This window comes from Petromyzon marinus, chromosome 8 (assembly GCF_048934315.1).
Source record: "Petromyzon marinus isolate PM22_M1 ecotype Great Lakes invasive population chromosome 8, UKy_Petmar_22M1.pri1.0, whole genome shotgun sequence".
Taxonomy (NCBI): domain Eukaryota; kingdom Metazoa; phylum Chordata; class Hyperoartia; order Petromyzontiformes; family Petromyzontidae; genus Petromyzon; species Petromyzon marinus.
In genome coordinates this window covers 14,314,910-14,459,088 of record NC_133674.1, presented here as the reverse complement: position 1 = coordinate 14,459,088, position 144,179 = coordinate 14,314,910, and the positions used below count along the sequence as shown (strand labels likewise).

The 144,179-nt window shown below is 40.8% G+C and overlaps 4 protein-coding genes across 8 annotated transcripts; 2 read left to right on the top strand and 2 right to left on the bottom strand.

Annotated features, from left to right (window-relative positions):
- The first annotated feature begins 3,876 nt into the window (after positions 1-3,876).
- On the top strand, positions 3,877-30,424 carry LOC116940260 (annexin A4-like). 2 transcript variants are annotated; one of them, XM_032949781.2, is made up of 14 exons: positions 3,877-4,054; positions 6,292-6,355; positions 9,687-10,065; positions 18,623-18,646; positions 20,114-20,200; positions 21,662-21,780; positions 22,208-22,316; positions 23,025-23,119; positions 23,412-23,525; positions 24,015-24,185; positions 26,004-26,174; positions 26,648-26,723; positions 26,847-26,959; positions 27,480-30,424. In XM_032949781.2, exons 2-14 carry the CDS (start codon positions 6,293-6,295, stop codon positions 27,603-27,605), a joined length of 1,647 nt encoding a protein of 548 aa, XP_032805672.1. In that variant the 5' UTR covers positions 3,877-4,054; position 6,292; the 3' UTR covers positions 27,606-30,424. The 2 variants fall into 2 exon arrangements, with proteins under 2 accessions (XP_032805672.1, XP_032805674.1); XM_032949783.2 differs by lacking the exon at positions 18,623-18,646 and having other exon boundaries at positions 3,878-4,054.
- Positions 30,425-33,147: 2,723 nt separating this feature from the next.
- On the bottom strand, positions 33,148-44,682 carry TMEM72 (transmembrane protein 72). Of its 2 annotated transcripts, XM_032949779.2 has the most exons (5): positions 43,871-44,674; positions 39,990-40,056; positions 37,636-37,707; positions 36,584-36,717; positions 33,148-35,559 (listed from the first exon to the last, which is right to left on the bottom strand). In XM_032949779.2, the coding sequence occupies exons 1-5, from the start codon at positions 43,935-43,937 to the stop codon at positions 35,126-35,128; spliced, it is 774 nt and encodes a 257-aa protein (XP_032805670.2). In that variant the 5' UTR covers positions 43,938-44,674; the 3' UTR covers positions 33,148-35,125. The 2 variants fall into 2 exon arrangements, with proteins under 2 accessions (XP_032805670.2, XP_032805671.2); XM_032949780.2 differs by lacking the exon at positions 39,990-40,056 and having other exon boundaries at positions 43,871-44,682.
- A 32,033-nt stretch (positions 44,683-76,715) lies between these two features.
- ANKRD39 (ankyrin repeat domain 39) lies at positions 76,716-84,934 on the top strand. 3 transcript variants are annotated; one of them, XM_076065676.1, is made up of 6 exons: positions 78,193-78,624; positions 78,785-79,087; positions 80,284-80,409; positions 82,306-82,409; positions 83,267-83,470; positions 83,927-84,934. In XM_076065676.1, the coding sequence occupies exons 3-6, from the start codon at positions 80,313-80,315 to the stop codon at positions 84,071-84,073; spliced, it is 552 nt and encodes a 183-aa protein (XP_075921791.1). In that variant the 5' UTR covers positions 78,193-78,624; positions 78,785-79,087; positions 80,284-80,312; the 3' UTR covers positions 84,074-84,934. The 3 variants fall into 3 exon arrangements, 2 of the variants coding, with proteins under 2 accessions (XP_075921791.1, XP_075921790.1); XM_076065675.1 differs by having other exon boundaries at positions 78,195-78,640; positions 78,683-79,087; XR_012941273.1 differs by lacking the exons at positions 80,284-80,409; positions 83,267-83,470; positions 83,927-84,934 and having other exon boundaries at positions 76,716-79,087.
- On the bottom strand, positions 84,756-134,781 carry HELZ2 (helicase with zinc finger 2). Its single transcript, XM_032949776.2, has 33 exons — positions 134,679-134,781; positions 127,010-127,774; positions 125,040-125,366; positions 124,102-124,285; positions 123,361-123,465; positions 122,280-122,610; positions 120,185-120,428; positions 118,926-119,072; positions 117,517-117,830; positions 116,919-117,102; positions 115,871-116,277; positions 115,011-115,293; positions 114,136-114,259; positions 113,188-113,263; positions 111,363-111,698; positions 108,614-110,010; positions 107,418-107,706; positions 105,042-105,907; positions 103,631-103,855; positions 102,511-102,780; positions 99,016-99,257; positions 98,289-98,371; positions 97,897-98,022; positions 96,305-96,451; positions 95,037-95,178; positions 93,917-94,072; positions 92,421-92,540; positions 91,970-92,165; positions 91,259-91,393; positions 90,797-91,027; positions 90,136-90,292; positions 88,677-88,844; positions 84,756-87,321 (listed from the first exon to the last, which is right to left on the bottom strand). Exons 2-33 carry the CDS (start codon positions 127,747-127,749, stop codon positions 87,209-87,211), a joined length of 8,865 nt encoding a protein of 2,954 aa, XP_032805667.2. The 5' UTR covers positions 127,750-127,774; positions 134,679-134,781; the 3' UTR covers positions 84,756-87,208.
- Between the last annotated feature and the right edge of the window lie 9,398 nt (positions 134,782-144,179).

Here is a 144,179-nt window from a genome sequence, read left to right as displayed (position 1 = left end):
GTGTCGAAACGCCCGCTGGCAGGAGGTCACGGGGCAGACCCAGCAGGCGCCATGGGTCGACCGACCGAGATGACTACTGCCCGACGCGCCACCAATAACCGATAACCCCGCCATTCGCCACGAAGTTACGGCGACGCCCGTGCCAGGCTAGGTGCACTTCGAGGCCAAATGACGTGTCGAAGGCTTGCTGCTGACGGGGGGGTGGGGGGGGGTCTCGTGAAGGACCCAGCAGGTGCCATGAGTCTACCGACAGAGATGACCCCTGCCGTGCCAACTTGCTGCGGTTTAGCCGCCCGGCGCTCCGCTCGTTGTTGTGAGCGACTGGCGTCACCGCGCGCACACACACACGCAACACAACGCAACACCGGTTGTGTTTTTTTTCCCCCATGAATAAAAATTAACATTAAAAACCACGAGGGCGTTCCACGAATGAACGCGAGCGAGGGAGAACGCGCGCTGGTCCCACGTTGTCCCCCACCCCACACAACCCACCCTTGTGACGTCACGGCGTTGCGCAACCGACTTTGTTGTTTTAAGAAGAAAAAAAATCTCTTTCCACAATAAGAGGAGGTATATTCTTGGTTCTTTCGGTGACTTTACCGAAAGAACCAAGAATATGAATCCCTGCAGTCACGAAAGCTTTAAATCAAAATAAATAAGAGGAGGGTTTAGATCGCGTAAATAACGACGCGTTGTATCTTTACGGATAATTGTATGACTAATATCGATCGCGAAAGAAAGCCTTATCGCGTGTTTAAATCTAAAGTTTTTGTCGACGTAATTTCCCATGACGCGTACCCCCCCCCCCCTCTCTACCCCTCCTCCTCCTGCTGCTCCCCCAACGGGGCAATATTTAAATCCATTAACTTTAACCACCGGGTTAAAGTAAAAAACCTCACACACAAATGTCGAAACACTGTCGCAACACTCCGCCGTTGTAATAATTACACTCTCGTGAGGGTTCGAAATGCGCGAGAATGACTCGACACGAATTTGGGGCCGTCCATAAATGACGTCACGCACCTAGGGGTGGTCAGACATTTGTGACGATGTGTGACGAGAGGGGGAGGGGGGTTGAGAAATGTGACGTCACATCAAAATGCGCATCTTTAAATAAAAACACTAATTGTTATAACAACACTCCTACAACATCAGAGTGCAGCGCCACATTAAATACGCACTACAATGACAATAGTTTAAAGTGATTTGAAGGATGTTTTATTTTCAAAATGGAAATATGGTTGGAGGGGGGGGCAGAGCTTTGTGACGTCATATTTGAGGGGGTCTGACTTTTTGTGACACCGTGTGACGAGGGGGGGGGGGTAAAAAAATCGTCCAAAATCGCGTGACGTCATTTATGGATGGCCCATTTTGAACGAGACAATACACGGTTATTACATTAGAGGGGGGTAACCTACTAAATGTTTATGTTTTAAATCCGAGCCAGAGGAGGCCGTGTAAAATTTCGAGCGGGCATGTTGGTAAGGGATCTTCTTCCTCTCGTGGGGCTGATGGAGATGCTGAGCTTTGACACGACTACAATTTCTCACGGTCGAGCCAGATAACCGCGTCCAGGAGGAGCAAGCGATGCGTCGCTGCGATTGTCACCTCCCTATTTGCGGATCGGGAATGATGATGCATATCCGACCAGGAACACATAGGCAGTGAACTCAAGCACGTACACCAAGGTCTTAAGGCTAATGTTTACTCCGACTATACAATCCGCAAAGCTATCACTCAAACCATGAAGAAGGACCCTCTTGAGGAGCCTTTCAAAACCATCACTTTACCATACATTGCGGGGATCACAAAAAAGATCTCCAAAATCTTGAATAAACACAAGATCCAGGTCCGTTTCAACACATTACATAACATCCGTGATCTGGTTCCGTCTGTAAAAGATGTGATTCCGGACATACAGTACCCTGGTGTCTACAAACTAATTTGCCTCTGTGGTAGTAGTTACATTGGAGAAACCAAACGCCATGTCTCGGACCGCATTCGTGAACACAAAGCAGACCTTAAACACGGTAGGACCAACACTTCGGCCGTGGCAGACCATTGTTATAATTCAGTAGGCTCACATGACATTGACTTTTCCAAGACAGAGGTTCTTTGTAAGCCATCTGGCTACCATGAGAGATTCGTTCATGAGGCTATCCACATATACAAGCACAGAGACAATTTCAACCGAGAAGATGGATTCTGGCTTAGCAATCATTGGAAAGATTTGATAAACCATTTTAGGTCTTAATTGATTGTTCACGCTTACAGTGGCTTTCAGACAGCATACATTCATTTTTCGTCTCCCCTCTCCTCTTTTCAGAACATAGATGGACTCGTCCTTCTAAATAAACTGCCAAATCGCTGCCCGTGGTGCTGACGTTTTTATAAATAAATACACCGTTTAAAAATAAATACATTTATGCAAACCGACACACCTGATGACGACCGTTTGTGTTATGGTCGAAACGTCGTGAGAATTTTTATTGTTTTATATATATTTTATTACTTTATTGTTTCCCTTCAACGTGACTAAGAAGATGGCAACGCTGTTTCAATTTTATTTTTTCAATCTGTGCATCAGGTATCCCGCAATCTCTACTGCCATGGTTTGTGCATTGGATTCGGTTTAGGGGTGGCACCATGAGCTTCGTGGAATATCAAACCCACGGATTTTCTGCGTTGGGTTTTTCACGTGGTGTTTTTTTCACAATAAAGGGTTTTGGGTTAGATCTCGTTATTATAAATGTGTTACAACCCTCCACCACCGGACACGGCCAATCAGTAAAAAAATGTGTCACGTTAACAAAACGCCAATTAGTTACTTATTCAGCCCACCGGTGTGTTTGAAGAGTGAATCCACAACATTTAGAATTTGAGTCCGACGTTTCGCTGGTAATTACATCCAGCATCTTCGGGCGATTTGCCAGAATAGTGAAGACATCCACCTGGGTACGGTCTTAAATAGTGCAGCAGGACGACGTCATTGTTGTTGAACCCCATCACGTTTCGAGATTAGAGGCGAGGGGGGGTATTGCAATTATGTAAGAGATCAGTCATCAGCCACTTTGCATGTGACTCCTGTATAAGGAATTGCAATGTGTATTTTGTCTTACTTAATAATCCGCTTACTATTTTAAAACAAGAATATGAATACGCTTACTGGCTGATGACTGATCTGTTACATAATTGCAATACCCACACCCTCCGCCTCTGATCTCGACCGGAAGCAGGTGGATGTCTTCACTATTCTGGCAAATCGCCCGAAGATGCTGGATGTAATTACCAGCGAAACGTCGGACTCAAATTCTAAATGTTGTGGATTCACTCTTCAAACACACCGGTGGGCTGAAGAAGTAACCAATTGGCGTTTTGTTTAACGTGACACATTTTTTGACTGATTGGCCGTGTCCGGTGGTGGAGGGTTGCAACGCATTTATAATAAACCTTTATTATGAATACTACTGGTCGCGAAAGCCTAACACCACGTGTTAAATGGTGGTGTTTGTTTGCGAGTCTCTTTTGAACTCAAATTCAGCTCTCTAAGCTTCTTCGGAGGCGGGGGTGGCTGTTGAACTCACATCGTTGAAAGTTAATAAACGCATTGGGGTCCAAAAAGGGCTTTGAGCCTCCACCCACAGTAAACAACGGGTGCCGTGTGACGTCACGGACCGGAAGCTGTCATCCCCCCCTCCCGCTTTCCTTGACAAAGATGGCCGCTCCCCCCTACGCTCACCGCTTGACCCACCTCCCCCTCCTCGCTGTTCCTTGACAACAATGGCCGCTTCCCCGACCCCCACCGCTTGCCCGCGCGCGCCCCTCCCACCACTGTGGTAACGTGCCGCGCCGTCACGTGGGGCCCGCTGGACCAATCGCGCGCACGGGATTCGCTCGCGCGCGCTTCCGCGAGCTCCCTTTAAAAGAGTCCATCTTGACGACGTCGTCGTCATCGTCGTTGTGAGCTCCCTCCTCATCATCGTCGTCGTCCTCCTCGCTCGTTCGTTCGTCTTCCTCCTCCTCCTCTTCGCCGTTTCACGTCGTCAAAAAGCAGGTGAGCGAAGGCGCACTTCTCCGACGCGACATCGTTGCGTCCCACCGCCCCTCAAGCCCCGCGGCGTGCGCGCGGTCTCTGCTCGGCTCGGCTTTGGTTTTTGTTGGCGATGTTTGTCGTCTGTGTTGGTTGTAAGTCGGCGGTGGTGGTGAGGGGGGTGGTGGTGGTTGTTCGCGCTGTCTGTCTCTCAACCATCGTCGCTGTGTGTCTCTCAACCATCGTCGCTGGGTTTTCCCGCGTCCGTTGTTTGTGGCCGAGGTGGTTGGGTTAGGGTCGCCTCACTCGCTACGGGCTACCCGTGGTTCGATTCCAAAGCCTCGGCCAAGATGTTATTTATTTGACTTTAATCGTCTTGTTATTCGTCCTTGTGTGTGTGTTTGTGTGTGTGTGCGCTCTGCGTAGCGGACGTTAATGCCAAAGGGGGGGGGGGGGCTGCAAGGTTTGCTTGGTTTGGGCGTTACCGGGGGTGCTTGTGTGACGACGCCGTGCCCGAGATGGCTGCGGTCGGAATTCGCAATTCGCCAAATTGAACGTTGCAATATCTTGTTACTGGCAAAGGAGGTCTCATAATGTTGCATTGCTTTGTTGTAATAATTACACGAAGTTTTTATTTATTTTTAGAAATGTATTTGGCTTTTTTTTTAAAAAAGACTTTCGTAACTGCTGGAATTCAGAATCTTGGGTCTTTCGGTAAAGTCACGTAGGTGGTTCAAAGAAAAATATGGTTTAAAGAAAATAACCATCTACGTGACTTTGTTGAAAGACCCAAGGAATATAAGATATCGTCTTTTAATTTACAGTTTTAATTTGGCTTGCCCCTTACCGTACATATTCCTTTATATTTGTACGTTATTTGCACAGTCACTGGCTTCATTATGTTTACTATTGCATGTCACTGCGGTATTGTGTGTATTAAGTACGTAGTGCACAGACTTGGTACACCCTGTACTCTACTGTATTATGTACTGTATGTATACACACGCCATACGGTTTTGACTGCCTCCTAGTGTTTATGCAATTTGCTTACACCTGGACTCATTTGTAACAGACACCATGACACCTCCTACAAGTTAAATAATTCGCTGATTTCTGGCCCGCATTTGCGGGTAATGTAGTGCTCGAATAATACGCCGAGTGTGGCGGTGCTTAAATAATCCACCATGGAGAAAGCTACAATGTTAAGCAAGGGGGGTGGCTATGGATAATTCATGGTGTCTTGTCATTTCTGGATTCTGAAATGCACCAAAACAAAGACGCTTTACTTTGTGAAGGAAGTGGTAATTTCCTATTTGGTTAAGTGTTTCTGCTCTGGCTATTCACGCCATCCCGTTGCCAATGGAAGACCATTCAGCGCCACTCGTTCAATATGTTAATTACCCACAGAAAGGTACAATTGAATAACATACACCTATAGTGGTTCAACCCTTTATTTAGGTTGGCCATTGTAAATGCCCTTCCACCTGCGTATTAATTGCGTGCTTGTGAATTTGCCTGTTGGGTTCAGGATTTAATGTGTCTGGCTCGGTTCAGTTATGTATTAAAAATCATGGATATCCCCAAATAAGTGTTTTCTTTTAATGTATTTGACACAGCATTTTCAATATTATGACCAAGGCCAGCGAGCCCTTTGGGCTAGAGAGAGTGGGGCAAGCATTTTGTTTCACAAATTTAATGCATGTGTAGTTATAGCAAAATATTTGAATCGCGTATAAATTGCAAGATGAGACTGAATAGCTTTTAATAAAAAAAACATTGCATGTGTTCTTTCTACTCTTTCACCACGGAATTAAATGCATTTACTGTCTTGGGGCCCTGTTCGTGTTTAAGAATGTAGCATTTCCTGAATGGCTTTAGTCTGTACAGTATTAGCCTTTTCCTCATTATAGCTGTGTTGTATAAAGTAATATTTACCGACCAAAACATGTTCTACCTTGGCTCAAAATGTCAGCAGAAAAATCATTGGCATACAGAATGAAAATGCTAATCTTCATAGTTTTTTTTGCAAGACGTTGAGGGTCATTTTAGATTAATGCAAGTATGGTATGGCCGATATAAAGTGTTTTTAGATATACCCTTGTTGGCATAAGAGGATGACTTAATTGCCAATTTTAATATTAATGTTAGCTATGATATATAATAGACATTTGGATTTAAATGTTGGTAATGTACTGTTTTTTTCAAATGCTTCACATGAAAGCACACAATCATTTTTGTGAGGTTTTTTTTATGTTTTACAGGATGTCTTATCCCGGTTACCCTGGTGGAAACCCCAGCCCTTACCAACCAGCTCCAGGATATCCAGTAAGCTTTACCACACCACCACTCGCTTTAACATACATGGCTGCATATGGTGTGGTGAAGGGAGTTGTGGGCATTGGTATATTATTAGCCTTGTATTTAAATTTGGTTGTAACGCACATCCGAACCAATGGCACTCAAGCAGTACAACCCTCCCTTAAATTCCAGCACTGTACTGGTGAGCTCTACTCCATCCCACAGACCCTTACTATTATCGCCGCACCCATACTGTACCTACATTTTGAGAGTTGGGAGTTTGACAAACGTGGGACACGGCACTGTAAAGTAAACCCAGGTGCATTATCAATCTGCTTCGTCATGCAGCACTAATCTGTTTCGGACAGCCTTACCATGTTGTATGTGGAAACGTTCCATATAACTCAAGTGATCTAGAAATACATTTATGTGCTCAACCATAAATGTTGCTAACATTAAGTAATTTAAAATAGGCTGCTTTTTGAAGTCAATCGGATGCAAAGATTGGTTGCGATGAGCGTCCCACAGAATGTCTAGACCTCGTAAACTGGAACGATGGCAACATACTTGGGGATTTGCCCGAACTGAGGGTGTTGGTGGAAAATGTGACTCAAGTTTGCCATGTCATTCGCTGCCCTCTGTGTGTGTGTGTCAAGAGAACGTGCCGTGCCTCTCGCACTCTGTCATCGGACACTAGAGATCGTATTGTTTTGTGTCATTTTATGTTCAGTTAATAAATACAAATCGATTTTACACTGAGATTTTAGAAATATCTCGGGACATACAAGCAATGTGTTTTCAACTAGCTTGATGGAGCATGATGTATCTGACCGCAAGGGCCCCTCGGTCTGAGTCGAGCAAATTATTCGCATAGCATTCAGCCTCAAAAGTTCAACTCTCCACACTACTCTGGCTCTGATTATGTAATAAAAAAACACTTGCCTGGAACCAGTTAAAGCCTAAGCTGACAGTTTTTCAACGAAAAAGTATTTAGGGGGTGGGAATAGTCGCGGCAAAATGGTCCAATCGGTGAAGCTCGCTTACGAAACGGAAAGATTGTCGGGGTGTGCCTATGTGGTTTCCAGTTCTATTTGAGTTGTACACATTACTGGAGCCTACTTGTGCTCCATTACTGTACACTGTACTCGGAGATAAACATGCTCTGAAGTAAAAACACATTTCTCCTCTTCAAGAAACATCTCTTTCGATAAGCATTATTGCAAGCCGTTTTGTATACGTGTTTGGTGCGTGTGAAAAAAATCACCAGGAATGTGCTCGATCCCCTCGGACCTCGAAAGCTTAACAGAGTTGAGCCTAGGCAGTACTTGCATGGTCAACTATCAAGCACAAAAAAACAAGTGCGCTTGACATTGGGCAATATGTCGAGGTCAGTGCAGCAAAATCCATTGCCATTCTGTACTCTCCCGGCCTCCCATAAACCCACAGTGACCAGTATGGTGAAGTATGCTCAACCCTGGAGTGGGGAGGCACTCATCCCGCAGTGAACTGACAAATGTGTTCTACATGTAATTGTTTGGTACATTGTTTTACAATTGTACTAAGATACTCTTCGCCCATCGCGGGTTTTACTATTCGTGCCAAATCTCCTTGAGGTAGAGCTCGCTGATCGTGTCCCTGTGGCTAGGCCATTTGTGGTTGACCACTAAATGGTTGTATAGTGCATTCTAAAGTACCGTACTCCTAACTGCACTACTCGCAGTGATGCTGTCGCATAAGAATACACACGCCATATTCATTAATATAAGTAACTTTTTTTTAACTGCATAATATTTAGTGTATGTATGTCATTCACCTTATCTTTATTTTGCTGTGCAACTTATATTTAATACTGCAGAAATGATTAATAATTTACATAAATACATCCCGTTTCATTTTTCAGTTAATGTAGGGTAACAAAAGGAAGGGTTGTCGTCTTACGAACTGCGAACCAAACCCTACTTTTCACAATGCCTTTGAGTTTGCGGTTTGTGAATTTGCCGATTTTTGATGCTAGTTTCAAGAACATAATCCCTGCAATGGACTAGATTTTTGGTGTACTTGAAAATGTATGGGTCGCCCAACTACAATAATTGATAAGGAAGCTAAATGCAGTTTTAAGTGCAATGTCATATGTTGAATTTATCCATTAACAGGCAAAAGCCATTGGTTATCTCTTTTGGTCAGAATGTAATGAGGGAAAGGATAAGTTTAAATTTGTAAACATTGCAATTGTCAGATGGTGGAACCTTTTGCTTAAAAACTACCACGTGGCTTAACCCCAAAATAAATATGGTTCGATCAATAAGGAGTTTACAGCATGAAGCAGGAAACACTGACAGTGTATAATATTATAATAGCTTTACTTTTTGGAAGAAAGTAAGTGATTTATTCATAACCACTGAAGTGGCTACATTCAGTGCTGTAGAAATGGATGCATTTGGTACCTTTTTGGCAAACAGGTCCCATTTTGTAGCCGCTCACCCCGAGCTTTAAATGCTTCGATAGTGCATTCTTTTTATACTGTTCACCTTTTGGCGTTCTCTGGTCTGACACTAGGCCCTAAAGAAGGCTTCTGTCTCTGGTGTAGGTTAGTCAGATAATATATGCATCTTCTTTAAAACTATCAGAGCATGGTTGTTTGCATGTTCACCGCAAGTGTGTTTTTTTTAATCCCTGCAAAAGGTTTCTGTGTGGTGTTTTAACATCCTTAACACCTGTTTTTAGTGCCAGAAAGGATAAACATTTTTTTCACATCAATGCATTTATCACTAATAATCTTACAGAAATGAATGACATGATATGGGTGTTTTATAAACTCATATACTGTACAATAATGTATAGATGAATAACAGCTGGTGAAAAAAATAGTTAATTTATTTACTGGAGATAATATGCTTGTAAAAAAATATCCAATTGGTCTGAAGTGGTCAGTTTCAACGTTTTCCAAATTTTAAAGTGACTTAAAATCCCATTATTCCATTACAAGTTATTCTATGTTACATATGCAAATGTATATTTTGGGTACAATGGCTATTCACTTATAACAAATTAACTACATGTTTTATGTACTTTGTTGCTTCCCTGATTATTTTTACATTTGCAGCAAAAAAACAATTCATCAAGCACACTTGTGCTCACATCTGTTTATCTCGCCAAAAGGATTCCTCGAATTAACTCTGCAGTTGTACTGTTACTAGGTGGGGGCACTGGCTGCAGTGCATCAAAAAGTGGCCTGAAATTTCAACTGCTTCCACCAGGAGTGTAATCCTGAATTTTGCAGTTTTCATCCCCAGGGCGCGAGCCACGAAAGGTGCTGCGACAATATAACGGTGCCACGTTTTCTTCTAACCTCCCACAGGGCGCTGCCTACCCCCAAGTAGGGCCAGGCGGATACCCAGGCTCGGCAGCAGCGTACCCTCCGGCCGGGGCCGCATACCCTCCCGGAGCCGGTGGCTACGCACCCGCCGCTGGGGGGTACCCACCCAACGCAGGCGCTTACCAGCCCACGGCAGGGCCGTACGGGCAGCCTCCGGGCTCCTTCCCTCAGTACCCACAGCAGCCTGGAGCTGGATACCCAGCTGCCGGGGGCTACCCAACCGGACCGGCGGGATACAACCCGTCCAACCCAGGCCAATACGCGCCGCAGCCCGGTGCAGGTGGATACCCTGGCGGAGCTCCCTATCCTACGCCCGGAGCTCCCCCCTATGGCGCTGGTCCTCCAGGCCCCCAGTATCCAGGTATGGACAGTTTTGTATCGGCCATGTAGTATGTAGTGTGCTTAAGAATTTCATTTGTCAGTACAGCATCTTGGAAATGTGCAACCTGCTTTGGACTTTGTAGTCAGGTATACAGTAAAACCCCGATTATCAGAAAACTTGGTAATCTTGACTTGTTTGTGTGTCTTGGTTTCATTTGGTTTTGTGTAACTTTTATTTTTGTAAATGTAGAAGATTTTTTTTAAGAACGCTAAGGTCACAGCAACACTGAAATATACAAGTGTGTAGGCATTGTTTGATCAAATTGTATTAGTCACAAGGACTCATCATGTTTTGGGCTGATCCCAAATAAAGACCTCAAGTTTCATGTTTTCCACATGAAAACTCATGATTATGCACGTGTATTGCACTCATGGCAGCAATACCGATTGTAATATATTACTTGATAATTGTTTATAGTGCATTTTTTAATGCTCTTTAGACAATGCTACTTCCACCCTCACTTCTATCTCTACTGGTCTCTTGCTACCACTAGCGAATGTCCTGCCATCCACTGGCAACTTCACACATTGCTGCCTGTCTTCTACCGAGAGATGTAATGCAGCTTTCCTTATTATTTCCATTTCCATGGTCCACCTGTATTGTCCTTCATTCCAGCCGACTGATTAAAATAGAGTATGTACTGTTTAAAAAAAAAAGTACAGTAATGCAATAAACTTTGGACTTAATTCCACTGGTTTATCTCAAGATATTGTTCAAGTATGCACAATAAGATACATTTTAAGAAAAGGGTTATTTTTTAGGGAAAGAAAATGCTAAAAAGCCTGAGAGGGACTTAAGATGTTATAGTTGAAGTGCAAATGTAGCTGCTTTTTGGGAACAGAAGTCATACGTAGCATAGAAGAGAAATGTATTGAGCCTGGACTGCAGATGGCCAGTGGAAGAGAATTCCGGAAAGGGAATTTGACAGTGCCCAATGCTATTTTCAGCTTTTGTAGATATAAATAATTTAGAAAATACGTTTCACATTTGCGTTGTAGTATCTGTACAGTAAGTACTGCATTCCTATTCTGGTTGTTTTCCTGTTAAAACATGTTTTGCTTTGCACGGCTGCATGTGCTGTCAAGCCAAATTACCTGCAAATTTAAGTTAATATATCTGCAACATGGATCAATGCCAGTATTTCATTCTATATAAATTGCCATGGCAGTGCCAGTGTGAAAACAATGTGGGTATAGGAGGCAATACCATTCCTTATTGGAATCCTAGTTCAAGTATTGTGTTTGGAAGAGCAATTGAAGTTATTGATGCGGTATCATTTGCTGATGTTATGGAACCTTTGCCCCCATGTCTACTGGTGAGTTCTGCTGACATGTAGACATGGACATGTTTTAATCTGTAAAAAATCTTGCAGCTGAAAAGTTTAATGGGAATGAAACATGGGTTGGGTTTTATGGATATTGTGCTGCTTGCATATGTGGGGTGCCATGGTGGCGAGATGTGAACTACCTCGCTTGGTATGCAGGAGGTCGTGGGTTCGATCCCAACCCTAACCCCCTGTATATTTTGGAGTTTGCATGTTTTCCCCGTAGTCGCGTGGATTTTTCTTAGAAATGTAATGAGTCACTTAGTTGAGCAGTCATTTGTGGCGAGGTCGCTTCTGCAAAATAGCTAAAAAGCTCTGTGCCTTACATGGTAAAATAAATATAGTAATAGTTTTGTTGCCAGAAAAAAGGGGAAAACTTATTTTGGTACTGGCAAAGGAGGTCCCATGATGTAGATGCTCACCCCGAGCTCTCATTACTCTGATAGTGCATTGCCTTTTGGCGCCCTCTGGTCTGACACCATTTGAGACCAGGCTCAAAAGAAAGCTGTCTCTGGTCTGGACCAATCAGTTTCAAGAACAATGCATATATTATCAGTTTTTTTGTTTTGCATTCTGACCACAAGCATTGTGGTCAATTCAGATGTGATTCCTTGTATAAAAGGTTTCAGTTTGGTGTTTTAACATCTGTTTTGTTGCCAGAAAAAAGGAAACACCTATGATCATATCAGTAATCGTTTAACCCAAGCTATTTTAAGCACACAAACATGTTAATATGCTTTTGTAATGATGTCGAGCTGCTGAAATACCTAAGGAAGTTTATATATTGACTTGTACTGTCTTAAATTTTGATTTAAAGCTTTCGTGACTGCAGGGATTCATATCATTGGTTCTTTCAGTAAAGTCACGTAGAAGGGAAACAATAAAATAATAAAAATATATAACAATAAAATTCTCACGACGTTTCGGCCACAACACAGGTAGCCTTCCTCAGGTGAAGAAACAGAACTGTATTGTCTTGTATATTTCTTTGTCAACATTTCACCATCTGTGATATCTTGTAAAAAAGTTTTTCTATTTTTTTACATGTCCATCACTTTCGCTTTCTTTTTTAATTGGTGCCATGATTGTGCCATTAAAGCAATGACAGAGTTTGAATAAATGTATTAATTAATACATTACTGAATACACTAATGAAGGTTGTTGATAGGCATTAGCAAGCTTAACCCACCCCCATATCACTTCAAATTCTTAGTGGATGAATGTGGCTCTACCTTTTAAATAAGCACCCAGTAAGGTAGATGGAGCAGAAAATATAATACTTTACAGACTTAATTTTCTGTAAATGTTTACTTAGTCATGGCATAATTATTTCATGATAATATATTTATTAGAAATCTTCATACAATGGTAATAAATAATTTCCTATGACGGTGACCGTATACAAACAAGTTATCATCTTGGGCATATGGGGCTATGTTGTGGGCAGCAAAGGGCAGTGCAGAAAGATATGTTGCTCTTATATTCTCCCATGCCTCTGACCCACATTGACCAGCTTGGTTAAGTATGGTCAAAGAATCTCCAAAAGCTGAACTAAATGGGGAGGCCCCTATCCAGCAGTGGATTCCAAAAAGGGATTACTAAATGTCTAGTTTACTAATGAATGGTACCAAATAGCCCTGTCTACAAATGTGGTTTTGTAAGTCTATGCGGACAAGTTGCCTAATGGGAATTAGGTCTCTAAAGAATTAGCACATAATGAAAATGTGCAGATTTAGGAGTTTCTAATATTGCATTATGTATTTTTGTTTTCGGTAAGTCAGCCTTATTGATTACATTGGGAGAAGGAACAAATAGAGGAAAAGACAACATTCTATTACAGCCCGTTTTAAAAAGTCAATTTTACCATCACTGTTGAGCACATTTCTGAATGTAGGTAGCATGGTTTCATCATTACTTCACTGAAATTTTGAATGGTGTGGTCTTGCAAGTGACCAGGATTTACTCCACCTTGGAATGTTCTCTGGTGCTGAAATATGAAGCATTGTGGCATCGAAGTTTGACCAAGCTGGTGAATTCATAATACTCCGGATCTGAAGCAAGAAGGATTTTAAAGCCAGATGACCTGCTTCAGCATGGTTGCAGAAAAAATTGTCAAATCATGCTTCTCAAATATTCCAAGAAAATACAACTTGTGGAATTGTATTCTCAAGATGCCCTGGAGCACGCCTTTTCAGGAAAACCGATTCACGGGATTTTCTGATTATTTCTGCGAGTTGAATTCCATGCTTCAGCCAAAGATTCTCGGCAAACACTTTTTGTTGCACCAATTGCTATAAATGTCATCAGATCTGGATTTATAAAGGAAATTTATTTAGTTTAACTCTCAGGAAATGCCCTCAGCTGGATGTTATAGTTTTTTCCCAACTGTTGCTCAGCCGAGGGCTTATGGACTCAACATTTATACAACAGTTCAATGTCTGCTGTTTTAGTTGAGTGACTATTTTGCGTCACGTGGAATCCTTATGCAACTGCTGTACAAGAGTATAATGAATTTCAAGAATTTCTACCTGGACTGGAGATGACGTTGAGAATAGCCTGATGAAAATTCGAATAGCCTGTTTTTATAAACACATCAGCATCTTTCCCAATGTGCTTTGTAAATCAAACTGCTTTTCAAGTGTTCATGATTTTTCAACTCGGTATATTGTGAAAATGCCTGATGATATGCAAGACACAATGAACCAGTTTCAGATAATTGGGGTTCTACTGTATATGTACGCTGATGAGAATTATTGTACAGGTTGCATATTATTTACATTGAAAATACTTAAACATTGTACATCCTGGGTATGATCATGACCCATGCTTTATGCACAATTACAGTAATAGTGTTTTAATTTATTTATCTTAATCATGCAATTGTTTATAGAAACTTGGCCAAAATATCACATTTGTATGATTGCTAACAAGTTGTGTAAAATTTTACATTGATCTGTAAATAAAACATACATTGTTAATGTCTTTCAAACAGGTGGATACTGAATCCAGTGCCTCCCATGAAGCAGATCCTTTATTAATTGTTAAGCAACCTGAATGCCTTTAACTCTAGTCAGCCGTGAAACTCAAGGACATACTTTGAACAATATTGCCATGATATGAAATGGTGCGTCTTTTTAAGACTATAAATGTTCTTTATTGTGATTACAAATATTTGGAATTTAGTGTACATGATATGTTAGATTCCAATTATAGTTTGTTTAGGCACTTTAAATAACTGTAATTTTCACAATATACACAGGTGTCATATTTTTCCATGCTCATGAAATACCATAATTCTACTCGGCCATACCATTGCTACATGTACTTAAACATGTTTTCCTTATTGTCCAAAAATATTCAAATTAAGCTAAATCACAGTACTATACAGCACACATTACTTTCATTTTAATATTCCCCATATAATGTACAACCTTTGGTCAAGAAGACCTCCCAAAGCTGTCAGTCTTGAGGGTTATTTGACCATACGTCACCATTCTGGTCAGTGCTGGTTTGAATACTCTGTCAGTAGCTAAAGTAATGTGAAATTGATCTTCAAATTTAAAAGGAAACAAGGCTATCGCATTCTAGATTTGAAGCTTTCGTGACTGCAAGGATTCCTACTCTTTGTTTTTTTTCGGTTAAGTCACGTAGGTAAAATAAATTAAAACAATTAAATCACTGTTTCGGAGGCAACACAAGCTTCCGTCTTCAGGTGGAAACCGCAGTAAATTATATGTATCCCAAAGTATGCATGGTATACGAGTAAAGTTATGATATATTTTAAAAACTCAAGGTTAATTTAATTGAACACCCATACATAGCTCATAATGATTGTGTTTTGACAGACATTGATAACTAGTTGGTGAATTTCAAGTACACGTGTGTGTGTAATATATGTGTGTTTCATGTATTCTGTGATATGTCTTTGGCAGTGATGTGAATACAAGGGAGGCACTGTTGCACAATTCTCTTTTTGCATGGATTTTTTAAAGCTGTCTCTTACAATGTTATGCCTGCAGGCAAACATGTCAACACGTGTTTTCCCCAAACAGTGCATCCCCTGACTTTCTCTCTTTATGGGTGTTAAATTTATACTTGCAGAATTACAATGGGACACATATAGCCAAATCAGATGATGATGATGATGACTTGGGAGTAATAAAACGTTTAAGGGGTTTTCATTGTTTAGAGGGATTTTTTTGTAAACATTCAACTGAACCCATTATTGCTTAAGTTCCGAAACCATTTCACCCAATTCTGTTGTTGTCCTGTACAGGAAAGTGTTGCAAATATAGATCATTCTCACATGTACAGACATGTAGCCAGGCACTTGGATGTGAATTATTCTTGGTCCAATTTCTGTCATTTGATTGTCCACTGGCCCATGTATTTTTCAGCAAAAAGGTTCGATTATATTGTTGATAATCCAGTTATACAAACTACTAATTATATAAATATTTAGAGACTTGCTTGCAATCACCTCTGATTAGTGCGGTGGGCTATGTACAATGCGAAAGAAGTTCAACATGCATAGTAAAGTCCATTTAACCTGGGGATAATTATGGAATTTTGATACCAACAAGAAACATACATGATTATCTACTTCATGGATACGGAATTGGCTATAAATATTTTCAACAATCTGATTCAGGTCAGCTTTGAACAAAGTAATTTTGTTCAGTAGAATTTAACTTTGAAAGTTGGCAAATGATTAATAAAAAATACAAATATCCATGTTTATATACTTTGTTTTGCCTGGTGCTCACAATTATTGCCAACTAAAACATGGTTATTGTAGAATTTTATTAATAGTTATGCAAATGTGGAAATTAGGTTGATCTGGCCCTAGATTAATGCAAAAAAATTATTGTTTAATGTTGAACTCTTGCACCAATTAAATTAAATCTACACACCACAAAATATTTTGCCTTGATTTCATTGGGGCCGAATATTGTATATAGCTTTTAGTAAACCTGTTTTTAATTAATGCTGTTATATTTAAATGGCTATTCATACGAACACTCTAAACCAATTACCTTTGCATGTATGCCATTTACAAATATATTGCAAAAAAGCACACGACCACTCTGGCTCACACACCTAGCTCTAGTTCCACTGGTGCCAAAGATCGTATGCCATTTAGAATGCACTAATGTTAATTTTAAATGACCCAAAGCTTGTCTGTGAAGTTGCTTTTTTGTGAAGGCATTTAAATTGAAAAATCACGCTGTTTCTGGCTATATGGTAAAACGTCTCCTCAAAATTAGTGTTCTCGTGGTAGACTTGTGGCATTAATCTTGTAATCATTTTGCTGATTTAATGTATCTTGGTGTATTTCTTTGCAATTCAATACTATGTAATGTTTAGAAATTTAATAAATGAAGTACTATACTGATCTGTTGTGTGTGCTTCCTTTTTCCTTTGTATTTTCAGTAGGGGTTTAATTAATTATTTTACTTAAATTAGACTAATTTGTCACAGCTGGAAGATCTATAACATCATTTAAAGGTCATAATATGAATACAATTTATTTCAACTGACATCGCGTTTGGTAGCACAGACATTCAAATTTTACTTCTGAGGTTTTATCACAAAAGAGTAAGCACAGTGTACCTGAAAAAGCAACATAGCTCTTCATTGGATAACACGTGTGTGCAAAGGGTCATATTTGAATTATTAAAACACATAGATATGTGCAGTATAATACTTGATTGCCAAAGCCAGTGAGTGCTGTCATGTATTGCATTGAAAGGTGGACCCTCGAAGAATTTTACATTAACTATTGTGAGCCTTTAAACCTTAATTTACTTCGTATGTGTTTGCTATTGTTCTGTATAGCTCACTTATGTGTTATTGGGTTGTATGGTAAAAGGTGGTGTTCGGCATGATGTGCAATGTTTAGCTTGCAGTATGTGGAGTGAAACATCGGACATCATCCAGAACTGAAGCACATTGAAGAGCTAATCTTGACTTTGTTACACACAGTGTAATGCAATTGCACACTAATTGTATTTTTTACAAGTTGTGCCGAGAGTGAAATACATGCAGATGTAACTACACATGCTGAATAGTATTGTTGAAGCACATCCTTTGAATAATATAACGCCAAATTAGATGTTTTATAATTATGGGCAATGTATTTTGAGAGGCAAATATACTATAGACTCCATACGTTTCAAGATGTGATTGAAGAACAAGAATCTGCAAGGTTGAGTTAAGGATAGATGAGCAAAACACAACGTACTTAGAAGTTGTTTTGGACTATTGGGAAAATGATGTATATAGCGGCAAATTTTAGGGTATTAAATAGAGGCGAGCTTGAGGTAGGTTGTGTTTTTTTAATGTAATTTGATAATTAAAATCAACGTACGACTATACTTTTTAAAAGACTACACTTTTTTTCCATGTTTATTTCCTCCTATAACATTGGATATCTGTACACACTCGCATATAGAATAGACCTAAAACCAAAAATATACAGACATGGAAATACACATTCTGGGACTTATCGAGTGAAAGAAACAGATCTGAGACATGCAAGTTTAGTATATCTTATGTAAAGCTGTGTTTGGTCACGATACATCACAATGATGGAATAACAGCCAAAGGAGGGAATGTATTTGAGGATGATAACCATGTTTGTAGAGATGAGATTACCTCTTTTTGGAGGCATGAGATTTATTATGACATTGCAAAACCATGAAAAATGGCAAATGTTGGGAGGCCTTCATCCAACAGTCGATTGAGAATGTGCTGCTGATTATAATAGAAACCGATGTCGACACTTTTCTTCAAATAACTTTAGTCGCCTTTCATCTTAATACCTCATTTTGCCACTTAAGAGATTAATGCAGACGGTTTAAGAAAAATACCTTTAGAAATAATATACTTTGCTGTACAATAATGTCTTTATGTTGACATGTAGAATGTGTTTCACAGTGACTGATTTATTTTTTATGTTAATATTCAACATGAAAGTAATTCCGATGTAATTTCATTGAATATATTACAAAAACATTACACAAATTGGCAACAAATGGGATTTCACTTGTTTAGTAGCTTGTTTACACCACCCCTGCCATGTTTTAATAATGTATTAGATGCCTTGGAAAGCTCTAAAAAACAAAGGGTAGCGTGTTTTGCTTCTTAGCTAATGCTTCTGTACTCTGCTTTGTTTTGCTATCTTTTTATGTCTCCTATCTTCATCTCCAGGGCTAGAACTACTCTTCTGGAAGGGTTGTACATCCACTCTCATCCCGAGACATTCGTTTTATTTCACCTTGACTGGCAATCCCAGATGGAGTGTTAATTTTCTATTCATGATCTGTACAAAAAAGTGTGGGATCCTCTCATCTTTGACAATTGTAATTAAACGTTAATGGGAATTATTTCCATATTGGTTAATACATTCTGCTTCCTGACTGGCCTTTTGCATGTTCGAATTGTGTTTTTATTCTCGTACACAGTATTTTTAATTGGATTAATATGACCGAAGCCGAAACTTGAACATTTCCCCTTTTTGGTTTGCCAGCCACTGCTTTTGCAGTTTTACCTTTTTCATTGTGAGGATTTGGGCACTGTCACACATGGGTGCGCAATTTGTGTTTTGAGTGTGCACGTTTTATCGACATTCTTTTGTGTGTGTGTGTTCATGGTCTAAACTCTAAAACGTCATGCAAGAAAATATTTATGGATGCTAATTGAATACGGAGAATGTCATATTTTCTGGATTGGGGCATTGTGACCCATATACCCCTCCATGTTTTTTAATGTGAAATATATATGCTGCAGTCCATGTCCATAGAATAGCATGGACTATTCTACATACACTATATACAGCAATGTTAGTGATCTAAATATAATGGTTAAAAGTGCATCCACCAGACCAATTTCTTTAAACCATCCAACGAGTTAATGCATTGCGTTCAAATGCACAACCTACAATAGACAAATAAACAAAACACTTCCAAACCAATTTAAAAAATAATTTGGTTTGCATTTTAACCAGTGTTTGTGTTGACTTAAAGCTTTCGTGACTGCAGGAATTAATATTCTTTGGGTCTTTCGGTAAGTCACCTAGATAGATAGGTTGAAAGAAAATAACAACCTATGTGACTTTATCAAAAGACCCAAAGAATAGTGTTTGTGTTTTATAAAAAAAAGTTATTGGTGGGAAACATGCCACCTTTTTCAGTAAACAATATTGCTGAAACCTTTGTTTTCATTATTAAGAAAATAAACTCACCTTATACTGTTATAGCAGGCTGTTGCAGAAGTTTCCATTATTCATGAATATCGAGTTTTCATTGCAGGATTAACATTTTGTGAAGCATGTTCACGTGAAATTCAAATGTTTTTCTCCAGGTATACATTGGCCACACTTTGTATAATGAATGTGTATACTCACTAACAATGCATTGAATCAGAAAGTAACACATTTTCAATATTTTTTAATTATTTTAAATACCACTGTAATAGATCCAATAACATTTGGATTGACGTTTAGTTACTTTCTGATTATTGAGAACGGCGAATTGTGTATTGCTTTTACACGATTTTAACTCGAAGTGGTCTCTTGCACAAGGAATTGCTCGCGGTTGTGTTATGCATGCATGCATGGTTGGTGAGGTACGATGCCACTTGAGTGGAGGGAGTACCGCTGTACTCGATTGTGCCTCAACTCCCGCGCGTGTGATTGTGTAGGCCCTGCTGCCGGTGGCTTTGGTGGTGGCTACTCTGCGCCCCCTGGAGGACCTGGCTATCAGGCAGCCCCTCAACCCGGTCCACAAGGTAACACTTGCTCCAGCACAGCGGATACCTGATGCACAAATGGAAAATAAAAAAATCCCCAGTGTACGACTGGTCATCCAGAACAGACCATACAACATCACAACGTGATGCACAAATACGAAGGAGACATTGCAGCGATACACTCCGCTGCTCCTGACACGGTTATCTGGCTTGACCACCTAAATGTGAAATTGCAGTTGTTGCTGCATCTACATCAATCGTATGAATGAAGTAGGAAATCGAGACACCATCATACGACGCAGGGCACATCCTTCACTGTTGGCTGCGGCACATGTTCAACGTGAGACTGCTTGTAAAATGCAATGTGTGTTGGGGTTAACAAAAAATACAACCGATTGAAAGCTCAGTTTTTTTTAAATGATTCATGGAGTATTGTCAAAGGGGGTGGTCATGTTGTTTTCAGGCTGAAATTTCAAATGTTTTCATAATTGCAATATGATTTATTGTACACGTATCATGAGACATTCAATACCTGTTATAATTATATACAATTTTAACAAAACGTGTTCAGCCCCTTTGTCAATTCTCTGCTGGTTGCATACCTCTCCACCAAACCAAGTTGTGTTGGTCCTAAGGGTTGTTTGACCATACTTGGAATGTGTGGGTTGGTGACAGAAGCCCAGGATAAGTTCAGGTATCACCACTGATGTTAGCTGTAGCCAGGAATTGATTTCAGGTCAATAGGTTCTTGGACCATACTAGAACCATTGACGCTACTCAATCCCCATTCATGGTCACTCGTTATAATTATTATGTACAGACAAAGATTCTTCTTATTGTACCTAATTTACATTGCAGATTACAACTGATTAACACTGATTTAAAGTGTGTGTCAATTTTTTATATATAATGCTCTTTGTGCCGGGGCTTTTTACAGCTCTTCATATACAATTAGTCATGCAGTCTTTTCATAAATCCGCAGTTGGGTGAAGGTCTCGCTACACTGCGAGTCACGAGGGTTACCCGACCACGCTCCACCGCCCTGGTCAATAGGGGTTGGTGAAGGCGGCAAGCATAGAGGTGTGAGCACAGTGCAACAATTAACGCTGACGATGTGTTTGCCCCCTACAGCAGCCTGCAACACCAGGTTGTGTGCATGGCGATCGGCCACCCCAGCACTGTCAGAGCTCAATCCTTGCCTAGCTTGCAAGATCTGACAAGATAGGGTTCCATCTGGGTTGTCATAGGCATAACATAAAGTGAAAACAAGTGTCATAAATAAAAACGTTAATCAACTCCCCACATGACAATGTGAGCTCTGCTTTGAACAACCTTATTTCCCAATGCATTGTTGCGAATTTGGGTAACGGGTCTTATTTTTACTCACGAGATGGCGCTCGTATCACTCGGGATCCTGCGACTTCACCTTTGACTAGTTGTGTAGCTCTATATCCATTCACATATATATTGGTATTTGTGTGTGTGCGTGCGTGCACACAGGTGGCATGTACCAGAATCCCCCGACATCATATGCTCCTTCAGCACCTCCTACTCAGCAGCCATCTGGTGCTTCCTACGCACAACCAGCCTACCAGCAATCCCACAGCACCCCTGCTCAGGTGTGCCTATCCTGGCTGACAATAATAATAATACACACTGCTTCACACTGATTGAGGCCAGCTGGGAGGGTGCTGCCTAAATCTCAGACAAGGTAGTAAAAACCTGAAATTGTTGTGGCGAAATTAATAAAATGTTAAATTATTAGCCAAAGTCCGGTTATACAGCATAATTATAAAATTATGCAGTGTTCAGTGACAGTCTTGATGTTCGATGGCGAGCCAAAAGCCGCTGCGAGGATGATCAGAGTTTGCGTTATAGATTATGCCGCTTGATGAGATCGGCAATGTGGTGTTCATTTGCGGCAAGCATTTTGTGTATATAAGTGTGACTTTATGATGTATTCGTTTGGCAACCGGAAGCCAATGCAGCTCAGCGAGCACTGGACGGACACGGTATGAGCCGTTGTGTGCGTGACTCTTGTCTCAGGTGTCGTACCCGAGTGCTGGTGGCGTAGCACGAGGTACAATCCACACTGCATCTAACTTCAATGCCCAGGATGACGCTGAGGTGCTGAGACGTGCCATGAAGGGCCTTGGTAAGCCGTAGTTTACATCAAGCACTCCTGATATATTCCCAGATGAATTGTGATAAAATGCACTTCTGGACACTGCAGAAGTCGACTGCTATCCTTAAACACTCATCCCAACTAGTTTCAGCAGTGGGATGTAACACGTGGCTATGCTTGTTTAATTGTTTGATTTCTCAACTGCTTAAAGTATAATTCATGATTGGTCATGATGGTGATGTGCTGGATGATTACATGCTTTGTGTGTGTGTTTATAAATATGTACGTGTAAAGTTCTATACATGTATTCAGCATCTCAAAGTTAAGTTAATTGTGACCATTTTGTCTAATGATCACACCAATTCAGACCCCCTATATCCAAGGATTTGTCCATGCTTTTCAAACAGGTTTGAAGATGTGGTGCTACCTGTACTCTTTAGGTTGCAAGAGGTATTGGGCAATAAATGAAGTACAAAGGCCTTCAAGATAAAATATTGCATTTGTTGTATTTTATTTGCTCCTGACACAGATCTAAATATATTTAAGCGCTTCAATCCAAGTGAAAAGTTACATTTATATCACTGACTGAGATGCTACCCTCGGCTTTAACCTGAACTTTTAGGGATTGGTTGGCAAGTGATGTGAATCAATGGTTTGATGTTATTGCCAGATTCCTTTACTCGGAGCAATACATATTTTTTGTATTGCTGCTTTATTTTTATTTTTCTGTTTCTACAGGCACTGACGAGAGAGCGCTAATTGATATAATTGTAAATCGTTCCAACGATCAGCGACAGAAGATTAAGCTGGCTTTTAAAACCATGTATGGAAAGGTGAAAACAGCACACGAAACCATGAAAAGCTTTTTTTCTGCCAAAAATTTGACTTGTGGCCAAATAAATGCTTTAGTTATATGAACTCGGAGGTTTTTGTAGTCATTTAATTTTTTTTATTTAATTGCACATTGCTAATACTTTTCACATGTAGTACTTCAATTTAACGAATGTAACATTGGTTAAACTATCTGTAAAAGTGATCTATGAATCGCATTATGTTGTTTTAACTTTTTTGGTACTGTAAATAATCGTGCTTATTTATATATTTAATTGATTTTTTTCTTTTTAGGACTTAATCCGAGATCTGAGGTCAGAACTGAGTGGTAATTTTGAGGAAATAATTTTGGCTCTTTTCATGCCTACCACATACTACGATGCTTGGAGCCTCATGAAGGCAATCAAGGTATGACGTTTAATTTCGCAGTGTACAAGAAGTCGTTCATGTCTTGTCATAGTGCTTCCATAATGTTTACGTTCATAGGACCCTATGTGGATTGATGGACAAATAGTAAGGCAAATCTAGTGGCTACTGACTTGGTAATTATCAAAATGTTTGTTCAAATGTAAATTAACATTTTACATTAATTTACCATTAAGTTTGTGTTTTCTTTACTTTTACATATTTACTGATGCAGTCTTTTACTCTTGAAATATTATATTTAGAAATATGAACAGATAATTTGGTAAATACGAAAGGTATATATGCCGCGATACCGTATTAAAGGGTACCATTTTATGTTGTGACCTAGGATTTGTAGAACAAAAATGGAAAAACCCACAAATGACTTTTGCTCTGGGTCACTAATATTCCAGTGAGATTTTCGCTTTTATGATTAGACAATTTGCATCCAGTCATTTCTCCTTGAACTAATAACATTTTTTTTCATTCTAGGGAGCTGGCACGGATGAGAAGGTCCTCATTGAGATCATGTGCACACGCACCAACCAGGAGATTAAAGAGATTGTTCGTGTCTACCGTGAAGAGTTTAATCGCACACTGGAGAAGGACATTCGCTCTGATACCAGTGGGCACTTCAAACGCCTCCTCATTTCCATGTGCCAGGTACTTTTTTTAAGGCATTTGTTTTAAGTTAGCATATGAATAACTGAAATGTAACTAAAATTTTCAGAGGAATTCCCCCCCCCTGGTGTATGCTGTTTGCAGATGACATTGTGCTATGCGGTGAAAGCAGAGGGGTAGTGGAAGATGATTTTAAGATCTGGGTGCAAGAGATTGAAGGGAATGGGTTGAGGATCAGTCGGACAAAGACGGAGTACATGGTGGCAAATTTCAGTGGAAATAATGCAGGAGGATTGCAAATTGGAAGTGACCAGTTAATAAAGACAAACGAGTTTAAGTAGCTGAATGCAACGATGTGTGCTGATGGATCACTAGAAGGAGAGATGAGAACAAGGACTGGATGGCTGAAATAGCGATAGATGACTGGTGTGGTGTGCGATAAGAGGGTCGCAGTTTGGCTGAAGGGAAAAGTGTACAAAGACGGTGGTGAGGCCGGTGCTGTTATATGGGAACGAGTGCTGGGGCACAGAAAAGAGGAAGACAAATCGATGGCAGTCGCAGAGATGAGGTTGCGATGAATGTTGGGTTTAACCAGGAAGGACAGGGTGAGAAATTAAGAAGTGAGAGGAAGACTCGTGCTGGTAGAAATCTCAGAGAAGATGAGAGAGAAAAAAGGCTGGTGTGGTTTGGTCATGTGGAAAAGACAACGGGAAAATTGTGAGTCAGAAGGTGCAAGTGATGCAAGTGGAAGGAAAGAGATCAACGGGAAGGCAGACTAAGAGGTGGGGCGATGTGGTGCCATCGGACAAGGTGGCCCCAGGAGCGGGAAGAGAGATGGTGCAGGACAAAGCAGCATGGAGAAGGTCGGCAAGGACAGCGGGGGACCCTGAATTAGTGGGACAAACGCATGGAAGAAGAAGAAGGAAACAGTTTAGATTTTCACATATTTATTCTGGTGTTTTGCATACATTCCCCTACTGTGTTATTTTTAGACTTCGTATTTGGTCTGAACTAACTTCCTTACAGAGTATATATATTTTTTGTGCATTGTTTTGTTACCTCTGAGTGGGGGTGGTAATACATTTAAAATTAACCTTTTTACCTTAAACCTTTAATTATCTCAAATGCCTCTTCTGGTGCCTCAACATGTACTGTATGGGAGGCGTGGTCTAATTAATCAATGATGCCTCGTTTTCAATTGCGAAACATTACTTCCTTTACATCAGAGATCCTTAAATAGTTCCACAGGGCTTCTAGCCTGCCAAAACTATTCACTGGCTCGAGTTACAGTTAAAGGGGGAAAAAATAAAAGTCCGAAGCATTACGCCTTTTGGCGTCCTCTGGTCTAACACCGTTTGAGACTAGGCTCGAAAGAAAGCTGTCTCTGGTGTGGACCAAATCAGTTTCAAAGACAATGCATATATTAAATTTTGATTTAAAGCTTTCGTGACTGCAGTAATTCATATTCTTAGCTCTTTCGGTAAAGTCACGTTGAAGGGAAATAATAAAATATATATAAATATATTTTATTGTTTTATTGTTTCCCTTCAACGTGACTTTACCGAAAGAGCTAAGAAAAATGCATATATTATCAGAGTTTTTCGTTTGCATTCTGACCACAAGTATTGTGGTTAATGCAGACACGAGTCGTTGTAAAAGGTTTCAGTTTGGTGTTTTAACATCTGTTTTGTTGCCAGATAAAAGGGGAAAGCCTATTCTCAGTCTGAAGCATTGTCAACATCCGCTTGCATTTGGGGGGATCTGTTAACTAAGTGAATCCACCGGTATCTGATCTGTCAAACACGTGTGACTGTAACCGAGTGCGCCGTGTTAATCGAGCAATGTCTATATTGCGCACAGGGTAATCGCGATGAGTCCCAGACAGTGGACATGAGCAAAGCACAGTCCGATGCACAGCGGCTGTACACGGCTGGAGAGGGAAAGCTCGGAACCGACGAGTCTACCTTCAACATGATACTGGCTTGTCGCAGCTTCCCACAGCTGCAGGCCACCTTCAATGAGTACACCCGGGTACGCTCCACCTGGACACCATCTCAGAATCGGAATTCTGGAGGCATCCGATGGGCGATGAAGCTCTTTTTTTCACAGATGTCCACTAGTATCACAGATGTCCAGTCGACATGTCCCCTGTGCTGCCTATCCACGTACAATACAACGTCGCGTATCCAACCACCGCGTCTGTCCAGACTGTTTCACCGCACGCAGCCAGTATTGTGCATGGTGTAACTGCTATGATTGTCTATAAGTGTTCACATATCTCACCGTTTCACATATCTGCCTGTACATCGATCCCCAGCGAGTCGGACAGATGAAGTTTTACCATATATGTCGTTTGTTTAGCAAGGCATATAATGATACACTTTACCTAAATGTGTAATTCTGTCCATTGTTGTCTTGTAACAGTTAAACAAAAAATGTAAAGATTCCTGCTTTAGCAATGACTTGCAAAGACAAAGCTATTTATTTATCTGTGCTCTTTGCAGATGGCGCAACGTGACATTGTGAACACAATTGACCGGGAGTTCTCTGGTGATATTCGTGACGGCATGAGAGCTATTGGTAAGGCACCGTACACCACAGCCTTCTGTCGCAGTAACGCATCGCATAATACGAGGTAACAATAAGCTGCATTTCCTGAAGTGTGCACTCTTTAACCCCGCTGCACCCTGTTTCCGTTTGCAGTCCAGTGCGTGCGCAGCCGGCCGGCGTACTTTGCCGAGAGGCTTTTTCATTCCATGAAGGGGCTCGGCACCGACGACTCGGGGCTTATCCGTGTCATCGTCTCTCGCAGTGAGGTGAGCGGCATGTCAACTCGTGTAGCGAGCACAGCTCTAGTTTCAATAAATTCCTCGTAGCAGAACATCTTATCTTACATCGATGTACACATATAGCGTCTTATTCCAAAGGCGCTTTGCATCAATTGTTAAATTGTTCATAAGATGATGGTGATTAAGATAGAGTTGGGTGTTCTTAATAGTGGTGGTGTCGTTATGGTGACAGGAGAACAGGTTAAAGAATGGTTGGGGTAGGCCTGTGGTTATAGCTGGGGGGGGGGCAGGAAGTAGCAGTAGGATGTTTCTGGGAGAAGAGATGGGTTAAATAACTCACGACGTACTTAATTGGGAAGCCACAGAGAAAATTATGGCCCCCAACTGCCCAAACGCCAAATTGTTTCACCGGTGCTGCGTTCACCCTCCTCACAGAGACAGCTGCCACCGGGGTTTGAGATATACTCTTTTGGAGACGTAGTTTACATATACGTGACGACAATTATATAAAATATTTTTTGTGAATTTATTCTAACTATTCCTGCAGATTGACCTGCAAGACATCAAACAAGCCTTCCTGCAGCAGTACCAGAAAACCCTGTACACCATGATCCAGGGGGACACAAGTGGCGATTACAAGCGCATCCTGGTGGCCATAGTGGGCATGAACTAATGATGTCTTGCAGCACTTTGACACGCGCACATTGATCGCAGGCACACATTTACTCTTGAGCAACTAATGTGCATACAAATGTACACGCGCATGACAAGTGCTTCTATGCGTTAAGAAAATATTCACAACTAGCACATACACTAACAGGCTATAGCTAATGTCATTGTAACCAATATGACTGCAAGTAGCCTGATAAAATTCCAGCACTACTGTTAAACCACTCACATGACCTCATTGAAATTAGTGTTTTAAAGGTGCCACCGGTATCTTTAAATTCATCGTATTAGCTTTCCCATGTCAAATTCCAAAATAAATATAAGATGGCCACAACAGTTGGTTAATGTGCCTATGATTTATAAAGGGGGAAATATAACGTGAAAAATTGTTTACCAATTCCCAATATTATTATTGCCTTTAACTTCAGCAAAGTGATTCCAAACGTTAGCAAGAATAGCAAATCAAAAGTGTTTTTTTCTATTAACTTAAAACACTCCACTCATTTATGAAGCTTAAATTTTAACGTTCACTAATTGTGCATATGAAATTATGCTTTTACGGTTGCAAAGTGGAATGCTAGTTCTCGTGTCTTCATTAATGTAGATTCCATTTATCATGTGAACCTACATTGTTACAAATGAGTTTTAAATAGGTTTAATCAAATTGACTGCAGATACATGACCAATGATATTAAAATCAATGGCAATAACACATACATTATCATGATATATTTTTTGGATGAACTTCCATTACGAGTATCTAATAAACACTTCTAAAAGAAAATATTAATTCAGTGTGGGATAACTATTATTGTATCGTGGGAATTTTGGTTTAGTTTAAGCTAACTCACTGAATATCGACTCTATATGTACTGTGTATCAACATGTTTTAAGAATGAGATGCTAAGAAAGTATTTTTTAAATATATACATCAACTTGTTTTGTGCTTATTTTCAAGCCACTTAGACTCTAATCGGTTTGTAAACTACATCACATGTATTTGTTATTGGCCAATACTTATAATATACAGCCCTTTGTCAATACACTGCTGGATAAGGGGCTCCACACTGTGGGTTGTGGAGATTATTTGACCATACTTCAACATGCTGGTCAGTGCAGATTGGTGAAGGTGGTTAGCACACGTGTGAGAGTATCAAGTATTAGTGGAGTGGATCTTTACTGCCCTGTCCTCTGCTGCCCACCGCATAGCCCGCTGCCTGTAACAACCTGTTGTGCATGGTGGTCGCTAATCCCCCAAGCACTTGCCCACACTAAAACAATCGTGAGGTCTGACAAAATCCGAAACCTTCCGGATAATTTGGTCATAGTCCTGTGAATTTACACTGAATATAAATGCATATATTCCATTAACATCCCATTCTCAAAACGTAGACATGTATATATAGTGTTGTATAATGTATGTACAGTATATGAATGTTTATACATAGCGTGTTACTATAACCAAATATCTCGTGCGCCAATGGTATAAACATTAATTTAATCCCACCACACTAAGCTGCCAAGTCTCATGAGTGGCCATATGAAGCAGCTGTAATCCAAAAGCAATCATTCAAAGATAAAAACAAGATATGGTATGTTGAACTGTCAGAATCAACAGTGCATAATCTAGAAACAATTCCCTCGCCTATTTTTAATTGTAATATCACTTCTGAGCCAATGTTCTAGATTTAACTTCTGTAGAGAATCATGAGTAAATGTATACAACTTTACAGTATAGTCTATATTTTTTAATAAAGTGTTGTGGTATCCCAGGTAAAATGCATGAGCCACTCCCGCATCTCTTGTGGAATTATTTTAAGTTGACTGATCTTGTTTTGGTGCATATGATGAAAATGTTAATGTAGTAAATATAGCTTAACACGTATAAATGGGTAAAACACTTTTAAATAGAAAACTATCTTTCAGCCACATCATTCTCAATCGTGTAAGCCACAATACACAATCCTACCCAAGTGTTGGTTACATTCATAACATTAAATGTCCGTGTTGTATGTCATATTTTCCTCCAGTATATTTTTACATTTCAATTTAAAGCTTTCGTGACTGCAAGGATTCATCTTCTTGGGTTCTTTCGGTAAAGTCACGTAGAATGAGAATAAAATAATAAATTGATAAATTAAAATAACACAATTCTCACGACGTTTCGGCCACAACACAAGCGGCCTTCATCAGGTGATGAAGGACAGCGCTGTCCTCCAGACAGTCTCGTCCCTTCACCTGATGAAGGCCGCTTGTGTTGTGGCCGAAACGTCGTGAGAATATTGTGTTATTTTATTTTATCAATGTATTATTTTATTCTCATTCTACGTGACTTTACCGAAAGAACCAAAGAAGATATTTTTACAGTTAAACTAGCTAGTTCATCACCACTGGCTGTTTCTCAACACTTAAATATTCGGGGGTTCTTTATAAATGTTCTCGATCTCAAGTCGGCTTCTAGCAATTGTAAAAGATTGCTGCTACTTTTGTGTAAATGCACATTTGAAAGGTTGACATATAAGTTGACACAATGGCAGATAGAATGTAAGCAGCTGTCTTGTGAATGCTAAACTTCTTGGTGCCATCCAGTATAACATTTTCCCGTTTAAATGTGCTCAAAATATTAGTATAAATGTTTCTCTGAAATGTATTCTGCCATATTATGTCAAGTCATGCATTGGACGAATGTCATGTGCCTTTATAGTCAATTCACATTGGTATAATTTTGTAGCTGGAAAATCATTTGATTTTCATTTATATTTGGTGCATATTTGATTCAATTGTATTGCCATGTTATTAATAAACACGCCTGCATGCTTACAATTATTGTGATCCATTGTTTTTTTTAACAGTACAGTTCCTTTGTTTACTTGTACAATTATGTTGAAAAAATAAGCCAAAAAACTTGAAAATATAACGTTATTTTTAACCCCAAAACAATGTCACATCTCCGGGGGCAATTTAAGTGAATTGATTGATATGTTGCGTTAAGTGTGGTATGTGTGTGTGAAAGGCATTGTCCTTGCTTTTGTGAATGGTCCATATATTTTTTATGCATATCCATTTACTGTATATGCTCCTGCTGGTCGGTTTGTTGATGAGGTACGGAAAACGGTAAGAAAATGTTCAGCCAAATGTTCCTAACATTACGTCTAACATCAATTGGCGAGAAATGACATGCCAGTACAATGGACGAAATTTAACTATCACGCGGTTAAAATAACAGGTACTGTATTTGAAATGTCAATTTACGGCTCAAGTGCTGTTTCATGCTAAGACGACGTAACGTACTTAAGTATTTTCATGCTTTTGTCAATGGTGACGTTTAAAGTTTATTTCAACATCACAAAAGTGCACGTGTGACGTGGACACGTGAAGTAAAGTCGGCCAAGGAAAACACCATACAAATCCATCTTATAACAATGACTAGAAAATATGGCTTGTACAGCATTAATAAGCATGTTAAATATTACATATCTATGCGCTACATTCGTCGACAGGCTTCATTGCTCTTACTGTCCTGGACCAGCATCTGTATATTTTAGTGCTAAAAGTGGAGCTGGCAGTGTTCCGGTATAGATGCCATTAACTGGGGTGGCCAAACAAAGGTTATTCCATACAGTGAGGGGAAAAAAAGTATTTGATCCCCTGCTGATTTTGTACGTTTGCCCACTGACAAAGAAATGATCAGTCTATAATTTTAATGGTAGGTTTATTTGAACAGTGAGAGACAGAATAACAACAACAAAATCCAGAAAAACGCATGTCAACAATGTTATAAATTGATTTGCATTTTAATGAGGGAAATAAGTATTTGACCCCTCTGCAAAACATGACTTAGTACTTGGTGGCAAAACCCTTGTTGGCAATCACAGAGGTCAGACGTTTCTTGTAGTTGGCCACCAGGTTTGCACACATCGCAGGAGGGATTTTGTCCCACTCCTCTTTGCAGATCTCCAAGTCATTAAGGTTTCGAGGCTGACGTTTGGAAACTCGAACCTTCAGCTCCCTCGACATTTTCTATGGGATTAAGGTCTGGAGACTGGCTAGGCCACTCCAGCACCTTAATGTGCTTCTTCTTGAGCCACTCCTTTGTTGCCTTGGCCGTGTGTTTTGGGTCATTGTCATGCTGGAATACCCATCCACGACCCATTTTCAATGCCCTGGCTGAGGGAAGGAGATTCTCACCCAAGATTTGACGGTACATGGCCCCGTCCATCGTCCCTTTGATGCGGTGAAGTTGTCCTGTCCCCTTAGCAGAAAAACACCCCAAAGCATAATGTTTCCACCTCCATGTTTGAAGGTGGGGATGTTGTTCTTGGGGTCATAGGCAGCATTCATCCTCCTCCAAACACGGCGAGTTGAGTTGATGCCAAAGAGCTCCATTTTGGTCTCATCTGACCACATCACTTTCATCCAGTTGTCCTCTGAATCATTCAGATATTAATTGGCAAACTTCAGACGGGCATGTATATGTACTTTCTTGAGCAGGGGGACCTTGCGGGGGCTGCAGGATTTCAGTCCACGGCGTCGTGTGTTACCAATTGTTTTCTTGGTGACTATGGTCCCAGCTGCCTTGAGATCATTGACAACATCCTCCCGTGTAGTTCTGGGCTGATTCCTCACTGTTCTCATGATCATTGCAACTCCACGAGGTGAGATCTTGCATGGAGCCCCAGGTCGAGGGAGATTGGCAGTTATTTTGTTTTTTCCATTTGCGAATAATCACACCAACTATTGTCACCTTCTCACCAAGCTGCTTGGCAATGGTCTTGTAGCCCATTCCAGCCTTGTGTAGGTCTACAATATTGTCCCTGACATCCTTGGAGAGCTCTTTGGTCTTGGTCATGATGGAGAGTTTGGAATCTGATTGATTGATTGCTTCTGTGGACAGGTGTCTTTTATACAGGTAACAAGCTGAGATTTGGAGCACTCCCTTTAAGAGTGTGCTCCTAATCTCAGCTCGTTACCTGTATTAAAGACACCTGGGAGCCAGAAATCTTTCTGATTGAGAGGGGGTCAAATACTTATTTCCCTCATTAAAATGCAAATCAATGTATAACATTTTTGACATGCGTTTTTATGGATTTTCTTGTGATTCTGTCTTTCACTGTTCAAATAAACCTACCATTAAAATTATAGACTGGTCATTTCTTTGTCAGTGGGCAAACGTACAAAATCAGCAGGGGATCAAATACTTTTTTCCCTCACTGTAGGTAATGTATGATAAAACTATAACACGTTTTACAAAACCATTTATGATACGGTGCTCCGTATTGCTTGCCGTGTTCCACTCATCCTGTCGGGTCCGGTGTAGAGCGATGTTCTTCATTGCAAGGGCCCGCGGGCCACTGGCTACCCCTAGTGGCCTTTAGTGCGGCACCGGACAATCGCCAAAGGTGTAAACACCCCCCCCACATCATCATCATCATCGTGCTGCTGTCAACCCCCTCAATGGTTTCAAATGTGTGGCGGCCCTCGCACTGATGATGTCTTATTTGCAAAAGTGCCCCCCACCCACTGAAAATGAGTGAAGAACACTGGAGTCGAGTCTGCTGTTTTAATTCCATTAAAATCAGATGTGTTTCTTGCCCGAGAGTTCATAACACTTCCACCTGCGAGGGTAAGCTGTGTAGATGTGTTCACATTTGTAAAAAAAAAAACATTGAAAAGTCTTACACAGTAAAACATATCTAAAATCATTCGATAATGCCTTATCCACTTGACTGATCAGCTCTTATTCCACTTGTTATTTACAGGTTTCATGCAGTGTCATAGACTGCAATAGTGAGAGCATTTTGTTAATTGCCCATATCCCAGATCATACATCATCTCTTCATAACATTGCCAGCTTCGCAAAGGCATTTTAATCTTTGGGTGACTGTGCTCTTTGTTGTTACCACGTTTGTAACCAGTTTCCCCATCGAAAATGAGCATTTATTGATTTAAAAAGACCACTAACATCATTATTTCATTGTGCTATATCTATCACTTAATGCTAAAATGTTGTGATGTTTCATATCTGACACCAAAGCGAAGCTTATAGACACGCATCAAAACATTGGTATATATCTACTGTACTTGACAGCAACAATACGTTTACATTTGACTAATACAATATTAATAGCATCAAGCACACAAATCCTGATACACATTGCACCGTTATATAAATAGAAGAACCCCATTAAGGTGAACATGACTGAAATAGTTGTTTACATAAAACCGCTGCAAGTTAAGTCCCTTTGTGCAAACACAGGTTATGGTGTTGAAATTGAATACTGGATTAAGCATGCTATATACAAGGTTTTTTTAATGCAATATATATTCAGCTCTTCTTTTTTACCTTTTGCAATTTTTAAACAACTTTGAACTCCACGGAATAAGCATTACAGTACAAATATTGCAGCTGTACAAGCTACAACCCAACAGGACATTTAACTGCATATGTATTGACTATAAATGTAAGCAAATTTCTTATTTAAGTATATGCGTTATAATGTCAATTATTGTTTCACTAATACAAACGATAATCCTTTTCACATATCATCCGTTGTCAAAATGAGTCCTGCCATTCGGTTTTCACGCACGCACATTCACACACAAGTTGCACAACAACAGCGGCTACGCACAGTTTTTTTCCCAGCACCGTCCGATTATAATAGAACTAGCTTAACTACCCGGCTTCGCCCGGGACTTGGATTCACCACGCCCGGCCGCCTTTGTCTCCCCAGTGGCGATGTTCACACACCACACGAGTTACTCGTTTGAGGCTGAGTCGACCTAGGGGAGGCCCAGGACCGGTTAAAATAATAGTCACCAGTGGTGGCCGTGAGCGGGAATCGAACTCGGGTCGCCAGGTTCGTAGCGCGGCGCGCTAACCACTACACTACAATGCGTTACGCTTCCACACACACACAGACACACACACAGACACATACACACAGCGCGCTAACCACTACACTACAATGCGTTACGCTTCCACACACACACAGACACACACACAGCGCGCTAACCACTACACTACAATGCGTTACGCTTCCACGCGTGCGGGTCACATGACCAATTTGACGTCACAGCTCACTTGCCGTGCAAAAAAATATGCATTATTGAGCTCACCCCCCCCAAATTTTTTTTTTTTATAATTTTTTGCATGGTGTACAGTCTGGAAAGTACCCACATGGAAAATTTCAAGTTTGTTGCATGTTGGGAAGTATGCTAAACATTTTGAACAGACACACATAATCACAACTTTGCCTTTTATATATATGGAGCTGATCGCAACAACAAGCGACCGTCTTCAGGTGAGAGAATCAGACTGCTGTGGACGAGGCAACTTAAGTCCCTTAAGTCCCTTTGGCATTAATGGCTCGTCCACAGCAGTCTGATTCTCTCACCTGAAGACGGTCGCTTGTTGTTGCGATCGAAACGTCGTGATCTATTGTTTCTTCCACCTACGTGACTTTACCGAAAGAACCAAAGAGTATAAACTTCAACAAGGTTTTCCGGCCGAGAACAACGTTCGTTTCATTTTTCCCGAGCGATTATGGGGGCCGTGTCGGAGGTGACAAATTCCGCCGAGGCGTCCGCCGAGGCGTCCACCCCGTCCTGCTCCGCAGCTTCGTGCAGAGTCTCGAACCGCACGCGCTTCTGATTGTTCTGCTTCCTCGCCGCCGCCGTCCCAGATTGTTTCTCCATCATGTCCTCAGACTTATCGGATGGGCCCCTGGGAGCCGAGTCGATCGTGAGATTTTTCCTCCGCTCGCCCTCCCGGCTGCCAGCTTCCGACTCGAACGTGAAGATCTGCTCGCTGCCATTTGGCCTTCCCGCCGATGCCGCCGCCGCCGTCGAGCGAGTCTCGGCGTGGTCCACATGAGGCGTGCCCTTTGTGAACGACTTGCGAATTCGCTCCTTGTAGCTGAGGGCAAGGTACGCCGTGCCACTGGCGATCAACATTATTCCTGAAAAGTGAAACAAAACGTCTGTGATGCTGCGTTGGCAGTCGTGCACAAATTAGGAAAAATACTTCAGAGACGTTTTGTCGGCAGCACTGACCTAAACTTCGGCCAATTCCCCTGCTTCATTGCAGATAGATAATGCTTTACGTGAACATTCCTAAACTGGGGTAACTCTTAACATATCAGTTTGACTTAATCCAGAAGCATTCTTAACATTTCCATTTTTAATGAAAGGCCCCCATTGTGTATCATGGGGTCTCCAATTATTAATTTAATCTCTGGACTCCATCTGCTTTGAAAAAGGGCCATTACCTTGCCTTTTAGGTATATTTTTCTCATTTATGGCAGTGCCATTGGCAAATGTTTACAGTTTCTTTAAATTCCTGAAAATGTGACCGTGAAGCACAAGGTATTATAGTAGTACCACCTTACACAGCGTGACTGCAGCGGTGTACATACTTGTACACTGGCCACTCAAACTTGGGTTGGTGCCTGGGTTCAGGCTGTTATTCGCATTTTGTTCTGCTTGTCGCTATCCGTGCTCGGGAAGCTATAGCTGGTATTGGCCAAACATCCATTCCGATGGTGACGCATTTCCTAGAAATTACGCAATTGAGTGCCACAACTTTATTACATTACACCATCCTGTTTTTTTTTATTTTTACTCCAGTGCTCTTTCACCGGTACTACGAGGCCGGTACGAATAAAATATAACAACCGTATTCTTGGTTCTTTCGGTAAAGTCACGTAGAAGGGAAATATTAAAATAATAAAAATAAAACAAAATTCTCACGACGTTTCGATTGCAACACAAGCAATCATCATCAGGTGTGAAAACCACAGCAAGATTTGTTTTTTTTTTAAAGTGGCGGTTTTTTCAATCGAAACATCGTGAGAATTTTATTGTTTCATTTTTATTTCCCTTCTACGTGACTTTACCGAAAGAACCAATAATATGAATCCCTGCAGTCACGGAAGCTTTAAAACGAAATATAACAACCGTGTGAGATCTGCTGGAGGAGAGTACCTGGGATTGTGGCCAGCCACACAACAACAGGGTGCAGGAAGCACACGACAGACATGAGCCCGTACAGCAGGAACCTCTGGCAGTAGTCCAGCCACGCCAGTTTCTTCCACACCCACACCGCCCTGCCGTCAGGACTGCACAGTGATCAACACCCGTTATTGTATGAGCATTGGATTTGCTGGACATTGCGTCGATAAGTTTTGGCCAGGTGTGGCCAAATCATTGAATGTCACGGAGGTGGGGGTCGGTGGATCGCAGAGTTTTCTCCACGTGTCGGTGTGGCTTTAAACCTGCTGGGCTGTAATATGGCTTGGAAATGGCAGTACAGCTTGTGTGTTAATAAACTGATTTGTATTGCATATTGAGTTTTATCCCATAACGCTTGGGTTTCAACATTCCCTGTTGTATTCAAACAACGTTATTTAAAACACATTCCAAATATCCTCAAAAAGAGCTTTGAGACTCATTGAAGTTTTCCTGGCTTATTCATGGATTGTAGTGCACAAAGGATGTTTAATCTACCTTGACCACAAGGGTGTAGATTTATTTATAAGAATGCTAATGTGGGTCTCACAATTTACATATTACGTGTACATTTTAGAAAATACGATGCATAAGGTTATAAGAGTGTGCCTTAGTGAACTTTGAAATAATAAACTTTTTTTTATTTACATCAGGTGAGAGCCCTGTATCTTTCTCAAGGGAGACCCGGGTTACAGTCCAAACCCCAGTATGATGCAATTTTACATTATGTCATTAGCAGGTTTTTTTTTAATACTTTCACTGTGAGGAAAGGAATTTTTTGATCAACTGGTCTCCATCAGGATATACATCAGAAGGTCAGTCATCCAAAGCGTCCAGAACTCATTTCCCTTTCAGTGACAGTATAAAAAAATATATGTTATTATTTAACCTCTTACTTTACGCATACGTTCACTAAAGCAGCAACCTGATGATTAAAAAATGTGTAACTTGTCACGAACATAACTCTGCATACTGTAAGAAACAAAGCTTTTGACAAAGGTACATCATCGACGGGAATTGTTTCTTACCTGCAGCATGCCATAATAAACTTATCCACCAGGTAAGCCGTTTCCAGAAATGTAATGGCCACGGCAGAAACCCTTGAACACATGAATGGGAGGAGTTCATGAACAGTGAACGTTACAATCATTCTTACTATTGTAGATGTTTATTTACTTTGTATATGATAGTTTGTTTTAAACTAAAAATACCATTCCAATGGAACATCTGTTGCAACGAGAGTATGGGAATAAGTTATAAAAAATAATAAATGTCATCACGTATTTTAAATGTCCCTCGTAACCAAACATTAAATGAGGTTATTTCGTCTATGAGCTTGACAAAAATAGTATTTTACTCCAGTACTATACTGGGTAAAAATAAGTAATTTAAATAATCTCATTTCAAGCACTCTGCAATTGTACACAGTACTAGCAAATATTTGTTTACGCCAATAAGGTGACTCGTACATTCATACCGATTGAACTGAATTCACGAAACTATGAGAATTCACATGCAAAAAATACTATCATTTATGTCTTCTATTTTCAGAGACCTACAACATGCGACATTAAAGCGGAATCACATACGCAATGAAACCAGCAAACTTTACACCGAGTACCATGACTTCTTGGTGCATCACGTTCACTGTGTTGTGTATTTTTTGACATGACATTTTTCGTTCCTCAATCTCTTCACGCAAAATGTAATGGGGTGACAACTCTAAACGCAACTCCGATTAAAACGATGCGAAAGAAGTTCAATATACATACGAACGTAATAGCCAGTAGGAGGCGTAGTCAGTAATCACGGTCCATAATAAAGGTGGGCTGAAGTAGTAACTAATTGGCGTTTTGTTTACGTGACAAACCCCTTACTCATCGAAGATCGGGACGTTTCGATCGCAGCGCGAGCAATCGTCACCCGGCAGAAGAACGAGGCGGGAAGCTGCTGATGGAAGGTTAAAGATGGGTGGAGGCGATCCCTAACCTTTAAAAGCAGCCTGCTGCATCAGCAGTCACGAAAGGTTCGAACAAAAAAAAACCTCTTATGTAAACTGTAAATGTTGTGGATTCACTCTTCAACACACCGGTGGGCTAAAGTAGTGAACTTTTTTTGTCTTTTGTCAACGTGACACTTTATTTTGCTGATTGGCCGTGTCGGGTGGTGGAGGGTTACGACACATTTATACTTACGCGATCTAACCCAAAAACCTTTATGAATATTGGCCGTAAACCAAATAATCACGGTGTGCATAAGCGACACACACGACACACATTATGTAACACCATTTTTGTTCCTGGGTAGTAAGTGTTATTTCGTAATTGCTTATTCCCCACAAACTTTGCTTTTGTGACCAGGACAGTGATATTTTGAAATTTAACTATTTTCAATGAGAAAATGGGCGAATTTGTGTATTTTCGTTCACATAAAGTCAGAAAAAAACAACATGAATCAAAATAAACATGTATTTATACTAAAGTAATACAAAAATGACTACAAAAGATTTAGAAGTGAGAAGTTTTTTGAGATTTACGATTATACTTTAAATCACTTTCACGAATCAGCCCCCAAATGTAGTCTCCCATCATGTTCTCGTTATACTGTCTTTGGTAGGGGCATTCAAAGTCCAGTATATCCTGGTGGAAGCGCTCGCCTTGCTCCTCCGAGTACGCTCCCATGTTCTCCTTGAATTTATCAAGATGAGCATCAAGGATATGGATTTTGAGGGACATCCTACAGCCCATTGTGTCGTAGTTCTTCACCAGTCTCAACAAGCTCGACGTAGTTTTCGACCTTGTGATTGCCCAGGAAGCCACGAACCACTGCGACAAAGCTGTTCCAAGCCGCTTTCTCCTTACTAGTGAGCTTCTTGGGGAATTCATTGCACTCTGACAAATTGTTTCATAAGGCCCAATTTGACGTGCAGTGGTGGCATCAGCACCTTCCGGGTGTCCACCAGTGGCTCTCACTTGACGTTGTTCCTGCCCACAGAGAACTCGGTCCACTGTGGCCAGCCCCGCCTGTGGTAGTGCGCCTTGGTGTCTAAATCTTTTGTAGTCATTTTTGTATTACTTTAGTATAAATACATGTTAATTTTGATTCATATATTGTTTTTTTTCTGACGTTATGTGAACGAGAAGACACAAATTCGCCTGTTTTTCCTTATTGAAAATAGGTAAATTTCTAAGTATCACTGTCCTGGTCACAAAAGCAAAGTTTGTGGGGAATAATACCCATTTTCTGTACTTTTGAGGCAAGAGCAATTAGGAAATAACACTTACTACCCAGGAAAAAAATGGTTACGTATCGATCCCTGTAACATCCCGTATTGATAATCCCGATACATGTTAAATACACAAAATGTTATCAAAGCACTTACAGCAGGTAGACAGCCAGTCCAGGGTGGGTCCCATCCAGAGATGTTTCGATTCCTACTGCCCACAGGACTGTAACCATAGACCAATGCAGTCCAGTACAATGTAAGTCATTCGTCTGTAACATTTTATGTAATGTGCAAGCCCCTAGAAAGCTGATCACAAGTGACCAAGAACAGCATTTGACAAATAAATTGTTGGGGAAACGAAAATGTTTCAAGCCCAATTAATTGTGTCCTTTGTGTTTTGGGGACATTTCCCCAGTTATGGAGACACCACTGGTTTTGTAAGTGTCCGGGGTAAAGAGTTGTATTTTATTCATATACTAGCTTTACTACCCGGCTTCGCCCGAGACTTGGATTCTTGTCTTGGATTAATACACGGCCTACGCGGAGGGTTGGGGTGGGGATGCGTCACGTCAGCAGGCACACTGCCTGACGCTGCCCCATGCGGGTGACATCACAGATGTGACGTCACCGCTCACTTGCCGTGCAATATATACCCATTATTGCGCCCCCCCCGCCCACCCAAAAATACAAAAGTCTATTTTTTAAAATACTTTTTGCATTGTGTACAGTCTGGAAACTAACCACATGCCAAATTTCAAGTTTGTTGCATGTCGGGAAGTATGCTAAACATTTCGAACAGACAAACATATTCACAAATTTCCCTTTTATATATAAGATATATATTTTTTTCTAAACATCCTGTCGTCGTGTATAATGGTTAGTGCACCGGACTTGTAATCCAGAGGTCGTTGGTTCCATTCCACAGAGTTGCAGTTTAAATAATGGTGCAATATTTATAAACCCCCTGAGCATCTGTCCACCCAGCAATATGAACGTTATATTATTATTACGCTTGTTTATCCAGGAAAGCCAGAGTCTCGCGATTTTTTCGAGAGAGTCCTGCAAAGTATTTGCACTGGGGGGCAATAATTGCTACGTAGAGCATAAATCCAACTGAATAATTCGCAGGTAAATTTTGATTTAAAGCTTTCGTGACTGCAGTGATTCGTATTCTTGGTTCTTTCGGTAAAGTCACGTTGAAGGGAAACAATAAAATAATAATATATATATATATAAAAATACATTCTCACATTTCAAATGTTCTTGCCGTTGGTTTTCACACCTGCTGATGACTGCTTGTGTTGCAGTCGAAACGTCGTGAGAATTTTTATTGTTTTATATATATTTTATTATTTTATTGCTTCCCTTCAACGTGACTTTACCGAAAGAACCAAGAATATAATTTGCCGGTAATTTATAAAATGTGGAACATTTGGACCATGACGCTCGCACACAGGGGCCTATTCTTGTGAATGACATCATAGCATTTTTAGCGTCCACTGTGAAGCAAACGGCTCCTATTTTTACTGTTAATACATCTGCTGTGTTAACCAGGGTGGCCACTGGATTCGAACCGTGAAGCTCTGCAACACGCTACCGTTGGGTCACATCACTGCCTCGGTGTGTACACCACAGTTATTCAAATCGGCAATTCACATGACGGAGTGGAGTAAAATTGTGGGTTGTACCACTTATTCCATGACATTTGACCAGTGTGGAATAGTATGCCAAATACCTTCTAGAGGGGGGCTTTCTAGAGCTCCCTCTAGTGGGAGTCTTTCTGCTAGTCGCGTGAGCATTTCGTTTCAGTAAATAGGAGAAATAGATTTTTTTGTTTTGTTTTTTGGAAACTACGCCTATAATATACGATAGTCTTAATGTGACACTTTAATAACATGTCCTTAAAAGGCAACACTACATTAAAGTACCCTTCATATTATGAATACAGAACAGTATTTGTGTGTTAAAAAAAAGTTCGAACAGATAGAAAACTCCTTATACCCGAACATGTTCTGAAAATATTTCACTTGCTATTATATTTTAAACGACAGTACTCCACCGTGGCTTGTTGTAATACTGTATTCTGTCAAGACAGCATGTATAAGGATGGCGACAGCAGTGAGGCAGGAGGCTGAACATTCCTGAAATGGCAGTTCCACTGAGAATAATAACAGCAACAAACTCTGTCATGCATGATCCATTATCCCTTCATGTTGCAGAAGCATTTCATCTTCTGCCACCTCTGAGAAATGGCCCGATGCAAGTGTTGGAGATGTAATATTAGCAACTGTGAACACGTTAGGTAATAACGTTGCTATAGTGTACAGCTGAACAAGGTACATCTTATGTGCGGTGCCATCCAGTAATTAAAACAATAAGGTCACCTATTATTTCACTATTTGCGATTGTGGTACAAATGTAGGCGGTGCCAGTGTGCCATAATGATTGGCAGGAACACATTGTGAGTCGTCATCGTGAAGAGAGTTTGGGGAAGCAAGGGACAAGAGAATAATAAACATCACGGGAAACTGAAGGCTTATATGAACATGGTGACTGTCCCAGAATTATTGCAACAAGGATATGGTTAAAAAGAGGATATGGTTAAAAAGGCATGGACTTTAATAGAGTGGTATGCCAACATTAATCACTAATTTTTCCAAAGTTGTTAGTCGTTGGATGAATAACATCCAGTTCACATACCGTAACATACACCTTCCTTAACACGAGAAGAATTCTAGCCACATTTCCCAGTGCTATTCTATTCTTGCTCATTGCAATATGTTCAGGAGCTAAATGCCAATGTTTAGGTCTGCTGTTTACGAGAGGGCTTCAGGAGAGACAGTTCGTGTAGTTTACTATTACTCCATTGAAGGATGCATGACTATGATAAACCATATTCTTGGTTCTTTCGGTAAAGTCACGTAGAAGGGAAACAATAAAATAATAAAAATATAAAACAATACAATTCTCACGACGTTTCGACTGCAACACAAGCAATCATCATCAGGTGTGAAAACCACAGCAAGAATTTTATTGTTTTATATTTTTATTATTTTGTTGTTTCCCTTCTACGTGACTTTACCGAAAGAACCAAGAATATGAATCCCTGCAGTCACGAAAGCTTTAAATCAATATGATAAACCACTTTGTGGGAGACGGTAGCCCACCTATTATGTGTTGTCGTGTTACTTTAAACACAACTAATACCATCATCTGGGCGAAATAGACTTTGCTAATTCGAATGCGCAATATTCCTTTAACACAGGGTTATACAACCTATGGGAATGTGACTGTGAATTCCTCCTAATTATCAAGCTTTACTCCACGACTTGTTTGGTGCCTTAGCAATGTTTAATTTTCACATGCTCAACCCCAAGGGTTGGCTTTAATGGGGCAATCGCTATGGCGATTATCAGTGATTGCCACTGTGAACCGCGTGTTTTAGTATTTCACTCCAACTCACTCACTTCATAATTGTGCTATGTAAAAAAAATACACGTCATATGAATCTCAACAGGCCGTTTTAAATACCGTTGAGATATCATTAAACAATAACTGAATAATTCCATTACATTTTGATTTAAAGCTTTCGTGACTGCAGCAATTCATATTCTTAGCTCTTTCGGTAAAGTCACGTTGAAGGGAAACAATAAAATAATAATAAAATAATTCCCTTCAACGTGACTTTACCGAAAGAGCTAAGAATATGAATCCCATTACAGTACAGCAATATACATTCCAGATTATGAGTGGATAAAACACGAATATACTGTTACTGGTGGATTAAAGTGCTTTACCTATTTCACTAGAATACCATACTACTCTTGGGGTACATTTAATACATACAGGGTATAGACCTTGTCACTCATTGTAAAGGGGCAAGCAGTGGTGGTATGACCAAGCAAATAGCACTGTGACCTTCTTTAGGTATCAAAGTCGGCACATTGCTGGATATCCAACATATTTATTTGCAAATAGTGTTAAGTCTGTTGACTTAAAGCTACAAGCGGAACCATTTACGGGTAAAATACACTTACCTCCAGCAGTGGAGATACCAAGCAGTTTGCAGGCCACGGTGAACCATGATAATACGTCCTTGGCCATTGCAGCCCCGTGTGCCACAAGTGCCGTCCCTTGTCAGGGACTGCAAAATACACAGGTCCTGTGGTCTGAGAAACAGCCCTCTCTGCAAACTCTTCGGGTCGAGTCGACAACAACCCGTGGTATTGTTTGAAAATCCAGCCAGATCCAGCACAACCTAAAACCCTCTAAAACCTGATCTTTCTGTTCGGAACGCTTGAAATAAGTCGACTAACTGCAGTCTATAAATATAGCTGAGAGCCTGTGTTAATTCCATTGTACTTATTTATATATTTGATCATTTAAAAAAAACCCCTACAATTGGCAGGGAAATGAAGTGTCAGACTGAGTAATTAGAAGACCAATTACTCTAAACAAATGGATGAGCACGACAGAAGATTGAGCCGAAATATCCTGTTGTCAGGCGCTGTTACAAGTGGTGTTTTTATCTCTCCATTCCATCATATGGCAGACTGCTTGGCCAAATCAAGATCAAACTGGGATTTGCTAATTATTAAACCTACCAGTGTACCCTGCATAATCAAACAAGGTCATACAAAAACGTTCTCAGATGTCCTACATGTAATGTGTTGCTTTGTGTATCATGATGTCTTGATAGGCTTTTTAAACATATCAGTCCTGTACTAGTACTGTAGTGAAGTAGTCGTATCAGGACGTAGTACAGTGTTGTATTTGTTTATTTATAAAATGTTTTTGGGTTAGATACATTTGGTATTAACTCGCCACAACCCGACACAGCCAACCAATAAGGTTTATCATATTTAAAAAAGTGCCAATTAGTTACTACTTCAGCCCACCGGTGTGTTGGCGAGTAAATCCACAACATTTACCATTTGAGTACGACGTTTCGATTTGTTTAAATGATGAGTTACTTTTTTAAGTTGTTTCCTCCGGCTCTGTGTTCAGCTGCAGTTACTGTGATGTCAATAATATATGACACTGGGCCTTAAAAAACCCATAGATTGTCTCCAAAAATGAAAACAACAAAAATAACACACTTTAGTTGTGGGTAGTCCACATTAGTTTATCTTATCCGAAGCATTCAGCTTTGTATCAAGCTTCCTTTAGTGATTAAAGATGACAGAGGTGTGTTTGTTTTAGAGACTCCTCACGTATAATATGCCTGTCAGTAGGTCAAGACGTGTGCGTTTTTATGATTGCTTCAGCTGAAAAGTACATGTCTGCAAATATGTACCTCGTTATGCTTAATGTGGTGTTTGGTTCTTACGTTCAGCGTATCTCACAACGTAATACAGCCTACCGACCATTATTGCAGTGGTGTTCTACAGGAGCTGCGTATCAAACGTATCCTGTCGCACCATAACATTCGCCACTTTAAACCGGACCAACCTTTCACTAATCGCTACAAAGGCAGTCACATGCACGCCACAAACAAGGCTCTCCATTCATCATTGTTGTTTACCTCCTAATCCCATCAGAAACAATTGGTCACTGATTTCACTGACTCTATGGCTGAGCGAGGGAAACATTTGCTTTGGTTAACGTGCACCATCACCATTTGCAGTATATCTTCTCACTTAACTGGGTTTTTGCAAATTAAACAAATTACACCGATTGTTAGTGCAGTTGAATACGGCATTGTTTGATTCATGTGGGTCTAACTTTAAAATCATTCCCGTCTCTTTCCTCTCGTTTCCCATTCTTCATCTTCTCTCTCGCCTTTCCCATTCCTTCTTTTTATTTTTCATACATTATATCACTGACTCCACCGCTGGACGAAGGACTCCCCATGCCTTGTCGGTCGGGCATGGTGGAGTCCAAGCAGCTTCTGTTTTGACCGCATCGAGTGGGGGCTAAACGGGCACGACACGGGCTGGGGAGAAGAGATGGAGCTGATGCGGTAGGGGGAGGACGTGGGGCTGAGTGGACGACTTGCCGACGACCGGTACCAGCGGTGTCAAGATCGACCTCCGTGGGGGGAGGCTCGTGAAGGACGCTGCTGATGCTGCTGCTGGGCAGTTGGAGGCAGTCGCCCTCCAGCAAACGACGGAGGGTGGAGGAGCGACGCTCACAACAACGAGCGGAACGCCGGGCGGGTTAAAGGAAGCAAGTTGGAACAGTGGTCCAGCTGGTGGTGCATCTTCCGGTCATCTCAGTCGGTCGACTCATGGCACCTGCTGGGGTCTGTTCACGTGGCCTCAAAGTGCACCTAGCCTGGCACAGACGCCGTGGTGACGAATGTCGGGGTTATTGGTATTGGCTGTGGTGGTCCCGCAGCATTGGCTCTGTGTATCGCTCGTCACTGATGTTAGCCGTGGCTCTGAATCGAATCAAAAGTCATTTAGGGCCGGGTTCGTTGTGCAATGGCTAACCACAGCACCCCGCAGTCACGGATTAAGCCATACCAAAAAAATGGTTCACCCCATGAGAAATCGATTTGGTATGCTCCCATTGTGTACGCGGCTGAAAATTCAGTAACCTTTCCTCCATCGCGAACGACGAATCGCGCGTACATCGAAGTGGAAAACGAAATGCACCTGAACTGCGATGATTCTGGTTGAAAACCTGTTCCGTGTTTGCGTCTCGGGTCCACCGACGGACCGGTTCGAGTCGGGCAGAATTTGTGTCGCAATGTGGACAAAAGGCTAACCCCAATGTCGTGCGTTGCCTTTGACAATCACCTCTGACAATCTTGAGTTTGCAAACGAGTGTGCGTGGTGGGGTTTTTTTTCACATCTCCTCCAAGACACATTAAGCACAGTGTTGTTGTTGTTCACTTAGGCTGCAGCTAAGCGTGTGGCAGTGTCTAGTTTATATTACGGTGCAATATAATAAGCTACGTACTTTTTTTTCCGTCTTGCCCAATCTTAGTGTCTACTTTAGTGCGGCAAAACCGTCTCATGTCTGACACGCTGGGAACTGAGTTGGGTATTTATCGGATCTGGGAAAACGTCGGATATGTGAACATGCATCGAAAATGACAGCGACATCGTGTACAAGTTCTGCACTGGATGATAGCGGATACGTGACTGTCGGGCATGCAACGTTCTACTGCAGGACTTTAGTCGGGCCCGTCCCAAAATTCTATCGGGGTATTTGCAGTCTGCACGTAGTGGGATTTTTTTTTAAAATAATCATTATTAAGAATTGTTGCAGCGTGAAAGAAAGGTCGGTCAAAAAAAAAGCCAACGCATTTGCCGACGCACATATTTACAGGAATTAAAATAAATGTAGATTCCCAGGAGCAAGCGAGGGGAATGGAAAATGTTTTAATGAAGGAAATGTTAGATTCGGGGTCGACAACATTTCAAAGAAGATCCATTTTTTTTGTCTTTGAGCAAAATGGGCCGTCCATAAATGACGTCACAAAAAGTCAGACCTCCCCTCAAATATGACGTCACAAAGCTTTGCCCCCCCCCCCCCAAAATATAAAACATGCTTCAAATCGCTTTAAACTATTGTTGTCATTGTAGTGCGTATTTAATGTGCCGCTGCACTCTGATATTGTAGGAGAAAACATTTATTCAAAAGGTCTATTTAATTAAGTAGAACGCGTTGTCTATATTTATAAAAGTTGCGCATTTTGATGTGACGTCACATTTCTCAACCCCCATACCCCCCTCGTCACACATCGTCACAAATGTCTGACCCTCCCCCCCCCCAGGTGTGTGACGTCATTTATGGACGGCCCCAAATAGTTCGAGAGCCGCATCACAGCCACTTGAACACAAACACTGCAACAGTTTTACAGCAAATTCTGACTTCAACAAATTATGTGGTGGAATCAACGGCATCTGTTAAATTTATTTCCCCCTTAGTTATTCTTTAAAGATAACAGTTCAACTGTACATTTTGTTGTCACCAATGCATTCCACAGTGGCCCCATTCTCTGCCACATTTGATACATGATCTGAATTGTTTAAGATAAACATTTTTTTTTTACCAGCAGCCCACAAAGGGGCAGCCAAAAAATCCGCAGGTTGCCGACCCATGGTTTAGATCGAGGGTCAGGGAGAGAGCAAACATGAGTTAACGTTACGTGGCATATGAGAAAACATGAGTTAACGTTACGTGGAATATGAGAAAACATGAGTTAACGTTACGTGGCATATGAGAAAACATGAGTTAACGTTACGTGGAATATGAGAAAACATGAGTTAACGTTACGTGGAATATGAGAAAACATGAGTTAACGTTACGTGGCATATGAGAAAACATGAGTTAACGTTACGTGGAATATGAGAAAACATGAGTTAACGTTACGTGGAATATGAGAAAACTTGAGTTAACGTTACGTGGAATATGAGAAAACATGAGTTAACGTTACGTGGAATATGAGAAAACATGAGTTAACGTTACGTGGAATATGAGAAAACATGAGTTAACGTTACGTGGCATATGAGAAAACATGAGTTAACGTTACGTGGCATATGAGAAAACATGAGTTAACGTTACGTGGAATATGAGAAAACATGAGTTAACGTTACGTGGAATATGAGAAAACATGAGTTAACGTTACGTGGAATATGAGAAAACATGAGTTAACGTTACGTGGAATATGAGAAAACATGAGTTAACGTTACGTGGAATATGAGAAAACATGAGTTAACGTTACGTGGAATATGAGAAAACATGAGTTAACGTTACGTGGCATATGAGAAAACATGAGTTAACGTTACGTGGCATATGAGAAAACATGAGTTAACGTTACGTGGAATATGAGAAAACATGAGTTAACGTTACGTGGAATATGAGAAAACATGAGTTAACGTTACGTGGAATATGAGAAAACATGAGTTAACGTTACGTGGAATATGAGAAAACATGAGTTAACGTTACGTGGAATATGAGAAAACATGAGTTAACGTTACGTGGAATATGAGAAAACATGAGTTAACGTTACGTGGCATATGAGAAAACATGAGTTAACGTTACGTGGCATATGAGAAAACATGAGTTAACGTTACGTGGAATATGAGAAAACATGAGTTAACGTTACGTGGAATATGAGAAAACTTGAGTTAACGTTACGTGGAATATGAGAAAACATGAGTTAACGTTACGTGGAATATGAGAAAACATGAGTTAACGTTACGTGGAATATGAGAAAACATGAGTTAACGTTACGTGGAATATGAGAAAACATGAGTTAACGTTACGTGGCATATGAGAAAACATGAGTTAACGTTACGTGGAATATGAGAAAACTTGAGTTAACGTTACGTGGAATATGAGAAAACATGAGTTAACGTTACGTGGAATATGAGAAAACATGAGTTAACGTTACGTGGAATATGAGAAAACATGAGTTAACGTTACGTGGAATATGAGAAAACTTGAGTTAACGTTACGTGGAATATGAGAAAACATGAGTTAACGTTACGTGGAATATGAGAAAACATGAGTTAACGTTACGTGGAATATGAGAAAACATGAGTTAACGTTACGTGGAATATGAGAAAACATGAGTTAACGTTACGTGGCATATGAGAAAACATGAGTTAACGTTACGTGGAATATGAGAAAACTTGAGTTAACGTTACGTGGAATATGAGAAAACTTGAGTTAACGTTACGTGGAATATGAGAAAACTTGAGTTAACGTTACGTGGAATATGAGAAAACATGAGTTAACGTTACGTGGCATATGAGAAAACATGAGTTAACGTTACGTGGAATATGAGAAAACATGAGTTAACGTTACGTGGAATATGAGAAAACATGAGTTAACGTTACGTGGAATATGAGAAAACATGAGTTAACGTTACGTGGAATATGAGAAAACTTGAGTTAACGTTACGTGGAATATGAGAAAACATGAGTTAACGTTACGTGGAATATGAGAAAACATGAGTTAACGTTACGTGGCATATGAGAAAACATGAGTTAACGTTACGTGGAATATGAGAAAACTTGAGTTAACGTTACGTGGAATATGAGAAAACTTGAGTTAACGTTACGTGGAATATGAGAAAACATGAGTTAACGTTACGTGGCATATGAGAAAACATGAGTTAACGTTACGTGGAATATGAGAAAACATGAGTTAACGTTACGTGGAATATGAGAAAACATGAGTTAACGTTACGTGGCATATGAGAAAACATGAGTTAACGTTACGTGGAATATGAGAAAACATGAGTTAACGTTACGTGGCATATGAGAAAACATGAGTTAACGTTACGTGGAATATGAGAAAACATGAGTTAACGTTACGTGGAATATGAGAAAACATGAGTTAACGTTACGTGGCATATGAGAAAACTTGAGTTAACGTTACGTGGAATATGAGAAAACATGAGTTAACGTTACGTGGCATATGAGAAAACATGAGTTAACGTTACGTGGAATATGAGAAAACTTGAGTTAACGTTACGTGGAATATGAGAAAACTTGAGTTAACGTTACGTGGAATATGAGAAAACATGAGTTAACGTTACGTGGAATATGAGAAAACATGAGTTAACGTTACGTGGCATATGAGAAAACATGAGTTAACGTTACGTGGAATATGAGAAAACATGAGTTAACGTTACGTGGCATATGAGAAAACATGAGTTAACGTTACGTGGAATATGAGAAAACATGAGTTAACGTTACGTGGAATATGAGAAAACATGAGTTAACGTTACGTGGCATATGAGAAAACTTGAGTTAACGTTACGTGGAATATGAGAAAACATGAGTTAACGTTACGTGGCATATGAGAAAACATGAGTTAACGTTACGTGGAATATGAGAAAACATGAGTTAACGTTACGTGGAATATGAGAAAACATGAGTTAACGTTACGTGGAATATGAGAAAACATGAGTTAACGTTACGTGGAATATGAGAAAACATGAGTTAACGTTACGTGGCATATGAGACAACTTGAGTTAACGTTACGTGGAATATGAGAAAACATGAGTTAACGTTACGTGGAATATGAGAAAACATGAGTTAACGTTACGTGGAATATGAGAAAACTTGAGTTAACGTTACGTGGAATATGAGAAAACATGAGTTAACGTTACGTGGAATATGAGAAAACTTGAGTTAACGTTACGTGGAATATGAGAAAACATGAGTTAACGTTACGTGGAATATGAGAAAACATGAGTTAACGTTACGTGGCATATGAGAAAACTTGAGTTAACGTTACGTGGAATATGAGAAAACATGAGTTAACGTTACGTGGAATATGAGAAAACATGAGTTAACGTTACGTGGCATATGAGAAAATAATGAGGCACAATCAGAGAAACAGAAGCAAATATCCACGTGCCAAGTGTCTCACAAATGACGAACCGATTGAGCTCTTGTGAGATCTGAACCGTGCCGTTTACATGCGTTACCAATGGGTTTTTGTTTTTAAGAATTGATCTATTCTAGACGGCGCATGTCGAATCTGCCACGATACTGTGCGTGTATCTGGTCAAGTAGAGTCGGAATGGCCGTGTAAAATATTTGTGACCGTACCTAGCAACCTGTCACCAACAACTACAGTATATTAAATTGTGTGTGTGTGTTTGAGAAGTAACCCTGGGAGAGTGGGTGGCCATTGTAACTACTATTGTTGAACAATAATTGTCAGCTAATTTCTGATATTTTTCAGATGAGAGTTGTGGCCTTTGTGCATTTATGATTTCGAGCGTTGATGTGTGAATTGCTACTGTATGTGCATCTACCGTACTCTATACATTGACATTATACTCCGTGCAAATATTAAGATACTCGTAAAAAATTGCCCGAAAACCATGTAGTCGGTGACGTTTCGAGAAATGGCCCTTCTTCGTGTGCTATAAAGAAGAGGCATTGGCCAAAACGCCACCGATTGTATATATTTTTTTATTTTAAGGAAGTGTTGTAGATGAGCGTTTTTATTGCGTTTGTGTACCACTACCAATGCAGAATTATTAAATAACATGCAAAAATAGTTGATAATTATATAAGGGTTGATACCATTACCGTAACTTTGAAAAACAACGCATTGTTGATACAAATATATTTTATGAACACTGTATTGTAGTATGTGCCATGTCTATCTTGGGAGTGTCTAAGTAGTTTTTTTTAATGAACACTGTATTGTAGTATGTGCCTTGTCTATCTTGGGAGTGTCTACGTAGTTTTTTTATGAACACTGTATTGTAGTATGTGCCTTGTCTATCTTGGAAGTGTCTAAGTAGTTTTTTTATGAACACTGTATTGTAGTATGTGCCTTGTCTATCTTGGGAGTCTACATAGTTTTTTTTAATGAACACTGCATTGTAGTATGTACCTTGTCTATCTTGGAAGTGTCTAAATAGTTTTTAATGAACACTATTGTAGTATGTGCCTTGTTTATCTTGGGAGTGTCTAAGTAGTTTTTTTATGAACACTGTATTGTAGTATGTGCTTTGTCTATTTTGGGAGTGTCCACGTATTATTTAATATAAACACTGTTTTGTAGTATGTGCCTTGTCTATCTTGGGAGTGTCTATGTAGTTTTTTATGAACACTGCATTGTAGTATGTGCCTTTTCTATCTTGGGAGTCTCTAAGTAGTTTTTTTAGGAACACTGTATTGTAGTATGTGCCTTGTCTATCTTGGAGTGTCTATGTAGTTTTTTTATGAACACTGTTTTGTAGTATGTGCCTTGTCTATCTTGGGAGTGTCTATGTAGTTTTTTTATTAACACTGTATTGTAGTATGTGCCTTGTCTATCTTGGGAGTGCCTATGTAGTTTTTTTATGAACACTGTATTGTAGTATGTGCCTTGCCTATTTTGGGAGGGTCCAAGTATTTTTTTTAATAAACACTGTATTGTAGTATGTGCCTTGTCTATCTTGGGAGTGTCTAAGTAGTTTTTTTATGAACACTGTATTGTAGTATGTGCCTTGTCTATCTCGGGAGTGTCTAAGTAGTTTTTTTTATGAACACTGTATTGTAGTATGTGCCTTGTCTATCTTGGAGTGTCTATGTAGTTCTTTATGAACACTGTTTTGTAGTATGTGCCTTGTCTATCTTGGGAGTGCCTATGTAGTTTTTTTTTAATGAACACTGTATTGTGGTATGTGCCTTGTCTATCTTGGAGTGTCTAAGTAGTTTTTTATGAACACTGTATTGTAGTATGTGCCTTGTCTATCTTGGGAGTTTCTAAGTAGTTTTTTTTTATGAACACTGTATTGTAGTATGTGCCTTGTCTATCTTGGGAGTTTCTAAGTAGTTTTTTTTATGAACACTGTATTGTGGTATGTGCCTTGTCTATCTTGGAGTGTCTAAGTAGTTTTTTTATGAACACTGTATTGTAGTATGTGCCTTGTCTATCTTGGGAGTGTCTAAGTAGTTTTTTAAGAACACTGTATTGTAGTATGTGCCTTGTCTATCTTGGGAGTTTCTAAGTAGTTTTTTTTTATAAACACTGTATTGTAGTATGTGCCTTGTCTATTTTGGGAGTGTCCACGTATTTTTTTTATGAACACTGTATTGTAGTATGTGCCTTGTCTATCTTGGGAGTGTCTAAGTAGTTTTTAATGGACACTGTATTGTAGTATGTGCCTTGTCTATCTTGGAGTGTCTATGTAGTTTTTTATGAACACTGTTTTGTAGTACGTGCCTTGTCTATCTTGGGAGTGTCTATGTAGTTTTTTATGAACACTGTATTGCAGTATGTGCCTTGTCTATCTTGGGAGTCTACATAGTTTTTTTTTAATGAACACTGTATTGTAGTATGTGCCTTGTCTATCTTGGAGTGTCTATGTAGTTTTTTATGAACACTGTTTTGTAGTACGTGCCTTGTCTATCTTGGGAGTGTCTATGTAGTTTTTTATGAACACTGTATTGTAGTATGTACCTTGTCTATCTTGGAAGTGTCTAAATAGTTTTTAATGAACACTATTGTAGTATGTGCCTTGTTTATCTTGAGAGTGTCTAAGTAGTTTTTTTATGAACACTGTATTATAGTATGTGCTTTGTCTATTTTGGGAGTGTCCACGTATTATTTAATATAAACACTGTTTTGTAGTATGTGCCTTGTCTATCTTGGGAGTGTCTATGTAGTTTTTTATGAACACTGCATTGTAGTATGTGCCTTTTCTATCTTGGGAGTCTCTAAGTAGTTTTTTTATGAACACTGTATTGTAGTATGTGCCTTGTCTATCTTGGAGTGTCTATGTAGTTTTTTTTATGAACACTGTTTTGTAGTATGTGCCTTGTCTATCTTGGGAGTGCCTATGTAGTTTTTTTATGAACACTGTATTGTAGTATGTGCCTTGTCTATTTTGGGAGGGTCCAAGTATTTTTTTTATGAACACTGTATTGTAGTATGTGCTTTGTCTATCTCGGGAGTGTCTAAGTAGTTTTTTTTATGAACACTGTATTGTAGTATGTGCCTTGTCTATCTTGGAGTGTCTATGTAGTTTTTTATGAACACTGTTTTGTAGTATGTGCCTTGTCTATCTTGGGAGTGCCTATGTAGTTTTTTTTTTATGAACACTGTATTGTAGTATGTGCCTTGTCTATCTTGGAGTGTCTGAGTAGTTTTTTATGAACACTGTATTGTGGTATGTGCCTTGTCTATCTTGGAGTGTCTAAGTAGTTTTTTATGAACACTGTATTGTAGTATGTGCCTTGTCTATCTTGGGAGTTTCTAAGTAGTTTTTTTATGAACACTGTATTGTAGTATGTGCCTTGTCTATCTTGGGAGTTTCTAAGTAGTTTTTTTTTATGAACACTGTATTGTGGTACGTGCCTTGTCTATCTTGGAGTGTCTAAGTAGTTTTTTATGAACACTGTATTGTAGTATGTGCCTTGTCTATCTTGGGAGTGTCTAAGTAGTTTTTTTTATGAACACTGTATTGTAGAATGTGCCTTGCTATCTTGGGAGTTTCTAAGTATTTTTTTTATGAAAACTGTATTGTAGTATGTGCCTTGTCTATCTTGGGAGTTTCTAAGTAGTTTTTTTTAGGAACACTGTATTGTAGTATGTGCCTTGTCTATGTAGTTTTTTATGAACACTGTTTTGTAGTATGCCTTGTCTACCTTGGGAGTGTCTATGTAGTTTTTTTATGAACACTGTATTGTAGTATGTGCCTTGTCTATTTTGGGAGTGTCCACGTATTTTTTTTTATAAACACTGTATTGTAGTATGTGCCTTGTCTATCTTGGGAGTGTCTATGTAGTTTTTTTAATGAACACTGTATTGTAGTATGTGCCTTGTCTATCTTGGGAGTGTCTAAGTAGTTTTTTTTTATGAACACTGTATTGTAGTATGTGCCTTGTCTGTCTTGGAGTGTCTATGTAGTTTTTTATGAACACTGTTTTGTAGTATGTGCCTTGTTTATCTTGGGAGTGTCTAAGTAGTTTTTTTTATGAACACTGTATTGTGGTATGTGCCTTGTCTATCTTGGAGTGTCTAAGTAGTTTTTTATGAAAACTGTATTGTAGTATGTGCCTTGTCTATCTTGGGAGTGTCTAAGTAGTTTTTAATGAACACTGTATTGTAGTATGTGCCTTGTCTATCTTGGGAGTTTCGAAGTAGTTTTTTTTTATGAACACTGTATTGTAGTATGTGCCTTGTCTATTTTGGGAGTGTCTACGTATTTTTTTTTATGAACACTGTATTGTAGTATGTGCCTTGTCTATCTTGGAAGTGTCTAAGTAGTTTTTTTATGAACACTGTATTGTAGTATGTGCCTTGTCTATCTTGGAGTGTCTATGTAGTTTTTTATGAACACTGTTTTGTAGTACGTGCCTTGTCTATCTTGGGAGTGTCTATGTAGTTTTTTATGAACACTGTATTGTAGTATGTACCTTGTCTATCTTGGAAGTGTCTAAATAGTTTTTAATGAACACTATTGTAGTATGTGCCTTGTTTATCTTGAGAGTGTCTAAGTAGTTTTTTTATGAACACTGTATTATAGTATGTGCTTTGTCTATTTTGGGAGTGTCCACGTATTATTTAATATAAACACTGTTTTGTAGTATGTGCCTTGTCTATCTTGGGAGTGTCTATGTAGTTTTTTATGAACACTGCATTGTAGTATGTGCCTTTTCTATCTTGGGAGTCTCTAAGTAGTTTTTTTATGAACACTGTATTGTAGTATGTGCCTTGTCTATCTTGGAGTGTCTATGTAGTTTTTTTTATGAACACTGTTTTGTAGTATGTGCCTTGTCTATCTTGGGAGTGCCTATGTAGTTTTTTTATGAACACTGTATTGTAGTATGTGCCTTGTCTATTTTGGGAGGGTCCAAGTATTTTTTTTATGAACACTGTATTGTAGTATGTGCCTTGTCTATCTCGGGAGTGTCTAAGTAGTTTTTTTTATGAACACTGTATTGTAGTATGTGCCTTGTCTATCTTGGAGTGTCTATGTAGTTTTTTATGAACACTGTTTTGTAGTATGTGCCTTGTCTATCTTGGGAGTGCCTATGTAGTTTTTTTTTTATGAACACTGTATTGTAGTATGTGCCTTGTCTATCTTGGAGTGTCTGAGTAGTTTTTTATGAACACTGTATTGTGGTATGTGCCTTGTCTATCTTGGAGTGTCTAAGTAGTTTTTTATGAACACTGTATTGTAGTATGTGCCTTGTCTATCTTGGGAGTTTCTAAGTAGTTTTTTTATGAACACTGTATTGTAGTATGTGCCTTGTCTATCTTGGGAGTTTCTAAGTAGTTTTTTTTATGAACACTGTATTGTGGTACGTGCCTTGTCTATCTTGGAGTGTCTAAGTAGTTTTTTATGAACACTGTATTGCAGTATGTGCCTTGTCTATCTTGGGAGTCTACATAGTTTTTTTTTAATGAACACTGTATTGTAGTATGTGCCTTGTCTATCTTGGAGTGTCTATGTAGTTTTTTATGAACACTGTTTTGTAGTACGTGCCTTGTCTATCTTGGGAGTGTCTATGTAGTTTTTTATGAACACTGTATTGTAGTATGTACCTTGTCTATCTTGGAAGTGTCTAAATAGTTTTTAATGAACACTATTGTAGTATGTGCCTTGTTTATCTTGAGAGTGTCTAAGTAGTTTTTTTATGAACACTGTATTATAGTATGTGCTTTGTCTATTTTGGGAGTGTCCACGTATTATTTAATATAAACACTGTTTTGTAGTATGTGCCTTGTCTATCTTGGGAGTGTCTATGTAGTTTTTTATGAACACTGCATTGTAGTATGTGCCTTTTCTATCTTGGGAGTCTCTAAGTAGTTTTTTTATGAACACTGTATTGTAGTATGTGCCTTGTCTATCTTGGAGTGTCTATGTAGTTTTTTTTATGAACACTGTTTTGTAGTATGTGCCTTGTCTATCTTGGGAGTGCCTATGTAGTTTTTTTATGAACACTGTATTGTAGTATGTGCCTTGTCTATTTTGGGAGGGTCCAAGTATTTTTTTTATGAACACTGTATTGTAGTATGTGCCTTGTCTATCTCGGGAGTGTCTAAGTAGTTTTTTTTATGAACACTGTATTGTAGTATGTGCCTTGTCTATCTTGGAGTGTCTATGTAGTTTTTTATGAACACTGTTTTGTAGTATGTGCCTTGTCTATCTTGGGAGTGCCTATGTAGTTTTTTTTTTATGAACACTGTATTGTAGTATGTGCCTTGTCTATCTTGGAGTGTCTGAGTAGTTTTTTATGAACACTGTATTGTGGTATGTGCCTTGTCTATCTTGGAGTGTCTAAGTAGTTTTTTATGAACACTGTATTGTAGTATGTGCCTTGTCTATCTTGGGAGTTTCTAAGTAGTTTTTTTATGAACACTGTATTGTAGTATGTGCCTTGTCTATCTTGGGAGTTTCTAAGTAGTTTTTTTTATGAACACTGTATTGTGGTACGTGCCTTGTCTATCTTGGAGTGTCTAAGTAGTTTTTTATGAACACTGTATTGTAGTATGTGCCTTGTCTATCTTGGGAGTGTCTAAGTAGTTTTTTTTATGAACACTGTATTGTAGAATGTGCCTTGCTATCTTGGGAGTTTCTAAGTATTTTTTTTTTAATGAAAACTGTATTGTAGTATGTGCCTTGTCTATCTTGGGAGTTTCTAAGTAGTTTTTTTTAGGAACACTGTATTGTAGTATGTGCCTTGTCTATGTAGTTTTTTATGAACACTGTTTTGTAGTATGCCTTGTCTACCTTGGGAGTGTCTATGTAGTTTTTTTATGAACACTGTATTGTAGTATGTGCCTTGTCTATTTTGGGAGTGTCCACGTATTTTTTTTTTATAAACACTGTATTGTAGTATGTGCCTTGTCTATCTTGGGAGTGTCTAAGTAGTTTTTTTTTATGAACACTGTATTGTAGTATGTGCCTTGTCTGTCTTGGAGTGTCTATGTAGTTTTTTATGAACACTGTTTTGTAGTATGTGCCTTGTTTATCTTGGGAGTGTCTAAGTAGTTTTTTTTATGAACACTGTATTGTGGTATGTGCCTTGTCTATCTTGGAGTGTCTAAGTAGTTTTTTATGAAAACTGTATTGTAGTATGTGCCTTGTCTATCTTGGGAGTGTCTAAGTAGTTTTTAATGAACACTGTATTGTAGTATGTGCCTTGTCTATCTTGGGAGTTTCGAAGTAGTTTTTTTTATGAACACTGTATTGTAGTATGTGCCTTGTCTATTTTGGGAGTGTCTACGTATTTTTTTTTATGAACACTGTATTGTAGTATGTGCCTTGTCTATCTTGGGAGTGTCTAAGTAGTTTTTAATGAACACTGTATTGTAGTATGTGCCTTGTCTATCTTGGAGTGTCTATGTAGTTTTTTTATGAACACTGTTTTGTAGTACGTGCCTTGTCTATCTTGGGAGTGTCTATGTAGTTTTTTTATGAACACTGTATTGCAGTATGTGCCTTGTCTATCTTGGGAGTCTACATAGTTTTTTTAATGAACACTGCATTGTAGTATGTACCTTGTCTATCTTGGAAGTGTCTAAATAGTTTTTAATGAACACTATTGTAGTATGTGCCTTGTTTATCTTGGGAGTGTCAAAGTAGTTTTTTTTATGAACACTGTTTTGTAGTATGTGCTTTGTCTATTTTGGGAGTGTCTAAGTAGTTTTTTTATGAACACTGTATTGTAGTATGTGCCTTGTCTATCTTTGAGTGTCTATGTAGTTTTTAATGAACACTGTATTGTAGTATGTGCCTTGTTTATCTTGAGAGTGTCTAAGTAGTTTTTTTATGAACACTGTATTGTAGTATGTGCTTTGTCTATTTTGGGAGTGTCCACGTATTATTTAATATAAACACTGTTTTGTAGTATGTGCCTTGTCTATCTTGGGAGTGTCTATGTAGTTTTTTATGAACACTGCATTGTAGTATGTGCCTTTTCTATCTTGGGAGTCTCTAAGTAGTTTTTATATGAACACTGTATTGTAGTATGTGCCTTGTCAATTTTGGGAGGGTCCAAGTATTTTTTTTTTATAAACACTGTATTATAGTATGTGCCTTGTCTATCTTGGGAGTGTCTATGTAGTTTTTTTTTTATGAACACTGTATTGTAGTATGTGCCTTGTCTATCTCGGGAGTGTCTAAGTAGTTTTTTTATGAACACTGTATTGTAGTATGTGCCTTGTCTATCTTGGAGTGTCTATGTAGTTTTTTATGAACACTGTTTTGTAGTATGTGCCTTGTCTATCTTGGGAGTGCCTATGTAGTTTTTTTTTAATGAACACTGTATTGTAGTATGTGCCTTGTCTACCTTGGAGTGTCTGAGTAGTTTTTTTTTATGAACACTGTATTGTGGTATGTGCCTTGTCTATCTTGGAGTGTCTAAGTAGTTTTTTTTTATGAACACTGTATTGTAGTATGTGCCTTGTCTATCTTGGGAGTGTCTAAGTAGTTTTTTTATGAACACTGTATTGTAGTATGTGCCTTGTCTATCTTGGGAGTTTCTAAGTAGTTTTTTTATGAACACTGTATTGTGGTACGTGCCTTGTCTATCTTGGAGTGTCTAAGTAGTTTTTTTATGAACACGGTATTGTAATATGTGCCTTGTCTATCTTGGGAGTGTCTAAGTAGTTTTTTTTTTATGAACACTGTATTGTAGAATGTGCCTTGTCTATCTTGGGAGTTTCTAAGTAGTTTTTTTTTATGAACACTGTATTGTAGTATGTGCCTTGTCTATCTTGGGAGTTTCTAAGTAGTTTTTTTAGGAACACTGTATTGTAGTATGTGGCTTGTCTATCTTTGAGTGTCTATGTAGTTTTTTATTAACACTGTTTTGTAGTATGCCTTGTCTACCTTGGGAGTGTCTATGTAGTTTTTTTCTGAACACTGTATTGTAGTATGTGCCTTGTCTATTTTGGGAGTGTCCACGTATTTTTTTTTTATAAACACTGTATTGTAGTATGTGCCTTGTCTATCTTGGGAGTGTCTATGTAGTTTTTTTAATGAACACTGTATTGTAGTATGTGCCTTGTCTATCTTGGGAGTGTCTAAGTAGTTTTTTTTATGAACACTGTATTGTAGTATGTGCCTTGTCTATCTTGGAGTGTCTATGTAGTTTTTTATGAACACTGTTTTGTAGTATGTGCCTTGTCTATCTTGGGAGTGTCTAAGTAGTTTTTTTTATGAACACTGTATTGTGGTACGTGCCTTGTCTATCTTGGAGTGTCTAAGTAATTTTTTTATGAAAACTGTATTGTAGTATGTGCCTTGTCTATCTTGGGAGTGTCTAAGTAGTTTTTAATGAACACTGTATTGTAGTATGTGCCTTGTCTATCTTGGGAGTGTCTAAGTAGTTTTTTTATGAACACTGTATTGTAGTATGTGCCTTGTCTATCTTGGGAGTTTCTAAGTAGTTTTTTATGAACACTGTATTGTAGTATGTGCCTTGTCTATTTTGGGAGTGTCCACGTATTTTTTTATGAACACTGTATTGTAGTATGTGCCTTGTCTATCTTGGGAGTGTCTAAGTAGTTTTTAATGAACACTGTATTGTAGTACGTGCCTTGTCTATCTTGGGAGTGTCTATGTAGTTTTTAATGAACACTGTATTGTAGTATGTGCCTTGTCTATCTTGGAGTGTCTAAGTAGTTTTTATGAACACTGTATTGTAGTATGTGCCTTGTCTATCTTGGGAGTGTGTAAGTAGTTTTTTTTTATGAACACTATTGTAGCATGTGCCTTGTCTATCTTGGAGTGTCTAAGTAGTTTTTTTATGAACACTGTATTGTAGTATGTGCCTTGTCTCTTTTGGGAGTGTCCACGTATTTTTTAATATAAACACTGTATTGTAGTATGTGCCTTGTCTATCTTGGGAGTGGCTAAGTAGTTTTTTTAGGAACACTGTTTTGTAGTATGTGCCTTGTCTATCTTGGGAGTGTCTATGTAGTTTTTTTATGAACACTGTATTGTAGTATGTGCCTTGTCTATTTTGGGAGTGTCCACGTATTTTTTTTATAAACACTGTATTGTAGTATGTGCCTTGTCTATCTTGGGAGTGTCTATGTAGTTTTTTTATGAACACTGTATTGTAGTATGTGCCTTGTCTATCTTGGGAGTGTCTAAGTAGTTTTTTATGAACACTGTATTGTAGTATGTGCCTTGTCTATCTTGGAGTGTCTATGTAGTTTTTTTATGAACACTGTTTTGTAGTATGTGCCTTGTCTATCTTGGAGTGTCTATGTAGTTTTTTATGAACACTGTTTTGTAGTATGTGCCTTGTCTATCTTGGGAGTGTCTATGTAGTTTTTTTTAATGAACACTGTATTGTAGTATGTGCCTTGTCTATCTTGGAGTGCCTAAGTAGTTTTTTTTTATGAACACTGTATTGTGGTATGTGCCTTGTCTATCTTGGAGTGTCTAAGTAGTTTTTTAATGAACACTGTATTGTAGTATGTGCCTTGTCTATCTTGAGAGTGTCTAAGTAGTTTTTTATTAACACTGTATTGTAGTATGTGCCTTGTCTATCTTGGAGTGTCTAAGTAGTTTTTTTATGAACACTGTATTGTAGTATGCGCCTTGTCTATTTTGGGAGTGTCCACGTATATTTTTTATGAACACTGTATTGTAGTATGTGCCTTGTCTATCTTGGGAGTGTCTAAGTAGTTTTTTATGAACACTGTATTGTAGTATGTGCCTTGTCTATCTTGGGAGTGTCTAAGTAGTTTTTTTTATGAACACTGTATTGTAGTATGTGCCTTGTCTATCTTGGAGTGTCTCTAGTTTTTTTATGAACACTGTTTTGTAGTATGTGCCTTGTCTATCTTGGAGTGTCTATGTAGTTTTTTTATGAACACTGTTTTGTAGTACGTGCCTTGTCTATCTTGGGAGTGTCTATGTAGTTTTTAATGAACACTGTATTGTAGTATGTGCCTTGTCTATCTTGGAGTGTCTAAGTAGTTTTTATGAACACTGTATTGTAGTATGTGCCTTGTCTAACTTGGGAGTGTGTAAGTAGTTTTTTTATGAACACTATTGTAGCATGTGCCTTGTCTATCTTGGAGTGTCTAAGTAGTTTTTTTTTATGAACACTGTATTGTAGTATGTGCCTTGTCTCTTTTGGGAGTGTCCACGTATTTTTTTATATAAACACTGTATTGTAGTATGTGCCTTGTCTATCTTGGGAGTGGCTAAGTAGTTTTTTTTTTATGAACACTGTATTGTAGTATGTGCCTTGTCTATCTTGGGAGTGTGTAAGTAGTTTTTTTTTTATGAACACTATTGTAGCATGTGCCTTGTCTATCTTGGAGTGTCTAAGTAGTTGTTTTTTTATGAACACTGTATTGTAGTATGTGCCTTGTCTATCTTGGGAGTGTCTAAGTAGTTTTTTTAGGAACACTGTATTGTAGTATGTGCCTTGTCTATCTTTGAGTGTCTATGTAGTTTTTTTATGAACACTGTTTTGTAGTATGTGCCTTGTCTATCTTGGGAGTGTCTATGTAGTTTTTTTTATGAACACTGTATTGTAGTATGTGCCTTGTCTATTTTGGGAGTGTCCACGTATTTTTTTAATAAACACTGTATTGTAGTATGTGCCTTGTCTATCTTGGGAGTGTCTATGTAGTTTTTTTATGAACACTGTATTGTAGTATGTGCCTTGTCTATCTTGGGAGTGTCTAAGTAGTTTTTTATGAACACTGTATTGTAGTATGTGCCTTGTCTATCTTGGAGTGTCTATGTAGTTTTTTAATGAACACTGTTTTGTAGTATGTGCCTTGTCTATCTTGGGAGTGTCTATGTAGTTTTTTAATGAACACTGTATTGTAGTATGTGCCTTGTCTATCTTGGAGTGTCTAAGTAGTTTTTTTTTATGAACACTGTATTGTGGTATGTGCCTTGTCTATCTTGGAGTGTCTAAGTAGTTTTTTAATGAACACTGTATTGTAGTATGTGCCTTGTCTATCTTGAGAGTGTCTAAGTAGTTTTTTTATTAACACTGTATTGTAGTATGTGCCTTGTCTATCTTGGAGTGTCTAAGTAGTTTTTTTTTATGAACACTGTATTGTAGTATGTGCCTTGTCTATTTTGGGAGTGTCCACGTATATTTTTTATGAACACTGTATTGTAGTATGTGCCTTGTCTATCTTGGGAGTGTCTAAGTAGTTTTTTTATGAACACTGTATTGTAGTATGTGCCTTGTCTATCTTGGGAGTGTCTAAGTAGTTTTTTTTATGAACACTGTATTGTAGTATAAGCCTTGTCTATCTTGGAGTGTCTGTAGTTTTTTATGAACACTGTTTTGTAGTATGTGCCTTGTCTATCTTGGGAGTGTCTATGTAGTTTTTTAATGAACACTGTATTGTAGTATGTGCCTTGTCTATCTTGGAGTGTCTAAGTAGTTTTTTTTATGAACACTGTATTGTGGTATGTTCCTTGTCTATCTTGGAGTGTCTAAGTATTTTTTATGAACACTGTATTGTAGTATGTGCCTTGTCTATCTTGGGAGTGTCTAAGTAGTTTTTAATGAACACTGTATTGTAGTAAGTGCCTTGTCTATCTTGGGAGTGTCTAAGTAGTTTTTTACGAACATTATTGTAGGTATTGCCTTGTCTATCTTGGGAGTCTACGTATTTCTTTATGAACACTATGGTAAATTTAGACTTAAAACTTATCGTGACTGCAGGAATTCACATTCTTGGTTCTTTCGGTAAAGTCACGTAGATAGAAAACAAAATAAAAATTTAAAGCAAAAACCTCACGACGTTTCGATCGCAACACAAGCCACCTGAAGAAGACCGCCAGTGTTGCGATCGAAACGTCGTGGGATTTTTGCTTTAAATTTTGAGTGTTTTCTATCTACGTGACTTTACCGAAAGAACCAATAATATTAACACTGTTGTAATATGTGCCTTGTCTATTTTGGAGAGTCTACGTGGTTTTTTTCTCCCTTTGCCTATAAATGTTATCATTAAGCACATTGCTTTCACTCAATATTTAAATGTGTTATTAACCAATTCCTCTCCTTGCGTAATCTACAAGTAAAGATGCTTACGAATCCTTGTCAGTATTCATTATTTCACAATGAAACACAATCGTGAATGGCCATACACCTAGTTTCTTTATTTAGCTAGCTTTCATATCACGTACAAACGCAAACAAAAATCAAACATCTACACGTCATGGATTTTTTTTTTACTTTGGACTCAAAATAAACATCGTGTCTGAGAACTCTCAGATAAGCACTCTGCATTGGCAATAAGACTCTCGCCTTTTCAGCTTAGTATTCTAAGTGAGCATGCATCCACACCCCAAGAGTGTAAGTCCTTGTTTGCATGACGCACGTGTCTAAACACGTACGTGTGGTCATCGACCTGCCCTGACATTCATAATACCTAACTTAATAGCGACGAACAATGTTTTTTTTTTATCAGACGTAACCGCACACTGGCAGCGTGGATTGTGAACGCAGAGGGTGGTAGAGGTGGAGCTTAGATTTGAGAGCACACAGAGGGGGCAGTGCAGTGGGGTCAGAGAAGGAGAGGGTGGGAAAAGCCATTGTCGAGGCTTACAACATCATCCATCGGGTGTGCACGTACGGCTGTAAATCGACGAAGAAGCCGCATTCCCGATGATTTAACCAAGATTACGCGAGAGAATCGCTTCGGGAAGTTTCTTTTTGGCTTTCCCATTGGACGTTTTATTTTATTTGCTTGGTTTCCCCTGGGCGGCGTGGAAAAAAAACAAATTGTGAATTCGGAAAGGGCCACACTCTTGCGGGAATTTCCTGGCCAAAATAAAATATAAAACTTTTGCTTTTATGTTTGTAGCAACCCGCACGTCCTCTGGTCGTGACCAGTCCGTCCTTCCCTTCAGACAGCAAAACTTTTAATGTACTGTGTGTGACAGCACTGTGTAGTATAGACACGGTATGGGGACCCTTTCACCCAGCACAGGACTGACAAAGGGCCGGAAATTGCTGTTATAGGACTGCCCAGATTGGCGTTCGGAATGAATGCCTTTCATTTAATAAGTCTACTGACTGGGTTGGGGGTACAGTACATTGGTAAAACGATTCCAACATTATAGAGACAAATCACCTTCCGTTCTAGCCACTTAAAAACGATTTCATGTTAACTATTTAACGTATTGGCATTCCAGACATTGTCACCGGCAGAACTTGTTTGATCGTGCTCATTCTGAACTGGATTTAACTGGATGAGCAAACTCGGAAACGGTCCGTAGTCTCAAACGGATACCTTAACGCCTGAAAAACCGATATACCGATAACATATACACAATGTGGAGATAGGGAATGCAATATTACATTGCGGTTGCTTGGGGAGGCTTTCATCCAACAGTGGATTGACCATGGCTCATGATGCTGATGGTGGTAGAGTGGAATTATATAAAAATGTATTACACTCCCATTGCATGCTATGACATTTTGTAAGATTTATTTTCATATCCTTTTGCTGATTGTTTTACAGACTTCTGTGTATTAATTCTTCACTTTTGTAATTCTATCTCCGATATTTCTCCTTTTCCCCAACAAATCTCTTGTGGTTTCAGGCAAATTCAGTTTTCTTAGCTTTCCATCCCCACTTTCAAAATACTGTACAGTACCGGGAATGACGATCCGAGTTAATTCATTATTTAAATTGGTGGCATCTCTTTGATAAATTTTCTATAGGCATTTGAATTTGTGTGCTTAAGAGTTCGCCTATATTCGGTTACCTGCTGGTCTACATTTTTTATTTTAACTATCGTGGTTGTGCCCCGTCTTTCGAATATGTTGCAGTGCAAATGAAAACGTAACATTACATATGGAGTGGGTTAAATTCAGGCGCACACTGGAACTTTGGAGGCAACACTATTATCTAAACACAACGCGGAACTCTTAATATGAACAGGATAACGACACAGTTGTAGTAACCACCGTTCCTAACTTGGCTAACACACGGGGATACTACATGACTGGACCCGAAACCGAGGATCGTAGGTAGTGGCTTCATCCCAGACTTGACACAGCAGGACAGCAGCTCTCTGTCCGCACCCCGCTTATAAACCCCCCCGGCGTGGCCGGCTCCGCCCCAGGCCACGCCCCCCTTCCCGATCCTTCGGGAAGGCCCGAACCCCAACCACGTGACTCCCCTGGGGCCCCTGGCCCCCCTTTATCCGGTCACGTGTCCTGTTGGGTTCACGCAGAGTGTCACGGCCTGACACGACCCCCGTGACACCTGCCTACAGCCCCCATACCGAGCCAATACAGTAGTGTCGTTCTGCTACACTGCACATAGAGTCGGCATAAGAACTTAAATAAATGTAAGCTAATTTAAGACCTGAAAAGAAAGCAATGTGGCTTGAAGTCATGCAATATACAAATAGTTGCCATACACACATCTATATAAATAAATACCTCAATCTGTATTTCTCAAAAGTCTATTGGGCACTTCCCGACAAGGTATAATGCTGAAAGTTGGTACATATGTAGCTTTTAAGACACAAACAGGAAAAATCGTGATTTTTCATTTTAAGACCCCCAAATCTCGATTTTAACCATAAACGTGTGTGCGTGTCATTCAGAAACCGTTCAAAATAATAAAATTTGAGTTCCCCCCCCCCCGTGATAGAGTGTTAAACAGCAAATAACATGAAAGGGAGAACCATTTTTCTATTTTAAGTTTTTGAGATATTTAGGATTAAGGTGGGGTTGAACCAAAAAACACGCATTTTATGATGGCTCAAATCTGAATAATTTGAAAACAGTAAAAGATAGGAGCTTACCCTCAGAGCATTAAGTTAATTATTTTTTGTTCTTTCTAATAAAAAAAACGGAATCTTTAAATTGAGCGGTTTCCGATGGGTAGTCTTTAAAAATAAGTAAAATCAAGTCGTTAACAATTTGTGTTGTTAGTGTCTGATCGTCGATAAAAAAAAATATCAGGTTATTTTATTTACTGACATTTTTTCCTGGTGAATCCACATTAAAATATCCTGGTATGAATTTAGCTTGTATTTTCTTATGATTACAACATAAAGCACTATTCTATGGCTGAATAAAGTAATATATTAATTATGTATATATTTATAACGTCATCAACTATTCAAGTATTTTACCATACAGTCCTGTAGGTTAAAAGCACATTTCAATGATATCGTGATGCCCCACAAGTGAGCTGGTAAAAGATAAAAAAAACATTCGTTTAACATGTTCTGTAAATGTTAGCCAAGATGAAAATTCAAATAATTTTACAACGGATTTATAATTGGCATGACATGAATTTCACGGTGTATATTTTATGGAAGGATCATTGTCTTTTACACAGCCTTGGCCACAATTCATGAACACCCCCTAATATTGCATGCGTTTGATATTTCTCAGCATTACCTCTGTATAATGGTTAGGTTTTAAAAAGTGAATCTCTAGCATCGTGTATGATTGACCCCGAAGCATTGACCTGGAAATAATAAAATATATATCTAAGCATAAATTACTGTACATTTCATATGAAATAAATTACTCTATTTGAAAAATGGCTTTCTGAATATATAGATGCTTAGGCAGTGTTGTAGCCATACTCAAGGAGTACAGAAAGACCAGGAAATATCCTTATTTGAGATAAAGATTCTGTGACACATGCGATTTTGAATTTTCCAAACATCATAAATCATGACGTTAAAAGGTTAATCTGCTAGTTTTGTGATCTTTATACGAACGCTTTCCCACCTAGCCTACTAATAACCTAAGCCTACGAACTGCCTAATGAAAACCATGATGACATCTGAGATTACACGACATCACAGGGGCAAAAAAGCAAACGGCCATACCAAGGATATAATTGGCGGAGATTGTCAGGCAATAAGATTTTGTGGAAACTGCATTCAGTGCTATGCAGTGTATTCGTAAAAAATGAAGAGTGCTGCTTTCTTAAACCCGAGCATTCATCCTTAGGTATTCCTCTTGGAAAAACTCTTCTCTTGGATTTCCCTGCAATATAGATAGGGATTTATTGCATGCGGTTTTTTACACTTCATTATTTATTCAACATTCAGATTCCTAGATTACAATATGAAATACCATTCATCAAAGTAAAAATTTTGATCAGCTTTTATATTCCTGAACAATGATAAAATGTGTCAAAAGGGTGTTTGGGTGATTCCAAAAATACATTAATTGCATGTTAGCCACGTTTACTGGAAATTTAATTCACACATATTTAAAGCTGCTGTTATGCTCAACATGTTCACAACTTAAACTGTTTTACTATTACTGTAATTACCATGTTTAAAATAAGTAACTATAAAACTACCATAGTCGTAGCATGTAATCCATATGAAATAGGCTTTAAAATAAATTGTTATATCCTTACTCTTTGGTTTTCTTTGTCTATTTTGGAGAGTCTACGTGGTTTTTTTTCCCTTTGCCTGTAAATGTTATCATTAAGCACATTGCTTTCACTCAATATTTAAATGTGTTATTAACCAATTCCTCTCCTTGCGTAATCTACAAGTAAAGATGAATATGCTTACGAATCCTTGTCAGTATTCATTATTTCACAATGAAACACAATCGTGAATGGCCATACACCTAGTTTTTATTTACCTAGTAAATAAATAGTATGCTATTATTTAATTTAGTCTTCTTTCTACGTGACTTTACCGAAAAAAACAAAGAGTAATTCCTGCAGTCACGAAAGCTCCAAATCATGTTATATCCTTGTTTGTTTTTTACTTCAAAACAGCACTGTGATATATCTTACCACATATCCAGTTTCCTGAATTGGTGGTGTCTTTGATCATGCAAAGAGAAGACAAATCATTTCAATTTTACAATACAACGTACATAAACCATAGACTTGAAAAAAGTGACAATCTAAACTACCGTCAATTTAACATGTAGGCTTTCGCGACCAACATCCATAACACAGGTTTTTGGGTTAAATCGCGTACGTATGTGTCGTAACCCTCCACCACCCGACCCAGCCAGTAAGGTTTGTCACGCAAACAAGGCGCCAATTAGTTACTACTTCAGCCCACTGGTGTGTTGGAGAGTAAATCCACAACATTTACAATTTGAGTACGACGTTTCGCTGATAATTACATCCTGCATCATCGGGCGATTTGCCAGAACAGTGAAGCAATCCACCTGCTTCCGGTCTTAAATAGAGCAAGGTCTTAAATATCCTCCAATGTATTATTTTCATGAATGTAAGCAATCACACCAATACTCCACATTAAAGTAATGTCAAAGTTATTTCCTGCTTTAATGCTCATTGAAGCGGTGCTCACCTCCTGTTTATTGCCCTGAGCCAGTGGAGGAGATTCCATGATCCTTTGGCAGGGGTGAGTCTACCCATAACATAACCACTGTTGACTTCTCCACAAGTGGTATGTATTTGATCAACCCCAGAGTGATGATGGGCTGAGTCAACCGCCAATCAGGATTTGAACTTTGAACTTTGAACTTTCCAACTGTGAGGTGCTCACTCTACCACTGTGCCAACTGGTTGGTTGACCATATTAAAGGAATGTTACTTTAAAACTGTTATCAGTGTCCGGGTTAAATGTTTTGGTTTATATGGGTGCTTCCCGTATGATACCTTATTCATGGGTGCTTGTGCAGGAATGATCTTATCCTGCCGGATCTTGCCTGCATGCAAAAGCCACAGGGTGTAATAAAACAGTCTTGCTTGGTATTATTCACAGTATAGGAAAACTCTTATGGGGCCATCCATTTAGTACGTACGCATGGAGGGGGGGGGGTTAACCCAAATGCGTACGCTTGCGTATGGGGGGGTCTACTGACAATGTACGTACGCATAGGAAATGGGGGGGGGGGGGGGGGGTGAAGCCTTGATAATGATTTGCCTACGTTGGCCTTCAAATGAGCCACAGTTCAGTTTCTTCAGCTGTCAGACAACAAGTACTACCGGGAGAAGTAGGCCTGTGGGAGAGGTGTCACTCATATGCCACCATGCCCCCCCCTGACTGCTAGCTATCATGCAGTTCAGCAAAATAAGTGGCCAAGGTACACAACTTAATTCTTTAATGCAGCCGGCGTCGACTATCTGTTTGCTTAAACACGTTAATAGTATTAATTCTTGATTGTTTCTGCGTGGATTAAATATCGGCCGTTCTATAGGATTCGGGGGACGGGGCGGTGCTTCAAGCGTATGTACGCAGGTAGGGGGGGGGAGGTGTAAAAAGTACGCGTGCGTACAGGGGGGGGTCAAGTTTTGAAAGATTTTTGCGTACCTACTAAATGGATAGCCCCGATCCGTGGTGGTGTGGGAGAACAATGTCACAAATCATATTATCCGTAGTGTGAATTTACTCCACTTAACTGCGAGTCAAATGTTTGTGTAATTGCAGAAAATTGGAAGGAATTTGCCTCGCCAATCCTCTTATCCACAAAAAATAGTGGATAATTGGGGCTGTGGTGTATTTCCCCAAATTGCATGCACCATGCTGGCGAGGTTATTGAAGGGGCCCACCCAAGAATAATTGAGATATCACCTTCCACTGTGATCAAGTATTGGATTGGGATCGCTGGGTTAAAAGAAAGCAATACCCTAATCACTATGCCACTGCTTCCAAACAATATATGTAGACAGTGCAAACTCAGGAATAGAAACATCAAAATATGAAAATAGCGATTCAGTGGCAGAAACTCGTGTATCAGGAACAATGAATGGATTGCAGTAATGTAGTTAAGTTGTAATCCAGATATTAGTGTCATCTGCAGTGTTGTGAACTTACGAAGGTTATCTGTTGATATCTTGGTTGGTTCCTGTTAAAAAAAATATTCACCATTATTCATTCAATATGGTTGGAAAAGGTGTTGGTAATTACTGTATTGGAATGTATGTTGTATTGTTAAAACTGTAAATTATAGCTTTTATTTTAAAACGGAGTGCTGCTTTCTTAAACCCGAGCATTCATCCTTAGGTATTCCTCTTGGAAAAAACTCTTCTCTTTACATTGGTCTCACATCGTATCTGCTGTGTATAAAGTGTCAATCTGATAGCTCTAATTAAAATGTAATTTACCGCATGTGCCCTGTGTTCAAGGTATGCCTTGGCCATCTTCATAACAGCATGCTGCTGACGCCAAGGGACATCTGTAGCTACGTAGTGCCAAGCCAAGACCTGTTCAAGTGCTTCCTTCTTCTGATTCCTGATGCAACACACAAGCAACAATTTATAACATACTCCTGTCAACGCACTGAATGTTTGCTGTTGTAATGAATATTATAATGAGAAAATGGGGTTTTGGCCATTTACCTCGTGTACGCAACGGGGAGAAGATTTTCAGCTGATTTCAACAGGTTGTTCAGACAAGCCAGGTGATATCGGTGACTATCCTGTGTAGAACATAAAATTTATTACAGAAAACTAGGCAGCGATAGGTAGAACACATCAGATGAATGTGTATATATTGCAACATACGTACCATATATAATGTATTCTTTAATACAGCACTTGTTATCTGTGAAGATAACAATTTAAACTAATTTTAGAAACAAAACTGCAATTCTAATCACCAGCGAAACGTCACACTTAATTTTACTGATTTACCTTCCAGCACATCGGTGTGCTGGAAGTACTGCAGTAACAAATTGGCACGTTCTGTTCACGTGACAATCTTTACTAATTGAATGTGTCGGGTGGAGGTGGATGAACGACACATTTACATAAATGCATCACGCGCTTTGAGATGCACTTCTGCGGCTGTCTGGAACGTTCTTCCGATATTAGTAAGCCACTGCAGCTATAGCACTTTTAAACCTAGATTGAAAAACTAATTTCTTTAGAGCTGCTTATTGTGTTTAGTTTGTTGTCTTCCACATCACCTCCGATTAGCACGGTTTACTACGTACCGTGCGAAAGAAGTTGAATATACGTACATTTAGTTAAAAATAATCTAACAACATAGCTGTATCGGTGAGTCCCAGGACAATTCAAAGTGGAGTCTGAACTCTTCACCAGTGAAGCCTCAGTGGCAGACAGAGACAAGAGGACAGCGGAGTTGAGGAGAGGAGACGAAAGTAGATAGCATGAGGTCAGGCCAAAGCGATGGGGTTATAACAAACGGGGTTTGAAAGATAACGAAAACATAGAGCAGCAGAGGTGATAATCAGGGAAAGTTTTTGTGTGGGTATTGGCAACACCACTGATCGGTACAGCCCAATTCAATAACGCCGAACATGTCTTTCCCTTCCAGAAAATATTCAGTTCTAGATAATGAAATGGGGGTCACAAGATATCTGGGCTACTCTGTACATCGAGGAAATGCTTCTGATTTATCGGCACAGATATTTAATCAATCATTATCAATCAACTGCTTGATGAAGGCCTCGCCTTTGCCACATCACGATCTTGCGATGTTAAGAATCCACCGACTGCGTTGAATCTTTCTTGATTCTAACACCGGCTATTTACCTTTTAAAAGTTTGGTGAGTACTGTAACAGCACGTGTATGATTCGTTCGATGATGATGGCAAACAATCTTGCATAGCTCTCAACCCATACGGTTTACCCCGTATTCATTGAGTTTCCAGGTCCATAGGGCGCACAACCGTTTCAATACGGGCAAAGAAGAATGGTTTTGTTTATTTGTTTGTGTTCTCCCTTGTGATGGCACTTTGTAGGATGAACGTGGAGATTTATAAGGGGCACGGGGTGACCAATGCGGTCTGAGTTGGTCTGTAATAATGTAGGGGGGCACTAATCAGGGATTGTGTGACAGGCGTGGAACTTGAGACAAGGAGAGCTTCAGCACAGTACTCACGTTGGAACTTCGCAGACGCACTTTGTTCACCGATGAACCCCGTCTGTGTTAGTGTCTGTAAGTGTCTAAGTGTTAGTGTCTGTAAGTGTTAGTGTCTGTAAGTGTCTAAGTGTATGTAAGTGTTAGTGTCTGTAAGTGTCTAAGTGTTAGTGTCTGTAAGTGTTATGCTATATTAAATAAATTACGCAGCTTTCAGAGGAATGACAAGCATGTAAAGCGAGTGTTGCGAGTGTTGTTAGCGCTGTTGAGTTCAGGCCGGTTCCTGATTGCGCCAAAACGAACAATTTCCCTTTTTAACACACAAAACACCCCCCCCCCACCACGGGCAAACTTAAAGAGATACTTTTCGACAACGTGTATGCAACAAAACCCCAAACAGTGAATACTTGTCATTATCTTTAAACAAGACATTTTACGATTAAAAAAAACACGACTTACCTTACGAAAACTTGGCGTGCCTTTTTTTTCATCGAAATGGACTGCCACACTTCCTCTTTCGTTCCGTGCAGGGGGCCGGCAAGTGAAACATTAATAATAAGCATCCAATTTAAATTTCGATTTAAAGCTTTCGTGACTGCAATGATTCATCTTCTTTGGTTCTTTCGGTAAAGTCACGTAGAATGAGAATAAAATAATAAATTGATAAAATAAAATAACAATAATATTCTCACGACGTTTCGGCCACAACACAAGCGGCCTTCATCAGGTGAAGAGACGAGACTGTCTGGTAGGACAGCGCTGGAGTGAAAGAGCCACGTTCAGATCACGGCCTTTAAGCTGTGTGAGAGGAACAAAGCGCCTTGACAAAGGAATTACTATATAATTTAGCATTGAAATGGCTGAATGATTAGCTTGTGACTGGTCACAGAAATAGCTATGTTAAAAGTTAAAGCATACACATCCGCAGAGGCACCCATTGTTAAAGGAATTAGCATAGAATTTAGCATTGAAATAGCTAAGTTAAGGCATACACATCCGCAGAGGCACCCCTTGACAATGGAATTAGCATAGAATTTAGCATTGAAATAGCAGAGTGATTAGCTTGTAACTGCTCACAGAAATAGCTACGTTAAAGTCAGAGCATACACATTCACCGAGGCACTTAGTACAAATCAAACAGGAGAATTTAGCATTGAAATAACTAGGCGAATTTAGCATTGAAATAACTGAGTGATTAGCTAGTGACTGGTCACAGAAATGAGTACTATATAGTGAACCAATAAAAAACTAAAATATAAATTACCTTAATGTTATCAATAAACTCTATATTCTCTAATCAGCTAAGCTACCAACAATAAGTCGTTATATATCACAATGCTATATGGCGAAAAAATGGGTGGATTCTTACCCTCAACTTTAGCACCACGGATAGCTACGGGCCCCGTTCACACGGACGAGTTCGTCCATGGTCGGAACAGAGGAGGGGGAGAGAGACAGCTGCGAGGCGCTACTCATACTCCATGTTGTAAAACCATACCATTAACCGTGGTGTGAGAGGTATTAAGAGTCAATGCTGGCGAAGGGGCTGCGGTCTGAAGGTCATCGTAAAAATACAATTAATTAAGAACAGAAATGATTTAAAACATCTTTCCAGTGGTTACTAAGCCAGAATCCATCTTCTCGGTTGAAATTGTGTCTGTGCTTGTATATGTGAATGGCCTCATGAACGAATCTCTCATGGTAGCCGGTTGGTTTGCAAAGAACCTCCGTCTTGGAGAAGTCAATGTCATGTGAGCCCACTGAATTATAACAGTGATCTGCCACGGCAGAGGAGTTCGTCCTACCGTGTTTCAAGTCTGCTTTATGTTCGCGGATGCGGTCCGAGATATGTCTTTTGGTTTCTCCAATGTAGCTACTACCACAGAGGCACTTTAGTTTGTAAACGCCCGGGTACTGTATGTCTGGAACAGCATCTTTTACAGATGGAACTAAATCACGGATTTTATGTACTGTGTTGAATCGGACCTGGATCTTGTGTTTATTCAGGATTTTGGAGATCTTTTTAGTGACCCCTGCAATGTAGGGTAAGGTGATGGTTTTGAGTGGCTCCACAAGAGGATCCTTCTTCATGACTGGAGTGATGGCTTTGCGGATTGTGTAGTCGGAGTAGCCATTAGCCCTGAGAGCCTGGTGTACGTGCTTGAGTTCACTGGTAATGTGTTCCTGGTCGGAAATGCATTGGGCTCTATGGTATAGAGTCTTGATGAGGGAGTTCTTCTGGGATGGATGGTGGTGGGAATCCGGTTTCAAGTAAGCATCTGTATGGGTAGCTTTCCTGTAGACAGAGTGGCTCATTGAACCATCATGTCTCCTTTTAATTAAGACATCCAAAAAGGGTAGTTTGCCATCTTTTTCGACCTGCATGGTAAATCTGATGGCTGGGTGTATGGAATTGATGTGGTCGCGGAATTGGTCTAGAGCAGGCTGGCCATGTGGCCAGATGACAAAGGTGTCATCAACGTACCTCTTCCATAAGGTCGGGCGTAGAGTGGCAGTCTGGATGGCGTCAGTTTCAAAATTTTCCATGAATACGTTGGCTACAACCGGAGATAGGGGGGAGCCCATTGGGGTGCCCTCAGTTTGTTTGTAGACAGTTCCATTCCAGGTGAAGTATGTGTTGGTTTATTGGTTCACTATATAGTACTGTGAATAGCTCAGATGTGTATTCATTTCTGTGACCAGTCACTAGCTAATCACTCAGTTATTTCAATGCTAAATTCGCCTAGTTATTTCAATGCTAAATTCTCCTGTTTGATTTGTACTAAGTTCCTCGGTGAATGTGTATGCTCTGACTTTAACGTAGCTATTTCTGTGAGCAGTTACAAGCTAATCACTCTGCTATTTCAATGCTAAATTCTATGCTAATTCCATTGTCAAGGGGTGCCTCTGCGGATGTGTATGCCTTAACTTAGCTATTTCAATGCTAAATTCTATGCTAATTCCTTTAACAATGGGTGCCTCTGCGGATGTGTATGCTTTAACTTTTAACATAGCTATTTCTGTGACCAGTCACAAGCTAATCATTCAGCCATTTCAATGCTAAATTATATGCTAATTCCTTTGTCAAGGCGCTTTGTTCCTCTCACACAGCTTAAAGGCCGTGATCTGAACGTGGCTCTTTCACTCCAGCGCTGTCCTACCAGACAGTCTCGTCTCTTCACCTGATGAAGGCCGCTTGTGTTGTGGCCGAAACGTCGTGAGAATATTATTGTGTTATTTTATTTTATCAATTTATTATTTTATTCTCATTCTACGTGACTTTACCGAAAGAATAAGCATCCAGTTTATTTGTAAAAAAAAACCCACAAAAACTCTCAAACTATCAAGAGCTGCGAATGTATGTGATTGTATACGAGACGGTGAGGTCCGTAATAAAAGAACGTCGCCAACCAGCGCACAAAATAGCCGCAGATTTGCCAACCTCCTGAAACGTGAAATTCTGCATCGGTGTAATTTCTCAGAAGTCGCCTGTGTCGTGCACTTTTATTGACTGTGGACAGTCGTAAATTTGTCCTTAGGTTATTCATCACCAGCGCCATCATCGTCGTCGTGCATGACGGTGGAAAATTAGATTTGGACAATTTTGCTTAATTGCATTTGATTTTGGCACGGGGAAACCCCATTTGGCAATATATGCTCGGTTTTGATGGAGGATACCTGGTTATAGAAACTTGGTCACAGCAAAGAATACAACTATTTTGCACTGAATGGGCTTATAGGTGTTGATTGGTGGCCGAGTGAATAACCCATCTGGCAAATTAGCAGAATTTGTATCACCGATCTGACTGTTGGTGGGAATATTGGAAGGCAAAACCAGTGAAGAATTGTCTTGCTGAAACAAGATGGCCCTGGAAAAATATTGGTCGTTCCTTGATTTTAATGTGGAGTGGTCGTTCCTTTATTTTAATGTGGAGAGACAGACTTTTGCCAAGTAATCTTGCATTGGCTGAGCGAATGACGGGTCGGGCACGTTTCCTCGGCCGGTGCAGCTGCGTGTTCTCTCGCTCGTAAGACCTTTGTAGATATTTTGATTGAACGTTTTCGTAAAAAAAAAATGCATCCAGACCAAAGTGCCGTAACGAATCAGCGTTCCATGGGGTAGCATGTAATAGTGGATTGCCGCAATGGAGAGATGTTAACTTCTTCGCCTGGGTTCGGTCCCAAACCCTGACACCGGTACATTTGGATTTAGCACGTCTCTCCCCGTGGTGTCGTGTTTTTCTCTTTCCCTTTGGGTCCTCCGGTTTTTACCTCCACATTTATAAACACAAGTTGAGTCGTACTTATTTGGCTGCCATACATTTCCACGCGATAAGCCACTTCGTTGAGCTATCATTTGTGGCCAGGTGGCATCTGAATAAGAGCTGCACACACCTCGGTGAGCTTTTACCTGGTAAATGAAGTATTTTCGTTTTATATTCTTAGTTTTTTTCGGTAAAGTCACGTTGAAGGGAAACAACAAAATAATAAAATATATATAAAACAATAAAAAAATTCTCACGACGTTTCGACCATAACTCAAACGGTCGTCTTCAGGTGTGTTTTCATGTGTGTTGGTTTGAGTTATGGTCGAAACGTCGTGAGAAATTTTTTTAATTGTTTTATATATATTTTATTATTTTGTTGTTTCCCTTCAACGTGACTTTACCGAAAAAACTAAGAATATGAATTACTGCAGTCACGAAAGCTTTCAATCAAAATTTATTTTCGTTTTAGTTCACGGCTGCGCTCGTCAAGTGGGTCCAATTTGAATGCAACTTTCGCGTAAAGGCCCGTTGTAATTTGGGAGTGGGCCATACCTGCTCAAATTTAAATACATTTGTTGAGAGTGACTAGTGTTGAGGGCCACCCACTCTGGCCCGAGTCTGACACCTCTCGGCTTGAAGGGGGTTTCGTGTCGCGTGCACCACGCGTGCGAGTTTGGCACCACGTGAAACGCGATTTCGTGTTAGTGTGCAGTGGCCCTCGTCGCGCGCCGTCCGATACGGATTTGATTCTATATTATGTCTAAATAAAAGGAATCGACGTTATAAGCGATAGATACAAATTAAATAAAAGCAAACTTGAACGTTTAACGTTCACAACAAACAGACTAAAATATACCGATTGTATTCAAACAACGAAAGATTGTTTTATTTGGGGTGGGGGGATCGAAAATAAATGTTTGAGTATCGATGAAGAGGAATCGATTCCGCGATCCACTCGTCTCGTCGCTATACCCCCAATGTTGTGACCCCCTACGGATCGAACAACGAAACCCAAATTCATTGACACTGACAAGACACTTAGACACACAGGCACTAACACATACACTTAGACACTTACAGACACTTAGACACTTACATTTACATACATACACTTACAGACACTTACATACACTTAGACACTTACATACACTTACAGACACTTACAGACACAGACACACAGACACTAACACTTACAGACACTAACACTTACAGACACTTAGACACTTACAGACACACAGACACTAACACTTACAGGCACTAACACTAACAGACACTTACAGACACTTAGACACACAGATACTAACACTAACAGACACAGACACTTACATACACTTAGACACTTACAGACACACAGGCACTAACACTTAGAGGCACTAACACTTACATACACTTAGACACTTACAGACACACAGGCACTAACACTTACAGACACTTACATACACTTAGACACTTACAGACACAGACACTAACACTTACAGACACTTACATACACTTAGACACTTACAGACACACAGACACTAACACAGGCACTCACTAACAGACACTTACAGACACAGGCACTAACACTTACAGACATTTACATACACTTAGACACTTACAGACACACAGGCACTAACACTTACAGACACTAACACTTACAGACACTTACATACACTTAGACACTTACAGACACACAGGCACTAACACTTACAGACACTTACATACACTTAGACACGTACAGACACACAGGCACTAACACTTACAGACACTTAGACACTTACAGACACTAACACAGACGGGGTTCATCGTTGAACAAAGTGCGTCTGCGAAGTTCCAACGTGAGTACTGTGCTGAAGCTCTCCTTGTTTCAAGTTCCACGCCTGTCACACGACCCCTGATCAGTGCCCCTCTACATTATTACAGACCAACTCAGACCGCACTGGTCACCCCGTGCCCCTTATAGAGCTCCACGTTCATCCTACAGAGGCCCATCACAAGGGAGAAACACAAACAAATAAACAAAACATGTTGTTGCCCGTATTAAAACGGCCGTACGCAGCAGTATGCACCTGGAAACTCAATCCCTGTACAAGAATACGGGGTGTAAGCCGTATGCGTTGACAGGTGTGGTATAGTAGTGCAGTGTAGTGTATAGTGTAGTGTAACGCAATCCCTTATCCGTGCCTACCTTATTGGTCACCCCAGTGCCCAATATAAATCGCAAACGTGCATCCTATAGAGTCCCATCACAAGGGATAAACATTTGTTGTTGTTGCCCACATGGAAACGGCTGTACACAGCAGTATGCACCTGGAAATTCAATTAATCCCTGTACAAGAATACCGGGTGTAAGCCGTATGGGTTGACAGCTCTGGAGTTTATAGAGTGTCGAGGGGTAATATACCGCACACCGTCTCTTAAAATTCGAGATCGTTAATGAATTTGCGCACTGCATCATAATTGTTGTACTGTTCTACCTTGGGAGAACAGAATATTCACAGAGGCGTTGTTGTAATGCAACAACACAGCACGACGCTGTTAAAGACTCCGAAAAGACGTTGCTCTGGATGGACTGACTCGGTCATAGGAACGTGGAATGCGCCACCCCCCGAGTGTCTGCCCCATGCAATGCTGATCGCAATATATATTTGTAATGTTGCTGTCATACAGGACAGTGTGCATACAGAGGGCCTTTTATCAACCCACTGGTGGATTTCGCCTCCCCATGCCTTGCGGGTCGTGGGGCGCGGTTTATTTGACCATACTTCACCACGCTGGCCATGGTAAGCGCTACCTGTGCGGGACCACCCAGCTTCCGAAGTACGAATCGTTTAAACGTGTCCCGTTATTAACTGTATTGGCTCGGTTATGTACAACAGGTAAACAAACAACTAAAATAAACTTAAGTTGCACACAATCTGTTGCACGTTACAGTGCATTCGAAGAGTTGCAGAACCACTGCGGGAAACTTGCACGCTTAGCATGCCCCCTTCAGATGATGAATAACCGTGAACACTTTTGTTCACTCCTTTAGGCCCCTTCTGGCAGTGGAGTTGAACTATCATGTCTGGCCACCGGTGCCCCCACGCTTCCTGCTGTCATCTGGACCCTGCTCCCACCGGGGTGCACCAGACCCTGGATGAGATGGACTTTGAGCGCGGTAAGATTGAGCGGTGGTGCCGTGATCGGCGCACCGCGCTGTAAACCCGAGTCCCCTTTGGTTAGATTCCTGGCCACAGCTCACATCAGTGGCGAGTGATATGTGAACCGTTCCCGGGTCTCCTCCCCCCCCCCCCTTATTTAACCCGCAAAGACCAGCATGGTGAAGTATGGTCAAACAACCCCAGTGAATGACACGGCTTAGGGTGATCTTCAACAGTGGATTGGCGAAAAGCTGTAAAGGTCCCATTCATCATGTGCAAGCTTAAAACTCCATGAGTGTTTCTTTAATAGGCATGTCATGATGCATCTGTAGTGGGTCCAGCTGAGTCGCAGACGTTCCTTTTAGAGGCAACACTTTTATTCGTAACACGTAACACAAAGGGGTAACTGCCCCTTTACTAGATACAGCCTAGGGTGGTGACCACCCAGCTAACTACACTACACAGAGGAGTTACAGCTACGAAGGATCGGACCCTCTCACTCGGGTCCGCCGCGACCACGTGTTTGCCTCGCAGGACGTAGAGCTTCCAGCTTGAGACGTGGAGCTTCCAGCTTGTAGAATGCAGCGACCCCGGTCCCTCTCAGGGACCCACCTTATATCCACCCACGGGTCGGGGCCGCTCCGCCCTTGACCCCGCCCCCTTCTAGAGCCTTCCAGCTCCCTCTCGATTCCTCTCGAGAGCTCTCCCTGGACACGTGATCACCCCCTAGCCCCCCCCCCCCACCTGGGGGCCTCTCTGTGGACACTCCAGATCACGTGTCTGTGGGGTCAACCAGAGTGCCATGGCCCGGGGCAACCCTGCCCCTGGGCTGACACTCTCTCACTCCCCCTTGTGGGAGCCCGCACCACACGCTATGCGTGGTGCCCGCGCTATTCCAGGGCTGGTACTACACCCGCCCACGGGGTGTATGCGATGACAGTGCATCACGTGCCGTGGCCCTCTCAGGCCGGCAGCCCTCTCAGGCCGGCAGCACACAGTGACACCCCCGATGTCACTACACATACTTTAATTGTTTGAATTATTGATTATCCCTCCGATACGTGTCAGATTATGGTTTTTCACAATCTATTGTATAATTTGCATGTACATTATGTAATGGGTTCATGAGACCTCTGCTTCCACGAGCAGCCCTACATTTACAATATTCTTGGTTCTTTCGGTAAAGTCACGTTGAAGGGGAACAATAAAATAATAAAATATATATAAAACAATAAAATGCTATTGTTTCCCTTCAACGTGACTTTACCGAAAGAACCAAGAATATGAATCACTGCAGTCACGAAAGCTTTACATCAAAATACATTTACAATGTCAAAATATTTTATTCATCAATTGTGACTCCGAAGCGTGAACATTAATTGATTCATAAGGCAAGTCAATTTTTGCAAGTTGACCGTCAATTCATACCTGATCACACACAACTCTATTAGCATTGACTTCATGAACTCAAATTCATGATCCACTCTCAAATTCTGTGTTGCTAGTGTTCCATCTTCGATTAGTTTCTTTATGCTAACTTCTCATCTCACTTTACTCCTCCTGAAACACTCTTTACTCCAGTACGCAAGGCTTTTATTGAAGCCCCCAGTCAACCTTAGCTGAGTGGGACACCTCTTTCTCCTTTGTTGTCCCCTTTCTCCTGCTACCCATTGCTGCCACCTCCCTGCCCCTGTTGCAGTTTGAGGTCATTTGTGTCCTATACCTATGACTGTCTCATTCTATGAAACTAATCATCCCAAGGAAGCACATGACCGACTGTTTTGCACAGCATCTTGAGGTTTGTTGTTGTATTTAGACACCATATCCATCTAAATTATGTGTAACCCAAATGTCTGCAGAAACTGTGTTTCTGTGGAAGCATGATAGAATGTGTTCAAACTGGCTGCATGCAGGAATCTGGTCAGCAGCTGGTGAAGGGGACCTCGATAGAGTGGTGTCTCAACTGAAGAAGGGGACTGATCCAAACAAGACTGATGCTTCTGGCTACACTGCACTAGTAAGCATTTTTTATTTACTTGTTACGAATTCTGACATATGTAAACATATATTTGAGTATAATTCTAGAGGCTCGTATGTATTAACACTTGAGTAACATTGCTAGAAATTAAATTTGAGTTTCAAAATATATAAATGGCTATTTGAGGCCAATTGTCGTAATAGAAACAATATAATTCAGTCGTTTAGTTTCTACAAATGCAACTGTAAAACAATTAGATTTTTTCAATGCGTTTACATTGTATTAACAGGTGGTACCTCCAATCCAAATATAAGATGATATATTGTAATGCTAATTTGTATTTTTGTTAAAGTGAGTAGGCCACATTGGCTGTTTGGTTCAGGAAAGTGCAGTTGGAACTCTTGCACGATGATTGCTTGGTCTGCTTTTAAAACAACGTGAAGAATGAAGGTTGCAGAGAGTATAGGTGTAACCCTGCAATTTCTTGCTCAGATCACCATACCTGTCAACCTCTTATCAGTGCCCTACCTTATTACAGACCAATTCAGACCTTATTGGTCACCCCGTGGCCCTTATAAATCTCAAAGGTCATCCTACAAAGTCCCATCGCGAGGGAGAAACGCAGACAAAAAATGTCTTTGCCCGTATTGAAACGGCTGTACGACGTATGGACCTGAAAACTAAATTTCCCTACACAAGAATACGGGTAAACCGTATGGGTTGACAGCTATGGATCACTGCTGGCAAAAGGGCCTCTAGTAGCGGGAGCTCCAGAGAGCCCCTCGTAACAGGGCGTTTGACCTACTCGTCTATGCTGGTTAGAAGTATGATCTGCTGGTAAACAACGTTAATACCAGCCTCTATTGTGAACAAGAGTCCTCTATTATGTGTGGCAGCACTACGCCAGCCGGAATGGGCATGAGGCAGTCTGCCGGGCGCTGCTGTCCCATGGGGCACTCGTGAACGCGCAGACGCCGGGGGGAGCCACTGCACTGAGCCGAGCGGCGTACTGTGGCCACGGTACCATTGTGTCACTTTTGTTCAAGCACGGAGCTGACTGCAGACTTCGTGACAGCGATGGAATGACTGCGCTTCACAAAGTAAGCCTGTCGTTTCTGCTAAGTACTTGAACAGTTGCAACAGGTTTTTTTTGTAATCTTAGCAATAAGATGTAGCATTCGATTTTATTTCAAATTTATACTATTTTGTGATGTTTATGATTGTTTTACTTAAATCTAAGAAGATAAAGCAATGGCCAAATAAGATTTTAAATTGTGAATTCTCTGTTGGCCTTTTGAGATTTTTTTGTGTGTCATTTTTATATTTACAATGTACGTCACAAAGCTCTGCTAGTCACACAGTTATAGTTAAATCATCAGCAGAAGTATTTTATTTTTATTCACTCACTCTCATGTCTGTAGAAACTTACTTAATTATGCCAGGTGTTGTGTAGCATTGAGGAGGTGCTTGCTGTGCAATTTTTATTTTATATATATTTTTTAAATAAAATGTATACTAGCAATATAAAAATCTCAAACTAAAATCTGCTTTTCCAGGTGGCAGAGGGAGGGCATTTATCAGTCTGTAAATTGCTAGTCCAACAGCAACCTGATTTGAAGGACATTGTTGATAACAAGTGCAGGAAGGCCTGCGATCTATTGAAAGAAGATTCTGAACTCAAGGCCCTTCTTTCTACAGGTTGAATTGATTTGGTATTGAAGATAGCCATATTTCTATAAGTATATAATAACATGGACCATATTTCTGACATTGGATATTAATATATGAGAAATGCTTTAGAAATGCATAGAAGTGACATGGTGATTTTGACTAAAACAATTTGACAATTAGTTGTCATGTATCATCATTGAAGAGACCTGCATTTATTTAGTAAAGGCAAGTGTTTGATCTTCATTCCAAAATTAGAGGACAGCACACCAATCTAGAATAGGTCAAGAAAGGAGGAAGAAGGCCTGGGAGATGAATGGACTCTGCCGCATTCTAATAATCTCCTGGACAGCCCACCAGACAAAAAAGTCAATCCTCGATTATACAGGCAACCAAAGTGTATTTCGTGAGTAGATTAAGAAGATGGTGTTTCTGGGACACGTCCTGTGGAAACCCTGGAGACTGCCCGGAGAAGATGATTGTTCAAGGTTCAGTCCCCCAAGAAAGTGAGGCCGACCAGAAGAACGTGGATTGATGATGTAACTGCTTTGGACAAGGCTCAGTATGGGAAAACGCGCAAGAACTGCTGAACACAGAGCCCTGTGACGTAGTAGAGTCCATCTCACGGCCAACCCTTGGGTCAAGGAAGACCAGAAAATGGAATTCTGGTCCCACAGACGTGTGATGTAGAATAAAAAAAAAGTATAACAATTCATAGAATATGGCAGCATCCATTTTTTTAATCAATGTAAAACCAGCACTTTCATGGGCTTTAAAACACACAATTTTTTGTTTACATTTGGTTAAAAAGCTTATTTAAACTATGTAACAAATTGCATTTCAAAGTGTAAAATTGTATTTCATGTCATTAAATCATCTGTTACTTTGTTCCCTGATGAAGTGAACTTGACCATAAGAGGTTTGTTTCAAATAAACAATACAGTTTAAACATGCCACCTCTAATCTTAAAGGCATGTTTCAATGTTTACGTAACTGATATGTGCAGGGATACTCGGAATGTTGCGATTTGGTGCCAAGGAGCAAATTGCTAAGATGTACTACTATATGTGTATTGAAGTCACTTGTGCATGGAACAGAAAATCTTATAGACACTCATACAAACATTCAAACGGCTATGGTATAAACATTTTAATCACTAGACCAATAAACAAAGCTCTACCTGATAATTACATGTAATTTGAAAAACTATGAATAACTGTAATATAATAAAACGCGATTTTACAAATATCAAAATAATTGTTTAATCCTGCAGATTGTAGAGGAATTCAATCTTGCAGTATAATTGCACCGATTTTATATCATAATTGCACAAGCGATATGCTATAAAACTTGCTTGTATTATTAGTTTATGTAAATACTTGTGTCACTTGATGGCGACTATCACATTTTTAAAGCTCCATATTCAGTCCGTAGATCTGGTGAATGACCAAAAACTATAGCAGCTGCTATAATACATCAAGGGAAGTTCCTGTTATACACTCTCCTCTTATCTCTTATCTGCCCTTTATATGTTCCCTGAATTGATCCATAGATCATATTGTTATCTGTGCAATATGTCTGCACATGGCAACGAAAAGTTGATACATGATAGCCCTAGCGTGAGGAGGCCATCATCTAGGAGTGGATTAACAAAGTGCTATAAATAACTATTTATTACTTTAAATAGGAAATTATATATATATTTTGAGGTTATCAAAAACATAATTAGGAAGCACAGTGTATGTTTTTGTTGCAAACATGATTAGGATTTTTTATTAAATCAATTATAATTGAATTTAGGATTACTGCAAGTTGAGGTTTTTTCACATACTTTAAAATAAAATGTATGAAAATGCAAACACACAAAGAAAGCGGTTTCATTTTAAAAAATGTAGTACAGTATACATATTATACCTACTGGTTAGGTAAGTTGCTAATGTGTTTTCTGCTGGTTCAGTTATTCATAGTTTAAATCGAATAAAATATACATTCTCTTTGGTTCTATTCGGTAAAGTCACGTAGGTAAAACTAATTAAAATAAATTGAAATAAAATGAAAGAAACAATTAAAACACGACGTTTCGGAGGCAAAGCAAGCTTCCGTCTTCAGGTGGGACCAGTCACAGCAAAATCGCTGGACCAAGCGGTGAGGTTCTGGGAACCTCGAGCTTAAATACAGGTTGAGGTGGGGGGGTGTGGGAGGGGCCATGTAGGGGACTTTAGTGGAGTGCGGAGCTGAGTTAATCCGTCTTTTGTTGTGTAGATGGGTCACTGTGTGTGTGCAATATAAACGGGAAAAAAGTAGAAGAAAATTAAAGAAGATCGTCGAGGTTGTGCTGTACGGGGGCAGTAGAAAAAAGGGAAATAGAAAAGTTCGGAAAAAAATGTTTGGTATACCACTGCTCCACTGCTTGAAATTGCTGTTAGAAATTATTTAACGTTTGGTATGATTTAAAACGTCTTTCTGAGGCTCTGGGAACCTCGAGCTTAAATACTAGGGGGGGGGGGGGTTTAGGGAGGGGCCATGTAGGGGACTTTAGTGGAGTGCGGAGCTGAGTTAATCTGTCTTTTGTTGTGTAGATGGGTCACTGTGTGTGTGCAGTATAAACGGGAAAAACAAAATGAAGAAGATCGTTGAGGATGTGCTGTACGGGGGCAGTAGAAAAAAGGAAATAGAAAGGTTCGGAAAGAATGTTTGGTATACCACTGCTTGAAGTTGCTGTTAGAAATTAGTTAACGTTTGGTATGATTTAAAACGTCTTTCCAGTGTTTGCTTAATTTGAAACCATCCTCTCGGTTGAAGTTATGCCTGTGTTTGTATATCTGAATGGCTTCGTGGACAAATCTTTGGTGATAACCTGTAGGTTTACAAAGAACCTTGGTATCGGAGAAGACAATCTCATGGTCACCCATAGCGTTGTAACAATGATCAGCCACAGCAGAAGAATTCGTTCTGCCGTGTTTCAAATCTGTTTCTTTCATTTTATTTAAATTTATTTAAATTTGTTTTACCTACGTGACTTTACCGAATAGAACCAAAGCGTATGAATCCTTGCAGTCACGAAAGCTTCAAATCTAGAATTAAAATATACATTGTAATGTATACGTGTTTTTTGGATTAATGTTTAAAAAAAAGTATAATTCCATTATGAGAATCAACGTGTGGTCCTGTTATTTAGCTGAGCTCACAATGATTTTATCCGCATTACCAAGGCAATCCTTTTCATGGTAACTTTCAATGAGCTCCTTCCACAAATCGCTGCACATCAACAGATCTTGATTTCCTGAAAAAGAAAAGCAAGCATCGGATGGAACCGTTATCCAGTGCTGCTATGTTTATTTTTAGATTAGATGACGTTACAGCCCTGCAATACCTTGCTCATGCCAGTACTAGCAAAAAGCCCTCCACGAGGGGGATCTTTATAAAACCCCTCCTGGGGGTATGTGGCCTACTCATTTACCCTGGCGAGTTGACCTGGAAAAGGTGGGAATACCAACCATTTAACTCATCACATGCGATCTGCCGATTGACTAGTTCCGGCTTACCTATTAAATGTCAACTCGTAACGCACACAGTATTCACTCACTCTCGAAGAGATTGACTTGGAGGCGTGAGGAACCACAGTCAAGTGAGAAGGCAGCCACGCGGTGAGTCACCTACAAATGCCAAAGCCCTTTTGTTTCTCAATATATTAAGGTGTTAGCAGCCAATTATTGAGTGCGAGAGGAAAGAGGAGCACCCTGAGAAAGCCCACACGTATGAAGGGGAAACACTATCCCATGGTGAAACTGCCTTCTGGAAAGCCAGGGAATAGTACCTAGATGCCCACGGGAAGGGAGTTTCGCAAGATTTGTCTCGACAGTGCTGGATTACAGGAGTGCTTCACCGCTGTGGCATTTCTACTGCTGGGTAGATGAGATGGGGGGGGGGGGGGGGTGAACCTAACTGGCCACCCAACTAGTAACCTTGGATTGCAACGGCAGCATTTTACTTTTAGGTAAATGCTACTGAATTATGCATGTCTTTGGTCATGTGCAGTTTCACCTGTATTCCTCATCGAATAGATGCACAAAGTGAATTGTACATATCCACCTTTCATCCATAACCTCAGGACGAGGGCGTCGCTACACCATATGGGTCATGGCGGTGACTTTTTCCTTCACGGGAGTATGGGTTGGTAAATGCAAGGGCCAAGTGGGAATGTAGTCATGGATTTTGCTGCACTACCCTCTGCTGCTCATCTCTGAGCTCTAGCAGCAGTCTATGACAACCTCTTTGTGGATGGTGGTCACCCATCCAAGCACTCTCGAGGCTCAACCCGCTTAATTTCCGAGACCTCACGAGATCGGGTGCTTGGTAAATGATTTGGTCATAGGCCAAGGATGTTACACTTATTAATAAGCTCAAGACCTTAATTTAACTTTTACAGTGCTTTGCTATCGAGACTGGTCCGTGCCGTACGAATGTGGAATTTCTGCCACTGAATTAGGACTGCCAATGGAGATGAATCCCATTAAATTTTGGAAAATATATACCTGGACTTTCAATTATTAACTTAAGAAGATCCCCCATGATTATGTTATAGTGCACTTTAAGCAGAATGCTTAAAATCTTGTGTTATGTAAGGAAACATTTTACCTATAATGCAGAGCCCTTCCTTTGCTCGGGTTAATGCCACGTTGACTTGGTTTTCGTCGATGATGAATCCCAGCCTACTTATTTGCCAGCCCCTTGATGGATTGGCTTTAAATTCGTCAAGAGAACAAGAACGAACCGTTGATAGCAGAACGTAGCGCCATTCACTTCCTGCGATATGGGCAACAATAGTGGATGCACAAAGATCATTTTCGAGCATTTGGCACAAACACAAATCTCTGCAAGTAAAACATTCAGCCATAGTACACAAACTAGACGACACCGTACATTGTGCTTATATTTCTCACGCAGACCGAATAAACTGGTGTTTATTCAACACTGCAAGGCCGACTCAGTATAACCCAGAACTAACTGTGAATACACTGGCAGAAACCTCTCTAGGACCGTTGCAGCTGCTCCATCTGCCATCTCCAAATTTGCTCCATACTTGCTTCCTTCCCGGCTATAATTTGACAGTATTGTGGAGTCACTTTTCTCATAGCTGCCCCCCTCCCTCTTCTTCCAGTGGGCAAGTGCGCCCTCTGGGTTATTCGAACGGGATATGCCATGGACATTTCCACGTGTTATGCCCTGGAACACCTGGCCACCTCAGTGTGGCTGGCAGGGAGGGACTGTCAAGAGGTATACATTACGGTTTCTGAGCACAAGCACATAGGTCCAAAATACCAAGCAGCCAGCAATAAACAGTGCTCTTGAAATTGTAACAGCTAAAGAGTGAATACTTTTCTTGAACTGAGCAAGGTTATACGAATTTTGGAAAAGAGATAATGGTAGGGAATTCTGTTTGCGTAACCCCCAATAGTACTTGTTGAAAATGGGGTGACCATTCAGTCTGGGATATACGTGTTGTTTGGTACAATGTCTCAGGTTTTTCTTTCATTTGCTAGGAGCTTTTCAAGGAATAATTCATTTCTTGGTAAAATATTAAGCCTTTAAGGTAAGAGAGGTGATCCTCTTTTGTGAAGGAACATGGATTCCTGGTATGAAATTAAGGATTTACCAACACTAGATATGTTTTCAGCTCATTCAATGAGGGTGATGGCCACATCTTCGGCTTTTTTGTGGTCGTTTAATTGCTAGATATTTGCAGGGCAGTGAACGAAGGTTCACCGCACATGGACACTTCAGAAGAGGCTTAATTTGGAGAGCGCTGATTTGATTATACCTCTGTAGTTTTCTGTCTTTTTAAAATAAAGAATGTCAGTTGTGGTATAAATAAAAGTTTATGCAATATATGTATGTCATGTGTGATAGATACCAAGACAAATCTATGGTGGCATCAGTATTGGTATAATAATTTTAAGGGCGGTGTATGCCAAACTAATGTTTTAATATAGTGCAGGTATCGATACATATATGCACTGTGCTAATGTAGTGCGTGTAACACAGGAAAACATCCATAATACATGAAAACATTATAAAACAGAGGACATGTGCTTACCCTGGCTCTTCGTAATGGTGGTTGCAGTAACTTTCTTGATGTGTTCTTTTTCCAGAGCTTTTTGAATTTCATTCGCTTGTGCATTGTATGGAGTCAAGATTGCTATGTCCTTCTCTGCAATGGAGCCTTTTTTGATCAATTCACTTACGAGACGAACCTGTAGAGAATACAAAGGGGATCTTTCAAAAAGTCATTTGCTGAAGATAATTAGCATATAATGCCAGAGAAGGCTATTCCAGGATTATAGTTTAACATTTCCAAGTCAATCACCCTCACCAATTTGGAAATAATGAGTACTGCTAATGTAACATATACTGTTAAACACTAAAAATGCAATCATCTATGTATTTACACTAGTGTTATATGCAAAGGTGCATCCTTACGAGTGCTTGCTGATGCTACTGCTGGAAGAGGGGGGGCTTTGTGAGTGGGACCTCGAGAGAGGCCATTGAAAGGCTATTTGGCCGACCCTTTCATGTTGTCTCAATGTCTTGAGAGAGGTGGGATTTACCCACACTTTACCACACCACACGCAACCTTCCCAAATCGGCTGTGGTGCTAGGCAAGTGACTTCGACTGCCGCACCGGGGAAAATATAGCCGGCGAACGTTGCACCAGGTTGGCATATTAGACCATGCTTGGTGTATACTTCTCTGCTCACCACTTGTTCAACCTCCGCTTTGTTGGCCTTGGAGTTCTCGCTGCCTTCTTCCGTAGACACCACCAGTGTCACTTCTTTTCCAACAACATGACCAAACAGGGTTGGGCAGCTGGGTTTATGAGCATATCCTAGGATGCTATTAGGTCGACCAAAAACCTCCTTTGCAGTTTTAAGAGTTTTGTTGGTCTCACTGTAAAACTGCTTTGCTGGAAATTCACAGATATCTGGATGCTATAAATCGAAGAAACAGGTACGAGTCATTCATGTTTCAAACTGTCTGCATACGTATATACAACACTGGTAATATCACTTAAAAAGAGGGGGAAAATACAGTGTAATTTAACCGTGTAACCTTAACACGAAGATATGTTTTAATTACAGCTACGCAGTGTTAGTGAAAACAATGTACACATGTCCATAGCCTTGTCTTTCTATACCAGAATGGACATGTCTAGGACTCACCATCCGATACTGTGTGTCGAGCATAATGGCCCGCTTTGCGTAGCGCTCAAACATAGACTTTTCCATTCCCAGTTTGGCTGCCGTCCGGTTTAGCACAAAAGGGCGCAGTTGCTTGTGGTCTCCCAGCAGGACAACCTAAAGGAATGCAGATACGAGAGTCAACAAAAAAGGTATCTTTGAAAAAATAGCTCCTGCATTTGGGTAAATTGATGTGCAAAGATACCCCTGTGATATTAACATGTACAGCCCTTTGTGAATCCAATGTTGGATGAGGGCCTCCCCAAACCATGCACGTCATGGGGGTTATTGGACCATACTTCACCACCCTGGTCATTTCAAGTTGAAGGCTGGAAGCAATAGATGGGGGATGTGAAGTATAGTACAACACGACATTTTTCTGCGAGGCCCTATACTGCCTGCTACGTAGCCCCTCTCTGATTTACTTGGTCATTAATGAGTCAAAACACTACATTGAATTGGTCAAACATCCTAATGCAAGACCCCTAACAAGTATTTATTTTCCACACCTCCGATTATCACAGTTGGCTAAGTACGGTGCGAAAGAAGTTCAACACACAGATATCTACTATTCATTATTATTATTTAATACACGCAATCGCATAAACAAATACAAATAAAATGCACATCAGCCGATGTTGTGCCCAGATTGACTGACCAAGCCTTTGTGTCGTTTACGGTGCGCTGACAAACCTGAGCGATGTCTTTGTAGCTGGTGAGAGGGATGAGGCATTCCGGCTCCGTGCACATGGCACACTCGTCTACGAGGCACACGCGAGGATCCAGGTTCTTGAGGAGAATGACCGTCGCCGCGGTTGAGCACGTGGTTATAACGACGTCGCTCTTCTTCAGCTCAATTACCTTTGCATCTTTTATGAGTTTTTTATATCTACATGGTACAGGACAAAATGTACACGCACGTGAAAGACTCATGAACAACGTTCACTGGAAGAAAAAAAAAGCAATAACTGGAAAATGTTGAGGGATTTTTTTTCCGTAGATGTCGCATGCAACGTTCATTTAAGTATTTTAACTTGTGGACTCCCATAAATCAAAGCTACTATGTTCGAAACCTTTTGAATCACCATTGAGGGCATCAAGTCACATGAAAATGTCAGATAATATGTACAGATAAACAACTTACTCTATAATTTCTTCAAGTGTAAGGTCTTTTACTTCTTCAGTTTGTCCATCAGGAGAATAAAATTCATCCAATTGTGCCACACTTGGGTGAGAATCTTCACAGTTCTTGGATTGCATTGATCTGAATTGAGGACAAGAAAGTATATTCTTGGTTCTTTCGGTAAAGTCACGTAGAAGGGAAACAATATATATTTTTATTATTTTATTGTTTCTCTTCTACGTGACTATACCGAAAGAACCAAGAATATGAATCCCTGCAGTCACGAAAGCTTTAAATGGATAAGAAAGTAATTGTATTATATGCTGAAACATGGTTGATAGATTAGGCAGTGAGCAAAGATAAACAAATATATTTTTTATCTACTTAAGGAAAGTTTGTGATTACAGTCCACTTTGTAGCTTCTGGAATATTGGTGTTTTGGTGTATTGCAGCTGAATTCGAGAGTGTTCATGCATCTACTTTGTCCATCTGTAACAGGGCATAATAATGCTCGTAAAGGTGAATCAAATGTGAGTATAAAGTTGTGCTGTCATAAGGGACTTAGCCAATGGAAAACCAGCAAAATTGATAAAGGGTGGCCAAACATAGTGACGAAAACCAGTGCTAGATGGATTCGCTTTTCTTGCCATGATGTGTGTGCCTTCTTTCCCCCTCCACTCCCAATGATGTCATGTGTGGCGTCATTGTACAATACATACCTCAATAATCACAATCATCGATCTTTTTATGTTGTTACTCGTATTGTTACTTTTATTGTATGTACATTTTAATGAAAACCAACAGAGCAGTGTGCCAGACCGTTTTTAATCAAGTATATATAACCCGTTTTAGATCAGAAACGTGGACATTAAGAAATATCATGGAGCAAAAGCTGAAGACTGTGAAAAGAATGGAGAGGCGAGTACATATAATTACACAAAGACAGGAGATTAAACACATTGTTTGGAGAGAGAAATGCGAATTTTAGACAAAATGGATTATTCAGAAGAGTGAGTTTTGGCCAGAACACCGCTAGAAGGGACGATTGCCAATGGTAGAGACTGGAAATGGAGTACCAGCCTGAGAGGATGATCACCGTGGAAATGGACACCTGTGAAAAAGAGCTTTATAGCTGATTGGATTCAACCAGTATAAATAAAGATTCTGATTCAATGCGATTAGTTGATCTGCAGGAATGAGATATGTTGCATCGTGAGACCATGAAGGATGGTGATGACAGGAAGGCCTTCATCCAGTGCTGGATGGATCATCATGATGATGAGTGTTAAATATGTAGTGACATCGTGTACAAGAATGGGCCACGTTGGGAAAATGTGAGACACTGCAACTGTTTTAGTTTCCCATAATATTTAATTCAATCCCATAACTTGTGCTCTTTCCCAGTTGCACCAAAAGAAAACTCATTCCTCTGCTACAGCAGATGTTTAGACAACAAATTATGAACATATGTCATGACCTATACATGTTCCGAACATTTTAAAGTATAAGAGTCTTACTGTTCAGTAGCTTCAAGTTTTTCCTTTTCAGCCCTTTCACGTTTTTCTTTTTCTTCTTTCTTAATTTTCAAAATCTTAATCCTTTCATCATATTTACGTATTTGTTGTGCATACGGGTTGGTATCCTCCCTGATTTTGTAATGCAATGTGATGGATCTGAAATGGAGAGCATAACATTTCTTAAAGAGCAGTTGAAGGCTTGAGTAGAGAGATATTTACATAAGGAATACGCAGACATAGGAGGCCTTAGTCTAGTACAATATACTTGGGATTTGGAATCCATTTTGTTGCTTTTGATTCAAAAAATGCAATTGAAATACATGAATTGTTCAGTGTGCTACCTAGGTTGTGCACACCTCAATTATAAATCGAACTAATAAAAAAACATTTTAAATGCTGCCATATTAATCTATAGAAGCATTCCGATTCGTGACACCAATTTGTATCAGAATTGAAAATAGGGTTTTCCCCTTTTTTGGCAACAAAACAGGTGTTAAGATATTAAAACACCAAAATAAAACCTTTTACAAGGAATCATGTCTGCAATAACCACAATGCGTGTGGTCAGAATGCAAACAAAAAACATGCTCTGATAATATATGCATTGTCTTTGAAACTGATTGGTCCACACCAGAGACAGCTTTCTTTCGAGCCTCTGGTCTAACACCGTTTGAGACTAGGATCGAAAGAAAGCTGTCTCTGGTGTGGACCAATCAGTTTCAAAGACAATGCATATATTATCAGAGTATGTTTTTTGTTTGCATTCTGACCACAAGTATTGTGGTTAATGCAGACATGATTCCTTGTTAAAAGGTTTCAGTTTGGTGTTTGAACATCTTAACACCTGTTTTGTTACCAGAAAAAAGAGGAAAACCTATTCTCATATTTTGGTACTGGCAAAGGAGGTCCCATGTTGTATCAGAATTCCTGAAATGGTTTGATTTTAATGAGTCTGGCAGGGATACCCTCGCATTTTTCGTGAGAATATGGGTGATATGTTAACATGGGTGGAAGCATATTTTATGATTAAACTTTAAACATAGTATCATACAGTATCTGTAAATAAAGGGTGTCAGCAGGTGCGTTAATAAAAACATGTGATGCACTTGATGTAAAGTACTTGATAGTCAGGTTGACTCTTGGTACTTTCTTGCTCCTTAGAAAAATCACATCAGTTTCCCCTGGAATTGGGAATTCTTCTTCCTCTGTCTGTTGACCATACACTCTTAGAGGCTTTAAGTCTTCGATTTTGACCAAATGCTCTGAAATAGTCGACATCACCTCCATTACTATTTTTCTGTTAATAATGTCAGTTGCATTTCATAATCAGATGCAACGTATGTTTCAATTAATCACACAAACTCTCGCACACTATATCTTTTCACGAAATGCGTGTCACTTTTGGCCAACATTCTAATTTATGCTAAATTTGTATGTCAGTGGGTGACAAAGGACGGTAATCAAAGTGCGGTTTTCTCGGCTGAGCTGCACATTCAAAAATTCTTCTCGCAAGTTGTCGCCGTGCGCACAGCAATGCACGGTGAAATATCGAGAGAAGAAATGCTCAACATGTAACCCAACTCAGAAAACCACAGTTGGATTACAAGGAAAAGCTTACAAGTTAAAATGTTGTTTTTACATTTAATTTTGTTGCGCTTTTTACTAGGAAAGGCTGAGACTCTTCAGACACTTTTGAACTATTTAAACTTTAAAACAAAACTAATTTTCTTTCCGGGTAAGGCCTACTGAGCTATATATTCATTTTTCAAAAGGGACCTGGCCACAAACGATAGCTAAACGAAGTGGCTTATCATGCGGACATTTATAGCAGTCAAATACTCTAAAAGCATTTTCTTAATGTGGAGGGAAAAACCCGAGTACCCGGACGAAAATTCACGCATCCACGGGAAAAAACATGCAAACTCCAAATAAACAGGCGTCAGAGTCGGGATCGAACCCACAGCCTCCTGTATACCAGGCGAGGCAGTTAACATCTCGCCAAGAATGTCCTGCCAAAAAGTTTTTTTTCGCAGTAGTGGCTTGTTGCTATGTTTAGTTCCAATTGCGTAATTGGCTGGTAGATTTTAAACATTGGGGTGTCTAGCCAATACCAGTTACATTGTATGTGTTTTTACTGCGATGTGAGGAAACTGGAGATCCTGGAGAAAACCCATGCTGACCAGGGGGAGAAACCCAAACTCCACACAGAAAGGTGCCCTAGTTGGGGAACGCAGGCCCCTCCCTGCAGTGAGGTGTGAGGGTGATCACTGCGCCGCCCGTACCTGTACATTACTATTACGTTATATTAAAATCCCATATTTATTCTAATTGGTTCATAGTGTAGATTTCGTTTTCTGAGAAATGCAATCCTTGGTACTGATAACCCACCTGCCACTACATCCACAGATTTGTTTGAAGGTCCACAATAAAGGCTGCAGATATGCTTGGCATCAGCTTGCAAGTTCTCTCGCAGTGTTTTGATGACTTCATGGAACCATTTGACCAAGTGGATCCCCACAACAGTTTTTCCAGTGCCTGTTGGTCCATGGAGAACATTAATTAGGAAGTCAAAAAGGCATATATGCTCAAAGGAGCATTTGGGACAGTGCTCATATTTGTTAGACGATACAAAATACACAAAAAACTACGCGTCCAACGATCAACGAATTCATCCCATTCAAACTGATTATCATGCTTCCAATGCATGCATCGAATCGTGCATGCGAAAATCTATAATTCAATTCGTATGTTACCTGTAAATAGTTTGTGACCCATGCCGCTACCAAAGCCATTATAACCGGTATGTTCAAAGAGTGAATCCACAACATTTAGAATTTGAGTACGACGTTTCGCCAAGACTAATGAGAGAATCCATCGAAATTGAGAGAAATACCAATAATTTTAACCGCTCTGATAGCTACAGACTTAGCGCAGCTTGGAAGCGTATTATTAAGTAATACACAATACATATTAGAATTCCTTAATGAGGAATCACAGACTAATTAACTGATTACTAATCTATTATATAATTACAATACCTCTGCCTCTGATCTCGAAACCTGATGGGGTTCAACAACAATGACGTCGTCCTGCTGCACTATTTAAGACCGGAAGCAGGTGGATGGCTTCACTATTCTGGAAAATTGCCCGAAGATGCTGAATGTAATTACCAGCGAAACGTCTTACTCAAATTTTAAATGTTGTGGATTCACTCTTCAAACACATCGGTGGGCTAAATAAGTAACTAATTGGCGTTTTGTTAACGTGACACATTTTCACTGATTGGCCGTGTCTGGTGGTGGAGGGTTGCAACATTTATAATAACGAGATCTAACCCAAAAACCTTTAAATTTTGACTTAAAGCTTTCGTGACTGCAGGGATTCATATTCTTGGTTCTTTCGGTAAAGTCACGTAGAAGGGAAACAATAAAATAATAAAAATATAAAACAATAAAATTCTCACGACGTTTCGAATGCAACACAAGCAATCATCATCATAAGGTGTGAAAACCTGTATTATGAAAAACAAATACACCTGTGTGAATTTGCATAAAATACTTCAAGTGAAACATCATTGACACGGTTGTGAATAGGAGCTAAGGGAATGTTGTACTTTAATAGTTCTATACTCCCAGCCCCTTTACTCGTGAGTGAAATAAAGTCCTCTCGAAAACAAGTACTCAAATATTACAAGCATCGATTGATTTTTTTAAATCCTAACTTTCCCATTATACTCTTTGTTTCTTTCGGTAAGGTCACGTAGGTAAAAAAATAATAATAATATTTCTACCTATGTGACTTTACCGAAAAACCCAAAGAGTATGGATTCCTGCAGTCACGAAAGCTTCAAATCAAGATTCCTTATTACAATTGGATAGGAGTGCATATAATTGAATACTGGTCCCACGACTTTTAATTTAACTTAAAAATCCACCCAAAATCCACAAACACATTTGTGTCAATACATATTCACTACGAACCTGGAGGGCCTTGGATGACCGTGAATGCAGACGTGAGAGATTGTTTTATAACCGTCGTCTGCATGATATTTAGTTGAAAGCCTGGAATGTTGAAGTCTTTTTTCTCTGTAACTCGATGTCGGTGTTCTAGGAAAGTTAAAGAGAATTGCACATTTAGTAAGGCTTTGAGCTATGATTGTGCACTTTCTGAGCTCTTGAAGGCATAAATAACGACTCTTTGGGCAGTATAGACATATAATGAAGTGGTCGTATATTATAAACGGATGTGCGAGAACTTTTCAGCAAGAAAGTTACATGGAAAATAGAATAAAGTTTTAAAATGTACATAGAAACACGCTGCAGTCCAGTCACAAAAAAAGATGTGAAGAATGTGTACGTTTTGGTAAACCTACTTCGAGCTATATCATCATAGCCAAGGGCAATATCCTTAGCAAGGGGAGCGTCATACAGCGCTTGAATTGCCTTCTCTTTCCGCCTGGTGTAGAGAAGACAAACTAATATCAACTTAAGGTACCAATATTCTTTCATTCTAGTATGCAGTATTTCTATTTGTATATCCACATAATAATCTAAGTTTATTGTGACCATTAAACAAAATTCACTTGTCATAGAATAAACGTAAAGTAATATAACTCAGTTTAACACGTAGGCTTTCGCGACCAATATCATCCATAATATAGTTTTTTTTGGGTTAGATCGCATAAATATATAATTGTGTCGTTAAAACCACCACCACCCGACACAGCCAATTAGTCAGTTTGTCACATAAACAGAACATGCCAATTCGTCACTAGTACAGCACACCGGTGTGTTGGAGAGCCAAGCCACAACATTTACAATCTGAGTACGACGTTTCACCAGTAATTATGATGAAGCTAGTTGTAATTCCTGGTGAAACGTCGTACTCAGATTGTAAATGTTGTGGCTTGGCTCTCTAACACACCGGTGTAACGAATTGGCATGTTCTGTTTACGTGACAACAATTACTAATTGGCTGTGTTGGGTGGTGGCAGGTTTAATGACACATTTATATATTAACATGCTCTAACCCAAAAAAACTCTTTCAATTGCAACCTATGGACATTTTAAATACACATTGTTTGTGAAAGTTATACGTACACATCCGTGATGGATTTGGGAATAAGTTCAATAATGTAAGGCTGATACTTGTTGCAAATCTCCTTCGGAATCTCCTGCATAGACCTTGTGCATTCCACAAACTTCACCTTCACCTCAGTATCATCCATGTTTTTACATGTCTCATCATGATTGACTTTGGGAATGTGTACTTCTGTCGTTTTTGCATGACAAACCCAGGTGTACCAGTCACTGTCTATGGTGAGTTTCTGACCTTGAGCACCCTGAAGAAAGATTTAAACACAATTCTGCACGTCATCAATTAAAATCTCCAACAATATAGATTTATAAAAATGTAAATGGAACAGCATATCAAGATGCCATACAAAATAAATGAAAGAAGCATCATGGTGGAAAAAAACTGACCATAGATTTTAAATAAAAGGATTGGTCGTAGGCAAATGAGAAAATTTAATGTCATGACCCTGAACTTGAACAGAAGAAACTACTGTGCAGGTAGCCATATTGTGGTGACAGCAGAAGTAATATCCCACTCAGAAAAAGTTAACTCGGCTTCACTAAAAGGCCTTCGTATAGAGCATTGAAGGAGTGTAATTTAGGTGAACAGAAAGAGGTGGAGAGATGGGTCTATGGAGGATCCTGAAGTCACTGAGGATGGGCTTTGAGTTAGTTGATCGCAGATTGGATCAATAACTAGTAGATATGTCAAAGTATTGGGTTATGTGGTCAAATTTACCGGTGCGGGTGAGGGATCCGATCGTGATATTTTCGCACCTAATGATTGGAGGGGACACATTTGGAGAACGTATTGGAGAGAGTGGCAGCAGTCGAGTTATGAGGTGATGAAAACATGCACAAGGATTTCAGCAGCAGCTGGGGCAGGGAAGCGTTGGATGAAGGAAATGTCGCACAGGTGGCGGTGGGAGGTCCTGCCGAGCTGAGATGTATGGGAAGAGAATAATAACTCGAAATTAATATTTATCTTGATTAAAAAAACAAGATTAGAACACATCAAAGTAGGATGTGATCATGGTTTGTTTGTGGCAAAGGAAATGTACAGTGAGGGAAAAAAGTAATTGATCCCCTGCTGATTTTGTACGTTTGCCCACTGACAAAGAAATGATCAGTCTATAATTTTAATGGTAGGTTTATTTGAACAGTGAGAGACAGAATAACAACAAAAAAATCCAGAAAAACGCGTGTCAAAAATGTTATAAATTGATTTGCATTTTAATGAGGGAAATAAGTATTTGACCCCTCTGCAAAACATGACTTAGTACTTGGTGGCAAAACCCTTGTTGGCAATCACAGAGGTCAGACGTTTCTTGTAGTTGGCCACCAGGTTTGCACACATCTCAGGAGGGATTTTGTCCCACTCCTCTTTGCAGATCTTCTTCAAGTTATTAAGGTTTCGAGGCTGACGTTTGGCAACTCGAACCTTCAGCTCTCTCCACAGATTTTCTATGGGATTAAGGTCTGGAGACTGGCTAGGCCACTCCAGGACCTTAATGTGCTTCTTCTTGAGCCACTCCTTTGTTGCCTTGGCCGTGAGCTTTGGGTCATTGTCATGCTGGAATACCCATCCACGACCCATTTTCAATACCCTGACTGAGGGAAGGAGGTTCTCACCCAAGATTTTACGGTATATGGCTCCGTCCATCGTCCCTTTGATGCAGTGAAGTTGTCCTGTCCCCTTAGCAGAAAAACACCCCCAAAGCATAATGTTTCCACCTCCATGTTTGACGGTGGGGATGGTGTTCTTGGGGTTATAGGCAGCATTCCTCCTCCTCCAAACACGGCGAGTTGAGTTGATGCCAAAGAGCTCCATTTTGGTCTCATCTGACCACAACACTTTCACCCAGTTGTCCTCTGAATCATTCAGATGTTAATTGGCAAACTTCAGACGGGCATGTATATGTGCTTTCTTAAGCAGGGGGACCTTGCGGGCGCTGCAGGATTTCAGTCCTTCACGGCGTAGTGTGTTATCAATTGTTTTCTTGGTGACTATGGTCCCAGCTGCCTTGAGATCATTGACAAGATCCTCCCGTGTAGTTCTGGGCTGATTCCTCACCGTTCTCATGATAATTGCAACTCCACGAGGTGAGATCTTGCATGGAGCCCCAGGCCAAGGGAGATTGACAGTTCTTTTGTGTTTCTTCCATTAGCAAATAATCGCACCAACTGTTGTCACCTTCTCATCAAGCTACTTGGCAATGGTCTTGTAGCTCATTCCAGCCTTGTGTAGGTCTACAATCTAGTCCCTGACATCCTTGGAGAGCTCTTTGGTCTTGGCCATGGTGGAGAGTTTGGAATCTGATTGATTGATTGCTTCTGTGGACAGGTGTCTTTTATACAGGTAACAAGCTGAGATTAGGAGTACTCCCTTTAAGAGTGTGCTCCTAATCTCAGCTCGTTACCTGTATAAAAGACACCTGGGAGCCAGAAATCTTTCTGATTGAGAGGGGGTCAAATACTTATTTCCCTCATTACAATGCAAATCAATTTATAACATTTTTGACATGCGTTTTTCCGGATTTTGTTGTTGTTATTCTGTCTCACTGTTCAAATAAACCTACCATTAAAATTATAGACTGATCATTTCTTTGTCAGTGGGCAAATGTACAAAATCAGCAGGGGATCAAATACTTTTTTCCCTCACTGTAGAACTGAGTGTCAGCAGCATGGAAGTGAGAATTGACATGAGAGCCGGAGACTATTTTTCCAAGGGGAGGAGATATATTGAGGAAAGGGTAATGAATGGTACCATCTGGGGTGTCATAGCACAGAGGTTTCTAACAGGAGTCAATCCTGGCATGGATATAGAGTAGAAGTGGTTTGAGAGGTAAGAATTGGAATAAGGGAAGTGTGTTGGAAATGCGTATGTGGTTGTCACGATATTTAATGAGGATGGAGTGGTCAATGAAAAGAGCATCGGGGAACTCTAAGAATACTAGGAAGTCAGAGGAATCCACAGTCTTAGGAGAGAAGGTAATTCAGTAGACAGGAGAGCAGTGTGGAAACCAGTTTAATTTCGACCATGGAGGGAAATGTGATTGGACAGATGACCCTTTGGAAAGGGATGTTTGAGATATAATCTATATGTTTTCAGGATGGCAGAAACAGCTGTAGTCTCAAGAGCTCCAGGAACGGTACTGTAAGAGATGAAGGCATTTACCAAGCCAGTAATACAGGATGCCAGAATGGATAGGCAATGGTGGATGAGTTTTATGGGCAGAGTATTGAGAGTGAAATACTTTATTTAAAGTTGGAGATAATTGTCATAGTAGTAATGGAATAGATAATTTTAATAAAGCTTTCAAGACTCTTAATTAGAAATAAAAATACAACCCTTTTTGAAGTGAAAATAATGTGAAAGTATAAATAAGCTAAACTCGATTAATTACATCCGATCACACAATTTATAAAAAGGAATATACTGTGAAAACATTTCACGGAACAATATAGTTGGTGTAATATCTGCACAGATAGATTATAATGCATATGTATGACACTGACCTTGGTGGGGTTGATCTTGCAACGAATGCAAAGATAACAGTGTCTGAAATCACACTTTATGAAGTTCTTATCCAAGAAAACTTTTTTGAGAACAAACATTCCTTTCAGTTTGTCTTTGTTCATTGTTGGAATCCCTCCCTTTGAATGGTCTCTCTCGTCATTGCTACTCCATAGGATCTTCATGCCACATAGCATTATAGAACTGTGTTCATTCACTGCTACTGTGACTGATTCCATTGCAGACAATGGTGCCCATACTTCTTGATAGCTCTGAAAATATAAAATAGCTGTGTTTATTCAAACAACGATCTTCATTTTCAAATGCTTTCCAACTGAGTCATGTATGCATTAGCTCTGTCGATTTATCCTCTGTCCATCAGTCCATGATGGTGGGCGAGGGGGTGGCCATGATAGCTCTTAGAAAGGTGATTCAAAATGAATTAAACTTTACTATAAAGTTGCGTTGCTATTAGAGACCTGGGCAAATTGAAATTAAAAGGGCTGCATTTAAAACGTGCATGAGTGCAGTGTGTGACAGAATAACAACCAAAGGAATAAAACAAGTTCTAGTGGATGTCAACTGTGCAGATGGTGGGGGTGTGAGGTTAACTCAGGTGCAGGAGTGAAATAGATTATCGAAAGATGATGACTGATGATGACGTTAAAATATTCTGTTATTCATAAAGACTTTACAGTCAATTCTAGATTTAAAGCTTTCGTGACTGCAAGTCACTTCCAAGAGCTCGGAACTAAAGCCATGCACACATGACCAAATGTGACTCCCTGTGCAGTTTTGAAAAGTGTTTTGATGGAAACGTCATCTTTAGCTTATTCGAATTAGCTTATGTGAATGTGAGGCAACTTCATAGGTAAGGTATTTGTTTAGGGCACGTGACATGGGGAGCCGATCACAAGAAGTTTAACACCTCGGAAAGAGGCAGATTTTTGACAATACAAATTCTCATGTTCTCTTCACGCATGTGAAATCATGTAGTGATACTAACTTATCTGCATCATACTCGAGTAGTTTAATTTCCTCGTGTTCTACACATGAGGAAACGTCCTCATCCATTTGTAACGGGGAACAACTCTTCATATGTACACACAGCTTTGATCCTACCTTGACATTTTTGTAGCGGTCTCTGGTTTGGAATTCAGCGTGGCATTTGTACGTGGACACAGGGTCTTCCGCATGTTCTAGGCAGATATCTGGTATGGCCTCATTGAGAGAGAGCAGCTGCACCGTAGGGGACAGGAATGTGCGTTGCACCCTTACTCCCAGCTGCACCCTGACGGGAGTACCGGTCTTCAGAACAACGTCCCCGATGTTGAAATGCTCTTTCATCTTCAGGAGAATACCATAAGAGCTTTATGAGAAACATCGCACGAAGTTCATCGAAATGCTAACAAGGTGGTGTCTGTTTGTTAATTAGCAGCCTCTGTTGCAGTGGTTCCCAACTTTTCTAAACCAGCAGACATTTGCACAACCCTCAACATTATTTTCATGGACCATCGTTAATTTAATACGAGAAATTTGGGATGTGTTTCAGACAGTCCTTCCAACTCTACTCCAAACCTAAAAAATATACACCTATATCACTTTTCACAATTCACAAAAAGGAATAAAGACCATACAAATGAAAACGATTGAATAATGACAAAAATATATTAATAGTTTAACCATTATGTTGGGTGGAAGAAGGGTGTGAAATTTAGTATTTAGTCCTGTTGATACCGTGTATCATCTACGTCTAGGAATGAAGCACGAAAAGAATGTGAAGCTACTTCATAACACAATACATCTGCGTCATTAACGAGGGCATTGTGTGTACCTCGTACATTTACACTGACGACAAAGGTAGAAAAAGTATTGGTCTGTATTTTGAATAAGAGGGTTGTTCAAGTAATTCCTGGACTTTTGCTCACAGAAAGCGTTTGTTTAGTCCCTCTGAAGGAGCGCTTTGGTGAACAAAAAATTCCGAGCAGATGACAAAGTGAAGACGTGTGCCGAAATGGTTCAAGCAGAGAGGCATTTCGACATTGAGGCATCGATGGGAGACGTGCTATGCAGTGTAGACTTGGGGCAAAGGTGAGCTGTCATGATCCTGGAATTAAAACTCTGGTTTGCATGTAAAAGTCTAGGAATAACTGAACCACCTTCCTACCAACATTCTATTCAACTAAACTTTTTTTTCTATTTTACCAGATAAGGCCCACTGAGCAATGTAGCTTTTTTTTAGAAGCGACTTAGCCACAAATGATAGCTCAACGAGCGGCTTATGTGAAAATGTCTCACAGCGAAATACTCTTAAATGCAAGTTCATCCTAAACGTGGAGGGAAAAACTGGGGGACCCAGAGAAAAATCCACGCAACTATGGGGGAGAACGTGCAAACTCGAAATATACAGCAGGCACCAGGGTCGGGATCGAACCCACAACCTCCTGTATACCCAGCGAGGTAGTTAACATCTTTCTACCATGGCACATTCAATTATATATAACCAACTGTTGTGGTACTGAATAGTACTTACGTAATCCTTGTCTTTTAATGGAGTTGTGCTGCTTTTACTTGCACCAATTTTATCCATGTACTCGTCCTCTTCCTGGATAAGCCTGCTTGCCTCTTCAAAATTGTTTTTCTTAGCAGCCAACAGAACTTTTTCCCAAGATTCTAACCTAACGTTACAAACTTCTGTCGAGGAATGCTTTGGCATTGGGGGAATTTGGTTGGCATCTGATTTTACTGAGTACATGCGGATTCTCCACTGGACGCTGACATTTTTCCTTCCATTTTCATCTTTGTCAAACACAGGCTGTGTGGCCAGCTGTAGAGACTGAAAATTTACATTGTAATAATCAGGCAAGTTAATCCTATCGAGTGGAAATACCAAATCAAAGTTCTTGCTTTGCTCATCAATTGAGGAAATCAGTGCCAGCTTTTGCGACCCTCGAATTGAAAGTTTTTCAGAGAACTTTAATTTGGTGGTCAATTTTTCTAAGTCTGCAGCTCCCTTCTTCAGGTCGTTGAAGTTACGACAGAGGATTTCCATTTCGTCAGGCGTATAGGCTGGTCTTTCATGCATTGATATGGCTGCCAAGAGCCTCTGCACCACCACGTCAATGTAGCGTCGAATGGGCGATGTTGATTTTGTGTAAAAAGGCAGACGTAAGCTGTAGTGGCCCATATCCGTCGATGGTGCAGAAGAGCAGATATACATTGAGCGAAACTGAATTTTACGGAATTCCTTCACTGCAGCCACCAAAAAAGGATGCATGTCATCCAAGGCAATTAGTGTAAATAGCCTGAAGGAATCCTTATCCTGTATTGCTTTCTTCATCTTCTCCCAAATAAACTGCATGAACTCCAGATGACTTGGTGTCTTCAGATTTCCAATAGCTTTAAAAACACATTTTTATTTTATTGAATGTTAGTAACACATCATATCAGATACGTTTCAAAACTTTCCCAAAGGCTCAATACTTTGGCTTTTCCTGATTCCAATATATATACAGATAGTCCCCGAGTTACAAATGGTCCGACTTACGATATTTCGACCTTACGATGGCGATAGCGATACGACAAAATTGTAAAATATTTTACATTTCGCGCGGCAGGCAAACGCAGCAGCGTACGAGGAACGATGCTGTACGTTGGGACACTGCCGGGAATTACGCATCTCCCGCCTTGTGTGGTCATGTCTCACTCTCACCAGCGGTCGACGGAGTTAAGTTGTCTCGGTGTTAGCGCGTGTATTTTTTTCTCCTGGGAAGGCTAGACCATCTTCGACTTACGATATTTTTGACTTACGATGGGGTCGTCGTAACGCATCTCCATCGTAAGTCGGGGACTACCTGTACAGGTATAATATTTTATCAATATTTTTCTTGGACCCCTTCTAATCACCTTATCATTGTCACATTTATGTCAATTATTATGATGTGATGCACACATTGGCTTCAATTATAATACTTAAAAGTGTATCAATCTTCGTGAGCTTTACAGCCACTTCAGTTGAATTACACCCAACACCGCTGCCACCATATACAACTAGCTTTGTGACAAAGTGCGCATCTGGGTTCTACAGAAGTAGAAAATGCCACCTTCGGCCTTACTTATTCTGACTTTAATACCTTGCTACCGTCCTCAGGGGAATTGAGACAACAATGTGTTTACCCACCAGCCTTTTGAAAGGCATTTTTCCAATCATTGTGAGCCAAGAGTATAAATTTGATGGGCTAAACCTTTGTGAAATGAAGCACAGGGGAGCCAAGATTGATTAGGAGGCAAGTTTTCATTGTGGGCACTTTCTATTTCACTTAAAATTGTATTATGTTTTAAATGTTATTATATTCCAGTAGAAGCCCGGTAGAGAGCACAAACCGTCACGTAGTAACTACATTCAGTAATTACTATTAATTTTCTCACATATCTAATGGGTGTATTATTTTGTTTACAGAATTGAAATTTTTTGTTCCTGTATTTTTTACCCAGCTTTTCCTTAGAATTATCAGTGGGCTCTTAACTGGATTTAAAGTTCATCCTTCTCTAAAATTGTATCTTTGATTGTCCATTGCACACATTCACCATTATCTTTAAAATAGGTTTCTATATTCGATGGTAAATGTTATTGAAGCCTTATACCCTAGCATAAGTAAAGATTGTCACGTGCATTTTCTGAGACCTACTGTGTAATTTGGTCCAAATTGGGCTTCAACAACACAATTATGCAATACCGTATTTACCGTATTATCTCATTAAACAAAGCTTTACTACTGCAAATGTGCTTCGATGTTGTAGTAGCTTGACACCTTTCCTATTAAGTCTATTACGTTTACAGTGTTATAATTTGAATTGCTGCAGACGTTCACGTCATACTGCTTCACCAGAGGCAGGGTCATTCAGGTACCTTTTGTTGGCATTGGAGAGAGGATGGAGGTGAGGCTCAGCGAGAAAGGGATGACCGATTTGTACTCTTCCAAGTAGTTATTAATCTCATCTGAATCCGGTCGAAGCTGGTGGCACAATGGAGTAATGTCGGCGGTGGCTTTATTCTCCAACAACCTCTTCGCCACCAAGTGGTTGGTTGTGATCGCGAACTCCTCAACCATGATGTGTCCCCGGCACCCGTCAATGGGTCTATTTTCTTCCGGCTGAATGTACAGGGCGCCGGCATGCAGTCGCTCCTGACGCAGCATCTTGATCACGTACAAATGGCCAAACAAGCACACAGAAATGCAAGGTGCGAATAAAATGTAGACGTAATTAACCAATTTATAAACTTGTTCACAAAATGGAATACAAACTCATTATGCAGTGTTGCTGAGCACGATGGGTGTATAAGTATAGACGAGCAGAACTCTGTGTAGTGTCTTTACGTAAATAAATCGTGTTCTAGTACATTGGCAGATTGTCTTTCTCGACCAATATTATCCAGCAGCATTTGTTTAAGCAAGCAAACACCGGACCGGTTTAATTCTCCTGGGTCTCATCAGTAAGTCATGCTTGTTCAACACGTGCTGCCAAGTTACCAGCGTTAATCCACATAAGCGATGGAGGCTTGTTCAACTCAAAAGCAATATTGGTATAGAAACATATGTGCTGTGGATATTCATGGGTAAATTAATTTATAAGCAGAGTTCCATTGTGTCCCCACATATAAATATTTGTACTGTATCGCATATTTCCTGTAAAACATACAGTATAAAGTATTAATGTTTGTGTATATGTTTTAAATAAATAAAAACATCTATTTTCTACCAGACAAGCAGCCAGCCTCTGATACCCTGTGTTTGACATCATGGCTTATTTACAGAACCGTTATTACTCTCTGGTTCTTTAGGTAAAGTCACGTAGATAGAAAACAAACTTTACCGAAATAACCAGAGAGTATGGATTCCTGCAGTCACGAAAGCTTCAAAGCAAGATAGAACCATTATTAGTTTGTTTCACTAGCGTGTCTCAGGTAGCCGTAACATTTGCCCAGTGTGTGCATAGCATAACTTGGCTATGAGAAAATAAACACTTTTCTCATTATGTGCAAAAATTACGTTTAACAGGTAATAATTGACATTAAATTGGGATACCTGCACTGATTAATCTTACCCGTGAAAAGAAAAAGGCTACTGCGATGTAGTCCTCTGATGACTTTATCTTCAGGGGCATTTCTCCGTAGCGACTGATGATCGTTTCGGCCTCGTCGTATGTAAGCTGCCATTTCGACCGGATGACTGTTTGTTCAAAGGACGTTTCAAGTTGCTCAGTGGTGCTGGAATCCTTTTTAAATGTGAAGAAAAGTGAGAAGGCTGAACGATCTTGACCGGGGAGGAGACTGCAAGCTTCACACAGGCCTTCGGGCAGCATATGGAAGGTTCTTTTACCATCCTCATAGTATGTGTTTCCCTGCTCCTGGGCACATGTATCTTCATCACTGTCCTTCCTTACCAACTGCACTACATCTGCAATGTGCACTCCAATTTTGAAACACGTTCCAAGGTCTTCAACACTAATTGCATCATCCAGATCTCTGGCTCCTGGCGGGTCCACAGTGAATGTGAATATTTTGCGGCAATCTTTGCCATTATTATTTGCATGATCTTGTTCATATTCCCACGTATTCATGGAATGAATGTGATGTGCATTCTTTAAAAAACTATTTTCTTTAAACATCTCAAGTTGACCACGAACGTCTTTTGGCTCAGGCAGGACATCAACCACTATACCAAGTGGGTAAGGCAAATTCCTATGCCATTTCTTGATTTTTACCAGAAAAAGCTTGCTGCTCCTGTTTTGATCCTTTAAATGTTCATGAAAGTACCACCTTCCATCAGGACACTTTTTTCTCACGGCGACCTTATTCCGATTCGGGCTATGCCTTCTGTCGATAGGTGGGTTATAAATCTTGGGCATGCATTTGTCAATGGGGATCATAATGTTGGCATCATAGAGATCTACACCACACACAACACTATCGTGACGCTCAACGTCCTGATTAAGTACCCCAACCACGCGGCCACTGTAATTGGTGTTTTTTTCACCAACATTGGCAGCTTTTTGACCTTGCTTTTTAGCATTTTTACTCAAAATTTCAATGACAACCTCATCTCCTGAAAATGAACAGCCAATGCTTTCCCTCGATTTAAGATATATTGGAGGAATACTTCGGTCTTTTGGAATTCCGTAGCCACTCCGAAAAGATTGTATCACTATCTCACAGTGCTTGTAAACATGTGGCTGTGTTGTCAGTAGCTCCTGAAGTGTGTCTTTTGAATGATTTATAAACTTTTTTTGGATGTTTTTGTTACCAGATGTTATTTCTGGATTGGCCGGAGTTGTTGGGGGTGGCGATGAATTGGCTTCTTCTGAGTTTTTCTCAGAAATTGTCGTGTAGCCTTCTTTTGTTGTCAGGATATAGACAGCTTTGCTTTCATACAGCAACTCGGAGAGAATTGGGTCATTTAAAGCATCACTTTCACCATTGTCACCTGAGGCCCAGGACTCCTCTGTGTGGAAAAAGGCAAAATATAACGCTGTAAAATGTGATAAGATACTCTCTCTTAATACACACAGTATATGAACCAAGTGAAAATAATGAGAGCCAAGGTGTAGCCCTGCAATTGCTTGCTCACACCACTGCTGGTAGAAGAGTCCCCACTAGCAGGAGCCCTAGAGAGCCCCTTTAGAGGGTATTACATCTTGATACAGGTGGGAGAACCCACACTTTGGGATTTTTTACACCCCACTGGGATTTTTTAACACAGCGTTGGTGTACGGTGCTTTTTTTCAGGAATATTTTGCTGTTTTTTTTTCATGGATTTTCTGTTTGCACAGTCACACATAGTCACTTTAAGATGTTTTTCTTGTTCGTGTTTTTGTGTTTGTTGTGATTGCACCCGATTCAAGAGCCGAATGGCTCACAGGGCTATACCAAAATAAATAAACTAAACTAAATTTTATCCGATCACACGCAACCTCTTATGGAATAATTGCGCTGTACCCATTTATACTGCTGGCTGGATAGAGACAGGGAATTTAAGAAACTTTCCCTGCCCATAGTTTCAACTGCCACGCTAGGAGATCAAATCAATCGGTGAGCTATGGGCAGCAAGTCTAGGCTGATAACCATGGAAGCATCCCTGCCATGAGCGATACAATAATGTTGAAGAAAATCGTCACGGGTCCTTCTGGAATGAGTGTGGAACATTGCTTATCTGTTTACAGCTGTGAGCCATAGTTAAAAATTCCACATTCCAAGGGCAAGTATGTTACACTCAATTTAACCACTGCTATACTGTACTGACTTTGTACGATGTGGAAGTCATGTTATAGCCATGTAGAGTTGAAAGGTTGTTCACATATTTGGATCGAGATTTGAACTCTCTCACCCTTATGTTATGTGAGCCGCGCACTAAATCACAGCGCCGTCCAAACGGAATGAAAATGCAATCGAGCCAGAGGTATAAGTAAATTATCTAATGTGGAAAGTGAAAATATTCAAACAAAATATCAAAAAAAAATTCTACAGTAGATTTTAATAATCCACAAATCCTATATTTGTGGCAACCCCGCAATCTGCCAGTTTTTGCATAGTATGGAGGGCCACTAATTGCTCCTAAAATTCACGAGACACCTTGATGGGAGTGATCATTTCATGGTCTGAAGCTATGAATGATGTAAAACCCCAATTAGTTGTACCACGGCTAGCTGGATTCCGCATTTAGATGAACTAGGTCGGCTTTATACTCAAATTGGTTGTGGTAAGGTCCTGGAGTCAATTTGTACACTATAAGCCATGCATCTTTAACGCCATATAGAGTACAGTCGTCTAATACATCTGTAAGTGGACACGCGTTACCTTTTAAGCCAGGAAGCTGCGATCGCCTTTCAACACCCTCCAGCCTTGCCAAGTCTGACAGACTGGCGGCGATGTCCTCAGGCACCATGCTGAGCGGTAGCATGCTGCTGTGGACGTGAGCCTCGCGCAGGAAACTCTGCCACACGCGGCTGCAGCCCCCCACGGAGCAGAGCGCCATGGCATCGCCCACGGCGAGCACGAGGGCACGCGCCCGCGTCATGGCCGTGTTGAGGGCACACGCATCTGCCAAGAACCCCAGGTTACCGTCCGTCACCATGCTCTGCCGGCTGGACCTCGTCCTCACTGTGCTCAGCACGATCACAGTGAACTCCTTCCCTGGTGGGAGACAGTGGTCGACTTGAGCGTTAAATATCGACGTCCGTCATTTTCATCATCGGCAACGAAGGCCTCCTCAAAGCTATCACCATTAGTCTTGCAATTTGATAATCCACTCAGCTGCTGGACAGAAGCTGATTTCGGCACTTCGACACTTGTGCGGACATACTCTAGGATATATTTCTTTCATATTACAGTCTGCAGTGACTTAAAGCTTTCGTGGCTGCAGGAATTCATATTCTATGGGTCTTTCGATAAAGTCATCCGCTGATGACGGTCGCTTGTGTTGCGATCGAAACGTCGTTGGGTTTTTGTTTATTTAATCATTTTTGAACCTATCTACGTGACTTTACCGAAAGACTCAAAGGATACAATCTGCAGTTACAAGGTTTCGCCAGAAAACACCCCATTTGTGACAACCCTCAGGAATCCAACTGGAAGATGTAATCACACTGTGGTCTCTCACAAAGTCTACATACCCCGATCACACACGAGATGCTGCCCATCATCCCAAAGTCCTACTCGGCCTGAAAAAGCCTGAAGCAGATGAAACAAATCTGATGCCAGATAACGCTTCTGAAGCAAAGCGGCTGTTGCTGAACAATCCGCTTAAGCATCAACTGGTGATGAAATCACAAATGAGTCACATTTGAATAAAGTTTAAAAATTACATTTTTATCAAGGCTGTGGAAACCTGATATATAAGTTTCTGTGGCGGCCATTCTGTTATTATTTTTCACGATTGACCATCATCACTTTTAGTGACACATCCTGCCCAAGCCCACTTGAATTATGAAATTAACCTGCATATGTGCTCTCATCAGTGTGCTCCTCTTTCTGTCTTGAAGTATAATTCCAAGCATACATTACTCCATGCTTCTTTGGGCACTTCTTCGTTTTGTTGTATATTTTTAAGTCAATGACCACATTTATTAGCCATATGATAAGAAGTTAATTTATATAATTTACAAAAATATAAATTAAAGCTAGGTGACTGGATAACCAAGGAGGAGTAATGCTGGTATGAAGATCAAAGAGCTAACTTTACGCTAAGACACATTCATAGGTTCTTGGGCCTGATAAGGAAATTATCAATCGAGGGTTTTTCTGTTGTGACTCGGTAATGTTATTACCCTGCCAGGTTGTGTCATGTTGTCTGCTGCAATTTCCTCATGAAATAAAGTCAAAACATTATTTTCACGATGTGAGAATCACAATAGATTAAACATGTATATATCCATGATACACAAAAACTTTGAAAAGGTGAAAATAGGAAAAATGTTTCCAATTTAAAATGTCCCATGTATGCTGCTCACGAGACCCTTGACTACTTTAAATAATGAGGAGCAAATTTGGAAAAATAAATGTGCAATGAAATATTTTCTCTGTAGATGTGAAAAAAGCGAATGTGATGTCACGATGTAACGCAACTGGACGTAAATAATCTCTTGTGCGAGTGTGTGCAGAGCAGTTTGTGTATTGACAGCACCTTGAATGCTTTGGAGAGTGTCTACATTGACAGATCCCATGTGCTTCCTCCGTAACACGTACCGGATTAGCTTGATCTGAAAACACACAAATGAATGTCCATAATATGGGTTTTTTTGGTTAGATCGCGTGAAAAAAAACCCTGTATTATGGATGATATTGGTCACGAAAGTCTACGTGTTAAACAAATGAATGTATTTAATTAATGCAAAGGTCATGTACTAAATTTTGATTTAAAGCTTTCGTGACTGCAGGGATTCATATTCTTGGTTCTTTCGGTAAAGTCACGTAGAAGGGAACCAATTAAATCATAAAAATATAAAACATTTTTATTATTTTTATTTTATTGTTTCCCTTCTACGTGACTTTACGTCACGTAGAAGGGAACCAATTAAATAAAAAAATATAAAACATTTTTATTATTTGATTGTTTCCCTTCTACGTGACTTTACCGAAAGAACCAAGAATATGGTCATGTACTACTCAATGTTTTGTGCTGAACATCTTGTATTTACCATCTTTATACAAAGATGATTCATTGTGTGTTGAAATGTTCACATGTACACCACTTGCGGATCTTTGAAAGGCACTATATATATAAATCATTATGAATGGATCTGATGGCACACAAAAGCAACCCGAGTAAAAGTCTGGTGATATCAAATTGAATTGGCATTCTGAAAACAGTGCATTCATTCACCACCTAAATTCTACAAAACCACAATTTATTACATTTTTATTGTATCTGCTTGAAAAATAATGGGATGTCACTATGCTTTATTTTCTTTAAGTATCCAATGTTTCTGGTGCTCACGCCTTGTTGAAAAATGGTAACAACATACGAGTGAGAAGATGTTGCCAAAGCTACATTGTTAATCGTGTAAAGTATTTCTTAACGACTGAAGGTTTTCATTGATTTTGTTGTTACATGCATCCGAAAGACTCGAACCTGTGAGCTGTAATAGGAGATGACACAAATTTGGCTTTGCTCCAGCCGTCCATGGATCTCGGGCCAAGTTTGTAGGATGTTAGCCACACGCTCCGCAACTTCCAAGGCCTCCATGGTGTTGTACCTTCAGGCAAGGGCATATTTTCACAATACATAGGCATGGTCTACGACAGTGTTCTTCACTAATTTTCAGAGGGGCGCCCGCCCACCTTCGCCGATAAGACATCGGTGTGAGCGCCTACACACCACTTGCAAGAGGTGCTTTGGCTTAGCTATTTGTGTATTGTGGGGGCTCGCATGTCATGGGCTGCACGAAAAGGCCATCAGGGGCCGCCAGTGGCCCGCGGGCCTTGCAATGAAGAACACTGATGTAGAGACGCAATAATTGTATTATTCTTGCTGTTATAGTTTTTTTTTTAATCTGTACTGATGATTTCAAGCAATGCATTTCTTTGAACTGATAGCACACAACATTTTTACTTTAATATTAATGGGTGCAGTATACTAATGATACGTTTTAGCTCAGCAGTTGTTACACAATCGGTGTCATCTACTACTGTACTATTATTTACTGTACATAAGTGTATAGATACTGAATGTTAGTTATTGCTGTGTAAGATATGCGGACAGTTGGGAATTTACAACAATGAAAAGGAGTGGGAGCTCTGTTGGCATATATTGCTAAAATCATGAAAAAAATGTTCTTCTTTACTTTAACATCAGGTATCAATCACAGGTTTGGTTGAAATCTAAGTGTATTTTATGGTATCCGATAACCACACAAAGCAATGCATACACTTTTTCACTACAGATGAAACATTTGTAATTACATATTGTGACTCTACATTGGCTTGGCTGCTGCTCACGCTTCTTACCATGTCCGAGTGACTTCGTCAAAGTCGCATTTGCCGCTGACGTGAGAGAAGGTCAGTGGGTAGAGATCGGGGTGACGAGGAACATCGGCCCGAGCCTTGATTCCTTTAAAGTCCTTGTCATGGTTGCCCAGGTAAAAATGCTTTGATACGAAGTTGACTATCTCCGGCCTTGAACGGTAGTTATCCGTTAGGATGATGCGACTGCACTGTGCGGTGTTGTGATTCTGGCGCTGGTAATGGTGGAAGAGTCTCTGGAGTAGAGTCCGTATGACGAACTGCTTATCTGGAAAAAAGGGGACCGAGATACAAGTATCATACTGTGATTCCCAGGTTTACATCTCATCGGTTTCTGTATTCATGAGCAAGCACTGCTGAGAAGTAATGGCTCATAATGCCGGTTGTTTGGAATTATTATTTTCTACGTAAGCTCTGATATAGATAAAAAACCATTAACTTTTGTACATTCCATTCAATAGAACGCTGTTAAGTTACCAATGTAATTGGCCAACATGTAACAGATGGGTTGCGCTAGCCAAGTAAGCCACTTGTTCATGTCTAAATTGCTTACGTGTTTCACGTCCGTTATAAACATTCTCACGTTGGAGGCAATAACGTATCCAGCATTATACTCTTTGGTTCTATTCGGTAAAGTCACGTAGGTAAAAAATAAAACAACAAAAATCACGACGTTTCGGCCACAACACAAGCGGCCTTCATCAGGTGTGTGTTATGGCCGAAACGTCGTGATTTTTGTTTTATTTTTTACTTACGTGACTTTACCGAATAGAACCAAAGAGTATGGATCCTTGCAGTCACGAAAGCTTTAAATCTAGAATAGTATCCAGCATTATTAAACTGACCGTCATTTGGCATGGAGTAGAGCTTGGGCGTGATCTGCTTATGGTCGCCGGCCAAGAGCACACGGGTGCTCGAGTCGGCCAGGGCGAGCGGGATGAGTGCGTCCGCTTCCAGTGCCTGAGCCGCCTCGTCCAGCAGGATGTGAGAGAAGTGGCCCCGAGGCAGCTCCAGCTGCCACAGCGTGCGGCACTGCGCGTACGTGGCAATGACCACGCGGTGAGCCTTCACAATCTCGAGGCTTGGCACGGCGAAGAATGGGCCGTTAGGGTCCAGGCAGCAGTACCTCCTCACGACCTCGCTCACGGTGTTCATGTTCCGCCACTTGTAGACTATGCGGAGCGGCGTTGCTTCCTTGAAGCCAGACGTGACGTACTCGTGAAGGTATTCTTGGATGTAGAGATCGGCCGCACTGCAAAATAACTCTTGTCAGTAAGAGGATCAATCCGAACTTCAACTGATTTGCGCCACGAATAATGCCTGTGAAAATAAGTTCAGTGGAGGTCACTAATACCCGGAGCATGAATGCGTATTGTTGGCTCTGCCATAAAAGGCATGATAGCTAATATCCACCACTTGTTTTGCCTATTTTACAACTCGAACAGCAGTAAATGGCCAATAAAGGGTGGTGACATGGCCTAGCAGTAGTGCATTCACCGTTTGTTAGAGAATTCTGTAGCCACCCTTATGAATACTGCAGGTCTATTAACCTTAAAAATATGGGCCAAACAAAAAAAGCGAAATATTCAGTTAGAATTTACATAGCAATCATCACTCCCTACTGCGAAAACTTGGGTGTTCACTACTGAAAACGAGTCATGAGATTCACTGAGGTTTCCTTGATGAACAAGTGTAGAATATTACGCATATAATAAACTGCTAAAATTGGTGATTTTTCACATTTAACGCGCGAGTCATTTGTTTTAAATCGCGGATTAAAGAGTCCGCGAATATCATCCCCAACATCGATGTGGACTGCAGGAGATTCACGATATGAGCAATACGACGTCGGACCTGGCAGACATCCACGACGCCCTGAGGGAGGGAACGCACCTGTTTGCCTCGGTGCAAATGAGGACCCGAGCGTTTGGCTCGGCCAGGATCTGCACTGTTGCTTGGAAGAGAGTGTAGGTCTTGCCCGTGCCGAAAGGCCCGTACATGAGAAATGGAGGTGTTGGCTTGTCACACGTTCTCTCCCCCACTGCAAACATGATCACCTTCTTCTGCTTGTCATTACCTGCAAGGCAATGCGTTGTATGTGATGTGTGGATATTATAAGTGTTAAGTTTGTGGTAGTGCTGGTGGTAATAATAATGGTGATTTGGCATGGCATGCTTCATTTACAAACAAGATGTTTGCACGTGCAGTACATGTCTAAATATTCGATGGCTAGCCAAAAGCCGCTGCTGTGATGGTTTATGGTCCTTGACGAGATCAGCAAGGTATTGTGGTTCATTTTTGGAAAGCACTTTGTGTGTAATGAGTGCAATCTTAATGAATACTTCTACTGTATAGTATTGCACAAAACTACTGGACATCTGTGAAAATTACTGGACATCTTTGCAAAATAGTGTCCCATCTCATTGGATTCCTGCAGTATAAATAAATATTCTGATTATGATATCCTGAAAGCTGTAGCCCGATATGGCACCTTTGAGAGTGGCAGGGAGGATGCCTGGCCTTGTTGTTGGCAAGGCACAGTTGGTGATGTCGGGGAGGATGAGCCGTGCATCCATTTGGTCGACCGCTGCGTGCCGAATGCAAAACGTGAGGTGGTCCAACTGGAACTGCACGTCCAGGGGCCGGCTGGTGCCGTCGTCGAGCGCGAGGGCACGGCAGACCGATTCGGGCAGCAATAGGCGCAAGCAGTCGACGGAGCAGAGATCCTTGGACAGGGAAACCTCGTAGACTGGCGAGCCATCCTCGCTGCCAGGCAGAGCGACCAGTGCCACGTCCACACTCCGCCTGGAGGGCAGCAGCAGCAGCAGCAGCCGAACCGGGAGGGCGGAGAGGTGAGCAACGTTGACGCGTCGTGTTTTAAAAGCGTGCTGTGCACGCGTGTGGCCACTATGGTAGCAACCCATACCGAGTGCAGGTGCGGCCATTGAAATGCAGGTTGCTGCTTTATTACATGCATGCTTGTACTAGGTGATGACAGTATTAAATTAGTATATTTTAAGAAACTTAATTTTGTCCACATGTGAGTCAGTCTGTATTGCAATACACGTATCATTTGGATGAGGTAGTGGTGCACCATCCATGTATGCATTGCATGACATGTATTTGCACAGCCCTTTGTCAATACACTGCTGGATGAAGGCCCTCTCCACGACGTGCTGGTTGTAGGGGTTATTTGGCTGATCACAACTCTACAGCCTATAAAACCTGTGTTATTGCGGTTGTGAAATTTCTACCGATGCTTAACTCTAATGCTGATCTTGGGTGCATTCTGTGTGATTTGATCATAGGCTGAATTACATTAACACTTTTTAAATGTAATAAATGTAAATAACTGGAATTGGCATTTAATTGGAAACATTTTAGTTATTCTTCATTAAAATAATAAATCGCAACACATCTGCCCAATTGTAACATATTTTGACCTGCTTGTGTTCCCTGTGGGGATATGCCATGTCTTCAAGCTTGATAATTGTATATACTGTAGGGTATAATATTGCATACTTCATATTAGTTTACATACAATCAGAGAGCAGCGTTTAGAGTATTAATAATTAATAATAATGCATTGGGGCCAGCCAAATCTTTTCACCAGTCTTCTTTCCACCAATGATAACTCCCTTACTGTGTTAACAACTCTATATACTTTACTCAAGCGACGATAATCATGCTTGGTATGTGATATGTAGAGTAGGTGCGTTTAGTGTATTTCATATATTTTCCCGTGTTCAATGCGGACAGTGAATATTACAATGACAGTGCCGCAAAATGTTAAGTACTGCTGTCATTGTAAGTACACTGGTGTGTTGCATTTGTGGCCATTCTTTTGAATTCCTTTATAATGCCATGTGTGACTGGTGGTTATTGTCGTTGTTATCTTACCGGAGTAGCATGCCTTCCTCTGAGTCTGGGCCCATTTGTGGAGGTATTGGCACCTCTGCAAACAGCATCCCCGTCGATGCTATGTATATCTCCCCCGTTGGCATGTGTACCATCTTTTTGATCAGCACTTCGGTCTGCAAATTGAGCCTGTAATCACGCATCGCACATATAACCATCGGTGAATACAGCATATAATACCCAATATGTCTATTGGTAGCTTATAGGGCACTAACGCTTTTCACAGCACGTCAGAAACTGATGAAGCTTGTACAGCTAAAACAAAAACAAAGTCATGTTTTCTTCACGACGAACCCCAAACTGTGTGATGTAACAAAGATTGCACAACATAACTTTAGGACATACACCCTACATGGTATCTGCAAACCCAACAAGTATCAGTTTCATATTCTTGGTTCTTGAGGTAAAGTCACGTAGAAGGGAAACAATAAAATAATAAAAATATAAAACAATAAAATCCTCACGACGTTTCGACTGCAACACAGGCAATCATCACCATCAGGTGTGAAAACCACAGCAAGAACATTTGAAAAAACCCGCCACTTTTTTCAGATTGTCTTGCTGTGTTTTTCACACCTGATGATGATTGCTTGTGTTGCAGTCGAAACGCCGTGAGAATGTTATTGTTTTATATTTTTTTTATTATTTTATTGTTTCCCTTCTACGTGACTTTACCTCAAGAACCAAGAATATGAATCCCTGCAGTCACGAAAGCTTTAAATCAAAAGCATCAGTTTGTTCCTTAAATGATTATTTTAAAGAGTAAAAGGTAAAAAAGGTGCAGCCCTGCAATTTCTCACTCGCGCCACTGCTGGTGGAAGGGCCTCCACTAGAGGGAGCACTAGAGATCCCTTCTAGAGTGTGTGTGTTGGCCTACTCGTCCATGTGGGCCAGACGTCGTGAAAGAGGTCGGAGCACCCGCACCTGAGTACACCGCACGAGAACTGCCGATTGAATAACTGTGGTGGAAATTTTAATGTCATCGGGTGTATGCATGTTGAACTTCTTTCACACCGTACGTAGCCAAACCGCGCTAATCGGAGGTGCGGGTGGACAGAGATGGGTGGCGGGGGGGATGTAAGACACTTCTCTCTGCCCTCTGTTTCAGCTACCGCACTGAGAGGCAACGTTGAAATGACGACCTCTGAATTGCAAGTTCAATGCGCTAAACATTGCACCACAGCAGCATGCCCGTTTAAAGAGTGCTCTGGGATTAAGTCGCAGGTTTAGTAAGCACTCACCTGGACAGCACCGTCTCTTGTGCCGCCTCCTCACGATACAGCGCTGTGTGCAGGCTCTGCTGGTAGTTGTCAGCTGTGATCTGTGGGGGCAGCGGTCTTTTTGCGAGGGGATCCAGTGTGACTGCAGGCCTCTTATAGCGTGCCAGCAGACGATGATCATCCTCCGAGTAATCTCGCAACAACATAACAGTGCGGTTTCCGCTGTGCCACCGTGTGCTCATCACTGGCACGTGACCCACGTTTCCTGCAGGGCACATGTTCGATACAGAATGGTCCTTGTTTGTAGCCATGGGTTTATTTCACGCATATTTTGGTTTATATTAAGGTACATCATGGGACCTCCCTGGCCAGTATCAAAATATAAGAATAGGTTTTACCCTTTCGGGCAATAAAACAGCTGTGTTAAGATGTTCAAACACTGAAACATTTTGCAAGGAATCATGTCTGCATTAACCACATATACTTGTGGTGAACATGCAAACAAAAAAAACATGCTCTGACAGTATGTGCATTGTCTTTGAAACCGATTGGTCCACACCAGAGACAGCTTTCTTTAGATCCTAGTCTCAAACAGTGTAAGACCAGAGGACGCCAAAAGGCGAACAGCTCACCTGTTTTATTGCTCTACACATTCTGTAATCGTGATAGGGAAAAAAAACTACATTTTAAATTCCCAGTCTTGAGCAATTGAGTACACGAGGAATTCTTAAAAGGATACATACACACATTAATATGTATTACTATGCATGTAATAAAGCATAAATTAACATTGATTCTCATACGAAAGATGCATTAAATAATCGCGTGTGAGAATTGACTGGTTTATGATAATTATATGTGTGTTACTTTTAAGCTAATGGAACAAATCATACTGTTCAAACAAAGAGAAAACACAATTCAAGTTAGATTGTAAAAATAACACAACAAAGTGCCGATTATTGCATCAAATCATGATCTAGAATCGTGAAAACTCGGCAAGGATGGTGATTTGTTGCATTGGATTCCCTGGAAACTGGAGTACCTGGAGAAAACCTAAAAGTATGCAGTGATAACATTCAAAATTCCACAAGGATGAGTCGTTATGAACCAATTTGATGTCCTGCCATCTCCTGGTCACCTCACAGCCCTTCATTGCTATGAACATTTATCACCTAAAGTATAATAGGCTAAATTTTGATTTAAAGCTTTCGTAACTGCAGGGATCCATATTCTTGGTTCTTTCGGTAAAGTCACGTAGAAGGGAAACAATAAAATAATAAAAATATAAAACAATTTCAACCGAGAAGATGTATTCTGACTTAGCAATCATTGGAATTATTTGATAAACCATTTCGGGTCTTAATTGATTGATCACGCTTAAGGTGGCTTTCAGACCGCATCCATTATTTTTCGTCCCCCCCCTCCTCTTTTCCAAACATAGATGGACTCGTCCATCTGAACAAACTGTCAAATCGCTCTCCGTGGTGCTAACGTTAAAAAACCGCCACTTTTTTCAAATTTTCTTGTTGTGGTTTTCACACCTGATGATGATTGCTTGTGTTGCGGTCAAAACATCGTGATAATTTAATTGTTTTATATTTTTATTATTTTATTGTTTCCCTTCTACGTGACTTTACCGAAAGAACCAAGAATATAATAAGCTATTTTATATAAAACGAAATAATTGTATTTACCAGGAAAAGCCCACTGAGCTGTTAGCTCTTTTTCAGAAGCGACCTGGCCACAAATGATAGCTCAACGAAGTGGATAATCACGTGGAAATGTATAGCAGCCAAATACTTTAAACGCACGCTTCTACATCTGGAGGGAATAACCCAAGGGCCCCGGAGAAAAATTCAGACGACCATGGGTATAAAATGCAAACTCCAAATATACTAGCATCAGGATCGGGATCGAGCTCGTGACCTCCTGCATACCAGGCAGGGGAGATAACATCTTGCCACAGGGCCACCCCTTCACCTTGCAGGCCAGTGGGTTCTGTAGTTCAATAGCATGTGGCGAAATCTGTCTTCCCATTCTACCGCCAAGGCTCTAGAAAACAGACGTTTGCCACTAAAACATGTTTTAAATACAGTGGATTTATGCGAGGTCTCACCCAAGTCAACTCTTTTAGCAGCAGCATCCACCACCTCCACGTGGAGTTCCTTCTTGAGCACAGGTTCGCTCCCAAAGTCAAACACCAGCCATTGCTGGTAAGATCCATACCTTGTGGCCTTAAATGACACTTGAACAATGGCATGATGGCTCGCTTTGTCGCCATCTTGAGGATTTAAGGACACCCCTTGATTTTTGCCAGGGTCGGTGGCTGGTGTGATAGCAAATACATCTCCTTTTGCCTCCACACAGGTCTCTCCAAGACCTTGCCCCACCAGCTGGAAGCTTATGTCAGGGTCACTTTGCAACAGGGCGACTTGCGAGAGGGGACTCTGCAACACAAATATCGAGCATTGCGTTAGAGTGCACGTGGCGTTTGATGTGACTCCTACATGTAAGGTGCAGTCCTGCAATTGCCATCTTGCACCACTTCTGGCAAAAGGGCCCTTCCCGAGGGGAATCGCAAGAGCCCCTCGAGGGAATTTGTCCTACTCTTCCATGATGGCCATTTTTCTTGTAATAGGTGGGAGTGCCCACATTTGACCACACAACATGTGAACCGCCAATCAACTATTTCTGGTCTACCCGTTTATACTGCTGGGTGGACAAAGGTAGGGGAATTTTAGAAACATGACTCCTTGTTTAAATTCGCACCCCAGAAGGTCATGTTGAACTGGCAACGTCTGGATTCAAAGTCCAGTGTGCTAACCATTACACTATGGCAACATCCCTTCAATCTTACTAATTGTGTTGACTCCTGACTTCTACCATACTTGTGTTGAAGTGCAAATAGCTTTAAACTATTACTTTTTTAAATGATGTAAAATTTAGACAACTTTATTTTATTCAATATTGAGAGTGAATATCAATGGCCATGAGACAATTCACATTGCAGCTGCATGTTCACACATTGTACGGGAAATACATGTGCATAAGATATTCAGGCAGACTCGTATTTTATTTCAATATAGTAACTCCCAAGATGCTCATCTGTGACTCTGACATTTGCACAATAACATAAAACAACTATTTTACTATTCTTGGCATCAATGTCAACTGTTGTTCAACTTTAGAAAACGCACCTTGGATGTAACATTAAATGTCCATGAAATATGATGCTGTAGTTGGCAGGTTTTGCTCAAGCTTGTCTGGCATTCCACAGCGGCATCGTCTATTTTCTCTGCAATCTATAAACAAGAAAACACATCCGTCTTTAAATACAGCACTACAATGCAATAAAAAAAAATGCTTGACACGGGTAACGGTTGCTCGTGAAGACATTTCACGCTCAATTATGTGCATCGTCATCATCTTTATAATCTTTAAAGTGTTTGGTTCTATTCGGTAAAGTCACGTAGGTAAAAAATAAAACAACAAAAATCACGACGTTTCGGCCACAACACAAGCGTCCTTCATCAGGTGAAGGGAGCAGACTGTCTCGAGGACAGCGCTGGAGTGAAAACAGCGCTGTCCTCGAGACGGTCTGCTCCCTTCACCTGATGAAGGCCGCTTGTGTTGTGGCCGAAACGTCGTGATTTTTGTTGTTGGAGTGAAAACAGCGCTGTCCTCGAGACAGTCTGCTCCCTTCACCTGATGAAGGCCGCTTGTGCTGTGGCCGAAACGTCGTGATTTTTGTTGTTTTATATTTTTTTACCTACGTGACTTTACCGAATAGAACCAAAGAGTATGGATCCTTGCAGTCACGAAAGCTTTAAATCTTTATAATCTTCAAAGTGGTCAACGCAAAACGCCTGTGTCTCACTGCGCAAACCAACGGGGGCTGTGCCCAGGGGGCCGCCGTTGGGGGATCTGCGTTGACCCACCACGGACACCTCTGCCTGCGACGAGGCGTACTTGTCGAGCAGTTGCTCGCGGTAGGGCTGCAGACCCAGCTGGCGAGCCTTCGTCGCCCGACTCTGCCGCAGCTCGAGGCGGCTCTCCCACTCGTGCAGCTCCTCCGTCGAGTGCGCCCTGGGGCATTCGCGGCCAAGTTCGCACTCCTCTCCACTGCGCGACACAGCAATGACAACGACGGCGATGATGATGATGATGATCATGCATGGCTGTCGACCCGTACGGTTTAACCCCGTGTTCTTGTGCAGGGAAATCGGGTTTCAGGTCCATACGGCGTACAGACGTTTCAATGCGGGCCACAACAAAAAAAAACGTGTTTTTGTCTATCTACTTGTGTGTTTCTCCCTTGCGATGGGGACTCTGTATGATGAACGTTGAGATGTATAAGGGCACGGGGTGGCCAATAAGGTCTGAATTGGTCTGCAATGAGGTAGGGGTTGATAAGGGGTGGACAGGTATGATGATAACGATGATGATGCACCACACTTTGTCAACACACTGCTGGTTCCAACCCAGCCCATGGCCATACTGTATTGACGAGCGAAAACATTCTACACGATCGTGTAAACTACGTCCGAACCCATTTAATACATTTTAAGTGTTTTTAGTTTCTTAATAAAAAATAATTAAGTGCTATAATGATGCACGTCCCTCTGTCAATCCACTGCTGGATGATGGCCTCCGAACGCCGTATCAATCATAAGGTTTGATTGTCCATACTTCACCACGCTGTTAAGCACGGGTTGTTTATTGGATTGCCTGTAATTCCACAGTCGTCAGATTGACTAAATGCTCAAATTGTAGCGATCATCACATCCACTTTGTTAATTCACAACACATTTCTTTCATAATGTGCCAAGCACAGCAAACAAATAAACCGAGCATTGTATCCGAATATCTTTCTCACCGGATACATCTTGTGTAGCGTCCGTTTGTGACATTCAGTGGTGGACTTCTGTGCTGCCAATCCAAATCTGAGTCCATGGCGATCATACGCCTGTGCTCTGCTGATGTTTTGTGGACAGCAAACTGTTGCGGCGATTCGCAGGTGACGAGGCAGAAGCAGCAATAGATGCGTTCTGGCAATTCCTCTTTCGCGTCCGTGGGTAACGCTGCGTGCTTTTTCGCCGGGGCAATCTTCGCCGACAGCTTTAAGAGGTGCGCTCGATTTAATCTGTCCGAAGTTTCAGCCTTCCATACGGACAACTCGACATCATTGTGTGAGTGCGAACATCTGCAAGCAGAAGAAGAAGAACATCGTAGTGTGATAGTTAACCGAGCTGGTGCTGTAGTCCAGGAGGACTCACCTGACCCACGACCCTGGAACCCACGATTCCCAATGTTCGCAGGAGCTTTAGGGTATGTGAAAACTCTTATTACCTGCGGCACTATGTTATTATTATCCGCGATGGTAATAAGTGGAGTGAAATAACACACATGACCTGCGGCGTTTGTCCCCCACGTCACCACGGATAAGAGGCGTTCCCCCGTACATGTAAATGTTACTCATGTTGAAAACCAATTGTTAAGAGTCCATTCTGTGGAACAATCTTAAACACACCATGATCATACAGAATCATGGAGTTTGCATTCGACACGCATATCATTGTTTTTTGGAGTAAAACATACATTCAATGTGCGATCTTATGAGCTTGAATTAAGTGTTGCATGCCATTGACGAGTATTATGAATAATTAGCGCGCGGTTTACATGCAATTATTTAAGCACGTTTTGCAGAATATGGAATTACTTATTGTTTTCTTTGCAGCCATCTGTATTTCCCATTTACCAGGTACAAAGTACTACAGTTTAAAATTAGTGGTGCACATTACAGGTGTGAATAATTGGGTGATTTTTAGTTCAGTCACAACACTAAATGGTGCTGAGATACTGAGTTAGTGTAAGTACCCTGATAATTAGTTTTTTACCCTTTTATCCGGCAACAAAACTGACACCTTTTTTTACAAGGAGTCATGTCTGCATTGCCCACCACAATACCTGCGGTCGGAATGCAAACAAAAAACATAACTCTGATAATGTATTGGCACTGTCCTTGAAATTGATTGGTCCACACCCGAGACAGCTTTCCTTAGAGCCTCGTCTCACTTTGGTGTTGGACCAGATGACGCCAAAAGGCGCACAACTCAAAGACAATGGACCATCAGAGTATGAGAACTCGGGGTAAAAAAAAATAGGTGTCAGTTTTGTTGCCAGATAAAAGGGTAAAAAAACAATTATCATATTTTGCTACTGGCAAAGGAGGTTCCAATGGTGTAAGTACCCTTTTAGACCTTTGACTTCAAGCCGATGGTTATATTCTGATAAAAACAAAAAATACTTTCCGGCAGCAGTACAATTCATAGCCTCACACCAGTCACACTGATTATTACTCGACATGGGACTTTAGTGGTCTCCAGTTGTAAAAGAGCAGTCAAGACTGTCTCAGCAATACAAGAGGCAGTGGGTGAGGTTTATCGCCCGGAGTGTCAACCAGTACAGTACTCTATATCAGTTCTGCGGTATGTTTTGACGCTTAGTGTATTGCATTCTCTTAAAGTCAAGCAGTTGCAGCACTTTGTGGTGAGATGAAGTACCATACAGTATTGTTGACGTGAAGACCAATACACATGTATGTATTGTTGTACAGTCAATGGTGTGTTGCGGCAATGCTAATTCACAGATAATATCGTACCGATAAGGGAACGTTTTAAGTTATATATATATATCTCTATCTACCATGCCTATCTTTTACAGGAAAAAAACAAAACCCGCGAATGCTTATCGCAGAAGGAAGATGGTAAAATAGTTTTACATCTTTGCACAGACAGTAATCTGACGTGAAAATGCATGAAAATCTGAACAAAGCGGACAACTTACATTTGACTTTTTGGACAATGGCGTTGTTTCAAAGCATGGTGACATGGCGCCAACCTTGACTTGTCATTGAGAGGACGGACTTCCTTGTAACTGACCGACCTATCTGTTTTGCTCACGTGGACCAGCAGACCTTTCCAAGGCCAGTGAGGTGTCAGGCGACGGCAAGCGTCTTCACTGATCACCTGCGGCACACTATAGAAGCACTGGCAGCAAATTTCTCTGAACGTACCACCAAACTCATCCATTTGTTTAATTGCCACCTCTGAGATTGTGTCTTGTTCAGGAGCGGCACCAGTGGCTGCCGTGCCCTTTGAACTTTGTTCTCTGATTTTCCTCCGTGCAGCTTCGATCATCTGTGCCTGAGTGCACTTGTGCTTTTTCTCAAAGCTCCAAAGGGCGACTTCCTCCTCTGACCATGCGAACGTACACCTGGCCCGATGCACCGAGCAGCCTTCTTTCAGGTTAAAATGCCAGCACACGAAGTACTTGTGTGGCTGACAACAAGTCGGCCGACGTCGGGCTACCTTCCAGACGTCGCGATTTGGCGGCGCGTTCTTCTGACCTTTGTTTTTTCCGCCGCTTGCAAATTTCACGAGCAGCATGTTACCGTTGCACAGGTGAGCATGCGGGCGTGACAGCTGAACATCGATGGAGTTAATTGTTTTGCAGCACTGTTGGCAAGCGACTGTATGTAAGAGCTCTTTCCCCAGCTCTCCGAGATAGATTTCTGACCCGTCCATTTCGCGGGCGCAGTTTGGTCTTTACCTGCATGTGTGATGATAAGAAAAATAATGTTCAGTGACATTCAAGTCCACAGCTCATTATTATAATTGTACAAGCCTTCACAAAAAAGCGCAACATCCCATTTTACAGTCATTAAGATAGCAACTATCGACCTCGAATTACTATTAACTGCAGGATCTATGCAGGTGGTCAAATAATACGTTTTACCCTTCCTGGCAATAAAACATGTGTTAAGATGACCAACCACCAAATGGAAACCTTTTTCAAGGAATCAAACCTTTTTCAAGGAATCAAACAAACATGCTCCGATAATATATGGGCATTGTCTTTGAAACCGATTGGCCTGCACACCAGAGGTAGACTTCTTTATGGCCTTGCCTCACCAGTGTCAGAGCAGCGAACGCCAAAAGGCGAACAGTACTTTGATACTGGCAGAAAAAAAGGGTCCCATGATATGAGTTCAGCAGAGTTAGTCGACCGGTAGCGAGGTCGCGTGTGGTGGCCCAATGTGTGGGCAACTGATCCCCGCGGTGACCCTGCCATATCTCGCTCGTGACACTGGTGGCTGAAGGGGTCTTCTCACAAGAGCAGTGGTTGTCAACTGGGGGTACACGAACCCCTAGGGGTTACGTGGCAATATTTCTGGGGGTGGGGGGGGGGGTACGTGAGGTTATTTTATAAATGTGTGAACGTATATAATGCACGAGGTTCATTGGCGAATAATCGCGTATGAATTTGCCAATATAAAATAACTACGATGAATTTTCAATCCATATGGTAACGTAGGAATGATCTAAACTACATTTCTAAACTTATTTGATCGTAAACCATGCGGTTTTCAAGCGTAACCAGCGAGCGCAAACAAATGACGTGACCCATGCAAAGCTTTCCTTTGATTTGTTTTTATTCGCTTGCAGTAACCAAATGGACAATTTTACGTTCATTATTCAAACATTTTATATCTTAGAACCATGTTGGGTCAGGCAAGGGGGGTAACTCACTGTTAACACCATTAAATTATCCCTGTGCAGGTGGTGTAGTAGTCGTTTAATTGAAATGCTTGACAGCTAAGCCCTGGACCCCCTTGTAAGCTGACTCTGTAGTTTTATATTTTTATTATTTTATTGTTTCCCTTCTACGTGACTTTACCGAAAGAACCAATAATATGAATCCCTGCAGTCACGAAAGCTTTAAATCAAAATTTGACTCTGTAGTATTGGGGTTTAGCTGCTTTCTGTTTTTGCTCAACACAAATGTGCGTGTGTGTATACTATGCATATCTTTTTATAGCTATAACTAAACAAATACCTTGGTTCTAGATTTGAAGCTTTCGTGACTGCAAGGATCCATACTCTTTGGTTCTATTCGGTAAAGTCACGTAGGTAAAAATAAAATAACAAAAAATCACGACGTTTCGGCCACAACACAAGTGGCCTTCATCAGGTGAAGGGACTGGACTGTCTTCACTCCAACGCTGTCCTCTGGACAGTCCAGTCCCTTCACCTGATGAAGGCCACTTGTGTTGTGGCCGAAACGTCGTGATTTTTTGTTATTTCATTTTTACCTACGTGACTTTACCGAATAGAACCAAAGAGTATAAATACCTTGGTATCAAACTTAATTTTGGGGTGTTTACTCAGTGTTACCAAACACCTCAAGCATTGGGTGTGCCTCGTGATTGCATTTGACAAAAATCTTGTTTTTCCAGAATTGCTGAAATTCAACCATTATGAATATCTCTTGGAACTAAAAATTATTTTGTGAAGTAATTTGTCGACCTGAACACAACATATGATGGCATTACAGAACTTTAAAAGGCCTAATATTTTGCATATATGTGTATTAAAATTATCTTATAGTGCAATAGTTTACTTGAGTCATGGTGATCATATTTTTTGCATACGAAGCAAGTAGTGAATGTTTATTTTCGTGAAATACACATTTGCAGACCACAATGTAGTGATTAGTATGCATGTGAAGCATTTTATTTTCCATTCATTGGGATGTATAACATCACCCATATGCATGAATTATCTCGTATGTTGTTGTAGGTTAAGATACTAAATTGATGAGTTTACAATTCAAGTTTTTGGAGGTTATCTGAAGGGTCTCGATGAACCAACAACATGCTTTACAGTACTACACCCAAATTTAACTTTCTGTGGATAGGTTGTGGCTCAAACATAAACCTAGCAACATGTTTTACAGGTACAGTAAGTCCTCGGGTTGCGGAAGACCCGACTTACAGAAATTCGACTTTACGGAAACGCTCCCATGAATCGTTTTTCAAAATATAAGTCGACATGCTGAAATGTTTGCGTTAGTTACGTAAGAGAAAGTAGTGCGGCGCGGTGAGGTAGCGGATGAACACCGCGGAGCGAGCAGGCGTAAGGCAGGGGGGGCCGTCTTCACGTAGCCGTCATTCGCTCGGATTCAGGTTAATGGAATTATTTGTAGCGTTACTGATTTGTTTTCTATGCTTAGACATATCTTGTTTTCTCCATGTTTCTATTGCCAGTTTTGTTAATTTTGAGTGTATTTCATGAGTTGTTTACTCTGCGTACTTTATTTAACACAATTACCACTTCGATTGCTTATGGCCTCAGCCAACGGGGAGGTCTAGGCCTAGCCTAATGCACGCTAAACGAACATTCGGAAGTTGACTGCTTTCTGTTAACAATTAATATTGTTATGTTGATGCGGTATTCATAAACAACTGGACACAGTATATGTTCCGTAACTTTAATTGTGGGTTAGTGTTAGGGTAGATATTCGATCAAATTAAAGAAAATCGTAGGATGCGCAGAGCGTATGTACAGCGATACGATACAGGTCGCGATAGAAAATAGACAGCGACATTCAGTAGTGAGAGAAAACGGTGGGGGAGCCACAACTATTACCGGCTGTGGGTTTATTTATTGATTTGGGGGCAAAATTGTTCAGTTTCCGACTTACGGAAAAGTCGGGATACGGATCATTATCGGGAACATAACCCTTCCGTAACTGCCTGTACTGTGCCATATAATGAAACACAAACAGCCACAATTTGATCGATATAGCTGGCATAAGCACGACCTGCTTCCTCCCTGATGCCAAAATACTTTTTTTTACCCGAATAAATGTCCTGTCACTAGCATCATACATATTCGAATAGTGGACGATGTAGAGGCTAAATGAATATCAAATACAAATTTTCCAAGCTATTTTAGACCATGAAAAGACATTTGATGTCGTGGAAACTGATGCACTCAGCTATTGTGCCAAAAACGAAGGCCTTAACGTATCAATACATGAAGAGAGTCGTTGATTTCTTGCTGAAATGAGCATCGAAGCAGTGCTCATATCCTGCGCACAGCCTTGAGCCAGTGAAGGAGAATCCAATGCCTGGAAAGTTAGAGCAACCAGTACATTTCTCCACATTGGTAGTATTTGATTTACCCCAGAGGGATTATGAACTGACAGACTCCGGGGGCATGTATACAATGTCAGGTTTCATTCGTTGCACTTGAGCACCTGTTGCTGTTACAGTGTTTCAAGTTCAATTGTAGAACCAGGTGAGAACTTTAAAGAGACCAGGAGAGTCTCATTTGCAAGGCTGACCCAGGGAATTAGTCATCCAGTAGGGGGCGATTATTGCTATGCATAATTCTAACTGGGTTATTTTGAATTAGGAAAATGTTTACCCTGATGCTGTCACGCAATGGGCCGACTTTCGCGAATGATGTCAGGGTATCTTTAATATCCGCTGTGAAACAGACGGCAGTGATAATGAGGGCAGTCACTGGATTCGAACCGTGCACCTCTAGCTATCGCGAGGCGAATGCCGTTCCGCTCGGCCATGTCACCCCCATTTGGAGTTTATTGTTTTTCTTTATTCCGGATTTTACTTGGTTGTATTTACAGTCGCTTCCTGTTACAACATGTACATTTTTTTACCAAGCTATATTTTTAAAAATAGACTTTTGGTCGCAGCTGGTGCTTAAGATAATATCATTTTCAGCCCTTTCTCAATCCACCCCTGAATGTAATGGAACTGTACTGCATATATTTTTTTTTATTAGCATGTTTTAACTCATCAGCTAAATTTTCTTGGGTAATTTTGACGATATATAGACAGGAAAAAAGTGCTTCACAACTACGTAAAGTAAAACTTTGGTGCCTTGGCTGTGCAAAGTCTATCCATAAAGTAAGTTTATTTGGACCGATTATTTGGGGTCTGAGCAACCTAAGCAATATTAGGCACAAATGTGTCTCGTGATCTGGGATGTTGTGGTTAACAGCCATCTGCTAATGTTGCTTTACATCACTTGTTTTTTTCGTGTACGTGAAGCGGACATGCACTTTCCCAACCGTGTTCACTTTGCTTGTTATCGTTTCATAGCAGGAAAGGCACGTGATACTATGGTGCACCTACTGTTCTAAGTGAAAACTGAACTGGACACAAGTACACTCCTATATGTAAGTCGGTGGGATATGCGACACTGTACTGTGCATTGTACACATCCGCAGAAACCAATTTCCCGTCTACCCCTAGAGGCATCTTTGTGCATCTCATTACTGTCATTCTATATAACTGTTCACAAATCCAACCTATTCACATCGAATAAATGTATTGCTCATTTCAGATACATTCCCTTATCAAGTCCAGACAACCACTGTGTCTCTATGTTTGAGAGCAACTCGCACTTGATGTTTGTCCGGTCACCCATTTGTGCACAATGACACAACTGTCATTTTCTCTCTGTTCAAATATTACCCAACCTGTTCTCATGTCCACCCTTACACCTGTACGGCTAACCTATTGAGTGTGAATGTGCGTGTGAAGTGCCCACAAACAGCTTCAACAGACCCCAAGGCGAGCCGTGGCATGTTTGGCCTTTCAATGTGGTGTATATATATAAATGGTATGAATATGAACACTGATGTACACAGTAAATGTACCGTATGTGCTTTTTATAGTTTCCTACAGACTCCAGTCGCCTAAAACCTGATTAAAATGGGATCCTGAGCAAGCAATTACAGGGCTGCATTGTTAGCTGTAACTTCTATTACCACCGGCACAGGACCTCTGCATTATAAGCTACACCGAATGCATAAAATGCGTGAACGCAAATTGCGTATTTCCTTTAAGATGAGTTGTTTAAGTACCTTGAGCTGGGCAATTTTGATACACTCTACTACAGTGCATATACAATGCATATACAACAACCGCCATTCGCCACTAAGTGGCGGTGACGTCACCACGACGCTTGTGCCAGGCCATGTGCACCTTGAGGCCAGTGTATATGTATACACACACACACATGCAGACGTTATACTGACATTCTTGGATAATCTGTTCAATATCTGCAAACATGTTCATTGTTAAATTTTGATTTAAAGCTTTCGTGACTGCAGTAATTCATAATCTTAGCTCTTTCGGTAAAGTCACGTTGAAGGGAAACAATAAAATAATAATATATATATAAAACAATAAAAAATTCTCACGACGTTTCCCTTCAACGTGACTTTACCGAAAGAGCTAAGGATATGTTCATTGTTTTATATAGAAAAAGTTATATAGGAGAGTACATTATGTTCTTGTGGTGTGTACCTGTTTACTATTTGTGTTTGGGTGTGGAGTGGCACAATCCTGGTAGCCCACCGACATTCAACGCTCAACCACCCACAAGGCCATTGGCAGGTGGAATCTGGATCTGACCCCTTTTAAATCGACCCCTGCCTAAAAAATGATTAGTATTTGTTGCCATGTTGGGCGCTAACGGGGGGGCTGACTGGCTCTTTTGTTTCGCCACACTGCCCACTATTGCACACTGCTAAGATTCACAGTCTTAATCAGCTAAGATTGGTTTAGTTGGTTTGGTTATCGTGGAGTGTATGTCAATTAGCTATAACCCTTCACCGCCGGACAGAGCAAAACAAATCACGTTGTCTTGTGGGCAAATGTGCCCACTGATATAATGTTTTTCAGCGAACCGCTATGTTAAAAAGCAAGCAAAAAGATCTGAGTTCTGGCTTCCATCTGATGATGCTGAGTATAATTTCCAGAGAAACGTTTACATTGTAAACAAACATGCTTGCTTTACAACATTTGCTGAAAAACACAATCGCTTGTCACATGTGTCCAAGTGACATCTGTCTTTGTTTTTCTTTGTTTCGTGGTTTGAGGATTATAGCCAATTCACATTATACGCTCCACGACCGGACCTAAACGAAACCAATTGTGAATCCTGATATTGGTTGTGAAGCGTGGGTATGACATTTTCAAGAGAGGTCAGTAATAATAGTTGACCTGACACTCAGTAGATATTCATGTGAGCAATTTGTGGGTGTTTGTTTACCTAGGCTGTGTGATCTGCACTCGTGCTGTTATAGTGTGCCTCTTGTCTGTGCTTGCCTGCATGGAGCTTTCCTTGTTGCTCTATTATTACGATGTGTGATGGGAGTGTACAAGACTAAGCAAGCATATTTAAACAAACAACTTTTACTCGGGAGAATCATACTTTGACGATTGAATAAATGCTTAAATATACTACTAAAGCCAGACGATAGATGTATCCCCGTGAAATCATTGACTTTGAGCACTGAGTTGGACACTCATACGTGATTGTGCTTCTCGCTTAATGAAAGTCATAAGCTGTCCAAACTGAAGACGAATGAATGAGCACAAAACAGAGTTCGTATTCTAATTACACGGCGCTCCATCTCACTTGTTTGTTATTTTAATGAAAGTACATATGTTATATTAAACAATCATCTCTCTGTAGCAATACAAAAACAGAAGCATATCAGAAAGAAATGCTGTACTTAGCAACTATTATTTAATTCAACATTGGCATAATGTAATTTAACTGTTACGGTATGACTTCACGCAATCTTAGCAAGCGCTTCTGACACACTATTATTTTCCTTAATTCACACTCACCGAGATGGTCCAGACTTGTGTGCATGTCATGCATTCTCTCCCCTCTGCACAGCACCCTGTAAATGTGGCATAAATAAGTCTTCTGGCTAGCAAGCTACGTCAATGTGACGCAGCCGTTCCATTTCTGGGAAATGCAAATTCGCCTTTACGGTTCTAAAGAGCAATGTATGCTCTACCGCCGAGGTTAATTTAATGTTTCCTCGTGAGTTCGTGTGCAAGTAGGGGTAATTATTGGCTATGTTTGACACATTCTTTTCACCAACATAATATATTACTCTGTGTGTCTTCCATTTGACTAATACATTTGTGGCCGATGACATTTCGATTCATATGTCATTACAGATACACTTAAATGATAAGTGATTAAAGTCTGAAGTTTTTTATTTTATTTTACAGCGAGTGGCGAAGTTTGGCAAGCATTTTATCGCAAGGATTTTAGTCTTACAAATATATCCATAATATGTCCGTCAAATTATTTAATTATTCACTCTGCCATGCTTAAGCGCCGTTTAATTTACTGCCATTCATACAACATATATATTCATTGGTACTAGATTTTACGTGTTAGTACGGCATTATGATTTTTGCGATGTGTGACACTGAGCAAGTTACATTCCCCACCAAACATTTGTGTCTGCATTGACATAATTTCTAAAAAAAATATGCACAAAGTGTCACAACATTTAAAGGAAGACCAATCAACCCCTCTATGTGTTGTCTGCCTCACAATGGCTATTTCCACAATGTATGCACGTGTGCATCTACAGTATGCATTCATCACCATAATGTTACTGTTGTGAGAACTACTTTAACTATGGTAAAGAAAGGTGTCTCTGGTGTGGACCAATCAGTTTCAAAGACAATGCATATATCATCAGGGCATGTTTTTGTTTGCATGTTCACCACAAGTATATGTGGTTAATGCAGACATGGTTCCTTGCAAAGGTTTCAGTTTGGTGTTTTAACATCTTAACACAACTGTTTTATAGCCAGAAAGGGTCAAATATATTCTTATAATTTGATACTGGTTAGGGAGATCCCACGATTAATCCAGTATACCAGGGGTGGCCAAACCATGGCTCCTGTGCAGTTCAAGAGCGGCTGCATAGATACTTGGCATTTTCTTTACATTTTAATGCAACTTTATTTTAAACAAGAAAATCCGAGGAAGTTAGGGCACTACAAGGACACTGACACTTGACAACAAATCCAGGCATGATTAGTCCACGTACAATAAAAACAATTGCACATGTAACAAATTCGAGTGAACCGGTTGCGTGATCATCCCACGTGATCATCCCACGTGATCAACCCACTCGGTGTCCTGTGGCTCTCGTCCACATGGAGGTTGTCGGTACGTGGCTCATCGGGTCCGGGAGTTTGGCCTCCCCTGCATCCCTATTACCCGCAACTGGATTGATTATTCCTGTTAGCCGCGTTTACCCGTGGATACGTCTGCCAGAAGTGCTAAATGAATCTAATTTACTCAGAAGTCGTGGAATATGTGAACTGTTTTCTGTATTTTATCCATGGGCAAGGCACCTGGTCGTGAATGATCGCCAAAAGAGTGCTAACACTCAATAAATGTTTCCTTTTGGCGTAGGTAAGAGTAATGATCTGGAAGTGGTGATAGATTCATCCTATTATCCACATTTGTCCGTGTGTAGTCTTGTGGATGGCAGGAGTTATTTTTGCAGATATGTGCAGAAAATAGAGACCCCAATACCCCTCCCCACCCCACCCTCTTTATACTTTAATTTGGTGCGTGACATTCAGGGTTCAATAATGCAGAATTGACACGTGACAGAAAAATGTTAATCCGTCATACTGTGCAAGAGCTAACATTCAGCAACAGGTTTATGAATCACTGGGTCATTGTTCCATTACTGGATTACACACCCATCTCTTCAGGCTAAGACTGTTGCGTGAACATACTTTACAGATTGTTTAATGGTTTGTGCTGCTCCACCTTTTTTTGTTGTTACAAAATTATAGTTCAACTCAGAAAATACAATGAATGTTATGACAACAGTGTTCGGGCTGCCTTCACGTAGACCACCTGAAAAGTGTCTAATCGCACGCCTTATAGCTTCACTTTGGCCTTTTTGGAAATCGTTTATATATTGTTAATACACCGTATTCGATTTCAAGTTTGTAAATCCCATCCGAAAAACGAGGTAGTGTCCACTCCACTCAATGTATGTATGTTTAACAAGTAGGCTTTTGCTACCAATGTCATCCATAATAGAGGTTTTTTGGGTTAGGTCGCTTAAATACAGTGAGGGAAAAAAAGTATTTGACCCGCTGCTGATTTTGTACGTTTGCCCACTGACAAAGAAATGATCAGTCTATAATTTTAATGGTAGGTTTATGTGAACAGTGAGAGACAGAATAGCAACAAAAAAATCCTGAAAAACGCATGTCAAAAATTGTATAAATTGATTTTCATTTTAATGAGGGAAATAAGTATTTGACCCCCTCTCAATCAGAAAGATTTCTGGCTCCCAGGTGTCTTTTATACAGGTAACGAGCTGAGATTAGGAGCACACTCTTAAAGGGAGTGCTCCTAATTGCAGCTTTCAGCTTGTTACCTGTATAAAAGACACCTGTCCAGAGAAGCAATCAATCAGATTCTAAACTCTCCACCATGGCCAAGACCAAAGAGCTCTCCAAGGATGTCAGGGATAAGATTGTAGACCTACACAAGGCTGGAATGGGATACAAGACCATTGCCACGCAGCTTGGTGAGAAGTTGGTGCGATTATTCGCAAATGGAAGAAACACAAAAACTGTCAATCTCCCTCGGCCTGGGGCTCCATGCAAGATCTCACCTCGTGGAGTTGCAATGATCATGAGCACGGTGAGGAATCAGCCCAGATCTACATGGGAGGATCTTGTCAATGATCTCAAGGCAGCTGGGATCATAGTCACCAAGAAAACAATTGGTAACACACTACGCCGTGAAGGACTGAAATCCTGCAGCATCCGCAAGGTCCCCCTGCTCAAGAAAGCACATATACATGCCCGTCTGAAGTTTGCCAATGAACATCTGAATGATTCAGAGGACAACTGGGTGAAAGTGTTGTGGTCAGATGAGACCAAAATGGAGCTCTTTGGCATCAACTCAACTCGTCGTGTTTGGAGGAGGAGGAATGCTGCCTATAACCCCAAGAACACCATCCCCACCGTCAAACATTGAGGTGGAAACATGCTTTGGGGGTGTTTTTCTGCTAAGGGGACAGGGCAACTTCACCGCATCAAAGGGACGATGGACGGGGCCATGTACCGTCAAATCCTGGGTGAGAACCTCCTTCCCTCAGCCAGGGCATTGAAAATGGGTCGTGGATGGGTATTCCAGCATGACAATGACCCAAAACACACGGCCAAGGCAGCAAAGGAGTGGCTCAAAAAGAAGCACATTAAGGTCCTGGAGTGGCCTAGCCAGTCTCCAGACCTTAATCCCATAGAAAATCTGTGGAGGGAGCTGAAGGTTCGAGTTGCCAAACGTCAGCCTCGAAACCTTAATGACTTGGAGAAGATCTGCAAAGAGGAGTGGGACAAAATCCCTCCTGAGATGTGTGCAAACTTGGTGGCCAACTACAAGAAACGTCTGACCTCTGTGATTGCCAACAAGGGTTTTGCCACCAAGTACTAAGTCATGTTTTGCAGAGGGGTCAAATACTTATTTCCCTAATTAAAATGCAAATCAATTTATAACATTTTTGACATGCGTTTTTCTGGCTTTTTATGTTGTTATTCTGTCTCTTACTGTTCAAATAAACCTACCATTAAAATTATAGACTGATCATTTCTTTGTCAGTGGGTGAACGTACAAAATCAGCAGGGGATCAAATACTTTTTCCCTCACTGTATATAAATGTGTCGTTAAAACCCGCCACCACTCGACACAGCCAACTAGTAAGTGTTGTAACGTAAACAGAACGTCCCAATTCGTGACTAGTACAGTGCACCAGTGTGTTGGAGAGCCAAGCCACAACATTTAGAATCTGAGTACTCAGATTAACATACTGGTGCGCTGTACTAGTGACGAATTCGCACGCTCTGTTTATGTGACAACCCTTACTAGTTGGCTGTTGGGTGGTGGCGGGCTTTACCGACACATTTTAATATTTACGCGATCTAACCCAAAAAACCTCTTATCAATGAATGTGTAGTGGAGTAAACAATACGCATAGGAATTGGCCACATACAGTACATACAGACAGACAAGGAGAACGGGTCACATGAGGTCGAACAGGTGGTCGAGTCACGGGTGGCGTTAACAACCCGAAGTAATTAAGGGAGTCGTGGCACGAGGGCTGTGATTGGTCGAGAGGCTGTTAGTGTTAAGTGGTGGCGTCTCGATGTCTGATGGAGGGGACAGGTGCGAGCTGGCGGAAAACGGCCAGCGAGCCACGTGGCAATTAGGGCTAATGCGAAAGGGGATAAAACGCGAGGTGATTTGAACGGAGAGGGAGTTGTTGCTGGGCAGTTGTTGGCGAGAGGTGGAGAGATGTGAAGAGGACAGCTGGCAATGTTAGGGAAGAATAGATAGAGAGCCGAACCCCAAGGACAGTAAATAGCGATAGGGAGAGTTAGCGTTAGCGGAGATAGATAGAGTCACTGTGTGTGAATAGATAGATAGAGTCACTGTGTGTGAATAGACAGACAGGATACTGTGTGTGAATAGATAGAAGAAGAACCACTGTGTGTGGAAGGGAAGTCACTGCGTGTGAAGAGATAGCGGCGATACTGTGTGTGAGGAGATAGAAGAAGAACCACTGTGTGTGGAAGGGAAGACACTGTGTGAAGAGATAGAGGAAGAACCACTGTGTGTGGAAGGGGATGCACGGATGATGCTGAAGTAAATCGGAGTGTCCGAGTTGGCGGAGCGCGAAGAGAATTACTGTGTGTACGGAACGATGGAATAAAAGTGAGGGCGGAAAAAGAGACGGTTGTCGTCCGAGTGAATTCACGGCACTACAAATGTATGTTGAACTTTTTGCGCACCGTACATAACCAACGATGTGAATCAGAGGTGCGGGGGAATGACAACAAACTAAACACAAAATCAATGAAAATGGAAGTATAACCCAGACCTATGTGTCCAAAGGTCACCAGGGCATCCCGCTCTCCACAACGAGGAAAATCCTAGGATCGTTCACAAGAAAGCCAAGTTCGACCAGCAGTCAGCTGCATTGGGCTTCAAAAATTCCGATCCAAACCAGTTACCTGCTGGTACTTGCAAAAGGCTAACTAGTTGACCTTTCACAACTCTGGCTGTCGCCTGATGAGGCTGGTTGCAATTACGGGCGAAACGTCGTACTGAAATGGTAAATGTGGTGGGTGAACTCTCCATCACACAACGGATGAGTGCTTAACTCGTAACGAATTGGCATGTTTGTTTACGTCACAAACTAATTTGCTTTGTCGGGTGGTGGCGGATTTAATGACACATTTCTATTTATGCGATCTAACCCAAACATAAAATTTAAACCTCTATTATGGATAGTTGGCCTTCCAAGTCGTAACAGAAATCACTGCAAACTATCAATTCAGTTACACATTACTATGATAATTTTCCCGCCGCCGCCACCATCAACAAATAACCCCAGAGGCAACCGAAAGCGATACACTCCGTGCTGGAATCCAGAGAGCGGTGAACTCTTGAAGGAGTTTAAACTCCTGAGGGAGTTCGAAAGCATTGGCGACGAGACAAAGGCATCATCAGCGCTTTTAGAGGCATTAAATTCTGCCAGACAACAGTGATCGCGAGAAACAGTTAAGGAGCTTGACTTTGCACACTCTGACTGCTAAGCGCGGAATTTATAAACTACAGTAAACTATTTTTATTTGACCAGGAAGGCCTACTGAGCTATTTAGCTCTTTTTCAGAAGCGACCTGCCCACAGATGATAGCTCAACGAAGTGGTTTAACATGTGGAAATTTATAGCAGCCACATACTTTAAACGCATGTTTCTTAATGTGGAGGGAAAAACTGGAGGATCTGGAGAAAAATCTCCCCGACCACGAGGATAACATGCAACTCCAAATATGCACGTGTCAGGGTAGGTATCAAACCCATGACCTCCAGTATACTAAGCGAGGAAGTTAACATCTTTCCTCCACTGCCCCCCCCCCCCCCCTTTACAATTGTGGTGCTAGCATACCAGCTATCAAAAGGTGCCCCAAGTCACCAGCAATAAAATCACCTCTCACCTCGCCTGCGCAAAAGCCACAGTATACAAGCAGTACAAATAAGATGTGCATGAAGATCCCACCGTAACTGTTTGGAGCCTACCAACAAGCTCCACATTCCCCCATCCGTACTCGAGGGAAGAGATTGCTGATGCACTACAGGCTACCAAAGCCAAAAAAGCCGCAGGCAATGAGAACATCTACCCCGAATTCCTCAAGAACTTGGGACCTGTCGACCAGCACTGGCTGGCCACCTTATTTACTGCTGTCAATTTACGCAGCACAATCCCCAGAGCCTGGAAGGAAGTAAAGTACTTGCCCTGGTAAAACCTAAAAAAACAAGATAAGACCATAAGATACAGGCCTGTCTCACTGGTATGATGGAAGGACCAATCTAATGGTCAGTCATCCCTTTTGGATTCCAGAAGTCATATTCTGCCTGTATAATAACTCTTATTTGTTCCCAGCCTGAACTAACTTTTGCGTGTCTCATCATTTACATGAACTCCATATTCTTAAACGTAATAGAGGTCACTCTTGCTAAAATTAGTTCAATATAGAATTAAACACGTTGGCCATATATGTGTATGGTCTGTATTGTGGTTGGTCTCTCTTATTAAAACGTTTTAGCTACATTTCTCCACTCATTCTTAAATTTTTGAGTGTTCAGATAAAACTATAGCAATAGATATAGTATGTGCAGGACAAGTAAATTCCGGTATAACTGCATTCCTCATCTGGACAATTTTAGAGAACATGAGGTTCCACCTAACTATAGAACTGGCAGAGTTGGCAATAATAATAATTAAGAACGTACTCTAATAGTCATCAGCTCTAAAATAAATCATATGACACGTATAATTGTATGGCAACTCAACAATAATGAACATCTTAGAATGGTCATAAAATATTTCCCACTCTAAAGGATGCCATGCTTATTAATGCTGTGTTTCATCGGTGGCTAATGAATTGCTGTTAATAGGGACAAAATTGTGCTCTAGGCCAGTTCTTCAGGCTGTACAGAAATAGCTTCATTCATGCATGGTATGCATGCACATACGTTGGGCGGTGGTCACCTGTCATTGAATCCTCTCAGGCGTTTGATATTACACAATGACTGCTATGGCGATAGCAAATTTGGCGTATAGGTAGATGTTTCAATTTCGTGTCCGCCCACCAATGTCAAATATGCTTCCAGTGGTGAGCACATCTCGGCGCTTGCAGTTTGCCCACAGATCTCGCAGAGTGCAGGGGCCTTCTTGAAACTGTGGGCAGAGCGACCAAGAGGTACGTATGGTGTGCCTCTCGCCATACTTCGCCGCACTTTGCTGCAAGTCTGACAAAGAAGCAAACGATTTTTGATGAGTTTCAGAATCAAGATCACTGTGGGGCCCGACGTCCACCCCGCCGCCCTCGCTGGGCAGGTGGAGTGCGACGTCCGCCTGTTCCGCTCCCTCCTCCATCGCGTCGGGCGGCTCCTGCCGGGCCCCCGCCGACCGAGTGACGGGGCCCCACACGCCAGCGCCCTTTCTCAGGGACATGCTCGTGCTGCTGGCCTCGGAGCCTCACGGGTTTTAAACACACCCCCGTGCATTCCGCGGCCGTTGCTAACAGAGGGGCCGTGAACCGCGCTATTACCGGCGAGCGATTAACGAGCTATCAGTGGCGGGGACCGCATGCTCCCCCCTGCACGCGATTAACTCTTATCGTGCACGCACACCACGGCCCCACTTACAAAAGGGGGGCTGCGAGCGCCCTCACACCTGTGCAATCACCTCGCGCAAACGTGGTAGCGATCCCGCGATCACCACCCTGCGTTCAATCTCGCCACGCGTTCCCCCACGGCTACCCCCGGGACTTGGCTTGCACACGCAGTCGCTCCACGCAGAAATCACAGACACCACACCTATGCTCTGTGCTAGCTTTTATTCTCGGTGCAAACCACAATCCCTTAAATTAAGCTGCCCAGTCGGCACTTCCTGGGGGGAATATCTCGCGAGAAAAGCCTAGCCTACTACCGTCTACACTCCTGCTCACTCAAGCGTCCTACCACGTACCGCGCAGCCGTACTCGCGGCTTTACACAGACGCAGTGAGAGTCGGAGGGAAGAGGACGAGAAAGCCTTGTCTCACACTGCCTCGTAGTGGCACTCGCTAGCGTCACGAATGCTGCGAGTGGCTGGAGAAGGCAGGATGGGCTGGGGGGATCTTGATTGCCAAGATGTTGAAGAACACTGTTCGAACGGCTCCCCTTTCATCCCCCTCACTTCAAAAGCCCAGGGTCAATTGTGCGCCTACCTGTGGTTCCAGCTAGGATTTTTCCCCTTTTTTTTGCCCTTACACCCTGTGCAGTGACAGGGTGCCACCTGTAGGCCCTTGAGGGGTAATCGTGGTTACGGGCAAGTTATGTAATGACCAATTATAAGGGGGGCATATCTGGGGTAAAGGTGAAAGGCGGAGTCAGTCGGGAAGCTCCGGGAACCTGCTCAAAGGTTCTGGAAGGGGGTGTGGCCGGAGACGGGGCTTGGCCACGCCGGGAGGTAAATAAGGGGGACTCAACCAGAGGTTCGGTGCTGTTGCGGGTCCTGGGTCCTGAGTCCTGGCTGCATCGCTACTCGCCGTCATCTCTCTGCGTCGTCCGGCCACATGGCCGATCTTCTGCAAGGCTCTCATCGGCGTCGTCGCTGCGCTAGTCAGACAGCTGTGTAGTTGGACGCCGATGATGGGGTTGTGTAGAAGGGTCGGCTATGTGCAGCTATGTAGAGACGTTTCCATACATGTGTCGCCCAGTGTTGTGCTCAGTGTGAGAATAAATAAGAAGGCCTCTACACGACGTGTCTTGGAAGTCGCTCACTACATTTGGAGGCAGAAATGGTTGAGAAGAAAATGTTATTCAACGGAAGAATGTCTAAGTACCAAAAGAAGCGGAACCCACCTGTGGCGTCTTCCGTTGATGATGAAAACGAGACGCAGGACCTCCTGACAGCGCCAGGAACTGTGGTCCCGGTTATTTAAAGCCGCCGTGGGAGATTTGGCTGCGCCAGAGGTGGTGGGACCGGGAGCAGCCTCTCCGCAGCAGAAAACTGAAGAAGGCTTGCGCAACTTGAGCGCCTGCAGGTGACGGTCTCGCAGTTGGTGGGGCTCATGGCGGCAACTACGATGGTGGGGCGGAACACACAGACCACGCCGGAGAGAGAAGGTCAGGCGCCGGAGAACGACGTTCTGGCGGGAACGTCCACGGGCATGGCGGCCGCCATTACACGTGGCGCAGAGAACACACAGCTGGAGGCCGCCATTACGCACG

Coding starts and splice junctions, on each gene's coding strand:
- HELZ2 (XM_032949776.2), bottom strand. CDS start 127,749: ATGGACGGGTCAGAAATCTATCTCGGAGAGCTGGGGAAAGAGCTCTTA. Junction 116,278..116,918: donor ATTTGCACCGAGGCAAACAG/GTGCGTTCCCTC, acceptor GTTATTTTGCAG/TGCGGCCGATCTCTACATCC. Junction 114,260..115,010: donor GACGAAGTCACTCGGACATG/GTAAGAAGCGTG, acceptor CCTTGCCTGAAG/GTACAACACCATGGAGGCCT.
- LOC116940260 (XM_032949781.2), top strand. CDS start 6,293: ATGTCTTATCCCGGTTACCCTGGTGGAAACCCCAGCCCTTACCAACCA. Junction 22,317..23,024: donor ACGTGCCATGAAGGGCCTTG/GTAAGCCGTAGT, acceptor CTGTTTCTACAG/GCACTGACGAGAGAGCGCTA. Junction 26,175..26,647: donor CCTTCAATGAGTACACCCGG/GTACGCTCCACC, acceptor TGCTCTTTGCAG/ATGGCGCAACGTGACATTGT.
- ANKRD39 (XM_076065676.1), top strand. CDS start 80,313: ATGTCTGGCCACCGGTGCCCCCACGCTTCCTGCTGTCATCTGGACCCT. Junction 82,410..83,266: donor CTTCTGGCTACACTGCACTA/GTAAGCATTTTT, acceptor TATGTGTGGCAG/CACTACGCCAGCCGGAATGG. Junction 83,471..83,926: donor GAATGACTGCGCTTCACAAA/GTAAGCCTGTCG, acceptor CTGCTTTTCCAG/GTGGCAGAGGGAGGGCATTT.
- TMEM72 (XM_032949779.2), bottom strand. CDS start 43,937: ATGGCCAAGGACGTATTATCATGGTTCACCGTGGCCTGCAAACTGCTT. Junction 37,708..39,989: donor GGACTGGCTGTCTACCTGCT/GTAAGTGCTTTG, acceptor CATGTGTTCAAG/GGTTTCTGCCGTGGCCATTA. Junction 35,560..36,583: donor GTGGCTGGCCACAATCCCAG/GTACTCTCCTCC, acceptor TTCACTTTTCAG/GAATAATGTTGATCGCCAGT.